The 144,179-nt window shown below is 39.3% G+C and overlaps 1 protein-coding gene and 2 long non-coding RNA genes across 14 annotated transcripts; 1 reads left to right on the plus strand and 2 right to left on the minus strand.

Moving 5' to 3' along the window:
* Positions 1 to 37,067: 37,067 nt before the first annotated feature.
* Positions 37,068 to 48,700, minus strand: LOC129049774 (uncharacterized). The gene is made up of 3 exons (XR_008513084.2): positions 48,380 to 48,700; positions 46,719 to 46,823; positions 37,068 to 37,575 (listed from the first exon to the last, which is right to left on the minus strand). It is a non-coding gene; the product is annotated as an uncharacterized LOC129049774 (long non-coding RNA).
* Positions 48,701 to 48,759: 59 nt separating this feature from the next.
* On the plus strand, positions 48,760 to 120,539 carry TMEM260 (transmembrane protein 260). Of its 12 annotated transcripts, XR_008513081.2 has the most exons (18): positions 48,893 to 49,052; positions 53,975 to 54,006; positions 54,737 to 54,888; positions 72,289 to 72,466; positions 74,054 to 74,167; positions 76,768 to 76,827; positions 77,605 to 77,784; positions 80,745 to 80,785; positions 84,433 to 84,516; positions 85,682 to 85,796; positions 87,094 to 87,263; positions 90,066 to 90,237; positions 93,911 to 94,059; positions 101,598 to 101,774; positions 103,503 to 103,556; positions 105,129 to 105,219; positions 105,684 to 105,824; positions 115,853 to 115,976. XR_008513081.2 is itself a non-coding variant. In XM_054530156.2 (17 exons), the coding sequence occupies exons 1-17, from the start codon at positions 48,893 to 48,895 to the stop codon at positions 116,105 to 116,107; spliced, it is 2,184 nt and encodes a 727-aa protein (XP_054386131.1). In that variant the 3' UTR covers positions 116,108 to 120,539. The 12 variants fall into 12 exon arrangements, 11 of the variants coding, with proteins under 11 accessions (XP_002824818.2, XP_063571944.1, XP_054386131.1 ...); XM_054530156.2 differs by lacking the exon at positions 105,684 to 105,824 and having other exon boundaries at positions 115,853 to 120,539; XM_054530159.2 differs by lacking the exons at positions 105,684 to 105,824; positions 115,853 to 115,976 and adding an exon at positions 118,708 to 120,539.
* LOC129049773 (uncharacterized) lies at positions 101,848 to 117,404 on the minus strand. Its single transcript, XR_010137054.1, has 4 exons — positions 117,252 to 117,404; positions 116,324 to 116,396; positions 106,838 to 106,962; positions 101,848 to 102,089 (listed from the first exon to the last, which is right to left on the minus strand). It is a non-coding gene; the product is annotated as an uncharacterized LOC129049773 (long non-coding RNA).
* Positions 120,540 to 144,179: the final 23,640 nt, after the last annotated feature.

Below are 144,179 nucleotides of genomic sequence, written 5' to 3' on the forward strand. Positions count from 1 at the left end.
GACACATACCTTGCCAGTGTGCTGCCACTGCTCTTGCTGTGCCTGCAGCAAGATCACCCAGCCAGTTCTCCACCCCAGAATCCTCTTGGCATTTGAGATGAAATCTGATGGTCACATCTGGCCTAGAAACTCTGGGCTATCCTTGAGCCTTCTTCTTGATCTTTAATCTATATGCAGTAATCAGTGGACTGTCTCTCTACCCCCGCCTGAATCATTCCACCACCAAAACCTCTTTTGAATGTGTGTCCTTTCCTCTCTATGAAAGAAGGAAATAATGTATATAGTGGTCCATATTTCCAAGACAAAGTGCCTTAAATCGGCTTATGTCAGCAAACTACAGAAAAAACAGGATATACCAGGCCCCTGCTTGGAGAGCCAAGGACTGCTTGTGGGGCCCTCTACCCTTAGTTGTCCTCACCCGAACCAAAGAAGTTTAGTCTAAGATAAAAATTTACCAGCAAAAAAGCAAGCAAAATAGCTTGCTTTTGTCTGTTCTTATCAGCCTGCCCAGCTACTTAGGTCATAAGTCAAATACTTTAAAATCCCCTGAGCTGACTAGGTTGCAGCAAGGCAACCCTAAAGAAAACACCTAAAGCCCCAACCCAACAACCAATAGGCAACGTCCAGGAAGACTGTGACCCCACAGTACTCAGCCTATGAGAAACCGGAACCTGTGAGGGACCTGCACACTAGGGGATAAATTGCTTGTTGTAACCGTGCTGGGTGTGCCTGCCCATCAGACACTCGATCTTGCAAGACCGTCATTAAAAGTCTCACTTTCGCTGTTCTCAGGTCTCTGAGTCCATTCTTTGGATTTGGATGGGTGAGTTTGTTTCTCACAATGAACATTATGTGATCTCTAAACCAGGTTTTTGTTGTGTCTAAGGTGATCTATCAGACTCGAGTTCCAGTGGCTCTTTCTGCCTCCAGACCCCCTGGATTCCCCCCCTCCTCCACTCTGCTGCCTATGTGATCCAAAACTCAGAGCTCATTGATGACTTTATGTCTTAAACACCTCCAACAGCTCCCTGCTGCTACCTCATATCAAGATATCTTAGCCTGATAATCAAGACACATAATTAAGCCTCAATCTATCATTTCATTTTAACCTTCAGCTACATCTTCTCATTGATTCCCCTTCCAAACTATTTCTCATACTCCAAACAAACCTGGCACCTTCCTACCCCGGTGAAGTGAAGCTGCTCTCCACTTCACTTGCCCCTAGGCGCTACCTCAAGGAAAGAGAGAGAGGTTTAATTGAACGTATTAAAGGAAAACCACACATTGCAATGAGGTATGTTGTCCATGAGGGAAAGATTACTGGAGGCTAGTAACCCCCTGAAAGGTAGGCCCTTGTATTCCTCACTAAGTCCTACCAAGCACCCTGAAGGCTGCTGTAGAATTGGGCGTTCAGCTCAGGAGACATTGCCAGCCACAATCCCTTGAGCTATGGGCAACCCAAACAAGGTAGAGTTTTTTATTTCTCTCATTCAAGACACCAAAATAGGGAACATAATTAAAAAGAATCTAGCCTTCTGAAAGACAAATTACATGTAACTTCCTACAGTCTAGGCCGTAATCAATAATAAATAGTGTCAAAAAAAAGGTACAAGATCCTAGAGAATTTAATTAGTTAATTAACTAGTTAATTGCTTAGTAACTTAATTACTTAATTAAAAATATGAAAGCAAAAACCTGCTTCCGCGGTGCTGTTTTCTGCATGCATTTCAGATATGAGGCCTTGGGCAGACACCTGTGGGCAGAACAAACAGTGGGACACACGAGGAAGCTGCCCAGGTTCTTGTGCGCTTGTTGTGCACACATCCATTCACCCAGCCATGCTAGTGGTGAAGTCTATGTAAGCCAGAGGTAGCCCAGAGTCATCAGCCGCTCCCAACAGATTTATGTGTGTGATTTGCTTTACTGATAAAACTAACTGTAAAGAAAAAGTCCACCTAGAAATCCATAAAATAAAAATTGCGTTTAACTTTATATAGTTTATTGAAGCCCAACTTTGTGAGAAAGGATTCCATAACACTGTAGGGTAAAGAATACCATCTTTGTATTCATTTCAAAGGAGCTATCAATCCCGGCATAAGCAATTCGTTATTTAGCCTCTCAGGCCTCAGTTTTCTCATACGAACATTGTAAAATGCAAACAAGTTAACTACGCAGAATTTTTAAAGGATGTAATGAGAAAAACCATGTTATGTACCTACACAACATATGCAAATATTACCATTATTGTAAATGTAATATATTTATATATTTTAAAATATATTTATTTTTATTTTTCCAACTATCACAGAAATTTATCTTAGAGAGAAAACTATCTCTGATTGGAAAAATAATTTAGTAAATGCCTACTACAGAATATTGAACCCCAAAAGTCTTTTTTGGTTTGGTTTTGCTTATTTTTCCGTATCACAACCCCACCAGTAATTAGAGTCAGAGGACAGAGGTTTTTTGATATCTCTAGTGTCTGGCACCTAATAAAAGCAGAAGGCTTCTCTATCCACAGACTGGTGGCCACACATCTACTTTTAGAGTTTCATTTCACATGCCAGTTATTTACTCACATTTTTTCAGCCTGGAAAAATTTTAGATTGATGTCCCTGATAATAGGTGCTTTATACAGAAGACACAGAAGCATAGGGGGGAGAAGCTTCACCAGGGAGGAAAAGGGGTACAGAAGAGAGAATGTGCCAAAACAAATTTCTCCCACTTCACCCCTTCCTAAGAAAGGAGTAAATATTTATTGGGTGTCTAATTCACAACATGTACTTTGCTGAGTACTTTATATAATAATAAAAACAGCATTTGCTATTATTTATTAACTAATAACCATTTGCCAGGCATTGCACTAATTGTTGTATGAATATTTTCAGTTCATTCTTGCCACAATGTTATAAGCATTTGGGTAGAGATCTTCATTTTATGGAAGAGAGAAGTGAGGCTCAGAGAAGCTGAATCGTGTCAAGGTCATGCAGCTAGTTCTAATTCCAGCTGGAGCTAGACACTGGAGCTACCTGACTCTGGTTTGTCTGCCTGCTGTTTTCCATGTACCATGACCTCTCCCCGGAAAGCACCTCCATGGGAAACACTGCCATTTTCTAGTAATCTTCCTGGGCCCAGCTCCAGTAGATCCCTCACTCATAGTGGGCAGTCAGTAAATATTTATAGGATGTATAAAAGTAGAGAAAAGGGCTGGGCGCAAGGTGGGTGGATCACTCGAGGTCAGGAGTTTGAGACCCACCTGGCCAACATGGTGAAACCCTATCTCTGCTAAAAATACAAAAATTAGCCAGATGTGATGGCACGTACCTGTAATCCCAGCTACTTGGGAGGCTGAGGCAGGATAATCACTTGAAGCCAGGAGGTGGAGGTTGCAGTAAGCCGAGATCACCGCTATTGCACTCCAGCCTGGGGGACAGAGCAAGACTCTATCTCTAAAAAACAAAACAAAACTAGAGAAAAGACAAGAGGAAGGTAGGTAGGAGTGTTAATACATTGCAAACTGAGCAAGAGAGGGAAACAAGAGAAGGGACAAGTGGGTGTCCTTCAGAGTGACATCGTGTAACATATAACACTATTCTTGGTCGGCTACATTTAACAACGCCCATACCTGATTTACATGGTCAGAAATAAACTCATCTGCAGTGACCATCATTTTGTGAGCCAGGTTGGGTTCTTTATACCTGCTGATTTCCATTAAATACTGTTTAGAAAAATAATTGTGTAACTCTTCCCTGTTGGCATTAAATATAAATCATTAGTTTGGCTGCTAAAATATAACATTCAAGGTGAGCAGAGAGACAAGCAATCTTTTTTTCTTCCCCCACGATGCTTTAACTCAAGACAGGAGCTCCCGGGTGGCTTCGCATCGCAATTTGCCACACGTGCACTGATGGCTCTGCTGGGCTCTGCTGGGCTCTGCTGGCGGTGCTGGGCTGCCGACGTCACGGAGCCATCAGTCACGGATTATGGCTGCAAGGGGTGCCCGGGTTTAATCTCATTTTTGAATGAATTAATATTATTAGTTTTGAAGAATTAATGGTATTAAATGTGCAAGGTTCATATAAATTATGTCCACATCCACCTATTACTAAATGTGTCTCATTCTTGTGCAAGAAAGCTTCAAGAAGCAATTCAGTGGAATCTTCTCTTTTCTATTTTTCTAAAGTGCCCTCATAAAAGAGTTAGAAAGATGGACTAATACATACCTAGTACAAGTGCTTAATGATATAAATCTGTACTTTGGTCCATGCTCAAGGGGATGACATAATTGAGTCTGTTACCAGAGGAAGACATAACTTTATGATGGTTTATTATAGGCCTTTACAAATGTAGACATAAGTATACACCATCCAAGAAAATCCTATATTTTAGAAGAGGCTTGAGCTTCCTCACTCTCATTTCCCCCTTACAGTAAAAAAATAAGTGCTAAGGTATACCCATGTTGTAGCATTGTGAGAGAGAGAGAGAGAGAGAGAGAGAGAGAGACAGACAGACTGACAGAGGATCATGTTTATGTATATTTTTTCAATCTGATACCAGTTTTTGTCCTTACCTAAGTCTAAATGAAATGCATATTGGGCTAGGAGCAGTGGCTTACGCCTATAATCCCAGCACTTTGGGAGGTCAAGGAGGTGAATCACTTGAGTCCGGGTGTTTGAGACCAGCCTGGGCAACATAACAAAACCCCATCTCTACAAACAATAAATTAGCTGGGCATGGTGGCACATGCCTGTAGTCCTAGCTCCTCAGGGGGACTGAAGTGGAAGATTGCATGAACCTGGGAGGTTGAGGCTACAGTGAGTCATGATCGTGCCACTGCACTCCAGGCTGGATGACAGAGTGAGACCCTGTCTCAAAAAAAAAAAAAAAAAAAAAAAAAACGAAAAAGAAATCATTTAAAATAAAAGCAAGAAATACCTATTGTTGGAATCCTATGCTAGCAAGACTAAAATTCATGTCTGTGTTTGAAGCTTTTGGGAAGGTGATGATCAAATGTGAATGAGCCCATTGCCTCTTCTTTCTGAATGATATTTCTGTTAAGGGATCTATCAGGTTGAATCCTGTGAAGTATACTTATCTTTTAACCCGGACACCGTGACACACACTGATTGTTACATACAGCAATTGTCACCTTTACTGCCTGCTTAAAAACTCAAATTGCATTCAGGTATATGGGTGAGATGACTTGATTTCAAGAAAGGTGAACTCTTTACCCTGAGTCCTTGGGATAATCCTATTATCCTTTGCTGTGATGAATGACCTAATTCCAGCCAATGAGATGTAAAGAGATGGATAAAGTTTTTGAACCTCAGTGTGCCAAGCACAATGCCTCATAGTCCATTAACAAGATACATTCATTCTGTATGTTCTTCATAGGCTCTTTTTTGGCATCCTTGAGTGGACATGAACTCTTCATGAGTATTTAACAGAAAGACATTCTGCACACCTGTACTTTTAGTAACTCTTAAAAACTTTTTCCTCAAATGTATATATATGTACTCAAGTAACCACATCATTCTCTTTCAGGATTTCCATATCTTCTCATTAACAATTTTTACCATCTTCTACTTCGTTAGAGACTTTTGTCAAAGTTCTATAATAGCACTTTTCAATAGAAATCCAATTTGAAGCACATATATAGTTTTAAATTTACTAGTAGCCACATTTAAAAAGTAAGAAGAAACAGATAAAATTAATTTTAAGGTTATATTTAACCCAGTATGTCCAATATAATTTTGTTTTGATACATAATCAGTAATTTTAAATTATTGAGGTATTTTACATTCTTTTTAAATATTAAGTCTCTGTTCCAGTGTGTATTTTATACTTACAGAATACAAGCATATTTCATTTTATTGTGCTTTGCTTTACCGCACTTCACAGATACTAGATTTTTTTTTTTTACAAATGGAAGGTTTGTGGCAACCCTGTGTCAAGCAAATCTATTAGCGCCATTTTTCCAACAGCATGTGCTCACTTCATGTCTGTGTCACATTTTGGCAATTCTTGTAATACTTTAAACTTTTTCATTGTTATTAAATCTGTTAAAATGATCTGTGATCAGTGATCTTTGATGTTACTATTGTAATTGTCTGGGGGCACCAGGAACTGTGCCCATGTAAGATGGAAACTTAACCAATACATGTTGTGTGTGTTCTGACTCCTCCACTCATGGCCATTCCCTTGTCTCTCTCCCTCTCCTCAGGCCTCCCTGTCCTGGGGACACAGCAATATTGAAATTAGGCCAATTAATAATCCTATAAAGGCCTCTAAGTGTTTAAGTGAAAGAAAGAGTTACACATCTCTTAAATGAAAAGTTAGAAATGATTAAGCTTAGTGAGGAAGGCATGTTAAAAGCCAAGATAAGCTGAAAGCTAGGCTTCTTGCACCAAATAGTTAGCCAAGTTGTAAATGCAAAGGAAAAGTTCTTGAAGGAAATTAAAAGTGCTACTCCAGTCTAGGCACAGTGGCTCATGCCTGTAATCCCAGAACTTTGGGAGGCCGAGGTGGGCAGATCACTTGAGGTCAGGAGTTCGAGACCAGCCTGGCCAACATGGTGAAACCCCCATCTCTACTAAAAATACAAAAAATTAGCTAGGCATGGTGGCACATGCCTATATCCCAGCTACTCAGGAGGTTGAGGCATGAGAATCACTTGAACCCAGGAGGCGGAGGCTGCAGTGAACCACAGTGAACTGAGCCACTGCACTCCAGCCTGGGTGACAGAGTATATGAGATTCTGTCTCAAAAAAGATATAAAATAAAATAAAGTGCCGCTCCAGTGACTTGAATGATAGGAAAGTGAAACAGCCTTATTGTTGGTATGGAGAAAGTTTTAGTGGTCTGGAGAGACGATCAAACCAGCCACAACATTCCCTTAAGCCAAGGCCTAATTCAGAGCAGGGTCCTAACTCTCTTCAATTCTACAAAGGCTACAAGAGGTGAGGAAGGCTGGGCCTGGTGGCTCGCACCTGTAATCCCAGCACTTTGGTAGGCTGAGGTGGGCGGATCACCTGAGATCAGGAGTTCAAGACAAGCCTGGCCAACATGATGAGCCCCTGTCTTTACTAAAAATACAAAAATTAGTCAGGCATGGTGGCACGTGCCTGTAATCCCAGCTACTAGGGGGGCTGAGGCAGGAGAATAGCTTGAACTTCAGAGGCGGAGGTTGCAGTGAGCCGAGATGATGCCACGGCACTCCAGCCTGGGCAACAGAGCGGGCCTATGTCTCAAAAAAGAAAAAAAAAAAGTGAGGAAGCTGCAGAACAAAAGTTGGAAGATAGCAGAGGTTGGTTTATGAGGTTTAAAGAAACATGATATTAAAGTGCAAAGTGAAACAAATGCTGACATAGAAGCTGCAGTGTTATCCAGGAAGATCTAGCTAAGATCATCAATAAAAGTGGATACACTAAAGAACAGATTTTTAATGTAAATGAAACATCCTTCTATTGGAGGAATACACCTTTGAGAACTTTCCTAGCTAGAGAGAAGTCAATGCCTGGCTTCACAGTTAACTCTCTTGTTAGGGGCTAATGTACCTGGTGACTTTAAGCAGAAACCAATGCTTACTTACCATTCTGAAAATCCTAGGGTCCTTAAGAATTATGCTAACTCTCTTTTTTTGTACTCTATAAATGGGGCAACAGCCTGGATGGCAGCACATCTGTTTACAGCATGGTTTATTGAATATTTTAGGCCCATTGTTAAGAATTGCTGCAAAGAAAAAAAAAATATTTTCAGAATATTACTGCTTATTGATGACATTGCACTTGGTCACCCAAGAGCTCTAATGGAGATGTACAAGGAGATGAATATGGTTTTCACGCCTGCTAACACAACATCCATTCTGTAGCCCATAAATCAAGGACTAATTTTAACTTGCAGGTCTTATTATTTAAGAAATACATAGTTATAAGGCTATAGTTGCCATTATAGTGATTCCACTGACGGATCTGGGCAAAGTAAATTGAAAGCCTTCTGGGAAGGATTCACCATTCTAGATGCCAATAAGAACATTCATGATACATGGCAGAAGGCCAAAATATCAACATTAACAGACATTTGGAAGAATTTTATTCCAACCCTCCTGGAGACTTTGAGGGATTCCAGAGTTCAGTGAGGGAAGTAACTGCAGATGTGGTAGAAATAGCAAGAGAATTAGAAGTAGAGCCTGAAGATGTGACTGAATTGCTGCAATCTCATAATCAAACTTGAATGAATGAGAAGTTGCTTGTTATGGATGAACAAAGAAAGTGGTTTCTTTACATGAAATCTACTCCTGGTGAAGGTGCTGTGAGCATTGTTGAAATGACAACAAAGGATTTAGAGTATTACATCAACTTAATTGCATCAGCATAAAGCAGCAGCAGGGTTTGAGAGGATTGACTCCAATTTTGAAAGAAGTTCTACTGTGGGTAAAATGCTATCAAACAGTACTACATGCCACAGAGAAATTTTGCATGAAAGGAAGAGTCAATCGATATAGCTAACTTCATTGTTGTCTTATTTTGAGAAATTGCCATAGCCGCCCCACCTTCAGCAACCACCACCCTGATCAGTTATCAGCCATCAACATCAAGGCAAGACCCTCCAACTGAAAAGACTATGACTTGCTGAAGGTTCAGATGATTGTTAGTTTCTTGTAGCAATATTTTAAAATTATGTACATTTTTAGACATAATACTATTGCATACTTAATATACTGCAGTATAGTATAAAAATAACTTTTATATGCATTAGGAAATGAAAAATTTGTGCAACTTCCTTTATTGCAATATTTGCTTCACTGTGGTAGTTTGGACCCAAACTCACAGTTATTTCTGAGGTGTGCCTGTATCTCAATTTGGACTGGTCATTACTAGCCAGACTTTCTAACTTTTTCCCCAATATGACGTCTCATCCTGCTGACCTGATTAATTTCATATTATGCTCAATATTTTGAAATGTTTGTTTTCCCCAGCCTATCCAATTATCCCTCTTTTTATATCTTTCAGTTTAATAAGCAGTTATTATTTAGTGCCTACTATAAGACAAAGAGAATATTTCCTACCGCTAAGCTGTGTACACATTTGGTGAAGAGAGCCGCAGTCCAAACAATGGGCTTCTTTTCTGTTCTACTACGCTTTACGTGCACCTCTCTTACAGCAGTTGTTAGGCTTCCTGCATTTAGGGAATAGCTATGGAGACAGCACTGCTTCCACTTACAGAAGAGATTTTTGTCTGTACACTAGTGTTAAGTAGGATTTTATATAATAAGGGTTTAAATTGGAAGGGATCCCAGAAGATCTGATGGTTAATTTTATGTGCCAACTTGACTAGACCACAGGATCACAGGATGCCCAGATATTTGGTCAGACATTATTCTGGGTGTTTCTATGAGGGTGTTTTTGGAATGAGATTAACATTTAAATCAGTAGACTGAGTAAAGCAGGTTGCCTTCTCCAATGTGGGTGGAACTCATTCAAACAATTGAAGGCCGGAATAGACAAAAAGGCTGACCCTCCCCTGAGTAAGAGATAATTTTTCCTGCCTGAATGCCTTTGAACTGAGAAATTGGCTTTTTTTCTGCCTTTGGACTAAAAATATTGGCCCTTCCTGAGTTTCGAGCCTCCTGGCCTTTGAACTGGAACTACAATGTCAGCTCTCCTGGGTCTCCAACCTGTTGACTCACCCTGCCTCCATAATGGCATGAACTAATTCCATATATAAGCTATGTATACACACATTCACACACGCAGGGTTTGAATAGGGTGTGAATAAGGTTCAGAATAGGGTCTGAATATAGAACAAGGTTCTGTTTCTCTGGAGAACCCTAATATAGAAGGCTTTTCACCCAACTTCCTCACTTTAGAATTGACTCAACTAAGGACCAGAGAGGCCAGTGACTTGCTCGAGATTACACAGCCACTTGGGAATAAATCAGGATCAGAAATAAGTTCTCAAATTCTTACTTCAGCACTCTTGCACACTGTGCCACTTGTGCACTGTATCACATTGGTGTGTGTGCACACACATTCACACAGACACGCATGTACTTTTAAAACATGAAAACAACTTATTTAAGTGAGAAATTTGCCTTTGTACCCAATAGAAAAGGATATTTGAAACTCAAGTAAATTGTGGTGGAAAGTCCACCAGGATTCCATGGAGATAATTCATTAGCTAGAGGGTGCAAATAAGATTGGTGGTGAGAAGTCTGGAGAGACAGCAACAATAGTTTTCCAGTAAGAATGGAAAAAACTGCCTGAGGTTTTGGCTATGTCTGCAGATCTGGATTAATGATTTTATGAGTAAGCCAATTCAAGATGGCAGGATTCTGTTTGGCCCGTTTTCCTACTATAGTGCATTCCAACCCAGAAGTATCAGACCCTTCAGAAGCTCAGGTGTCTGGGCTAGAAAACAGCCACATTGGATTGAGCTGGAGGTCCAACAACAGGCTGAACAGAACAGAGGATGGACACAACTGCTGAGACAGGCTCTCATAGCTAAGGTGTGGTAAGAATAGTAATAGCCATTGAGTTAGATGGGCGAGGCACTCTTCTAAGTCCTCTCCTTGAATTGACTCATTTAAGCCAACAATAATTCTACAAGGAGGTACTGTCATTATCCCCTTTTTACATGTGGCAAAATTGAAGTACAGAGAGATCAGTAAGTGGTGGGCCTGGGATCTAGAGCAGGTGATCTGGCTCCAGTGCCTCTGCCCTTAACAGCATAGCACCCCTTACCTGCAGAAGCCTAGGTGGATTTCCTTGGAAAACTCAGAAAGTCTTATGTTCTATTGAAATATCTGTGCTAAGAAAGGTTGTGACCTTCTACACTGCTTTCTGGATGAGAATGAGGAGATTTGGGTCTAGATCTGCCATTCATTAACCACCTGGCCTTTGGCAAGTCACATAACCTCCCTAGGCATCCACATCCTTATATATGAATTATGTTGTTAGGCTGATTCCTACAATCACATCTAGCTATGAAATTCTATCATCCTGATCATTGTGAGATTATACTATTTACAAATGTTTTTTATCATTATGTATATTATTATTACAATCTTTTTCATTATATTCAGGAAATACCTTTAATGATATATAGATGACTAATTTGTGAGTAAAAATCCTCTGAGGAAATATGTCTTATCCCTTGAACAATATGTTAAATCATGCCCCTTCTAATATTTTCAAATGAGATGGAGGGAAAGAAAAAAGAGTAAGGGCTGAGCAATGCACTGTTAATTTCTAAGTATACAAGGAAATATCATGAATGGGGAAATACATAATGCTTTGATTAATAGAGAGCCATTCATGCCATAGTTTATATTAGTAATTGCCCAGTAAAAACTCTATGGTTTATCTATGGCCGACTTGAGATGGGAATTTCAGATCCAGCTCTGGCACAAGCTAGACCTGTGATCTTGGGCAAATCCCCGCGGCCTCCTTGTTATCAGTATTTGAAGAAAGATGTTTGGGCCATCTGGTTTTCTTATGAGTGTAATGATGCAGATGTGGGCAGGGCTTCCCTGGAAGAGCTCGGTTCCCAAGGCAATTCTGCCAGTGTGGACCCAAGTCAATTGCACCTGAAAGGAGGCCTCAATCTTGGCATCTTTGACAGGCTCCGTAAGATACATTGCTAAAGGTGGAAATTTCCAAGTTACATCTAAGTAACGTTCAGAAAATGGCAGAGGATATGATGCCTCTTACCCATCTCCCCAACTCCATGCATAGAGTTCAGCAGGAGAAGCTGCCCCAGGTGTCATGCATGCATGCATGCATGCTCAGCAGGTAGATGCTAGAGGCCCACCCTTCAAAAGCTATTGTTTTCCCCCGAGTGTAATGGAAGGTTGTTGCCTCTGTGAGTAGCTCCCTTAGAAGCAGGACTGTCAGGAACTATTCCCAAGTCCCAGCAGAGCTGCCATAATCTGTGCTTGGCCCTTTAGTATGAAGGCCACTTTAGGTTCTATCTGGTCCTGTCCCCCAAAACCTCGTTTAATTCAGTCTCTTCAGTTCAATACAATTTGCCTCTGAGTGCACCATGTGGGGAGATGAGAGTTTCAGCCTTGGCTCTCTTACTCTCTAGATCTGTGATCCTAGGCAAATCTACTCCACCCACTCCTATCCATAGCCTATGATCTGCTCTAGCATTTCTCATTAGTGCTCTATCAGAATTCCAGAACTCTGCCAGGCACAGTGGCTCACTCCTATAATCCCAACACTTTGGGAGGCCAGGGCAGGAGGATGGCTTGAACCCAGGAGTTCAAGACCAGCCTGGGCACTGTAAGGAGACCCCATCTCTACAAAAAGATTTTTTAAAATTAGCCTGGTGTGGTGGTGTGGGATTATAGTTCCAGCCACTTTGGAGGTTGAGGTGGGAAGCTTGCTTGAGCCCAGGAGTTCGAGGCTGTAATGAATCAAGATTGTGCCTCTGCACTCCAGCCTGGGTAACAGCCCCATCTCAAAAAAAAAGGAAAATAAAAAAAAAAAGAATTCCAGAATTCCTAAGCTAATCTTTCTGTATTTTGCTGGTTGGGGAACTAGCCGATTAACTACTGTACAGGTAAATTCTATAATTCTACAGGTAAACACAGGCAACTGCTCATTTCCATGGCCTTCATGAGTGTGGCCCATGTGCATGTGTGTATTTGTGTGTGTGTGTGCACACAGTTTCCGAAAGCTTTTTCCAAACTTGGGTTTTGCAATTCTTAAACACCTATTCGGTTCTTCTCTGAAGATTCTGAGTGTTCTTTTTGTACCAGTATATTTGTACCACACCTACCAACCTGCAAATAGGCGCTAATCCCTCACAGTAATTAGCCCTAACCAATATTTAAGTGCTTAATTTTTTTCAAGTTCTGTTTATTTTGCCCATGACACTAATTTATGGTTGGGTTATAATGATGGCAACCACGACCATTTAAACTGCTAAGAAATTCATAAGCTTTTAGGGACCTTATTTTGGGGAGACAAAACCCCCCCTAAAGTGTTGTTTATTTTATTATTATTTTTGTTTTAAAATTCTCCCAGGATTTTCTCTCCACACTTTACCTCATTCTAGGTATTTTAGGAATAACTAACAGTGAACTTGTCTGGGTAAAACTGCCCTGAGCTATTCTTTAAGTTAATTATCACTTCTTTTGCTTCTGTGAATGGCTGTTCAATGACACTGTCAGCCAGTGGAATGAACCAAATTACTTTAATTATGGAGTAATTGCACAGAGTGATGGTAATTAAATCTTGATCAGTTTAAGTGAGTGAATTAATTGCTCTAACTTGGAATGCACACCACAGCAAGAGTTGTTTTGTAGTTTAATTAACACCATCCACTAAAGTCACATCATATTCTAAAATGTAGACAATTAATGAGTTTGATATTATTCTCACCTTTGCAAGAACTAGGACAGAATACATGCTGAGAAAGGTAGTGTACTAAGGGAATGATAGAAAACTTAATATTCTTGTCACTTGTATAGATATATTGGTTGCAATCTCTACTTTGCCTTCTGGAGAAATGTGCAAATAGAAATATTTCCATATAATTAGCTTCTGGCCCCATTTCATTTCAATATTCCCTGATCTGTGCAACAGTATACATTTCCAAATTTGTTAATGTTTTAAATTTCTACAGCCTGAATTTCACAGTGAATCTATCCGTCATTTACTTCCTTTTTGTTTGGGAGAGTCCAGCCCTTGTGAAGGTGTGCTCAGGGTCTTCATAAAACTTGATTATTTGTCAATCATCATTTATTGGAAACAGATTTCCTTGCTTCTTCTATTACCCATTCCCTAGCACTGGGAAATGCTTTATGTTTTTATAGCAACTTTTCTGCCTCTATCTAGATCAGCAGTGTTCACTCTTGATGTTGCTTTAGAATCATCTATGGAGTTTTAAAAAATTGCCAGTGCCTAGGCCTCACTCCAGAATTCAGAGGGGTGAGACCCAGGCATACGTATGTTTTTAAAACTCTTCAGGTGATTCTAGTATACATCGCCAGTTGATAACTACTGATTGAGAAATTCCATCTGTCTCATCCCATTAACCCTTAGAGGAAGATGGTATTATCACAGATTTCCAGATGGAGAGCACTCTGTGGTCAGGACAGAGTCTGAGGCTTGAGAGCTAGACCTAATCCTCAGACAATCCTCCACTGCCTCTCTCTCTTAAGAGCCAATTTATCTAAATAGTTTACTACCATGGTCCAGAATAAATCAAGTTGGTAAGTCCTAGTTTATAAACTAGAGAAGCAAGCAAAAGAAATAAACATGGTTTATTTAGCAGTCTTAGGCATTGTCCTATTAAACTTTTAATAAGAAAAAGATATGTTTCTCTCTGCCCCAGGATCGTGATATGTGTGCCGTTGCTTTATTGTCAATGGGTAGTAATGATTGAGTAGAATTGATGGAGGGAAATGGCATTTGCCAGTTCTGCCAGATGTGAGTAATAAGTGAGCTTCTCAAGGTTGTACATTGTCAAAGGCAGGAGGAATTAGGTCTTCTCTGATTTCCATGTCCATATGCATTAAGCCTCTACGCTATAGGCTCCAGCTCAGAGTTAACACGAGACAGTGGAAACTTGACCCAATTCTATGAGTAGATTCTTGGATGTATTCACATGTGAGTTAAAATGTGAATTGGGTTTTGAAAACTAAAATTTTTCTATGCAGAAAAAGGAAGAAAATGTCCTACAAACCAAAGGTACTTCTGTAGGGCCAAAACGTGTATGTCTGGGAAACTTACATGGTCTTGGTATGACTAGAGCATGCACTGTGGAGAGAAGATATTTTATTAAAGCCAATAGACCAAAACTGCCAATAATCCACTTCTAGGCTGAAAAGGTAAAATATTTAGCTTGTTGTATCAAGAGAGAGTGAACGGCAGAAAGTTTGTGGAGTAGCTCAGTAACACGGAGTTGGGAAGGGCTTATTAGAGGACTTTGCTTTTGCTGAGTAGTTCTAAGGTTTAAAAAAGTGCAGGCCCATTCTGGATTGAGTGCCGTCAAGAACAGAGGCAATTCAGTAATTGGGTATTTAATAATTTGATTTAGGAGATAGAATAATTAAAGTGGGGCTAGCGTCATCAATAGCAAAGTCTTTTGTGTTAGCTGGGAGCGGGGAGGGTTGTAGTCACTTTTGTGGTTGCGGAGTATCCTTGTCTCTGCTGCTTCAGACAGGGCCATGGAGGGAACTTGTCTGATCCTTGTGCTGTGAACATAGTTTATGTTCAGCTGGGGCATCAATGCAGTTGCTTTTCACTTTCTCAAGGGATCAGGCCCTTGATTGCCATTTTGAGGAGTTAGGACTTAAATGTTGAAAAGTTTTGAGGAGTGAAAAAACAAAATTTCTGTTTTGGAAAGACCCCTCAGGTGGTATATGGAGGGTGGCTTTTAATATAAAACGAGATACAGATGGCCCCATAGGAACAGAAGAAAGAAAATGCTCTGGGCAGTGAGGCTGGAGAGCAAAGGACTGAGAAGAGATGCTTTCTAGGAAGAGGAGAGAAAACTTGTGCTGCTTAACAATTCAAAGAGAAACAACAATACCAAGTTCCTTGAACAAATCATAGGAAGCCTTTTTATCTTCATGATTTAATTGGGGAAAATAGCATTTTAAAAAGTTTCCTTTTTCGCTGGGCGTGGTGGCTCACGCCTGTAATCCCAGCACTTTGGGAGGCCGAGGTGGGCGGATCACGAGGTCAGCAGATCAAGACCATCCTGGCTAACACGGTGAAACCCCGTCTCTACTAAAAATACAAAAAATTAGCCGGTCGTGGTGGCGGGCGCCTATAGTCCCAGGTACTCCAGAGGTTGAGGCAGGAGAATCACTTGAACCCGAGAGGCGGAGCTTGCAGTGAGCCTAGATGGCGCCACTGCACTCCAGCCTGGGTGACAGAGCGAGACTTAGTCTCGAAAAAAAAAAAAAAAAAGTTTCTTTTTTCTTGAAAAGTAAAACCCAGTGTTTACTAAGATCCTGCATGGACAAGTAGTTTCTGGGGTCACCTAAAACTTGTAGCCTTTTGGCTTCAGCTCTGGTAATGCCCCTACAGTAGCCTTTTCCCACTTAAGATGGAAAGAGTTTGCAATATGTTCATCCTGGCACAATTCAGAGGAAATACATCAAAGCAAAGAGACAGCTGGTTCAGGATTTTCTTTGGGAGATAAACTCTGTCTCTTTGTCCAGGACTGTGAGTCCTAAATCACCTGCCAGGAGCCTGAGCAGCAGATAGAGGGACAGGTGAGGAAATGGGTGAGGTCACTCTGCTCAGGCCTGATTCTCCAGCTCTCACTTCATCTGATTTTGCCCCGAAGGAAGACTAAATGGGCTATTCTGGAGAAACAAGAAATTAGTATAATACAATAAAATACTGGAAATGAGGAGAAAAAAGAGGAGAAAACTTTGGTGTCAGGCAGGAAGTTGGCAGGACCTGGACAGAGGGGAGGGAATGGTCCTACTTTTAAAAACAGGGTCCTAATTATATTGTTTTCCTGATTTTTTTTTAAATCCACAAGACTGTCATTTACTGATGTAAAAACAGATGGATAGAAAAGACTCACATGACAGAAGGAAAAATGAACTGAACGATGAAATCAGTAACAGCAAATCACATAGTATTATAAAACTACTAATGACCATAAGGAATTTTAGTTATTTGGGGGGGGAAAAAGGATATGAAGAGATCCAAAAGTCTTTTCTTTTAGCCTTTTTTGGGGTGGGGGGAAGAATTGCCTCAAGTCGCTTAACAATAATCTGTAACAGCACATTTATGTAAATAGCTTTGAGCAGAGTGCTTCTCAACATTTACTTCTATCCCATTTAACATAAATGTTTTGAGGAACAGATACTGGTTTGAGAGCAAAATTTTATAAAATTCAGATGACTTATTTACTTCTACAAGCCTATTCTGCAGATTAATTTTTCTAAAACTGTTTTTTTTTTTTTAAGCCAAATGAAACCCTCAGAAAGTGAGGATTCTATTAGTTCATGACCTTATGTTTTAGTGGCAAAAAAGTGGCTTTGCAACCCATAAAATGTGTTAATGTAGGGATAGAAATCTTTATCCTTCCACTTATACTAGGTCCAATCAACAGAATGGATTGGGCCTAAGTAATCTGACATTAGTATTAAAACAAATATTTAAAAACACATGTATCCATTACTGGTACATTATGTATGGAGTTTAGTTCTTGGTATTAAGATACATCTTGACCCCAGAAATGTTCAGTAGAAACCATCACTGTATGTGAAGTTAGGCAGGGAATACAGATGATGATTTATATCCGTTTTTCAATTAGTAGCAGAGAAAAGATTTGATGGCCATTTACAAATTGATTAGCAAGACAGCAGATTAAAAAGACGGTACCTTGTGGCATTCTTTGCTTTATTGTCTTTGCCTGTGACCGGCTGCAGTGTTGAAGGACATTTGCCATAAGCAAACCGCGCATCAATTTTCAGATTTCACAAGTAAGCAATGCTGGCACTAGCACAAAGGCATGCCAAAGCCTCCAAAAACCGTAAGCCAGTTCAGTGATCAACAAGGTGGAAGTGGCATTACCTACGGCTATATGTTTAATTTTAATTGTTTTCCAAAAACACAGTTTTACTTATTTCAAAATATATCTCACTTTCCATTCAATTGCCCAGGTTTTCCAGCACCTAATATATTAATTACCCAATAACTCAGCAGTCTCCAGCCTTTTCGGCACCAGGGACCAGTTTAGTGGAAGACAATATTTTCATAGGCTGAGGGGTCGGGGGGATGGTTTTGGGATGAAACTGTTCAGCATCAGATCATAGGCATTAGTTAGATTCTCATAAGGAGCACATAGCCTAGATCCCTCGCATGTGCAGTTCACAACAGGATTCATGCTCTTAAGAGAATCTAATGCCACTGTTGATCTGACCCTGAGGTGGAGCTCAGGTGGTAATGCTCCCTCACATGCTGCTCACGTCCCTCTGTGTGGCCCAGTTCCTAACAGGCCAAGGATCAGTACAGGTCCATGGCCAGGGAGTTGAGGATCCCTGCGATAACTCATTTCTTTAGCACATATCATTGTGAGCACCTGCCATTTGTTTTCATTCTGTCAAACCCCATGGGAGTCTATACATAGATGCATACTACATGGCCCCTGTCCTCATGGAGCTTACACTTTACATGAAGAATCATTAAACATTAAATGGTGGTCTGTTAAGAAGATAACACTACGTCAATAACCAAAGGCACAGTAAATTGCTTAAGTGTCAAATAAGTGGAATAGCTGGTGTAAGTGCTCTCAACTCATGTCAAGCAGGAAATCATTGTTGGGTTGGAGTTGTCAGTTGAAGCTTTATGAGAAAATAGGTAGCAGGCTGGTTCATGAAAGATGAGTTGGGGCAGAGGTATGCTGCTAAAAACCAGCTCCTGGGATGGGGAGCCTGATTTGTAGCATTTGTCAATGTCCACAAATACTCCCACTATGGCTGACTTAAAACTACCAATCAAACATGAATGAATGTGAAGTGGGATGCCCACAGTTGGCACACACCAGCCGGTGCAAGCCAACTTCCGCACCACTAAATGGAAGATTGACAACTGATCAAGATTCATTCAGCTCAACAAGTATTTTGAAAAAGGAAAGAACTGTATGGTTTTAAGTTCTCTCAATAAGTAAAATAGCATTTTGCCTTACTTCCTTCTCCTCCCCAATTCCCTCAGCACAGTCCTAATTATAAACTGAATACCTTTGAAACCTACGTGAAGCACCTTTCCTATTAAAGATGACAATGCTGACATAGCACCAGCACTGCCTTTAAGGTGCTTTTCTCTGGAGTACTGGCCTCGCCCTAATCTATTTACTTCATCTTTCTCAGCATCTCTTATGAACAGGACATACATTTCCAAGACAACGGGTCCAGATCAGAAGTGCAGGCTGTGCCCCCAGAACACATCGAAGTTGCATACAAACGCAGAATTAGACCACATTTAAAACGTGGGAGAACTTGGCTGATTTGCTCCCTCTTGGCCATCCATTTGAAGTGTGCAGTGAGGACCCCAAGTCCTGATCTCATCATTCAAGAGACGTTAAAATGCCTGTGGTGAATCTGACTTTAATTTACCACGACTGCTAAAACAGAGGCTTTGGAAACTAAAGCAGTAGAGAGTCTCCTGTGTGAGGCCAGAGCTCTTGAGGGGGCATTTAGCAGCAGCAGATTTTACATGTATGAATCCAAAAAAATTAATGTGTCTTAAATATTTCTAGCAACCTTCCAGGTTCCCATTCATGGCTCAGCAGGGGAAAGGCAAGGGGCTCGTTCATTCATTCATTCACTATAAAAGGATTAAAACAGACCTTGGTTTTTCTGGCTTCAACCCTTGCCTCCTTTTTCCTTTTTCTTTTCTCACCCCTGCCCCACCCTCTACTTGTTTTTGCTACCTCCCCTTCCGTGAACCCTGACTAACAGACAACCCAGAGGCTTATAAAAACAGCTCTTGAAAGAACAGTTCTGACAGTTACTGGGATGAGATTGCTCCAGTGCTCCCATGCAGGAGGCATAAAAAACCCAGAGCAATCTCCAGCTGTTCCAAAGGCAGATTGTACAGCAGTTAGAGATACAGAAAATTGCAACCTCCACCAGACCACAAGGACAGGCCCCCACTCTTCTCAATCTTTGAGACCCCCAACACTGCTTCATCTTGGGGATTTTCTAGGTCTTCAGAACTAGATTCCCATCAGTTGAATAAAGCCTTCAACCTGTATTTGGATCACTTGAACTATTGATTTTTCCCTGACACAACAAATGTGTATTGACCATCTCCTCTTGCCAAGTACTTATCCAGGTGCTTTGGGTATGTTGGGGCTCAGATAACAATACGCCAAAGTGAAAAACTCAGAAGCAGCCTCAGAAGCAAACATTTTTCTCTGACCTTCTCTTGCTCTCTTATCCCTCAGTTCCTTTCTCCCCCAAGGCAGGTCGTAGAAACCAGAACCCCCTTTCCCCAAAGCCAACCATAAAACCTAAAAAAGCCTTACTCTAACTTTCCCTCTGCCTTTCTATGTAACAACTGGCCATAAAGAAATTATCTGACTGACCTTGTTTAGGTCATTAGACTGCCATTCCAGAGAAGGAGGAAATGCATTCTCAGAGAAGCCAAGAAGAATCTAAACAGGCCTTGCTGGGCTTCCCAGCTCAGTCTATAGCTAGCATTAGATGTTACCCTTTCTGCCCAGTCATATTTCGACACAATTGTCCAGACTTTGCTGAATCTAAGCATAAAAATGGACAGTTCCTCTGTTATCCTTGAGTCTTTATTCTGAAGTCCCCTGTGTACACACATTAAAGAAATTTGCATGCCTTTTCTCTAATCTGCCTTTTGTGAGTTGATTTTTCTGCAAACTTTCAGAGGGCCAAAGGGAAAGCTCTCTCTTGGCCCCCACAGCTCTATCAGTGATCAGAGTAAAGAAAAGACTTCCTGCTCTCATGGAGTCTACAACCTGGCCATCCACAAAACCATGGGCTGCCTTCTTTTGGTTGGGACAGTGGTTTTATATAAAGGGGCCATAAACGCAATGACTGAAGTAGAATTCTAAGGTTCTAGACCCACTGCCCATTCCCCAAATATTGTTTATGACCATAATCCTCTCTCTGACTTCCTATTTTCATTCTAAATTGGAATAAATGACTTGGTCTTTACCAAACACTGCATGTTTCAGAAAGGACTTCCAAAAGGACTTTCCAGAAAGTACCAGACTCTTAGCAATGGCATGAGGTGGGAGATTAAAAATACATTCTTAATTTATTTGATAGGAGCAATGGGGAGGTCAAATAGCTTACTGATTTCTCTAATTGTATGTCTAAATCACCACTCATTGTGTTTGCTAAGAATTACTAAAACAATAAACGAGTACTACCAGAATGGTCTTTTATTGTCTAGAATTTCTGGTGTATGGTGATAATAAAAAGCGAACTGACTTTTAGTTGGTTTTGTTTTTAAATTCTCTCCAGACAATGTACCTCTATTTTGCCTGCACCCTGATCTGACATTCCCACCCTTTCCCCTCCCTTGGGACACCACAGCTCTTACTTCAAATATTTTCTTAGATCTGTCTCATCTAGAAAGTCTCTTCTGACCAATCCATGCCAAGCTGACTCCCAATATCTGTTTCTTCTGTGATTTTCTGTAGCTGTTATACTCTATATCTTTATAGCCCTTATTTAAATGCAATGCTAAACGTGTTTAACTATTCCTTCCTATAAATCATGTTTCTCCTCAAACACAATTTAATGAGGGCATAACTGGGTCTGGCATCCATCACCTACCAAATGACAGAAATTGTTCATCAATTGGTAGTGGATGAAGGTGTGGGTGGCACGTGCAAACCAGTACCTCTCAAAGGCCCTGCTCCCCTCACTGTAGGAAAGCGTATCAATGCCCCAGCCTGGGCCCAAGTTGTGCTCCTTGCAGAGACTCAGCTACATCTAGCAGTGTCTAATGACCTAGTGCAGCAGCCCACCAAGTATCTCCTAAGAGGGAGTGGGGAGTCAGGCCAGTGAGCATAATCTGGCAGCAACATTTCAGGAATAATGGGCAGAATGATTCTGAGTACAGGGTGGGCACTTAGGCTTGGGTTAGAGGGGAAAAAGGAAGGATGTAAAAGCTCAGAGAAACTTCAGGGCCCTAGTTGTACTGCTGGGGACCTCTGTAATGAGTCTCACAAAAGGTTGGGACTCTGCCCTCCTTTGCCACAAATTCTTATGCAGCTGCCACAGCATGGTCTCCAGACGATGACAGGAGCCCTGTGCAGAAGCAATATGATGAGAAGAAATAGCATCAGGAAGGGATTGTAGTGTCTGACAAAGGCAGTGGATGGGATGGTCAAGCCCAGCAGGTGCCACCTGTTAATTGTAAAACTCTAATATTTATTAAAAACATAACCTTGCTCCCCGCACTAAGCTAGTGTACTTTATGCATGTTATTTTAATTGTTCACCATCCTATGAGATAGTTTGATCTCATGGATACAGTGTTATAGAATCAGCATGGCAACTGACTGGATTTGTTCAAGAACACACAAGGCACACCCCAGGAAACAGACACACTTGTGGGGTGAGCTCTCCAGGAGCTGAATATCAGCTGAGTGTTTCCAGTGCCTGTTTTATTCATGTGACCCCATTCAATTTCACAGGTTGGTGAACCCCTGGAAAATGTGGGTAGTAATAATAAAGTAATCATACTTGGTTAAGGAGAAGGTAGATAAACACAAATCACAAATAACACAAAGTAATCTATGCTCAAATATCCGGAGGGATGGCACTGTCCTGACGACCCCAGGATAGCTCTGTAACTAGGAGGAAACTGATTAGCACTGATTACCAGCAGATTGCTGTCCCCTGCAGGGCGAGGAGAGAGAAGACCTGCCTTGGGGATGTGCATGAGGGTGGGAAGCCTCTCACCATCCTCCCTCTCCTACTGCCACCCCTAGGGGAGGCTAATTAGCTGGTGCCTATTCCTAGGCCCCAAAGAAGTGACTGCTCCTTCACTACACTTAGGTCAGTGGTCTCAACTTCAGCTACTGGGTGTTAGAACCACCTGGGGGCTTTAAGAGCGCCCCATTCACCCTTTCAGAGATATATAATGTAATTAGTCTAGGGTATGGCCTGGTGGCATCAGGAATTTTTAAAGGTCCCCCAGCTGTTTCTGATGTGCAGTTACCAAGGTTGAAAACACCTGGGTTACAGCAAGCCCTGATAAAGGAGAATTGATTGCACTTACATTTATTGAGCAACTATTATCCCCAGCCACTGTGTTGGGTGCTTTATACAGATCCTTTATAATCGTTAAAATCAACTTGCAAGTGGCTATGATCATCTTAAGGTTGAGTCAAGGTCACAGACAGTGCATTCCATTTGCCAGTCCCCAAACCTAATCTTTTTCTGCTAAATCTGTTTCCTCTCCTGGAAGGGCAACACCGTCATTCCAAACACCGAAAGAGAGATAAAAAGAGATCACAGACTCTTCTCAGACACTCTTTGTTAAAGATATCTGTGAAGAATTGTAAAGAGAGGCTCTATGACACCTTTTCCACAAAGATTGCATAATTGCCATTGAACCTGCCTTCTTCCTCAGTTTCGCTGCCCATACCTCCAGAAACGGTCTGTCTCTGTTACCTGGTACTTCCTTTTTCTCATCCTTATAATGGTGCTATGCTAGGTGCTAAAGGACATAGCAGAGATAGAGTACACAGTGCTCGTCTTCAGGAAAATCCTGACTTCGGTGATTGACTGAGTGACAAGTATTAAATGAAACTACTTTGGAATAGTAATATAGGGTAGGAGGCTAATCACGTGAAATGCAGTGAATTGCTCTAACCCCTTATTTAAAATGTGGCCCTTAGACCAGCTGCACCAACATCATGTTAGAACTTATTTGAAATGCAGACTCTCAGGCCCCGTCCAGACCTACTGACTCAGAATCTGCATCTTCAGCGATCCCCGTGTGATGCATTTGTACATTAATGTTTGAGAAGTCATGGTCATGAGTTGTAGCAGCATTACTTTGGTCCCATTTTGTTGCCGTAGGAACATCTGTTTTATCCTTTTTTTTTTTTTTTTTTTTTTTTGAGAACTAGAACTCACCCCCCCTCCCTCAACACACACATTTTTTTTAAGGGCATAGTTGCAATTCTCCCTGCTCTTCTTAAAGCACAGAAAACCAAGATGAGCAGAGAACTGGGATCTTGTTCATAACTAAGTCTTTTGTAAGGCTTCCTTATATGGCCCCAGGTGCCCTGGCACAGCTGCTGATATTTAGTTACGTTCTGCACCAGCAATTCTAGCATTTGGGAATGAAATTCATTTTTCTCTCTCTGGATTATGAAGGCCTGGGGCAAAGGAGTTGAAGAAAGCGGCACTCGGAGGAAATCTGTATTGGAAGTATCAGGTGTGGTAGCGAGGTCAGAAGCATTTTCGTTTTAGGTTCTGGCATTTTGTTTAGGCCTCGGCAATCTATCCCTTTAAATGGAGATGGGAGAATTTCTTTAATAAGGTCACAAAGAAAGATTTGTAGTTCTAAATGGCTCAACATCTGACTCACAAGCCCTCATATTGAGTTACATCCTAAAGAGGGTTTGTGTTCTCTCTGTTTGCAATAATTACTCTTGGAAACGTTTAGTGAAGTCTTCTCAATCATGATCTTCAAACACTTGTAATATTAATTGTTCTGTTTAATAAGGAAATCACAGCCCCATTTAACCTTACGTCAGTGTATGATTTTCGTTTAGTCAAGTAACGAAGTGAATAGGTTCTTCAGATCCTGGATCTCTTTAATGAAACTGTTCTGCAGCTTGTTTTATCATTAAGAATAAAGACTCACCTTTGCTATTAAACATAGCCAGAAACAAAACCTACTCAAAGAGAGGACTGAATTTGCAGACTGGGAAACTCTGGAGTTCAAAGAATGTGGGTGACTTTGAAACAAACTGTGTTGATTCTTGCAAAGTTGCAGAATTACGCAATATAATGTTTGCATTTGGGAGAATTAATTATGATCCCAAGTCATGGGTTAGAAATATAATTAAACTGATTAGTGTCATAGGATAAAAATAAAAAGCAAGGCTGTGACAGCTTCCCGTGTCCCCCTTTCCCCTCTTAAAGGAACTTTTAAAACATAAGCCTTTGTTCCATCGATCTATGGTGCCCAGGTCAGGTGGACCCTGCAGCGTGGCTGAAATATTTCAAACAGTCACTCACAAATGTGTCATTTGACCTGCTGTTCTTCCAAAGAGGTATGAAAAATATGTTTCTTGCTGAGATAACTTGAAATCAAATAAACATAATCTCTTTAATTCTTTCTAAATAGTTCCATATTTTAAATCTAAACACAATAGAACACAAAGCTCCCGGCTTTAAAAAAAGGTTTTTTTTATTTTTTATGTGTGTGGTGGTGTTGGATTTTTCTTTTAGTTCATGTTAGTTTGAACGTAAGAGCATAATTTACATTTAAAACCGTGGGAATATATTTCCCTCAGTTTGGAGACACACACAGCATATGGCAATGAGGTTACTTGGTTAAATGTATAAGTTTGTTTTTTTGAGTGCTATCTTTAACAAGGACAGATGTTCTTATTTATATTAACCATCACTTGACAGACCAGAGGAGTCTTCACCATGGCTTGCAACAAATTGAACAATATTTTCTTATGTAAAATTGGTTCTGGTCCATCGTTTTTATTTATCTGAAATAATGGCACTCACTCAAGTTTGTAATAACACTGTCATGGCTGAAGGGAGTTTGCTTTAGGTATTATATCTATTATCTGCTCCCTCTCCTTTCTTTAAACAGAATCTCTAAGGGGAAAGTCTAAATGTGGCTCGGATTTAAGAAGAAGAAAAAAAAACCCAAAAGCTTTCCTAAAACCTCATGGTGTAGGATGTTATTTTAGATTATTTTAAGATTTTTAATAATTCTTGTTTGTTTGCCTTTGGCTTTGAGCATTGGATAAAACAGAACTTGCCTTATTCTTAGGGGAGAATTATATGGCGTGGAGTTGTCACACAATGCTCTATCCATTTTCTTTGCTGTTTTATGAGGCAAGCCTACCTAACGTTTTGCCCAAACAAGAGGTATTTACCTAGTACTCCCCAGCAGTGGATACAGTTAGCAGTTTGGAAGTGTTTGCTTTTCTTCACCACCACTAGAGTATGCTCTAGTGCCATAAGATCTGCATGTTTTTTTCTTTAGATTGTTGGCAAGGTGGATGATGAAATCCCTAGAAAAAACAAAACAAAAAAACACCTTTCCATCTAATTATAGAAGTGTCCCTTTAATTGTCTTAGTAAGACTGGATTATGTTTGCCAATTTGATTAAGGTGGAACTGAAGACAACTTCAACATTCACGCATGTCAATATTTTGAGTGAGTTTATATTTTGTATTTGAAGTTGTTCTACTCAGCTCCAGTGCAGTGGTGAGAAATACTATGTCCCTTCCATCCACACGCTACATTTTCAGGCAGTAACTCTTTCACTTTACTTATAAGCATCACTGTGGGCCCAGCACATGAATGTGTGGTGAGGTTACTTGGGCAGAATTAACACCTTCGAAGACAGAAAGGTGTCTGCAAGCCAGGATGGATGTGTCTCCCATTTTTGTTCATCTCCACCATCTTTAAAAAACCAAAACAAACCAACCAACCTAATCGCTATCTACATGGCAGACCTTCGTCAATATCAGTACATTCTCTAGAATTAGAAGGCTTAGCTTGAGGGTCTGCTGCCCTCGTCTCAAATCCCTGGCAGAAGCCCCCGCACTTGATCTTGGGTGCCCGGGGTAGTGGTAAGAGCACAGTGCAGGATCCCCGTGGTGGCTGGCTATGCTGGAGAACTGCTCTGTGTTCATCACTGTGATTCTAGCACATTTGAGCAGTGCCTCCTCCTTCATCCCTCTATTAGAACATCTTCATTCTTAACTTCCATCTTCCTTTCTCCCTAGGAGAGGGCAGGTCATTGAGATTCTCTCTTGGTACTGTGGGCCTTCAGTTCCTTTTATGCTTCTGGTGACCTAACGTCCTTTTGCTCCTGGACCTTTAAACAGCTTCAAACCCCAGATAACTTTATCTTCCAGTACATTAATCATAATTTCTCCAGCAAAGGCTAAAACAGGGTCCTTACAGCTGGGACCGTTTGTCTCCCTGGATGTCTAAGACTCCTGCTCACGGTTCAGTGACTACCACTCTGGGTCTAACATTCTCCTTCTGACCAGAGAAGGTTGCCCAAGACTGCTTTCCCAAAAGTATGTGACTGGGTCTGCCTGGGCAGACGGAGGCCCAGCTCAGAGGGAAGCTTTGTGTGCCAACTTGAACAGGTTGGCTTCGGAGGGACCACAGCCCAGAGAGTCATCTGAGATGGCCCAGGGTGCCAGGCTTCCTTTGCCTCTAGATGGGTTAAAGAGACCCCTGTAGATGTCAAGTACCACCTGTGTGGTACTTGATGATCCTCTATTCCTGTGAACATCAAGTTAGATTCAGAGTCGACAGCATTCCAGCTTCCTTTTCAGATGGTGGTGAATGCCCTTCAGTTGAAGCTGTCTCTTGCACAATGGGGACACAAAGAGGTATCTTGGGAGATTTAGAAACACCCCTCCCAGTAATCTCCACCCAGCCCCTTTCAAAGCCACCGCAAATAAAAGTAGAATCTAAACAAAAGCAGTGCACCTGCTATGCAGGTACAACTTGAAGCCAAGTCATGTAACGAGCGGCCCTTCCAAGTTCTAACAAGAGCCCCATCCCTACGGACATCAAGTCATCATTCTTCTGGTGTGAAGACCCCACGCTGACTCCTGAACAAATCCTTAAAACTTCTGTTCCAGAGACTTAGGAGAGCTAGCCCCTACTGGGCTCTAAGCCTCTGGGGACAAATGAGCACAATCTGCCCTATTCCTTATCCTGGGGTTCTGTCAGGACCAGGAGCTCCCGGAGTGCCAGGTTCTATGGACCTCAGAAACCTCTGAGAATACCCATGAAGATGGCTTATGTGGTTAACAAAGCTCCCACACTGACTGTCACTGACCCTGAGTCTCCTCTTACTCTCTTGAAGTTTCTTCTGCCTCTGTGCTTGTGTGACTTGCAGACATCTTTGGGCAGCAAAAGCAAAAGCAAACCCAGCAATCTTCTTCTTCTTACCTGGGCAGCAGCATAAAACTATGCATAGAAAAAGCACAGGCTCCAAATTCCTCCACTTGTTAGTGGTGTAATCTAGGAGGATTATGCAAACTTTCTGTGCCTCAGTTTTCTTTTTTGTAAAAGAAAGTAACATGTGACACCAGGCTTAGTGTGGCATACTGCCATCCCCAAAGTGAAAATCAGTGCTATCAACTGAGGCAGAGAATTTGTCAAGCTAAGTGCATTAACTGATCCATTCATCTGAAGTTAGTTTACTCAATCATATTTGTCAAAACCTCCTTTAAGGAGGAAGTATTATATTATTCCTTCATGGATTTATATCACTTATCAAACAAGCTCTAATTCAAATGGCAAATGTTTGACAGACTTGAAAAGAAAAAAAAAATTCTGAGGTTTGCAAAAGTATAAATATGTTTTCATACCACGCTATTGAATTTTCCCCACCAAACATATCATAATATGTTGACTTTTTTGGTCATTACTATTATTTAACTGACATATATTAAATGTACTGTGGGAAAAGTTGGAGGTATAAAAATGAAAAAAAGAAGTTCCAATTTATAAGCTACTCATATCCCACCTAGGGATACAGCCACACCCCTAGGAGCTATAAAGAGAGTTTGTCAAATAGAATTTGTGCATAATTATGGTTGCTCATAGTTTATGATGATGAATGCTATTTGATACTCTTATATCAAAATACAAATGCATTTATATTTGGGAGTATTTTCCCCCAAGCCACTTTACCCGTTGAATATAGTGACAGGAATGTATATTATAGAAAGAACTTTGGACTAAAACCCAGTTTCAGTTCTGCCATCAACCAGCTGTGTGGCTCAGGTGAGATGCTTAACCTCCCTGGTGTCAGCTTCCTTACCTGTTAAATGAAGAGTTGTTGCATGTTCTCACAAGTGGGAGCTGAACATTGAACACACATAAATGTGGGAACAACAAACACTGTGGATTACTAGAGGGTGGAGGGTGGGGTGGGTTAAAAAACTATGTACTGGGTACTACGCTCACTACCCGGGTGATAGAATCAGTACTCCAAACCTCAGCATCACGCAATATTCCCATGTAACAAATCTGCATATGTACCCCCTATATCTAAAATAAAAATCGAAATTTAAAAAAACCCGAAGGGCTGTACCTTTAGATCAGTGGGACCCAGACCAAGCTAATCAACACCTGGGAAGCTCTAGAAATGTTCAGCTATTCAGGCTCTATCTGGAACTACTAATTAGCATCGACAAGGGTAAACCCAGGAATGGGCATTTTTGAAAAGCTCCACCAGATGTTTCTGATAATAAGCCATGTTTCAGAAATATTAATAGTGCATTAGAAGGCTGGGCGTGGTGGCTCATGCATGTAATCCCAGCATTTTGGGAGGCTGAGGTGGGCAGATCACTTGAGGTCAGGAGTTCAAGTCCAGTCTGGCCACATGGTGAAACCCCATCTCTACTAAAAATACAAAAATTAGCTGGGTCTGGTGGCGTACACCTGTAATCCAAACTACTCGGGAAGCTGAGGCAGGAGAATCACTTGAACCCAGGAGGTGGAGGTTGCAGTGAGCTGAGATCACACCACTGCACTCCAGCCTGGAAGACAAAGTGAGACTCTATCTCAAAAAAAAAAAAAAAAGAAAAGAAAGAAAGAAAAGAAATACTATGTTAGAAAACTGGCTACAGTTGGTCTTTCATTGGCATGGCTCTCTTCTTACTCTATTTAAAGAAATACCTCAAGAAGAATCTCTCAAATTCAACTCATCTCCACCATCACCCTCCTTGCTCCTTGCTGACTGATTTTGGGACACGTTGCTTTGCACCTGCAGCCTTGGCCACACACCTCTGCTCCTCCTGTGTCCTTGGGGCCCTCGTCCACTGGGAGTCCAACACTGTTCTGACTGCTTGGGTTCTGCCCCTGTAGCTCACTAATTCCTATATCTGAAGCCACTTATGAGGATAAATTCAGTTCCTCCTACCCCAACCCCACCCCCACCACCCCTCTTATGCACATACTCAGGCTCTGGAGCCAATCCTAGCCCGAGACAAGGACACTTAAAAACTAACTCCAGGACTCATACCAAGTCAAGCGATACAGATGAGATAGCATCCTATCGTAATTGGTATGTGGGCCCTGAGATGAAATTCCTGGGTTTGGATTCCTGCTCTGCTTCTCATTGGCTATGTGACTTGGCTATGTCAGCTAACCTGTCTATGGTTCCCTTTTCTCATCTGTAAATGGTAATACAATATTTTTCTCTTTTTTTTTTTTTTTGAGACTGAGTTTTGCTCTTGTTGCCCAGCCTGGAGTACAGTGGCATGATCTCAGCTCACTGCAACCTCTGCCTCCCTGGTTCAAGTGATTCTCCTGCCTCAGCCTCTCAAGTAGCTGGGATTATAGGCACTCACCACCATACCTGGCTACTTTTTGTATTTTTAGTAGAGATGGAGTTTCACCATGTTGGCCAGGCTGGTCTCGAACTCCTGACCTCAGGTAATCCACCTGCCTCGGCCTCCCAAAGTGCTAGGATTACAGGCGTGAGCCACCGCGCCCAGCCAATATTTTTCTATCTTAAAGGGTTACTGGGAATGTCAAATGAGATCATGTGTAACAGCTAAGATTTTTGAGTGCTTACTTTGCGGCGGGCATTTTTCTAAGTATTGTGGGTCTATTAACTCATTTCACTGGTGGAGATAGGTCTCAGACCCAGGCAGGCTCAGAATTCATGGTCTCATCCACTATACTATAATTTATGTAATGTGTTTGATGAAGTACTTAGCATTAGTAGGAATGCAATAAATATTAATCTACAGAAAATCTGCCATGTGTTCATCCTGATTCTGATTCACTTTTTATTAAGGACACAGAATCTGGACTATTGCTTTATATGTTGTGACTATTGTTTTATCCTACAGTCCAATTATTGGTGGACTCTGCAGTGTTCTCTGAGACTCCAACTTACTGCATTCTCCGGTCACCCATATCCCTCAGGACCTGGGTTCCTTCTGTTTCAGCCATCTTCTAAGAGGTCCTAGGGGACGGGCGCAGTAGCTCATGCCTGTAATCCCAGCACTTTGGGAGACTGAGGCGGGCAGATCACAAGTCCAGGAGTTTGAGAACAGCTTGGCCGATATGGTGAAACCCCGTCTCTGCTAAAAATGCAAAAATTAGTCCCAGCTACTTGGGAGGCTGAGGCAGGAGAATTGCTTGAGAATTGCTTGAACCCGGGAGGCGGAGGTTGCAGTGAGCCAAGATGGCACCATTGCACTCCAGCCTGGGTGACAGAGCAAGACTCTGTCTCGAAAAAAAAAAAAAGAGATCCCTCATGTGAGGCCTTGCTGACCCCCGTGTCTCTAACCCTAGCAATCTTTGTGTTCTGGCTTCTGTCATCACCATGAGAAGGACATGGTTGTGCCAATTTAATGGAAGGTGAGAGATACATAGAAGAGAATTCAGTCACCCCAGTCCTCCCAGCCAAGGTCATCCTCTCCCAGCTGGGAGCTAGCCAGCTGACCCCCTCAGACAGGCAAGCAAGTTTAGCCAAGATCAGCAAAGTCACCTTGCCAATTTCCCCAGACGCATGAGCAGTACTAAACCCTTATTGTTGTATGCAGTTGAGGTTTTGTGGTGTTTTGTTACATAGCATTATTGAAGCAATAGATCCATAAATGTTAAGTGATAGCACATGGATGCAATCAACGAAAACCAGAATGTGGGAAATTGTCCAGGATAAATAATGTAGTTTCTTCTCTTGTTCTGTATATTCTCTCATCCCTGTATTCTGGAGGAAGAAATGTTATAGATTAAAGAAGACTTAAGAGACATATGAGCCAAAGGCAATGTCTGCATCTTTTTTTTTTTTTTTTTTGGCAACAGGATCTCACTTTGTCACAAAGGCTGGCGTGCAGTGGTGTGATTATGACTCACTGCAGCCTCAACCTACCGAACTCAAGCAATCCTCCCATCTCAGCTTCCCAAGTAGCTGGGACCACAGGCTTGCGTTACCATGCCTGGCTAATTTTTAAAATTTTTTTTGTAGAGACAGGGTCTCCTTACGGTGTCCAGGTTGGTCTTGAACTCCTGGACTCAAATGATCCTCCTACCTTGGCCTCTCGAAGTTCTGGGATTACAGGTGTGAGCCACCACACCCTGCCAATGTCTGCAGCTTATATGAACTTTAATGCAAACAAAACTGCTATAAACATATTTATGAAATAATCAGGGAAATTTAACACCAACAGCTTAGTAATATTAAAAAATTACTAATTTGGCCAGGCGCAGTGGCTCATACCTGTAATCCCAGCACTTTGGGAGGCTGAGGCGGGTGGATCATGAGGTCAGGAATTCAAGACCAGCCTGCCCAACATGGCAAAACCCCGTTTCCACTAAAAATACTAAAAATTAGCCGGGCATGGTGGCGGGAGCCTGTAATCCCAGCTACTCAGGAGGCTGAGGCAGGAGAATTGCTTGAACCTGGGAGGCAGAGGTTGCAGTGAGCCGAGATCGTGCCACTGCACTCCAGCCTGGGTGACAAGAGTGAAACTCTGTCTCAAAAAAAAAAAAAATTTAGTAATTTTTACATGTCATAATGGTATTATGGTTATGTGTTTTTAAAGAAGACAACATTTCTGAGACATACATACTGAAACATTCATGGATAAAATGATATGATGTCTGGGATTTTCTTTAAAATAATCCAGTGAGGTAGAAAGTAGGAGAGAGGTACAAATGAAATAAGATTAGGCATATACTGATAAGTGTTAAAGCTGGGTAATAGGTACCAGAGGCTCATTATACTATTCACACTAGTTCTATGTATGTTTGAACATTTCTTATAATAAAAAGTAAGGACAAAAAGGAAGGAGAGAAGGAAGGGAAGGATGGAGGGAGGAAATGAAACTTCCAGGGACAGAGGATGAGTCACAGAATGAGGTCAGGACTTGGGACCTGCCATGCGATATTACTTATGATGAGAACCCCAGGCTGAGCTGTTAAGACCTACTTGTGCATCCTTTAGTGTTGAAGTAGGAGCAACCATTATATAACCTCAGAGTAAATGTGGGAAAAAATACAGTAGAAAATATGCATGCAAGCAATAATCTTAAGGCCAAAGAAGGTCTAATGGCATAAAATAGAACCAACAGATCTAACAAATGGGAAAATTCACATCTGAGGAAATAAATACAATAGAGCAATCCTTAAGACATTTAAAAGAAAATAGCAATAATACAACAAACATTGGAAGTTATGAGAAAGTGTGCAATTTCATATGCACAACATATAATTCAATTATGAAGTAAGAATTAGAAAAGTGAAGAATAAGAAGAAACTAGAAATCATGAAAGTGAAAAATACAGTTGATTATTATACTGCTAAAAAAATTCATTAGATAGGCTAGCTGGTTTATAACTGTTTATAACTGAAGAGGCAGTAAGCACATTGGAAGAAAGAACTAAGTCTCTCAAAATGTAGCTCAGAGAGATAAGAAATAGGGAATACATAGCAGATGTACAAACAAGGAAAAGCCCAGAGTTCCAGAAGAGAAGGAAAGATGGTATGATAGAGAAACAATCTTTGAAAAGATAATGGCTGACAGTTTTCTAAAACTAAAAGAAGATTTGAATCTTCAAGTTGAAAAGAACAAATGAGTACCAAACAGAATAAACTAGAAAAGATCTATGCTCAGATACATTACAGAAAAAGCTTAAAACAATAAAGACAAAGTGAAAAAAAATCCTAAAAGCTGCCACAGAGAAAAGACAAAATAGCTAAGGGAATGATAATTTGATTGATAACAGATTTCTCATCAATAGATTCCACGGGGAAAAGAAAATAGAGTGAAGAAAAAGCACTAAGGGGCCGGGGCCGGTGGCTCACGCCTGTAATCCCAGCACTTTGGGAGGCTGAGGTGGGTGGATCATCTGAGGTCAGGAGTTCGAGACCCCCCTGGCCAACATGGTGAAACCCTGCCCCTACTAAAAGTACAAAATTTAGCTGGGCGTGGTAGTGGGCACCTGTAATCTCAGCTACTCAGGAGGCTGAGGCAGGAGAATCACTTGAACCCAGGAGGCAGAGGTTGCAGTGAGCCAAGATGGTACCACTGCCCTCCAGTCTGGGTGACAGAAGAAGACTCTGTCTCAAAAAAAAAAAAAAAAAGAAAAGAGAAAAGCACCAAGGGGGAAAATAATGAATCTAAAATTCTATACCCAGCTAAATCATTCAAAATCAAAAATCAAGATAAAGAAGAAACAAGATTCAGATACACAGAGATTCAGAAACTACTAAAAGATATATTTCAGAAAAAAAGGAAAATGAGCTCATAAGGAAGTGGCAGATATAAAAAAAAGTAAATCAGAAAATTGCCTGGAAGAGCAAGCATCTGTATTTAAATATGAATATTATACTGTGTTTAATTTTGTTTTCCTTCATTTCCATTAGCATTGCCCTGGATGGGACCAAAGTCAGCTCTCACCTAGATTACTGGGATGGTTATTTCTAATCACTTTCCCCACCTCTACTGTTACCCACCTCTTCTTCTCCACTCTATAGCCACAATGAACTTTCTGAAATGCAAATCATAGAACCCTTTAAATGTTCCCTAATGTGTTTTAGGATAAAGGTTCCAGAATAATATGTGACAAGATGAGTTTTGTTTTGAGTGTCATTTTTGCTGCTCTAGATATTTTTGCTTCGCCCATCCCAAGAAAGTAGTTAGATTTTTGTGTTTTCTTGGAGTCTGTGTTAGAGAACTGAAAGGAGAGGTTACCAGGAAGAAGACAACTCCTGTCCCAGATTTTATTTGTGACATCTGGGCTCATGGATATTAGCTTGTCCCAGAGAAGGAGAGGAAGGGTTCAAGAGCTGGGTGTTTAAGAGAGACAGAAGTAGACAAACTAGAGGGCTGAGAGATATTTCCAGAGTTAAGAGATCAGTTTCTGAAAGGTTTTCAATCAGATGGGGACCCCAAGTCACTTGTTAGTAACACTTCAGACGAAGGACTGATGGAGGATGATGGTGGAATGGATTAATGGGAACTAGGATGGTGCTATTCACAGAGAGCTATCTCTTTGGTATCTAGGGGGGAGAATCTCTGCAGGCTCAAACTTGGCACTGGTGTTGCTTGCACCTGCTTTCAAGAGACCATGTGGACGTGGACAATGAGCACATCAGCATAGGCCACTGTGCAGATTAAGCCCAGAATGCTGTGGCTGTGTAAGCTCCCAAGACTCATATATGAGCCTGGTGGGGTGGGGCTGGAGAAGAAAGGAGCCCCAGTAATGACTGAGTGAATATTCTGATAACCAAGTGGGACATGGATTGAAAACAGATTAAATTTGCCTTATAAAATAAAGTCAGTGGGCCCTTGTGGTGTGAATTAGAATTCCTGTCTCCTCCACCTGAGTTACTATCTCTGCATAATGTGTTCTCTCACAACCCATGCCCTCAATGTCACCCTTGACTGCCTACCCTGTCCTCAGCACACAAGGCCCACAGACCTATTGGCTTCAGTTCATCATTCCTCTTTAACTCCAGGTCTTCATGTGCACTACCCTTTCCTTCTTCCCCCAGCAGCCCTCACCTGGTGAACTCCTGTTCTACTTCAAGTCTTAGCTTCTTTGAAGCCCCCTGTGATCCCATAACACCCTGCATTTTCCCAATCATACCCCTTTTTCATACAATGCTGTCATTGCCAGATTGCGTATTGTATCTCCCGCTGGTCTGTGAGCTCTGAGAGTACAGAAATAATGCATGCCATACTTATAATTTTTTACCAGTGCACAGAGCCTGGAACACAGTACACTCAATTGGTATTTTTAAAGTGGATAATCATAACAATAACCCACATTTCTTGAGTGCTTACTCTGTGCCAAGCTGGGTGCTAAACTCTGAATCTAGATTACTTTTATTTAATTCTCATGATATCTCCATTTAATAGATGGGGGAAAATAAGGTAAGTGAAGTAACTTGCCCAACTAGTGAGTGATGGAGATGGGATCTGAACTCGAAGTCTAACTCCAAAGACCATGAACGTAACTATCACCCTTCAGTCGTGAAAGGAGCATAGCTCCTGCTAGCCCAGGCACTCCATGCTGCTGAGTTCTAGCAAGAGTGGCTTTCTGATGAGAGAACCATCTTCTTGCTCAGGACAGTTTCCTGCAACCCATGCATGCTGCCTGCTCCTTCCATGTTCCCACCCCTGCTGCTCTTGCGACCTTCCCCCACTTCTATGAACACGTGTGCTTTATGTATTTCTCTTGTGTCTAAGACATTGCTTTTCAAGATGAAGTCTCTAAAACCTATTAAACCTGTATTTGTTCATGTACACAGGGAAGAAAATTCTCATGTGTCCCTTGGGTAGTATATTTGAATCTTAGTAACATTTGCAAAATGGTCCCCTGGACTACCTCCTCTGATTTATAATCTGCTTATTCCAGATGTTCTGAGCCCAACCTCATGGTTCAACAGAATAACATACTCAACATAAGGTATTACCACAGAGAAACAAAGCCCTTTTATTGGGTTTGTGGAAAAATAAAACACTAGGAATGGCATTACCTGCCCAGTTTGCCATTCCCCTTCCAATGCCTGATAGAAGTCTTGCATGTTCAGACAGTCTTCAATTCAGCATATCTTTGGTTTACTATGGACTTGCTCTTGATATCCTTCCAAGACGAGGATTCAACTGTTGGCATGTCACTTTTCCCATGTGGGAAGATGCAAACAGTAGGGACGAATCTATGGCATCATCTAATATAAATGATATAATGCCAGTCCCAGAAGCCTTGGTGTATGTGGGTCCCCGACCTACTGAAGTATTTTCCTCTCTCTACTCCATTTGCATTCCCATTCTTATTGGCACTCCCATTTTTCAGAGAAAAGCCAGTTTCCCACTGGGGTCTGTTATGTGGGAAGTAAAGGGCTTCTCCCTCATTTATTCACTCCTAAGACCCAGGCAAATGAAAAATGATCTGTCTTAGGAAGATAAATTTAAGTATGACACTCTTCCAATGGATTGTGAAAACAGTAACTTGTCTTTTGACTCTTGAAACATTTTTGAGCCAATATTTGCCTTCTTCTAAATCCCAACAATTAGTGTGGCTCTTTTCTAAAGGGGTAGGAAAGTATTAGTCTCAGAAAATCCTTAAAATACAGTCTGACACCTATTATGCTTTTTTTTTTTTCCCCAACTTCCAAGATTAGATAATCACAAGCAAACTGACACTTCTGGAGACATTTCCAACTCTAGTGTTTAGTGTGGTTGAATGACTCGAATCATAAGAATTTCAGGTCAAGGAGAAGGAGAGAGCATTAGCATACAGCAACATTGGCCACTGGGGTCTTGGATTATTGATGTTCAAATAGCGCCATCCAGGAACTCCATTGCTATAAGCACAGAGACCATTCACTGCATAGCCCATAGCAGGCAAACTTTAATTATATGTGGAATTGCCATTTGTATGCATATGCATGAAACTATTCATTTTATCAACTACTTTAAACTCATCAAGATGTTATACACCTATCCCTTGGTTATTTTTCTTCAAATCTTGATGACATCAATGCAGGAAAGATGAGATAGAAGAACAGGTACTAGAGCAGGAGCCAAGTACTGGATCATTAACTACGTCTGTGATCCAGAGCATGTAAATACTGTTACATGGAAGATCCTTTATTCTACTAACTAAATACCTTGATGATGTTGGGTCATCAAAGGTAGTTTAGAGATAGCTTACCCTAAGGTAAACTAACATGCTGTGCAGAAGAGAGGAGAAGAAAGAGTTTGCAAGGGCAAGTTTGGGAAAAGGAGAAATCAGGGGAGAGTGAGCAGGAACCTGGGGAGATGGTTGTTGGTTGAACACACTCTTCTTTCCATTCTCTCAGAAATCAGCTTGTTTGCAACCAGTGGGTTTCTCTGGAAACTGAAGAAAGGACTGAGTTTGAGCTATGCAGAATAATTTTTTTTTTTTTTTTTTTGAGACAGAGTGTTGCTCTGTAGCCCAGGCTGGAGTGCAGTGGCATGATCTTGGCTCACTGCTGCCTCTGCCTCCCAGGTCCTGGTTCAAGCAATTCTCCTGCCTCAGCCTCCCGAGTAGCTGGGATTACAGGCACATGACATCATACCCAGCTAATTTTTGTATTTTCAGTAGAGACGAGGTTTCACCATGTTGGTCAGGCTGGTCTTGAACTCCTGACCTCGTGATCCACCCACCTCGGCCTCTCAAAGTGCTGGGATTACAGGCGTGAGCCACCACACCTAGCTGCTATGCAGAATAATTGAAGAGCTAGAGATGAGTGGAACAAGGCAGCAAGATTTCCTGGAAATATTGGGATGGAGTATGGACTTGCACAGACCACGGAACTGAAGTTTTTATCCAAGGCTGACTAAGTCTCTAGGGAGCGCGAAGCTTCCCAGATCACGTCCTGGTCACAAATGGATAGTTTGACTGTCTCATTTATTTTCAGTTCTAGCTAGTTACCATTGAAATGGAAGTAGAAAGGTATCATTTTTACTTGCCCTATTTTCAAATAATATCCTATAGAATTTCTTCTAAATGTTAGATAACAGTTAATATTTATTGTGACTCACAGTGTACCAAGTTCTGTTCTTTTTTGTTATTTTACTTAATCTTCACACAAAACTTAAGAGGACAGCACTGTCATCATTCTCATTTTTCAGATGAGTCATATGGGGCCAGTTAATTTAAGAACTTTCAAGATCACAATGACATTAGCAGAGCCAGGATTTGAACACAGACTGCTCCCTGAATGACTATGAAAATGCTTAATATTTTATAAGTTCCATAATTACCTTCTACATTACCGTTTATAATTGTATACCTCTTACATTTCCTTTGTCATTTGGTTTGTATCTTGGGTCTGGGTTAGGAGAGACTTTCCTTAGGGTTGGGGGTTTAGGTGTAATCTTTTCTGGAAGCAATTAGCAAGGTTAGATATCCTCTCTGTGTCCCTTCTATAGTCAATCTTCAAATTATTCCCAGTACTTACTATGTTCTAGGTACTGTGCTAGGTACTTGAATACATTCACAGTCCTAGTATTCAATATTCATTTTCTATCTGATAGATATATTTTACTATCATTTTCTTACTTAATGTAAAAACGTTATTCTTTGAACTTGAAATGGAACAAAAAGATTTTGAAAATAACACAAACCTTTTATACTCTAAATAATTCAAATATTAAGTGAATCAGATTTTGAAACAATATTACCTTAATATTTGTTAGAAGACTCTTCAGTGTTGAGGCCAAACAATATTTATTTTCCAAACGGCATATTCAGTTAACGATTTGAATTTTCCCACAATTCTGATTCACATATGGTTTTTTCCCCCTTCAGGCAGAAAAAAAATATTTGCCCCACATATATTTTTTATTTTTGTATCACGGGTCTTGTTGGAGGATGTATAGATCAAAGGTAGCTGCAAATTCTTTATGTTTGAGAGGTAAAGTCAAATTCCCCTCCCCTTCAATCTGGGCTGGCTTTACTGACTTGCCTGATCAGGAGAATACAGCAGAAGCAACATTCTGTGCCTTCTAAGCCTAAGACATAAAAACCTTGCAGCTTCTGCCTAGGCCTCTTATAAGTCTCTGAAAACTTAGTTCAACTACTCTGAGACTGCAATGTTGGAGAAGCCACATGGGACCATTCAGATCAAAAGTCTCAGCTGAGCCCAGCATTCCAGCCATCCCTACCAAGGCATCAGGCATGTAATAAAGGCATTTTGGACTTTCTGGACTGGCCTATCTGCCATCTGAATACCATCAAGTAACCCCAGTCAATGCTAGATGAAACAGAAGAATCTCCTAGCTGAGCCCTGTATACATTTTGGACCCATAAAATTATAAGATATAATAAATGGTTGTTATATGCCACCAAGGGGGATAGTTTAACATAATAACACGTAACTGGAACAAAGATTTTTGAAATACTTTATGAACATTTAATTTCTCTAATGTAGAAAAAATTATATTTAGAAATTAAAATAGTAATTAAATAAGAGGATTTTTAAATGTAATTTAAACAGGAGAAAATTCATTTAGGGCAAACATTTTTGTAACTCCTACTGTTTCAGGTTCTTCACGTGCATTATAATGTCTAATTCAAAAGAGCTGTAGCTTGGCTTTTTTCCTTCTCATTTGCTTATTTCCAAATATTTTACTCTTCTTTTTTTTTCTTTTTCTTTTTCTTTTTCTTTGTTTTTTTTTTTTTTTTTTGAGATGGAGTCTCACTCTGTCACCCAGGCTGGAGTGCAGAGGTATAATCTCAGCTTACTGCAACCTCCACCTCCCGGGTTCAAGTGATTCTCATGCCTCAGCCTCCTGAGTAGCTGGGATTACAAGCACACGCCACCATGCCCAGCTAATTTTTATATTTTTAGTGGAGATGGGATTTCACTGTGTTGGCCAGGCTGGTTTTGAACTCCTGGCCTCAAATGATCTGCCTGCCTCAGCTTCTCAAAAGTGTTGGGATTACGGGCATGAGCCACTGGTGCCTGGCCATACTACTCTTTATCAAAGTAATACAATGCACATGGCAAAACATGTAGGAATACAGAGCAATTTATAATGTAAGCAATATCTCCCATCCTTCTTTGCTTCTCCACTAGTCCTCTTTTCTCAGGGGCAACCACTTTTAACTTTTAATGACTTTAGTTCTACTCAGGATTACCTCCCTGAACAGTAGATCTCTGGTGCCCCTAGTGCTATTTATCTCTTGATTTATCAATATAAGGCATTATTTATTAGGCTGGGTGCAGTGGCTCACACCTGTAATCCCAGCACTTTGGAGGCCAAGGCAGGTAGATCATCTGAGGTCAAGAGTTTGAGACCAACCTGGCCAACATGGTGAAACCCCGTCTCTACTAAAAACACAAAAATTAGCCAGGCGTGGTGGGGGCACCTGTAACCCCAGCTACTCGGGAGGCTGAGACAGGAGAATCGCTTGAACCCAGGAGGCGGAGGTTGCAGTGAGCCAAGATGGCACCACTGCACTACAGCCTGGGTGACGAAGCGAGACTCTCTCTCTCTCTCAAAAAAAAAAAAAAAGACATTATTTATTGACTCCCCAGTGCCAGAGTTCATTGCCACTATCCTCACCTTCACTCCTAATTTTCATAGTTGTTATTTTAACTTACTAATTGTTTACTTTTGTGCCTTTAAATAATATTTATTTTTATGTGATGTCTTAGAGTTTTGTTTAGAAAAAAAATGGGTTTACTAAAACTGTGAAGATTACTGACAAATATCAGACTATAAAACTGAGTGGGTTTTTTTGTTTGTTTGTTTGTTTTGCTTTTTTGGCCAAAGATCTGGAACAGAATTCATAAAGTTTATGTCTGAAAAGTAAATTGGTTTTAGGAGAGAGTTTAGTACTCGATTACATTAGATTACCGCAAGGAATATTGAAAGAAAATTTACTTTCATGCTGAAATCTATTTTCCTTGAGTAGAAAACACTTCCACATAATCACTTATATTAAATGGCACTAAAAAGATGTAGGAAAATTCATGAGTTATTTCATGTCAACTCAGGGTAACATTCTGGTTAGTATTCATTACAGGCCAGGCGTGGTGGCTCATGTCTGTAATCCCAGCCCTTTGTGGGGCTAAGGTGAGTGGATTGCTTGAGTTCAGGAGTTTAAGACCAGCCTGGGTAACATGGCGAAATCCTGTCTCTACAAAAAAATACAAAATTTAGCTGGGTGTGGTGGCACATGTCTGTAGTCCCAGCTACTGGGGAGGCTGAGGTGGGAGGATCACTTGAGCCTCGGGAGGCCGAGGTTGCAGTGAGCCATGATCACACCACCACATTCCAACCTGCGTGACAGAGCAAGATCCTGTCTGAAAAAAAGAAAAGAGAAAGAAAGAAAGTATTCATTACAATACTGTCCATTAGATAACTCCAGAATCTTCCTTCCTAGCTATTTTGAAAAATATGTGATATATAGATAGAAACGTGCATAAAGCATTTTTAAATGGTTTAAAGAATAATTATAAAGAATATACCCATGTGACCACCACCCAAATCAAGAACAGAAATATTGACAGTACGTCGAAGCCCATATGTACCCCTCTCTGATCACAGCTCCCACTTACTTACCTGCAGAGGTACTATTAACCCAACACCTGCAATCTTGATTTTATTTTCTTTATAGTTTTAAACCCTATGGAGATATATATAGAGAGATATATGATATAGTATACAATTTTTCAATGTATACCTATTGTTTAGATATACGTTGTGCATATATAGCATATATAATATTATATATACACAGTGCATATCTAAACAATATAGTTTAGTTTCACTATGGCTCACACCTGTAATTCCAGCACTTTGGGAGGCTGAGGCAGGTGGATCACCTGAGGTCAGGAGTTCGAGACCAGCCTGGCCAACATGGTGAACCCCTGTCTGTACTAAAAATACAAAAAATTAGCCAGGTGTTGTGGCACACACCTGTAAGCCCAGCTACTTGGGAGGCTGAGGCAGGAGAATCACTTAAACCCAGGAGATGGAGGCTGCAGTGAGCCTAGACCACGCCATTGCACTCCAGTCTGGGGAACAAGAGTGAAACTCCATCTCAAAAATAAATAAATAAATAAATAAATAAGTAAATAAATAACTAGAATCTTTCCACATGTGTTCTATCATAACTTGTTCCTTTTGCCCAATATTTTGTTGGTGAGAATCACCCAGATTTTTCCATGGTAGCTAGCTATAGTTTGTTCATTCTTTTTGTTGTATACTGTTTTATTGTATGAATACGAGAGGATTTATTTCTCTATTCTGCCACTGATAGATGTTTGAGGCTGTTCCTGTATGGGGGCTATTATGAACAACATCGCTATGGACATGTTGTACGTGTCTCCTGGCTTCTCTGGGTGTAAACCTGGAGTGGAATTACTGAGTGGCAGACTCTAAACACCTTTGACTCTACTAGAAATGTCTGTTTTCCAAGTGGTTGGAAGTGGTTTCCAAGTGGTTATACTCCTGGTAACATTTCTATTGTACCAAACACTTGCCAACATCATATATAGTTAGACTTCAATTTTTGCAAACCTAGTAGGTGTGTAGTATCTCATTGTGGTTTTCATTTGCATTTCTCTGATTACTAGTAAAGTTAAAGATGTATACAAATATTTACTTACAATTAATTCTAGGTCATATTATATGAATATATTTACAAATTTTTGATACACATAGATAAATTGGCCTCTAAAATATTATACCAAATTCCCTTATCACCAATCCCCCGTATCTATTAAATACCTTTGACAATTGGAAAGGTGGAAATGTCGTTCGTTTATTTTTATTTCAAATTCCTTTGGTTACTAATACATTTATATGTTTAAAATTACTATTCTGAGGCATTTGTCAGGGATATTTGTATCTCTTGCATTTTCCTATTGTAGATGGATTACTGCGTGGTATTCTAGACATCCAATTTCTAGTCTAAAGTTGCTAACCTTAAATTTCGCTGATATTAGAAATATTAAGACATTGACTTTATATCAAGTGGGGTTTGGGGGAATTAGACATCTAAATTGTAATTTGTAGGTGAATTTTAGTGCATTAATGTCTGTGAAGCTACTCTGAATGCTCAGAAAGAATAAAACAAAGAGGAGTGACTTTTGCTTTCAGAAAGATGAAATAGGTATTTTTTTGAATTCTTCTTGCTAAGTACAACTAAACACCCTGGACATTATATATAAAACAAAGATAATGAGACTTCAAAATGTGAAGAAAAAAAGGCAGCTGAGGCAGGAGCTCTGAAATCTGAAGAACAACAGAGTGGTGAGGTCCCTGGACTTCTTTTCCCCCGTTATATCACAGATTGGTTGCTAAAGAAGCTAGCAACCCAGAGATGCCAATGGGCCCAGACAAAAAAAAAGCCCCAACAAAAAGCCTCGTCCCTCTAGCTAAAAGACCAAGAAAGGGGCAAGACAAATACATTTAGAAAACAATCACTCTACTGTAGCCAAAACCAAAGAATAAACCATGAGGAAGGCTGAGTGAGCAGCCTAGACTTCTACCCTCCCCAGGTGCCTCCACACGCCACCAGGGTCATGTCAAAGAAGGCAAAGGAAGAAGCCAGAACTTTCATTCTGGTTGGGTGGTAATGAGACCCCTCTTCTCCACGGTGGCAGTGGAGACCATGTGGGGATCTTAGACTTCCACCCCTGCCCAGAAAGAATGAGGTCCCCCTCTCCCTCCCTTCTGGGGGGTAGTATCAGAGGGAGCCTAGTGAGAGTCAGGACTTTCACCACTGTCCAAGGAAAAGGAGGCCATCTCCCTACCCCCATAACCATGTGGTGCTAGTGGAAACCACAAGTGGAATAGTGATGAGGCACTCCTTTACCTCGCAGCAGGGAGGCAGCAGTAGAGGCCCGGCAGGTAGGTGGAATGTCCACCTCTGCTCAGCAATAATGAGGAGCCATTTCCTTGGTTTCAACAGAAGCTAGATGCTGGCCATAAATCCCAGGAAGACCCCAGAGCCAAATTTAGGGTACCATAGGGCCACGGATCTATGTATTTACCTTCTGTCAATCTGATGTTCTATATCTAATTCAGTGTTCCCTGGCCTCTGTGATGTTCTTTGAATGTGTCAACTTGGCTTCGCTACATTCCTCAGTTTTTCAATCAAACATGAATCTTGGTGTTGCTGTGATGGTATTTTGTAGATATGACTAAAGTTCATAATCAGTTGACTTTTTTTTTTTTTTTTTTCCTCGAAGCAGAGTCTTGCTCTGTCACCCAGGCTGGAGTGCAGTGGCACGATCTTGGCTTACTGCAGCCTCTGCCTCCCAGGTTCAAGCGATTCTCATGCCTCAGCCTTCTGGGTAGCGGGAATTACAGGTAAACACCACTACACGTGCCTTTTTTTTTTTTGTATTTTTAGTATTGATGGGGTTTCACCATGTTGGCCAGGCTGGTCTCGAACTCCTGGCCTCAAGTGATTCTCCCACCTTAGCCTCCCAAAGTGCTTGGTTTACAGCCATGAGCCACCACGCCCAGCCTCCGTTGTCTTCAAAACCGTGAGATTATCATAGTTAATCTGGTAGGCCTGATTCAATCAGTGGAAAGGCCTTAAGAGCAGGGATATGGGTCCCCTGATGAAGAAAAACTTCCACCTGTGTTCAACAGCTTTCTGCCATGCCCAAGAGTTCCAGTCTTCCCTTCCTGATGGCCTGTGCTATGGGCTTCAGAGTTACTTAGCCAGCCCTCACAATTACATAAGACAATTCCTTGCAATAAATTGTATCATGCATATCTCCTACTAGTTCTGTTTCTCTGGATGAATCCCAAATTATTTACATATTTTTCTGCTTTATGGTTTGTATTATAGTCGCTAACTCTAAGCCATCATAGAATGATGTAGAGCATAAACAATAAATCAATACTCCTTGTATGTCTTATTGGTCTGCCTCAGGATCAAGCCCAACCATTGCATGTTTACACATCATGTGTAAAGAGAGACATCATGAGGTCTCTCTCTTTATCTCTAACATTTTCTGTCTTCAACCCTTCTCTTCTGTCCTCCTCGGTCCCATCCTCTCCAATAACCTGTACATCTTTACTTCATCACTATCTCTCTCCAAGTACTCCCTTGAGTTACAAACAAAACAAGACATTGAAAAATCTTCATTTGACACTTCGATCCCTGTGAATTTTCATGCTATTTCTCTCTTTCCCTTCACTGCCAGACTTTTTGCAAATGTATTCTATTTTCATGGCTTCCATTTGCTCACTTCTTAGCCCTCTAGTACCTTGTTTCCATGTCCACTACTCTACTGAAGCTGACCTCTTGAACTTTCAAGGTTCAAATACCTCCAGGCCACCAAATCCAAACATGCAGAGCCCACTAGTTGCCCCTCAGTATCCATTCTCCCCTTCTTCCTTTGTAATAGAATTCTAGGCAAACTGTCCAGCTGAGAAGTCCATTTCGCAGCATCCTTTGCCCCTAGGAGTGACCTGTCATTCAATTTTGGCCAATTAGATGTAGCAAAATTGTGGAATAGCATGGAAGGGCCTGTTTGAGCGCTCTTTTTTTAAAAAGTTGGAGCAGGCCTTTCTCTTCCCATCCTTTCTTTTTCTTCCTCAAGAACAGATGTAATGTCTGGAGCATTAGCAGCCACCTTGGATCAATAGATGACCTTGAGAACGCAAGCTGAGTGGGATGGTGCAGAAAGATATGAGGACTTCAGCTTTGTCGCTAGTGGAATCAGGGAGTTGCCAAGCCAGTGGTAGACTGACTTCCTCCAGACTTCTGACTTCTTTTATATAAGAGAATGATTGTTTTAATGTTTAAGACACTGTAGCAGGATCTGTCACTAGTAGCTAAATACAATCCCTAATGGGTATATCAATGATCTCTGATTGTTCATGTATTCATTTATTACATAAATATTTGTTTAGCATCCATTTTGTGCCAGGCATCATTTTAAATATGGTGGAAATTAGACAAATTCCATCAGGTTTGACAGGCTATTTAGACATAGAAATGGAGAGGTCAGGGGCAGTTGGGTTTTTAAAAATAATCGGTCGCTAAAAAAGAGAAGCAGAGGAGGTAAAATTTTGAGAAATATTGCCCCATAGTTGCCCTTTAAAGCTTCGGTATGATCATCTCGGGAAAGAAGACAGACAGAAAAGTCTAGAACAGCCCAGGAATACTCCAGCATTTGGAGGACTGACAGAAGCAGAGCCAGGGCAGGGAGGCCACTGATAAAAGGAAAACCAAAGAGTGTGCTATCAATGAAGGCCAGAAAAGAAAATAATTCTGGGGAGGAAGGAATAGTCAGATGCTTACTGAGAGGTAGAGTCAGACACAAACAGAACTGGAAGTCCTTAATCTTCAAAGGAAAACAACCATGAAGCTCATGAAGCTTAGGCCTCACAGTTCCTCTCTAGCCCAGGCGTCTTCCAATATCTTGTGCCTAATTCTGTATCTGCAGTTTTATATCAGTTTGCTTACATATAATTCTCCAAGTTTTATACACTTGAGCTTCACAAAATCTAGACATGCCTCTCTTCATTGTCCTTTACCTCTCTGTAACATCCTGACCACATATACTTCATCGACTTTTCTTCTTCAGCTTCTGGTGATGCCTCATTCTCTTACACTGTTCTCTCCCCTTCTCCAGCCATTCCCTAAATGAAAATATGGGCTGACATTAGACCTCAACCTTGTTCTGTCTACACTATCCCCTTATCAAGTTAGCCATTTATATCATCCTTACACGAGCAACTCCTAAATTTGTACTTCCAGCACTGATCTCTACCTCCCAAACATGGACAAATAATTATTCCCCTCCAAAATAAAAAATTTTAAATAAAACTGGTCAGCAAAAGTGAAATGCATAAAAAAAGAAAGAAGTAGTATATGATTGACCCAGTCAGGGTTACTCATTGGCATGTTCTTTCAGCAAAGAAATAGAAGACAGCCTATCTTAGTTACCTATTGCTGATAACTAACAAATTACCCTGCATTTATCAACTTAAAACAACATTTATTATCTCGCAGTTTGTGTAGGACAGCAGTCTGGATGAGGTTTAGTTAGGTCCTCTGCTTCAGGGTCATCCACAGGCTGCAATCCAAGTCTTGACAGGAGTTATAGTTATCTCAAGGCTTATGTGGGGGAAGGACTCACTTCCTAGCTCCCTCACATGGTATTGCCTAGATTCAGTTCCTCTAAGGTTGTTGGACTGAGGGTCTCAGTTTATTGCCAGCTGTTGGCTAGAGGCCCCTCTCAGTTTCTTCTCATGTGGACCTTTCCACAGGGCAGCCTACACCATGGTAGGTGGCTTCATCAGAGAGAACAAGTGAGAGGACAAGAGGGAGTGCCAGCAAGATGAAAGTTAGTCTTTCATAACCTAATCTTGAAAGTGACACCCATCACTTTTGCCTTATTGTATTGATAGAAGCCAATCCTTAGGTTAAGCTCACACATAAGGGGAGCAGCTTATACAGGAAGTGAGTGAGGAGGCAGGGATATCTGGGAAGCCATTTTAGAAGCACTCTACCACACAGCCCCTCTTCTCCAGGAACTCACAGTACAAATGAGAAATTACCTGGAAAAGGCTGGAAATTGTATAAGTACCTGGAAAAGACTAAGGTGTGCTGGCCCCATGACCGTCAAGGTAGGTATATGTTACTCTATAGTTTAGTCACTGTGTCCCTATCAAATTGCGTGTAACACATTTGAGATTGTCACTGGTTTTCAGTGTGTCTTTGAGATATATTCTATGTGGGTTGCTCTCCTCCCCTCCCACTCCAGGATAATTGCTTTAATAATAAAACATAAGCTTAACAAGCTTAACTGCGCTGTTATGTGGTTGTCCTATTAACAGCCCCGATTCGTTTTTTTGCGTTACAGCTCATTGTAAAATATGGTGATTCAATTTCATTTTCCACTTTGTTGTGTTGAAAGCTCCGCAAAACACTCCTCTTCATTAAACTAGGAGACACCTTTATCATGGTTTGAGTTATCTGCATGAATACAGGAACTCAAATTTCCCGACTCATCTACAGAGTTTTCATTATGCTATGGAATGAAAAAAAAAAAAAGACGCACTAGCATATTCTAATCTCTCTAAAAATTACTCAGTGATTTAATAAGTAGCACACAGACTTATTGTAATTAGTCATAGTAACGTAGTAAATCGTAATAAATACATAATTACGATTAATGTATTTATTGGCTTACTTTGCACATACGGTAAATACACCACCCTTTGTTTTAGCACAGGTAGCGGCTCCTGGCTGATCGTGGCCCTTTTGTGCAGTTCCACCCCGCACCGTAGGGGGCAGGAGCAGCCCTTCCTCGCTCGCGGTTTTCGACGTTGCTTTGGTCTCTGTCAGACCCAACCAAGTCAGTATAAAAGGGGGAATAGCCATGGAGACGGTAGGCCTGTGGCCGGGCTTGCTTTTTAAAGGGAAAGCTCTCCCGGTGATTAGGAACCTTAAATCACATTATAAGTAGGTGAACGCCAATGCGTGGTATACTGCGGGAAAACTCCCAGGGCCTGGCTCAAGGGAGGCCTGGCATTTTCTTCTCCCCGCGCTCAGGCGGAGAAAGGTGCGGTCCAACCCGCGGAGGCTCGACCCGGAAGCCTTCGTGGCCGCCGCACGAGCTCCGCTCGTCTCTTGTCTGGGGAGCTACGTGTCGCACCGGGTTTTTGGGCCGGCCGTGTTCTCCTCCCTCGGTCGCCACTGGCCCATGAGTCCCCATGGCGACGGCAGGGGCCAGGCCCGGGGGCGGGCAGTCGGAGTGGGGCTGCGGCACTCCGGGGGCATCCGCGGCGGCATGGCCGTGTTCGCTGCCGTGGCCGCAGTGTTCACCCTCACCCTGCCCCCCTCGGTACCGGGGGGAGACTCCGGTAAAGTACTCGCAGGGTTGCCCCTTCTGTCCCTCTCCCCTGGTCCCAGAACGGGCAGGGTCTGCTTCTGGCCCCTGCTCTTGGCATTCGGTCTGGCCAGCTCTGGGCCTCCATCCGCCCGCCTGTGCACAGCGCTCTATTGTGTGTTCCAGAGCCCACTTCTGTTTCCATTCCTGTCGTTGTGGTTTCTTTAGTTCTCAGGCTTTCGAGATGGGGCTTATTGTTGGTTTCGCCTGGTGGGGCTTATCGACCTCTCCACTTCCCCAGATCTTTTTTCCTGGTCCTGAGTATTTACTTTCAGTCTTTTTTCAGTCCACAGATGTTAGTCACCGAGTCCTTATTATGTTTCAAACAAAAGAACAGTATTGGCGAACAGATAATTGCGAGTGTTCCAGTGCAGTTAGACAATACACAAGTTAATGAATAAACAGCATATTAACTGGTGATAAGTTGTGGAGACAGTAAGTAGGAGGGAAATATGATTGAGAGTGGGGGTAAGTAGTGGGTCCTTCCGAATGGCTATTCAGGAAAGACCTCTGAAGAGGTGGTGGTTTAGTTGAAACCTGAATATTGAGAAGGAGATAGCCATGCAGAATAATTGCAGGAGAACTTTTAAAAAGGTGGAAGCCAGGTGCGGCTGTTTCTGTGAAAAAGAAAAGCATGACTCATTGGCCCTTTAAATCACACTAATTGTTTTGTATTTGATGCAAGAAACAAGATCCATGTTTTGTTTTTGGATTCAATAATGCCATATCATGGCCAGTAATTGTGTCAGAATAGTGCTGTAATTTCAGGTGGTGAACCTATGGACTGAAGAAGCAGTTTTTGCTGCATCACCGGTGATCCTCAAATTGAGCAGCTTAAACAGCAAACGTTTATCTAATCTCCCGTTTCTGTAAATCAGGAATCTGGATGCCGTTTAAGCTAGATGCTCGTACTCAGAACAAGGTTGCTGTCATGGTGTGCGATGGGGCTGCGGTCTTCTTAAGGCTCAATTTGGGGAGAAACGCAATCTAGTTCTTTGCTATGTGGGTCTCCATAAGTTAACTGACTTCTGTCAAGAAAAAGATGAAGGACACCTGTCTATCCGACACCTCTGTCATTTTGTAACCTAATACTGTAAGTGATATACCACTTCTCCATTTTATTCCTGGAACTTCGTTAGTAAACCCAACCCATATTCAAGGGGGAAGGATTACACAGGTGAGAATACCAGGAGTTGGGGATTAGTGGCGATCATATTTAGGGCTGCCTACCACATTGAAGATCCTTGATGTTCCATCTTCCAATTGTTACCTTTTTTCTTTCAGGTCCTGTTGCACAAGTAGGGATAGTGTTTCATTCGTGTAGTAGGGAGTTTCTGTACCGTGTTACCAAGATTGGTATTTCATAATGGAAGTAACTTTATAGTTGTGAGAGTTTTGGTGCTGGAGAGCATTATTCAGAGGTTAGGTAGTTCTGTTACTTGTAAAAAAATAAGATTGACAGCTACTTATGGTTGGTTGAGTGTGAAGGATGGGAGTGAGATTTATAATAACTGACGTTTGTTGGGCACTTACTATGTGCCAGGCACTGTTCCAAGTGCTTTATATGGGTTGTTGTTTTAACCCTACCAGCTACCCTTAGAAGTAGGTGCAATTATTATTTTCCTTTTATAAATGAGAAAACTAAGGCCCAAAGTCACACAGAGTAGAGAAATCAGGAAAAGAACCCAAGTATGTTGACTTCACAATATGCCCCCTTAACCTCTACTTTTCGTCAAAACATTTCATGAAATTCTTTTCTAAATCCACCATCACATATGTAGTGATATTTAAAATTTATTTAAAATCATGATTATTGCCTTGCCTTTATTAATACTGTATTTTATTTTTTCCCAAAAGAATAAAGTTGTGTATTCAGCTTGAGTTACCAAACTTTAGGTGCTTTAATTTTGTTTGGTTTGATGTTAAATAGTGGTTACTTCTAATATTTTTATGTTCATTTTTGGGAATGATAAACTGTTTTCCAAGTATATGCCAATATGGAAAATTTGCTTTATCGTATATTTGATAATTGTGTTTACATGTTGAATGTACTATTCTTGAATGTTTATGAATTATATTTTCATCAATAAACAGAACACATCTCAAAACCAGTATAAAGCATGTATTCTTCTTCCTGATAAGTCTTACATTTTACTCCATAGATTCATCACATTGTGTGGTCTTGCCAAAATTATTCTTTGTACCACTTGACACACATAGTTCATTTATGGGTGGAGTGCTCGTGGGGCTTTTCGGGGAGGGGGTAGGAGTCTGGCCTTCACTAAATTAGTTTGTACGTGAGTTTATTTCAAAGATACTGTCTTTAACAGATGTGATGTGTGACAGTCTAGTCTAATTAATATTGAGAAGTATGATATAAAGGGAGCTGGTTTTTGTAAAGGTTAAGCATCTGCTGACAACTCTGGGCTTGCCATTAGTTTGTATTGCAGACAGCAAAGCTGTGGTTCTCAGACTGGAACGTACTTCAGAATTACCTGGGACACTTGAGCCCCCAGTGCCAGTGGGGCTTAGTAGATTATGGAATTTGGAGGTATGGGCAAGGAATCATCATTTTTAAAAAGCAGATTAATTCTGATGCAGGTAGACACAGCTCTGAGGAACCTTTCGTGTAAAGGGTTGGGAGAAACTCGGGAGCTCGAGGTTTTTTTACTATTCACTTCCTCTTCTCTATCACAATCAATTTAAGAGTAGTATTTCCCTTTAGATCTGTATCAAGGTTACATTTAGAGACTTTGAATGGGGACATCTTTTCTATTTCGATTTTAGTTTAACATTTGATAAGAATTGATGAAAGTTTGTCACATTCCAGATTTATCTTTATAGCAGCAGAACTCTGGCAAATAATAACAGCACACTGACTTTTCCAGGGTAAAAAGAAGTTAGAGAAAAATAGCCTATTTTTCTTAATGTTAAATGTAATTCTGAATACATTTTAAATGGAGGAGAATGAATAGTGACCTTTGAAATTTTGAACTTATGGTGGCTTTGTCACAAAAAGATTACAAGAACAAAAAAATCAAAAATAGTTTGGAGCTAAAGACTTAAGAGCTAATCCATTATGGAGTAAACTAAAATCATATCCTTTACAGTAGTTAACAAAGGGAACAGTTCTTTGAGACATTGTGAGACCATAAACTATTTAAAAAGAAGCGTTTAGGGTATAAAATATGCTGGTTTCTAAGGTGCTCTTGAATATCTCTTAACAATGTCCTCAAGTAATTGACTTAATCTGTCTCCAGGTGCCCTTATAAGGCTTCCATGATGCAGTCACCTAAGACTGGGGTGTCTTAGTAGCAAGGATGACAATGTGATGTGTCTTTTTGTTAACCTCTGTGTGTATGGCTTGAATTGATGCTTTGTGTGTGGCCAGAGGGGAGAGGTGGTGGTATCCTGGCACGATCGTGAAATGGATAGGATAATGTTTTTAAACTTAGTGGGAGAGAGAAATGAAAACCAACCAGAATATAAGGCCATCTAAAGTGCTAAATAGACTCAAGCAGGTTCTATGGAGGAGGAAGAAGTGATTAATTCTGATGGGGAGGCTAGGGAAGCAGGTGTCTAAGGAAAGGTTACCGAGAAGGTGGCAATTGAACTTGGCCTTGAAGGATTTAGGGGGAGAATGCTAGGGAAAATATTCCAGGGAGAGAAAATGAGTGAGAAGAGGTGCAAAAGAGGACCACTCCAGAGAAACAGTGGGTAATCAGATTTGGCTGGAGGGAACATAGGCTTCATGGATATAAGCCTAGAAAAGGGACCTTGAAACCATAGAAAGCTTGAACGTCATGCTGAGGAATCTGAACTTCATTCAGTAAGCAGAGAGCAGCCACTGAGAAATTTTAGACTAGGGATGCAATCCAGCCTTTTGTGTGTGTGTGTGTGTGTGTGTGTGTGTGTGTGTGTGTATGTGTTTAGGGGCATGGGGGAAGGCAGGTGTTGATTATAAGTGATTTCAGTATGAAGATGAATTGAAGTAGGATTGGTCAAGTCTGTTGCCATAGTCCAGGCCAGAGAGAGTAAAGGTCTAAATTGTAGCTGGGACAGAAATTAAAAGCAGAGTATTGCTATCTATGAAAAGATAGGAAGTGGACAGTAGTACATTTCCTAATAGGTACTAGTAACTTTCATAAGTCATTCATCAATATTGATTCCTTACATTGTATGGTACTACAGTGTACAGGGATGAGTCGGAAATAGTCCCTGTGCTCTGAATATGTAAAAGGTTAACAAATAGGCATCAAATTACTGCATCATAATTTTAGAAATAGTCACTAATGGTGAGGAACTATAAAGGACTATGTAAAGAATATTATTTAATGGTTTGAAAAAATGTCTTACAGAGGACCTTACCGAAATAACCTGGAGTTAATAAACACTTGGAAATCATTTAAAGATATCCAGTGCAATTAATGTGGAGAAGATACCCAAATGCCAGTTTTAGGGTAGTATGGGACATTTTATGGAGTGTCCAAACCTCAGATGTCTGCACATTTTACCTTACCATAAGGTTGCATCTTTATAGACTTTCGTGCTAATTTCTTGAGGGATAATAAAGCCTATTACACTAATGCTCCAACAGTATTTGTATATTTGCAAGTGGATACAACTTTCAAGAGCCAAAATAAGCATTTTTTAAAGACCAGAATTTACCTATATTTCCACTGACCACTTGTTAAAGACTATCAAAGATAGTTTGTTCAATAAGACCTAAGGGAGAAAATATTCTTAGACTATTTCATGCTGTTAAATCTCTACAGATTTACAGTTTTATCCAGTCAAATTAATGCAAAACCCCAATGCAAGCATTTGGATTTTGAAAACTTTGGAGGAGTGTCATTCTCTAATAGTAATTATTGGTTTTACATTATTTTTTCACAGGGGAACTGATCACAGCCGCACATGAGCTTGGAGTAAGTATTAGTTTTATTGTTTAATCAATGCTCTCATTAACAGTTTTAGGAATTAAGAAAGTTTAATTAAGCATGGAGTAAAGTAGATTAATTTATTTTCAAACCCCAGTTTTTAGTAACTTATAAGTACAGTACGTGACAATTTACTTTAAGTTTTAAATCCAATTAAACTAAATTATAAAGCAAAGCCTTTACTATATATACAGTAGCTGCCTTATTATCACCCCAAATTTTGTATAAGCTGTGGAGAATAAAATAAATCGGGTTAACAGTTTTAATAAGTTTATTATTTAATAAACTTTATTATGGTGCATGATCCCTTTAGGCAAGACCTTACGACTGTCAGCGTGGTGGTAATCCGATAGCAGTGTGGTCTTTCAACTTTCTAACCAATAACGATATTTCAGAACCTGCTTTTTTTCAATAGCCTTTTAAATGACCCTAATGTACTGTGAACCCAGAGAACAAACTGCTTAAGAACTGACAATGAAATATGTCACCCTTTCTCTGGGTGACGCACCATGTGATAGACGCTGCCAAATCCACTAAAGAAAATATTTATTTGTATTGCCTCAAGAGGATTACAATAGAAAACCACTATTCAAACATTTAGTCATTGGTGCCTAATCTTTATAGTTGCTTGAGAAAAGGGCTACTTTTCAATTAAGGCCTGTGTGACTCTTCCCTTTCCTAGATGAAAACCTTCTAACTGTTGCTAATTTTTCCGTAGGTTGCCCATCCTCCTGGCTATCCTTTGTTCACGCTGGTGGCTAAACTGGCAATTACACTGTTTCCTTTTGGTTCAATTGCCTACCGCGTCAATCTTCTCTGTGGCTTATTTGGAGCAGTAGCTGCATCATTACTTTTTTTCACTGTTTTCAGGTAAAGTAGTTGATTAGTTAAAATTAATTTTGAGCAGTTGGAGATGTAGATTTCTTACGGCTCAAGTACATACATTAAAAAAATCTTTTGTTGCTTGGTTTCCCTAACACATGTGATTTCACTTTCTTAATGTATAATAATTTCATATGCATTTGACCCCTCAAATGATTACACAGTTGGTTTTGTTTCGTACAATGGAATGAAGGTGTCACCAGTTCATTATCACAATTCTCTGATTAGGCAGAACTAATGAGGTTTGTCATTTTATGAAGATGCAGATGGGTGAGTTTAATTCAACAATATGAGGTTCGTCTTTTGGTAAATGGTAAATATCATTTAATTACTCACAGTATTGCTGACCGGCAGCTGCCTATCAGGTGCAGGGCTAATATCTAATTATATTGTATTCTAAATATGAACATGTTGTATACTTTTTGAAATGAGGATATTAACTGAGGAAATCAATTTGGGATGTGGTTTTAGTAAGGTTTCACTCTGCTCCGTTATGGCTGTAGGAAAGGTAGGCAAATTAGATCCCAAGTAATTCATTGATAGAAGACTTTCTTAGTTTGGAAGGCTACCCTGCTTTTAAAACATTGGTCATTAGTTTAGAATGCTGGTAACCCATTTGTCTTTGATGTTTCTGTCTCCTTCATTCTTAACTCAGTGCATCCTGTACCTAAGAGGATTATAGTGAAAAATACAAATTACACTTTCTGCAAAAGGAAAAACCAAATTAAAACACTTCTTCTAAAAACTTTTGCATGTCTTATTATAAAACAAATGATTTCTGTAGGTAAATATAATTTGAATAGGTACAATTTCAAATGTCTTTTTTGGAGACCAATATTTTTATTTGTGTTAAAGTCATAACACAAATGACTTTTAGCTAAATTCTAAATTCTCTTTTAATTATTTATAGAAAGATAAAAGTTAGTATAACTATAACTCTGAAGTTTACTTTTGATCTGTATGTGAAACAGCTTTCAGATTCAAGTATTATAACTGTTGGTCTTTTCCCAAATTGTTATATTACTAAATTTGTTATTTTAGTCTTTGTGAAATATTTAAAATAATGTTTCTGCTTAGATTCATTAGTACTATTAATATTTTTCTTTTTCTCAATGGTTAGGATAATTTTTATTAGAATTGTTCCTTCTGAGTCTTTTGTAATTAAGAATCTGTCAGTATTTCCACTGAGAGAAAAAGTGTTTTTTGTTTTTAAATATCTAGGTTGAACGGGAACTTCCTTGTTCTGTATTGAATGAGTACATTATTAATTTTCACAAGATACTTTAGAACAAAAACATTTAAAGAAGACTAATATATTCATTTTGATAGTCTGTATTTTAGATCTTTTATGTAACATATACATATATTTAAATGTTATGTAGCTATAAATAGCTGTTTGTGCAAGTAAAGGGATTCATTTTCTAAAACTTTTCTGTGTTTTTCAATATTATTAATTGTTGATACCATTCCATATGAGAACCACTGTAAAAATCATAAATAAAAATCTTAAAAATTTACAGAATCTGGATAGCTCTGGACAGTACTTTTCTTTAAAAATAGCTTTTATTAATTATTACGATTGATTATAATGGTTTAGATTAGCACACTAGCCTATAACGCTTTTCTTTTAATATGCATGGCTAATGATATATTTTATACTTGCTGACATGTGCTTTAAATTCAATCTCTTAATATGACTAAATTAGGTATTTGAGTGGTTTTAATGATATAGTATGTGCTTTGGAAAAGTTGCTTTCTTTCAGAAAAGGGATCTAACAATATTATCTCTTACATAATTTTAACATGAAAATACTTCATTATTTTGAATACAAATAATTGACAAGGTACATGTCATTTGGGAATAACCTAGTTCAAGTGGCAAATCTGTTTTGTCAAACAATAGACACCCTTCAAAAAGGAGAAGCCATCTCTATGGTAATAGGACTAACAGTAGCCTATTGATTGAGTGGAAGAAGACATTATACAATGTCAGCTGGCTTGTTACAATTTCATTTGCTGTATGACCTGAACTTAACCTTTAAAACCTTTCTTCTGTGAATATAAACCCAACAGCAGGACGCAGTTTTTGTACAACCATTACAGTGATGGCTTTTTTCCTGTCCCAGTGTACAGTAAATGTGTTTCTTTGCAGGTTGACTCCCTTATCAGAATTTGTTTAGGAGACATTTCACTACTTTATTCATTTACAAACCAAATCATCATTCTGTTTTGTTGTTGAATATTGAAGGGTTTTGATCCAGGAAACAGTTTTATTCTTTCTTTCCCCCATCACTTGAGAGACCATTACTGTACATGTAGGATTAGTGCTGACTGGTGTGCAGTAAATTAATTCTTTTAACAGGTTTAGGTTTTTTTCAGGTAATTGTTCACATAGCATTCACTATATTTAGCTCTTGGGGTGGACATAAAGACCTTCTGTACCTTTTAAACAAAGATTTTATTTCAAAAGCAAATTTATGTTTAAATGTGTTGATGTAAAAAGCTCCATTTTTTTCAGTAAACATGACTTAGATTGAAAGACCAATTTATTCGTTGTTTCCAATTACTATGTAATTTTTGCTTTTCTTGCATCTTTCTCTTGCTTTTAAAAGCTGTAAGATGTCATTAACACTGCATTTTTTGTCAATCTTTCCTAATGGTTGGCAAGAACTCATTTATATTTGCTTTGCTCTAATGTAGAAAGCATATGAGTAAAACAGCACATTGAAAGCCGTATGTGTCACTGTAGTTTATTGAATTAAAAATAGTAAGATTGTGGCAGTTGTTTCTGTAAGTATTTATTTATGTATTGTCCCCTTAAGGAGTATTTTTAAGCATGCATTATGTTAGGGGAGTTTAATCTAGTACATTTCATTTATATGAAATAGTAGTCATTTTATTAATGTGTACATCTGTGTTTCTAAGGCTGTAATATAGTTAGTGGTTTCTGGGAACTGGGGTTTTCTTTTTTAAGGCTATTAAAGTAAATGATTTTTAGATTTAATAGCATAGTATTTAAAGTGCCCTATTCTATTTGAAATTCACGAATCCTATTAATATAAAAATTTAAAGTTATAGGTAATATAAATCATTAACATGAACACCATTTAACATTATTTAATGCTTGAATTTCAAAATTATTTTCTAGGAAATGTCAAACTAGGTCTTATTTACTGAATAAAGAAGGAGTACTGAAGTCACTATCATTAAACATCTATATTCTCATCCTTCATATGTTCCGGTATCACTAAAAGAGAAGGGAGCATGTTGATAGCATTGTATAAAAATTCTTTACCTCAGGGAAGATTTACATTGCTTATGATATCAGAGGAGGGTATATGTCGTGTCATTTATTTTGGTAGTTACAGTGCAGGGGATGTATTCTCAACAGGCCTGAGAGTCAGCCTATCCTTTTCAAACTATTACTGGCCAAATGGAACTATAGAATTCATTCCACAATATTTGTTGAAGACTCATGTGAATTGAAAGTAAAGCTCTTATTTTTTATAATCAAAATTCAGTGCTTATTTTAAAGAAAGTAATACAAAGTTACTAACCATTAAATAGGCAGTTTTTCAAATATTTTTTCTAAAAGGTGTAGTTTCAGGAAACTCACATAAAAATACTTCCTAACATCATTAATATTGTGCAGTAAGACATCAGATCTCTTAATGTCAAGTAGATTACCTAGAATATAGGAATATTAATAATATTAAAGGTATATTGAAACTTTGCTTACTACAAAGAACGTATGATCAATTTCAGTAATCCTTAAATGTCTTCTGGCAGATTGTTTTGTGCCAGTATTTAACTCATGGATTTTGTAATTTTATAACTTATATATTTTTAAACATTGTGTTGCTGCTAAAAATTAATTTGATTAAATTTTAGAAGGCGAAGACTTGATTCTGAGCACTGTGTCTGCTATTCTTATAGCTTCAGTTAAGATTCCATTCAATAAAGAATAGAAAATTAAAATGCCATACCTTAGAGAATGCAGAATCTCTTGCCTAGGGGACATTTGGATTTTCCAGCTCAAAGAGTATTTTAGATTATTGCCATAGAGAATAATGTGAAGCTCTTCCTAATTTCAGAAGTAACTATGCATAAGTAACAAATAGTTACCAAGTTTTTGTAGTTGAAGAAGAATGGAAAGTACTGGAGCATTAATTTCCATTCAGGAGAATATCTGTCTTGATCCCTGGTTAATTGATCATATATTTCTCTCATACTTGTATTAAAATTGCATTGACTTAGACTGCTTAAGCATATTAAGAGCTTGGTTCATTTGCATTTTCTTATAAGTAGAGGGACATATTAGGCTCAAATAGCAGCACTTCATTTTGAAGGGAAAAAAAGCAGGGCAAAAACTCTTTTTTAAGACTGTAGAGTCTTTTCTGACAGCTAGTCAGAGTTAGAATTAGTTCAAGGAAATGTTAATAATGCACTGCCTGGCCTAATCCCTTTGATATCACCAGGTATCCTCCTGTTCATGGGTTAATTGCTTTAAAAGCGAAGGCAATATTCTGAGCGGTGGGCCGCTTCACCTTTTCACAGCTGTTACCATTGAGTGACAACTAAATCCCATGTGTAAGATGAGGAAGAGCTCAATCTCCAATTGGGAGAAAATTTATGTAAACCACAATCCCTTCAGAATGTGCGGAAGTCATAGACTTTCTTGATTTACTCTGCTTTTCCCAGAAAGCTCTATTGTTCACTTTCCTAAGTCCCATCAACCCTTTGTAGCAGAATATCACAGCGGCAGCAGATAGCTTGAAATATATAAATGCTATCATAGCTCTGATTAATAGCAGTGCTTATGAGTCAAGTCTGATAACAGTGCAGCTCTCCACTCAATTTCAGATACTGCTAATGGAATCTGTCTTCTCCAATTGTAATATGAGAAGGCCTAATTTGCCATGGAGCTTGGAGCTGTCACCAGTAGGGGATTGTGGGGTCAGATGGGAGCTGCCAGGTTTTTGCCCTGCAGCTTGTATCTCTCACTTTGAATAGAGCAGCCCCCTGCCTGCCAGTTAGCTGATAGGCCGCCGTGGGGTTTATGCCACTATATACAATAGGAAAGGGCTACATAGGCTGACTTTATAATTGTGAAGCTAGCTCATATTTGCACAGCTACTGTCTGTGCTGCATAATTTCTAATAAGTGGTTTTAACAAATGTCAGATTATGAAAAGTTTCCTCAATTACAAAAACTTATAAAACATTTAAATTGCTAAATCTGTTTCCTGCCGAGATTTTGCCACTGGAACTAGTCATCAGTTATTACGGTTGTAATAATAAACGCACATATTTCTTTAAATTACAAATAAAATTATAGATCATAACTCATATAGATTTGGTGCTTTTCAAAGCCATAAAAATAGAAAATAGTCTTAATGAATTGAGATATTAAGATACACTTCATAACTTTGCATAAGACTACTTAATATTAAATCTGTATTGTTTATTAAGTTGGTTAGTATTGCTGATGAAAGTAGTTTAATACCCTCATTCTGTTGACTTTAGTTATTTGGATGTTTTACATTGACTTCCTATACTTTTAGTATCTTAACATTGTAAGAATTATGTAGCGTCTTCTAAGTTTTCAGTTAAAAAGGAATTAGCATGATGATATGCCTTGGCCGGTGCCTTTGAGAATACTCTGATGGAATATCCTTTTGACCAATTTCAGTCTTGCTACTGAAAGCAAAATACATTTTGAAGATTGAGTAACAAACTAATCTTGAGGTTTTATATGTTTTTATACATTTTAAGCAAAATTGACTGAAATATGTAATTGGGGAGTTATTTTAAACCAGGCTGTACCATTGTGCAAGTTACCTGGCATACTGTGAAAACTTAGTAAAACGTGAAGTAAATTGCGGTTGTTCCTATAAAGCCTAGTTGAATGTTTTCTTCCACATATTCAGGAATAAGTTGATGGAGTATAATAAAATGAATTGTTTTAAACTTTAAATAGCTTTATCGTTTAATAGCTAATGCACAACTCTTAATTCTAATGGAAATTGTGTGATTACCTTTTATTTATGGGAGCTATTCCTAACCTTACTCCCTGCATTTCAGTTGTGCTTTTTAACTTTTTGAAGGCTTTAAATTTTTTACTCTAATTTTATGTAGTGGTTTTGAATCAGGATTAATACTTTATACTTTTCCTTTTAGAGTACTGGTAGTCAATATTTATATAGCTGAAAATTCTGAGTAAAACAGTTCTCCTTTTGATCAAACCTCATGAAGTAGAACTAACCTTAGTAAGTTTTTATCTGGAATGACAGTAAATTTTTCTAAAATGTGGAAGAAAGGACTTATTTGCAAATTCATTAAAGATGGAAATATTTTAAATTTTTTTAGGTTCAGTGGTGATGGCTTCACAGATGTACCTTTTATATCCTGTCGTAAATTATTGATTTATGTTCTTAGGTCTAAACTTGACAATGAAAAGATTTATATTCTACTGCTCTCTCAGTGGCCTCATTATATTATATTCTACTCAATATATTATATTCTACTGCTCTCTCACCTGGCACATGTTAGATACCCAGAACATATTTGTTAAAAGAATGTTGAGTGAGCTGCCACCAAAAGAAGGAGGCTTAGCAGAACTTAGGTTTTCAGTAACTTAGCTCCCTAGTTTGACCATTCTCCAGGTAGACTGGAGAGAGAAATACATGGTGTTGATTATATGAATGAGCCTGAAGGGAACTTTTAAATCATTTTCATGACTAGGACCCAGAAAGATAAGAACGTGGAAGGATAAGGGTGGTAGATTTGCTCTTCATTTTATCCTCCTTTATCATACTTCTTCCCTGTAGTCAGCTGCACTATTTTAGTTGTCACTATGAATTGACACTAATAGTAATTTATTAAGCAATAACGTTCAGATGCTGCACTGTGGCCTGCCCAGTCAAATTCCACTTCAAGTAGGAATTCTCACTACACTCAGTATAGACGTAGGGCAGTGTACCTTCTGTGTTGGGTTCTTTGCATGCAAGTAGCACTGAAGACAAATATATTCATGAATTTTATGAGGCATGTCAAATGTGTGTTCGGAAAGAATTTCAGGTTTCTGTTATTTGCCTTTTGATTAAGGGTTAGACAAACATGTGACTACACATGAAAATCAAATACTGTGTAGTGGAAAGAAAAATATACCTTATCAATAGCAAACCTGTGTCAATGGTGTAAATTGTAACCTCGTGATTTATCCATTGTGTCAACAGAGGAATAGTATTCCATCAGTGAGAAAACTACTATGCAATCAGTACCTTTCTTAGGAATCTTATCTGGGTCTCATGAATTTTGGGGACCAAAAAAAAGAAGACAGTTATGTTTTAAGCAGAGAATTCTGATGCTCACATTTGATGCTTAATAGCATCACATCATCCTTACTCCAGTGGAGAATTTCTGTCATTTGCATGATCTGGGTGAGATTTTAAACACTTGACTGCGTTTCCCATACTATCTATCATACTCTTGGTGTGTCTTTTTTTGTTGACTAAACACTGTGCTCTCTTGGAATGTGAACTACATGGTTTTATTGTTAACCTAAGTAAAAAGCAATCAGGAAGATTTATCTACTTCAAATATACTGTAAAGTATATTTTTATATGAAGTATAAAATTATTTATATAAAACAAAATGTACTTCAATGACTTTTGGGTTTGATATTTTGAATAATCTATATCAGTGCTTTCCCCCATTATTATGAGATCTTAGAATTAAGTTTACCTCTCTAACAGTGTAAAAACTTGATTTTGATTATTGGTATTGACAGGTATCTTTTATAATACAAGGGTTGTGTTATTAAAATGATCATAGTGGTGTTTGAAGATTGTGATCTTTTCCTCATATGACCTAATATGATTTTTATCTTTCTATAAGTCAGATTAGATGATTAAAATATGTATTTCATTTGAAGGAATACCTCATTTGACCTTGCTCTATTGGGGCTCTGTAAGAATTAGATTGAGAATGGAAAACATTTTTTTTCTCATATCTAATTTATCATAAAGTGTTCTCAAGTTAAAATAGAAAATAGTTTAAACTATTAGCCATATATTTGTGAGTTCTGGTGAAAAGAGTTCTCATTTATTCACAACCTCATTTGAATTTCTCTTTTGCTTTTAGTTTGGTTGAAGTAATAATCAATTTCAGTGGGAAAAAAATGTCTTTTCACTTTAATGGGCTAATTTTAAGATTCTACTTTAGCATGTTATTAACTCCTTAGTTGCTTTTTAAAAATAATAAGCATATTTGTTCAAAAGAATAAAATGGAAATTGAAAATAGGTCTCCTGGATTGCCAAGTGAAAACACAATCATGTTTTTGATTATGTCATTTTTATTTGAAAAAAATCATCAGACTTACTCTACGGGTAGATGACAATTGTTTATCTTATTTTGGGTGTAGTTTTATTTACAGTTCATCTGCACTTTAGACTTTATGGATTATACAAGATAGCTTGTTTTGTGAGCTCAGATTAACAATTTCATTTAAATCTCCTATTTAAATAATGTCAGGTTGGACATTCCTTCCATTTATTTTTAAAAGAAAGATTACTTAAATCAGAAATTTGGACTGCCAATTCATTTAATAGTATTGTATGCAAAAGATTTATGAATAATGTTTTGCTCTACTTATACAATTTAACTCTGCCAAAAAAATTTTAAATATATGTTGTAGTCTTTCCAGGGGAAAAATTTTTTTTATAGAGTATGTCTCCTGATTAGAGTTATTCCCAAAAAGAGATTGCAACTAACTTGTCTGATCACTCACTCACAGGTTCCCTTCATTGGTAACGATGATAATTGGCCAGGATCATAAGATAATAAAGGCCCCAGTGATCAGAAAGGATAGTGGATTAATTGGAAGCTCTAGGAATTCTGTAAACTCATAGGAAAATTGCTTTCTTTTAAACTCATACTAAACAGATGATAAAAGTGCTTCTCAGTAATCTCTCTTAGCAAGTGTAAGACTAGATATGCCTTCAGATATATTTGTTGTTATGATTTTTGTAGCATCACAACCTCATTTGAATTTCTGCACAGGTAAAAAAAAACCTTCTGCACATTTAACTTTTTATTTCTAGCTCCAATATGTAGTGTCTTATTGATATGGAGGGTTCATTGTTGTTTGGCTCAATAAAATATAAAATGGGAAATTTGATGTGTTTTGTTTGAAATTTCACAAAAGTTTGAGAAAATTAAGGAACTTTCTTTACAAATCAATGTGTGAAAGGCAATATGAGTAACTGTGAACCTATATTTTATTTTATTTTCTTTTTTGGAGTCAAGGGTATCACTCTGTCACCCAGGCCAGAGTACAGTGATGCTATCATAGCTCACTGCAGCCTCAACCTCCTGGGCTCAAGCCATCCTCCTGCTTCAGCCTCCCACATAGCTGGGACTACAGGCATGTGCACCATGCCCAGCTAATTTTTATTTATTTTTATTTTTTAGTAGAGATGAAATCTCACTGTGTTGCCCAGGCTGGTTATGAACCCCCAAGCACAAGCGATCCTCTGCCTCAGCCTTGCAAAGTGCTGGGATTACAGGGATGAGCCACCACGCCCAGTCTATATTGTATTATTCTCTTTGAAATACTTATTTTATAGACAAGGAATAAAGTAATATGAAAATAGAAAGTTTTTAAAAATAAATTATTACTTCTATACCCTTGCCAAAAAGAATATTTAAACACTTGAATTAAGGTACAGAATGATAAAATAATATCCCTTGGTTTCTGGAAGATCTATCCATACAAACATCATTTTATTTAAGAAAAAAAATCAATGTAACAAGTTTAAAATGAATTCTTTAATTTTTCCCTTAATAGCATTTGTTACCAAGACACCATTTATATAATTGTACAAGACAGCAATAATAAAGGACATGGCTCTTAAACAAAATTTACCCCAAGACCAAAACATCTTTTGTCTTAATTTTTTGCAGTTTAAAAAAATATTTCTTTCCAAATAATGGCATAAGTAATCTTATCAAACATTATTTGAAAATGTTTGGACTTACATTGAGGTCATTAGAAACCATTGCTACTTGGAGGGCATTAAAAACTACAAATAAAGTATGTCTTAAATAATATATATATGGGAAACAACTAGTTTTTCAAAAAATCAAATAGTTTTTCTAGGGACACACACACATATATATGTGAGTGTGTGTGTGTATATATACATACACATACACATATATAGAGAGATATATTTTTAATTAAAAAATATATCAGGCCGAGTGCGGTGGCTCACGCCTGTAATCCCAGCACTTTGGGAGGCCAAAGCGGGCGGATCACCTGAGGTCAGGAGTTCGAGACTAGCCTCAACATGGAGAAACCCCATCTCTACTAAAAATACAAAATTAGCCAGGCGTGGTGGTGCATGCCTGTAATCCCAGCTACTCAGGAGGCTGAGGCAGGAGAATTGCTTGAACCTGAGAGGCGGAGGTTGTGGCGAGCCGAGATCGCACCATTGCACTCCAGCACACCAATATGCTGACAGGTTATCCAATATTATCAATAGTCCAAAAATAATTTTTTGACTTTGTATTACATTATATAGAGGATTTTAAGTTCTTAAAATCTGGTTTCTTTATAGTGTTTTGATTAGGTTACAGTTAAAAATTTATATTCCTCAGGGTATTTTTTTAATAAATATAGAAATATCTATTTCATACCTATTTATTGCGTTTAATTGGATGAGAACCTAGAGAAGGGGCAAGTATCCTAGTCTTAGAGAAAATATTTCAGGGAATACTTGCAAAAGACGATGCTTATACTGAGTTGTAAACAGTTACGTGGGATTTAGCAAAGTGAAGGCAAAACAGTGTTCCACATACAGGTTAAACATCCCTAATCAAAAAATCCGAAATCTAGAATGTTCCAAAATCTGCAACTTTTTGACTACTGACATGATGCCCAAAGGAAGTGCTCATTGGAGCATATTGGATTTCAGATTTTCTGATTAGAAATGTTCAACTGATATGTGTTCTTCAGATATTCCAAAATCTGAAAAAATCCAAAATTTGAAACACTTCTGGTCCCAGGCATTTCAGATGAGGGATCCTCAACCTGTATAGAGAACCTCATTTGCAAAGAAACCCCGAAGTGGAGAAACAGCTTTTAAGTATAGGGACTTGCAAGTCATTTAGTGTTGATGAAACATAAAGTTTGATGTGTTATGTTAAAAGACCAGATCATGAAAGGTTTTTTATGTCATGATGAGGGGCTTATATTATGTTTTATCATTCAAGGAGAGGTCATTAAAGGGTTGGAGTCAGAAATGTGAGGTCAGATGTTTTGAATCTCTTACTCTGTTGGCAATGGTGGGCATAGGACTGGGGGCAGATGGCTTACCATGTTGTTGGATTGGTTTGAGTCTGAGGTGATGATAATAGCTAAAATGGGATGGTGGTGGTATGGATGGAGGGAAGATTAGCTTTAAAAATTATTATGAAATGAAATTGGCAGGATGTGTTATTTTCGACAGAGAGAGAGAGAGAGGGAAAAGAAGCTTTGATGATCACTACCAGGTCTCTTAACTTAATTAACTAGGTAGATAATGAAAGTCACTAAGATAGAGAATACAGGAGTAGGAAACCATTTTTAGAAAAGAGAATGAGAAATTAATTTTTTACATGTTGACATTGAGGTTCTTTGGGACATCCAGAGTTGGACTGGCATTGGGGTGTACCATAGTTGGTTGGAGATATTTAAGTCCCACAGTACAGGAGAGTGCAGTGCTGGGAACAGATCTGTTTTTTTCAGTTTGTGGTTAGCAGCTGAAATCAAGATAGTGGATAAAGTGACTCTAGCCACCCAGAGTGTGTAGAGTGAGAAAAGCAATTGTCTGAGAATGAAATCTGGGGAAATAACCAGCTTTAAAGAAATTAATGGAAAAAGAGGAGACATTCAGAAAAAAACACAGAAGGAAGATCCAGAGCCAAAAAAGGAAAACCAGGGGGATATGCAGTCCCAGACATCAACTCAGTAAAGTGTGTCAAGGGGAGTGGTCATCAACAGGGATCAACACAGCAGAGAGGTCCAGAAAGCCTGTTGTCACTGGAGACCTCAGCAAGAGCAATTTCACTAGAAGGCTACAATGAGAAGAAAGGTAGAGGCTGCAGATGTGGACATGTGAGGCTGATCCTGAGCCTAGCCCTTACCCTGAAATGTGTCTTCATGAAATCATCCCTGATGCCAACCTGCTTTGTAGTCATTTATCTTTGTCTCACTAAGGTGAAATGAAGCATGCTCAGATAATGCATAGGCAATGTGACTTGAGCAATATAATGAGACTATCTTCTTATAGAATCAATGAATTAACTGAAGACTTTCAAAGTCTTCAGAAGATCATCATCCTTATCACTATTGGCATCATCCTTTGATGTGTCAGCACAAATCACAGACATGACTTGCTGTGTCCTGACGTGGGAGTCACGGCTCCTTAGTAGCATGCATGTGAAGCCATGGCATGGGGCCACAGACCTGTATTCCTACATTGCACTCAGCCTGCAGACTTACTAGTGCACATGTACCAACTACTGGCAGACTTTCAGGACAAATACTTAGTTTTATTGAAAATCTTAGGATTTTGAGAACAGCTTTTTAAAACTGTTCCATCATTGGCTGCTTTCAACAGTAGAGTCTAATCTTGCTTAACTGGTCTGTTCCATCCACTAACAATTTGATGTTCCCTTCCCCAACCCACTTTTCACTCCCTGGTATGACTTTAGCTTTCATTTCACTCATTTCATTGATGGCTCACACTGTCTGCGATGTAATTGGCACCCACAACCCTTTGCTCATCCTTCTTACCTCCTCCATTAGCTCCCTACTGGCTTTACTTCCTTTTCTATTCAGTCTAGGCCCCATGATTCATTACTTTAACTCCCACTCTTGTCCTTCTGTCCTTTTGCCCTCCTGTCCCTTTGACCTAGTAAAGCCCCAAAAGATGGCTCCATCCAGCTTCTCCAGGATAAAATAATACTTTATTTTATTATTATAATAAAGCCTGGGTCAGGCTACTGCAGACCTATCCACAGCCATGTATATGACACTGCTGCTCCATCTCCACAGTCTCTGTAGTCTTCAAACTCAGCTGAGCATTAATTGCTACCTACAAAGCCTTGTGTGTATCCTTCTTGAGCTGTGGAATTTTTCCATAACAGATGTTTCAAGTTATTTCAACTTCTTAATCCACTAGTTTGTATATGTTACATGGCAAGTAACTGTTGATTGATTCTGAGTCTTAGCATAAGGTAAACTTTAAAAAAAAATTGTATTAGCAGAGGAGTCGTCTTATACATGTAGCTCTGATAAACTGGCTCATGATCTTCAGTATGTTCTCGTTGCTGCATAACTGGATAAGGTGTGAAGGGAAAACAAAAACATAAAAGCTCCTGATTTGGAAGACTTAGCTGAGCCTGTCTTTGGAAACAGAATCAATTAAACATGTATATGTTACTTGGACTAAATCCAACATAAGCCCATACAAAATGGTAGTTCAAGCGTCTCAAGTTTTTTAGAGAATGTTAGAATCTATTGTTTAAGTTGTCTATCATCCTCTTTGCAAAAATCCAAAGTCATTTGGGTCTTAAAAATTATTTGGATAATTTTTCTTCCAAAATGAAAAGAGGTGATGATTAGTCACATACAGTAGACAATTTGGTCAGCATTTAAATAAGCAGTAAATAGCCCATGTATTAACTGTCATAAAGTAAACTTTTAAAGGTGGTGTGTTGAAATATGTGCATTTTAAGGAGCATTCAGAGTTTGACTTATAAAAATCCTATTGAAATCAAAGAAATTCATACAGGCTTATCCCATATAGATTATTATATGAAAACATGAATACTGGGTCCTCCAAAACATTTCGTATTCTGTGTATCCTGTGTATGGATGTACACATGACTTTCTGCTCTTAGAGGCATACCTCCTCTCTTCTGTTTTGCACAAGACTAGGAGAACAGGAGCATTTTATTTTCAGAATTTCTTCACACAGTTTTCCTTGAAAAAGTAATGAGAAGTATATTAAAGAGGGAAGACAGTGTGTTTCAGTCAGGGTTCTTGGTTGCAAGCAGGTGACACTAGGTGTGGTTAGCCGAAAAGAAACATAGTAAAATGAAGTTGGGAAGAACTCTACAATTCAATAATAAAAAAGCAAATAATCCAATTTAAGAAATGAGCAAAGCGTCTGAATAGACATTTCTTTAAGGGAGATATACAAATGACCAATAAACAGAAAAAGATGCTCAGCAGCATTAGCCATTAGGAAAATGCAAATCCAAACTTCAATGAGATGCCACTTCACACTGACTAGGATGGCTAGAATTAAAAAGCTAGATAGTAAGTACTCACTAGGATGTGGAAAAATCAGACTCTCATACACTGCTGTTGGGAAACAAACAAATTGAAAGATCCACTATGCTTTTGTGTGCATTACATTAGGACTACAAGGCAAATTCCTGTAGACTTAGTTTGATTTCCCAGCAAGTTCATCTGATGCTAAAAAGGTTGAGATTTTAGATTTGATTTCCATTACTGGTTTCATAATCAGTTACCTTGTCTTCTGCTGTTTTACTCAGCGGTCTCACAAGTTATTTCTCTAATGCCAAGGAAAATCAGGTGAAACAGTACATGGATTGCAAAATCATCTTGACCTTAGTGGGGAGATAGAGAGAGAAAATTCAGATTATAGACCTTGCTGATATGGGATTAGTCTTCAGTAAAATACTCATGTACCTAACTTTGTGTAACAATCTAAGGTAACCAGATAAATGTTATCATTGAAGTCAAAAATTTTACCTTACATTCTTTAATTTTTAAAACCTTATGAAATATTTGAAAAGGCAGTTAACGTAGTTCATAATTCTAATATTTAATGTCAACCTGCTTAGCTTCAGGTAACACATTTCTGCAGGAATGTTGTAGAAATGATGCTGTATTCTTTTCACTAGAATAGATTGGGAAGCATATGATGTTTGTCCTATTACTAATACTGTTAATTTTGGTCCTGTGGTTAAGATTGTGTCTGACAGTTTTCACCACTGTAAAGTTACCATTTTTCCCTTGGTAATTCATCTATTTATAGGAGACCTTGAGACTATACATATTCTGTTACTCCAAAACTTTTACCCACTAGTTTTGGTATTCATTGATTATTATTAAGATGGCTGCCAAATGGTGATTTCTAATTCCATCATTTCTTCTACAATTATTAGTGACTTTCTATGGAAAGGCCAATGATGTCCTTCTCACCTATTTATTTACATCACTAGATTCATGGTTTCTTATGAATTAAGTGATTTACAAGCTATTACTATAATTATTTTTGATGCTTAAATTATCCCAGATTTGCCCAGTGGGAGCCTCTTTAAGCTGGCTCGTGTGTCCTTCTGTCATGCCCCCATCATTCTTTGAGCACTTCTTTACTTTCTGGCACAAGATGTTTCAGACTAATTTTGTGCTGGAGCTACCCCGGCTCTAGAATCAGCCGTTTCTCCAAGGATGCTAATTTCGGTTTTAAATAGAGGAAGGAATCTTGTATCTTATGCTGACTTTCCTAAATAATATTGACATATGAAACATAGAAGTTCCTTTAAAAATGTTAGAAATACTTTAATTTGTTCTTTCGTTCAGTAAGTTTCCTTTGTGTGTTTGGGGCTAGATACTTCCAATATAAATGATATTTAACTCCAATTCACATTTCAAAAACAATGTTAAAGTAATTGTTACAGACAATTAAATACTATAGATGTACAGAATGGGCTAAAAACCTAGGAACTGGAGAAACATTTGAGAAAGAAGTAGGATTTAAATAAATAGAAAGGAGCAGGGAGGACTTTAGATTCGGGGTACAGAATGAGCAAAGGTATAGTGCTAGGCATAGGCATGTCTTATTAGGAAATTTTGATGAGCCTGACTAATTGGTGGAGAGAATAATGTTGATCGTTAGTGAATGAGTGGGATCCAGTTTATTGGAAGCCTGGATTCTAGGCTGACTGATTTAGAACTTATCCCTCAAGCAGCGGAGAGTCCTTAAGTTTTTGGGCTGGGTAGTCATAAAGAATATGTTTTAGGAAACTTGATATGATGTTATATTGCAGAATAGATTGAAAAACAGAAGACAAATTAGGGAACTCTTAAAATAAGTGTAAGGCAGTAAAAATACAAATAGGAATGAGTAGACAGGAAAGTAATTTGGAAGAAAGAAATAACATGTTGAATCAGGATCACTGGAAGAATGGGAAGCTGAAAGAAACGGGAAACTGCTGATTTTTTAAGAGAAAGAAAACAGAAATAAATTGCAAACAGAAACTCAAAGTAAAAACAGGTTTACTGATATTGAGATTTTTATTTAATCATTTAAAAATAATGATTGACTAAAGCCATAGAACTACCCTGTAACTTTTTATACAAAAGGATATAGTTGAAAATTAATGGTTTGGAGCTATAGAATATGATAATTGTTAGACGCAGTAATGCTTGCTGAATTTTCTAACACTATTAGAAATAGGCATTTCATAATAGCTTTCATTTTCATAGTTTTAGATTAATAAGGAAATAGAAAGTTGTTTTGGTTTGATATGCACTAGTAAATTCAACCACACTACCAGTCTCAAATCAAATCTCTGAACTGAGATCCAGATTCCTGATTGTTTTAAATCGTATGGGTTTTGTTGGCATTTGTGGGTGAGAAATTTGTTTCTAAGTGTAGCATCTGATTCTTCTGGTGTTATTTAAATTCACATTCCCGTCTTCTTCTTTAGAAAAAAATTAGTTTTAACTTCAACATTGTCTAAAGAAAAAAACCCTTGCAAAGTAAGAACTGCACTGTATAAGATATTGAAATCATCAAATATTGTGATCAAGACATTCTTTGCCATATGCTGAGAGATGAAAATAGAAGGTACCTAGGTCCAAACATTCTACCTGAAGTGAGAATGCATTTTCCTGAATAAATATTTTTTCATTTCATTAATTTTTACAATCAAACATTTAGGTCTTAACTAGACCATCCTTCTTCATGGATAGAGCAAGAAAATGACACAGGTTTGTTCTCTCTCTAGCTACTGTGTCTTCAGGTTTTCTGAACTGGCGTGAGTCCTAGCAGTTAACATCTGAGGACTGAACCTCATTCTAGCCATAGGTTAGTTTATTTGTTCATTAATAGGTTAACATATGAACTTCCTAATTAAAATTTGTTGAAGGAAATTATTATATGAGGTAATGTATTAACCATATAATGTGTTGGAGTAGTGCTGGGTGACTGTCATAATTTCTGCTGGTACAGTTTACCAAAAGGGAAATAAAGTTAGTTCTTTTTGTTGGGAAAGAAGATTTCATGTTATCTGTGTTTGCAGGCTTTCTGGCTCATCTGCTGGAGGAATCCTTGCTGCGGGGGTGTTTTCATTTTCTCGTCTAACATGGCAGTGGTCCATTGCAGCAGAGGTTTTTAGCTTAAACAATCTGTTTGTGGGGCTGCTTATGGCTCTTACTGTACATTTTGAGGAAGCAGCAACTGCTAAGGAGAGATCAAAGGTAACCTATTTTGATCAAAGTGAAATCAGTTTTTGTTTTAAGTTTTAGACAGATGTATTTCTTTTTAACATTGGCTTAAATACCTTTTATCTATTCTGATTACCGTCGGGATAATCTAGCATGTTGAGAGAGAAAATGATCTCAGTCTTTTTTATTATGGATGGAACCAGGATAGCCCTTATAAAACATGGCACTTTTCTTCCCTCAGAGTTCAAAAGTTTTTTGGAGAATTAGAGGATTATAAAATCCCCTGTGTGTCCAGTGGGAAAGATAGGCTTGTTGGTTAATTCACCATCATTTGTTTGTGTATATTATCAGAAGGTGCCAAGCTCTACACTGGCCCCCTTAAATTAGGATGCATTGACTCACTCCTTAATTGCCAAAAAAGGTCAAATTTGTAATTTACTTAACTAAAAGAAGAGTATCAAATGTAAACCATGAAGTAGTTCAGAAGAGATTACAATGAATTTTAAGATAAACACTATCATCAAAATCACTTGACATGTGAAAGAACCCTATCTTCTAAGAACTTACAGTCTACACATTGGGAAATGCCAAATCATCTTAGTATAGGCAGCTTTGTGTTGTTAAAGAGTGTAGAAACAAAAGACCATCATGGTTTATATGTGGTTTCCTGTGATGCTATTAGAGGGGTTAAAAGGACATTTGGCTTAAAAAATGTCTGATTATGTTAAAAAATTATTCAATACTCTTTTTAAAGAGTGAGAAGGCACACTATTCAGGTTCAGGTATAGGGACAACTGCAATGGGGTTTTGTAGTAGGGGAAAGAAATCAGGCTCAACTCCAAATACAAGGAAAAGTGGGAATTTATAGCCAAGGAGCAGGGTGGGAGTCAGTGTATGGAAAATTACTGAGAGGAAACATCAGCGGTAAAGGGAGATTTGACTGAATTCTTGCTGAAAGCAAGCCAGGGTGATCAGACATCACCTAGGGAATGGTAGTGGATGAAGAACTTGATCAGATATTGAGAATTAGTGTTCTGGCTAAACTGACTTGACAGGATTGATGCTAAAACTGGACAATGCAGAGATGAACATGGAAACTCAAAAGTCAGGACCTAATTGGGAAGAGTTCAGAGGAGCCTGACTTCAGTTTGGTCAAGGAGAGAATCTTTGCCAGTTATGAAACTAACACATGTTGGAAAAACTCAAAACCACCACCCAGAGATAACCAGATTTCTAAATAAAAGAGGCTATATTTCATTTGTTTAATAGGAGAAAAAACAATTGCTGAATTTCAATTATAGATTTTACTTGAATAAGCATTACACAATACCCTATTACTATTACAACTTATCTGTTTATCATACAGGATTTTCTAAAAGTTGGTTTGAAAACAGTTATTTAAGATCAAATTGCAATTATTTGATGAACTTGGAAAATATTAACAAAAATAATAGTAACAAATATTAATGATTATTAAAACAATTGCTTGCATCTTAGAGGTTGATTTTAACCTAACTTATGATACAAATGCTTGGTTTTAATATAAAAATGGCTCTTTATTATTGTTTTTAGAGTTTTAGGTAAATTTTTTACTTAATTTTTTATTAAATTTATTTTCAGATAGCTAAAATTGGTGCTTTCTGCTGTGGCCTTAGTTTATGTAACCAGCACACAATAATACTCTATGTTTTGTGCATAATACCTTGGATTCTCTTTCAACTTTTAAAAAAGAAGGTACGTTTTTGAATTTTGTAAAAATAAAAATGTACAATATTTTACTTAGGTCTAATATAAAGTTTTTGTCATGAGAAAATTTCAGGCTTTAATTTTTCTTGGGTTTCATGTAAAGCATAAATAACCCTAGGGCCTAACAATATTGACTGAAAAAATAGGATTTACAAAAATTATGCAGTATTGATTGCAGTGGCATCTGGCCTGTTCCATAATTTTGTGACTGATTCTGAATAGCATCTCGGTGAAAGTAGGCTGAAAGGACTTAAAGCAACAATATCAAATTTTCTTAATTATCGTTTTATACATTCTAAAACACAGAGTGGTGTGCCATCATACTTCATTTATTTAACTGTGTGCCAAGTCCTTTCCCTCTGCCATGTGCTTGCTCCAGGTGCTGAAGAGTCAGCTCTCAACAAAACAGACGTCACTGCTATTGTGAACTAAATAATAAAATCTCTGGTGACAGTATTGTTTTCTCAAAATGGATTCCTTAGAATTAAAAATGATTTATTGTTATTTCTTCTTTCTCTGCAAGAAAAAAAATGATTGTTAATTAAAATGGCAATATAAAGCAACATAGGAAAATTACTTCACTAGGCAATGCGAGATTTAGGTACCCAGAGGTTAAAATAGTCTATATACAAAGCCAGCACTAGAGTCTTTTTACCTTATTGTTTGTTTGTGTACAAACTCAGCTTTACTTATCCTTTTATTATTTGTTCATTATACCCAGCTATAATCAGAATTATAATAGAAAACATATAAAACAAATAAAATTATTATCTAGAAATAGGGAAATAATTATACCAAAGCTTTAGATAACTATATTTACTATATTTGAACACATTTTGCTTCTTAGCTTCTTAACAGTAAAGCAAAAAGGGTAACATGGAGGTTATAAAATTTTTGTGATGTGATTAAAAAGTAAGTAAAAGGGGCTGGGTGCAGTGGCTCACGCCTGTAATCCTAGCACTTTGGGAGGCCAAGGCAGGCGGATTGCCTGAGCTCAGGAGTTCGAGACCAGCCTGGGCAACACGATGAAAGTCTGTCTCTACTAAAAATACAAAAAAAAGGAGCTGGGCTTGGCAGTGTGCGCCTGTAGTCCCAGCTACTCAGGAGGCTGGGGCAGGAGAATCACTTGAACCCGAGAGGCGGAGGTTGCAGTGAGCCGATATCGCACCACTGCACTCCAGCCTGGGTGACAGAGCAAGACCCCGTCTCCAAAAAAATAAATAAATAAATAAATAATAAGTAAAAGGGAAACATAGCAGTTGACAGGAAAGAACTTTTCCTTGGCACTGAATTTTGTGAAGTCAATCATGTAAGTCCTTATGTAAATCTTATTAAACAGCATAACAGGCAGTGTTTTTGACAGTGGTTTTATAGTGTATATAGCAAGTTCTTTATATGGTCTTTTATTATATAAACCCTTGATTAAAAATGGAGATACAAAATATAACTCAGTGAAGCTTTTCTATGGAATACGAGAAAGAGGCCCAGATATTTCTGTTGTGAATCAGTGGGGGTGGATGGATACATCTCCCTCTAGTATCGGTCATCTTAGCCAGGCTTCTGACCTGAACAGACATCAGAGGGGTGCATTCTCAGCACATATTTCATGTTAGTTGATTGAAAGGAGAGGCATATACTTTCTGTAAAACATGGAGGATTCAGAGTTGATAATTTTGGAGCCTGGACTAAGGGCCTGTTTTCCCTGTACTGAGGTAAGCTACCAGAGAGTGATGAAATTGTGAGAACTGTGACTCTTAATTTCCCATTAGTTAAAAAGCAGAGGCTAGAAAATAAGGCCTACCAATGAAGTAACAGGGTAGTTGGATCTCACTGGGAGGTGATTGGAGACAGAGCAGAAAGTCCTGAGTCAGTTGGTTTCAACCCTGGCTGCTTACTTATCTGAAAAGCTTTTAAAAATTCCGTGTTTGTTTGTGTGTATATATACACAGATGTACATATGTATATAGTAATGTAGGTACATATGTATATATCTATATATACATACATAGGGGGGTGTGTGTGTATGTATATATATATATTTATTTATTTATGCATGCTACAACTTGATTCTACCCCAAAATAATTCTGATATAAGTGATCTGGGGTGAGGCCCAGACATCAGTATTTTTAAGAAGCTCCCCAGGTGATTTTAATGTGCAGTTAGGATTAGGAGCCACTTATTCCCCAACTCTGCAATAGCTCTCATGCAATTGTCTCCCTGTTTATTTCTCACACAAAAGGAAAATTCTGCAGCAACTCATCTTACCATTCTAAATTCAACGTTATAATATGCAGAAACTGTGCAAAAATAAGCATTTACTTTTTTAAAAACTAATTTTAAGAATAGCAAAGGCATGTTGTTAGATTAGTTATTTCTTACACTCCTTTCATGCCATCATTTTTTATGCATCTCATTACTGCTATAGAAATCTCAAATGAAATCAGTACTGTAATAAAACACTTCATTTTCAATTAAGAATGTTTATTTGAAAATGCTAATATAAATCAACTGCTTGTTCTACTTCTGATGAATGTGAACCTTGATTCTTATATTGATTCTCACATATGAATTTCTCTTTTTTGTAAAGGAAAAATTGGCAATTTCCAAATACGATATTTGTGAGAGACCACCTTTCCCAGTTACTAAAGTAAGCAGTATTTGAATCTTGGTTCAGATACACAGGAATTGATTGAATATATCAGAATTCATATTATTTTGGATTTAATATTTATAAAACTTTGTCGATATTGTCCTTTAAGAAAAGTATTTTACAAATGAGAAATATATTTTCCCAAATAAGGTATATGAAGCAGCATTGTTGTAACAACTAATTTTCTTTAATATTCTATCCTATATGTAAATTGAGGAGAAAAAAAGCTTTTGGATGAGCTTGGAGTTTATATAAAAGCTAGTTTCATTTATGCCAAACATTTCTGTGAAATGTTCAAAACTCTTGTAGAAGTAATTGTCAACATATAATCATAGTAATATATATAGTCGAAGTCTACTCCTAATGATGACGATGAAGTGAATTGGTCTTAGAATTGTATTTTGGGCATGTTCAAAATCAGCCAAACAACACATAATCACTTCCAAGCAGGTTATCTTAGCTGTGCAATGCTGCTTGTCATGACATGATTTTAAATGTAAGTGATGCAATAAACATGATACTCATGAGCCTTTGCTAATATTATTTGCTTCACTCAGCTTTCACCTGCCATGCAAAGGAGTTGAGGCTGATGCAATTTTCTAGTAATCCATAGTAATCAGAAGGTTTAACATAGTATTCTGTGGTGACTTAATATAAATTGGGAGATCAGCTCTGAGTAAACATATTTGATGTTTTCCTTGATATGTTCTTGAAGTTCCAGGATGAATCTACTAAAATAAACATTGTTATACCACCCAATGTGCTCTGATGCAGGAACTCTCCCTGGGCTCTTTGTTGAAGTTGAGCCTGTACTTCTCTGCTGGTTTGCTGCCCTATGTCCACCTTCCCATCTCATCTTACCTTAATCACGCCCGGTGGACCTGGGGAGACCAGACAACACTGCAAGGATTTTTGACACATTTTCTCAGAGAAGAATATGGAACCTTCAGCCTGGTAAATTCAGATTTAAAGCCCTTCTAAGGAAACAAGTGGCACAACTTCAGTGCTCTGCCTGGGCCTTGATTAAAAAAAACAATATTTATTAATGACAGTGGATCAAATGTTTATTTTGGTTATTTATGTAACAAACTTGCCCCTTGGAATATGGCCTTTGATATATGTTAGAGAAAAGTCGGAATCACTTAATTTAATTAACATCATGTAGTTGTATATCCTGAATATACTTTTTAGGATAGCAGTCATTAAAAAGTCTTCCACCTACAGTTGAAGCATTTCAGTCTTGTTAGCAGTGAGTCACTATGGGTACTTGATCTGTGAATAAAACTATGTGGAAAAGATCGGAGGAAAAAAAAATCCTCAATTTTAAAAATTTTCCTTGACCAAACCACTTATTATTATTTATTTATTTTTTACATATTTCATGAACAGTGTTTATGTTAGTGTCTAGTTTTTAAAACTCAAGACATATCTGTAAATGCCTCATGAGTTCACTAAATGGAAACAGTGTGCTCCAAAGAAGTTCAAAAGGCCTTGCTTTCCCTAAAACATATTGGGGAACACATTAAATATAGTTGCAGTAAAGATTATCTGAAAAATGAAAGGATGAGCAGAAGATTTTTTGTTTTCATATAGACAGTTATATCAGGTTTTTCTTTCTTGGTTTGTGCTTTTGTGTCTTACTTAAGAAGGCAAGTCTCAGAAGAGTATGTAGTATATAATACCACTTATACAAAACTCTAAACCATGCGAAACTAAACAATTATTGTTCAAGGGTACATACAAAAGTAGTAGAACTATATATTTATAAAAAATAGGGAAATAATTAACACCAAATTCAAGGTAGTAGTTACTACTGTGGGATAAGGAAGAAAAAGTCTTTGAAGGCTTTGGGAGATACTTTATGATATTGATTAGGTTTTGTTTCTTTTTAAAAAAAAAGAAATTTTTTTTTTTTATTTTGTTTGTTTGTTTGAGATGGAGTCTCGCTCTGTCATCCAGGCTGGAGTGCAGTGGCGCGATCGCAGCTCGCTGCAAGCTCCGCCTCCCGGGTTCACGCCATTCTGCTGCCTCAGCCTCCCCAGCAGCTGGGACTACAGGTGCCCACCACCACGCCCGGCTAATTTTTTTGTATTTTTAGTAGAGACGGGGTTTCACTGTGTTAGCGGGATGGTCTCGATCTCCTGACCTCGTGATCTGCCCTCCTCGGCCTCTCAAAGTGCTGGGATTACAGGCGTGAGCCACCACACCCGGCCAGTGAGGTTTTGTTTCTTAAATGAATGTTGGATCTGTAGATTTTTAAAAAGCTCTTTGACCCTTAAAGATGTATTATATATGTTTTTTATATGTAGGAGATGTTTCATAATAAAAAAATACTTTGACTTAGAGAGTTTGATACTTTACATTTATATTCTGCTTTACTTATTTTGGTTATTCCATAAAAATATTGTCTGAAGACCATTCTAGATTTCAAATTTATATAATTCATAGATAATTGTGAAATTATAGATGAACAAGTTGTAATGAATTTTAATCAAAGTGCTCATAAAGAGCTTAAGGAAAGTCTATAATGGAAGTATAAAAAGGTTATTAATTTATTAACATGTAAATCATTTTTGCTGGAATAGTTTAACTGATTTCTAGCCAAATATTCTTTTCTTTCTTTCTTTCTTTCTTTTTTTATTTGAGACAGAGTCTCACTCTATCCCCCAGGCTGGAGTGCAGTGGCGCGATCTCAGCTCACTGCAACCTCCACCTCCTGGGTTCAAGTGATTCTCCTGCCTCAGCCTCCTGAGTAGCTGGGATTACAAACGTGCACCACCATGCCTGGCTAATTTTTTGTGTTTTTAGTAGAGACGGGGTTTCACCATGTTGGCCAGGCTGGTCTTGAACTCCTGACCTCGTGAACCGCCCACCTCGGCCTCCCAAAGTGCTGGGATTACAGGCATGAGCCACCGCACCCAGCCTGCCAATTGTTACTTCTAAAATTCTTCCTAAAGGATGTCCAAATTAGCTTTCACTGACTTCTCTTTAAAAATTCAATAAGACTCTGAACTAAAGACTTTTGAGTGAAGAGAAATGATACATTGTACATTTAAAACCTGTATCTTTTAGACATACACACAGCCAAAAAGCATATGAAAAAGTGCTCAATATCACTAATCATTAGAGAAATGAAAATTGGAACCACAATGAAATACCATCTCACACAAGTCAGAATGGCTATTATATGAAAAAGTCAAAAAACATGTTGGTGAGGTTTTGGAGAAAAGAGAATGCTTATACACTGCTGGTGGGAGCGTAAATTAGTTCAGCCATTGTGGAAAGCAATGTGGTGATTTCTGAAAGAACTTGAAACAGAATTACCATTCAACCCAGCAATCCCATTATTGGCTATATACCCAAAGGGATATAAATTGTTCTGCTATAAAGATACATACACACATATGTTCATCACAACACTATTCACAATAGAAAAGACATAGAATCAACCTAAATGCCCATCAACAGTAGACTGGATTTTTTTAAATGTGGTACATATACACCATGGAATACTACACAGCCATAAAAAAAGAATGAGTTAATGTCCTAAGCGAACTAATGCAGGAACAGAAAACCAAATACCACATGTTCTCATTTATAAGTGGGAGCTAAACATTGAGTACACATGGACACATGTGTACTTAAGGGCAGAGGGTAGGAGGAGGGAATGGATTAAAAAAACTACCTATTGGGTACTATGCTTATTACCTGGGTGATGAAATAATCTGTACACCAAACTCCCTTGACACACAATTTACCTATGTAACAAACCTGTACATGTACCCCGAAACCTAAAATAAAAAAATTGTTTTAAGAAAACCCGAATCTTTTAAGTCAAGATTATTAAAATACAATAGCCTAATAAAGCGTCAGTTTAATGCTTGTGCAGATAAACTTTTGTCTTTTGTGTTTAGGCCAAATCTGAAATTGGATCCAGTATGTCTGAAATATTGCTGTGAGTATGAAATATTTGAAACTATTTTAAAATGAATTCTCTATTAGTTCCTTTAAGTGATTTTAGGGATTTCTGAGTTCATCTCTTTGTAACAGAGTATGTCTGAGAAGTAGTTTTTACCTCTGCAGTTAACAGTTGTTTGTATTTATAGTTGTCCCTCAGTATCCATGGGGTATTGGTTACAGGAACTCCTGAGGATATAAAAATCCATGGGTGCTCAAGTCCTGATATAAAATGGCATAATATTTGTATATAACCTATGTACATCATCTTGTATACTTTAAACATCTCTAGATAACTTATCATACCTAGTATAATATAAATGCTATGTAAATAGTTGTTATGCTGTATTGTCTAGGGAATTATGACAAGAAAAAACATCTGTATGTGTTTGTACAGACAGTTTTTTCCCCAATTTTTTTTTTTTTTATTTAAGGTTAATTGAATCCATGGAGGCAGAACCCATGGATACAGAGGGCTGACTGTACGGTCAAATATTTTTAGTACCTCCTTCAATAAGATAGAGCTTAAAATGAGCAATAAACACAACGGCGAATATTAGAATGCTATATAGAGCATTTATAGAACTAAAATGTTTCAACCTTCAATTGAACAACTATTTTCTTGTTATTTTGGTTTTTAGTATTTCAGAGCTTAATTTATGTAATGTCTCCTATGACTTCTTTAGGCTATCCTTGCCATAAGCTCTATCTTTGGCTTACATATTTTTAACATCCAACCTTATTAGAGCTGGCTTAAGCAAATATATTTTCATCTATATTATTTAATAGTGTTCTTTGAAAACTGGGTTAATATTTGCTTTAAAACCTACAGATTAAGACAAGTGGAAAGATATCCATACCAACGTGATACAAAATTTTGGAAGAAAATAGGTTTCTACAACACTAAAGTGATTTCCTAACTAATTACTAATTTGGAACTCTTGGGGCTGTTTGAAAAAAAACTGTGAGGAGAATATTTCAACTTTATATGTGAGGCAGTTTATGAGTTCTCACAGTTTTGGTGTAATTTACTTACTAGCTTGCTTTCTTCCAGCCATCCTTCCTTCCTTTCTTTTTAAACAACTTCTTTTTTCTACTTCAAAAAAGGTACATAATCTTTAATAGAGAACTTAGGAAATACAGGTAAGCAAAAATAAGAAAATTAAAACTACCTATAAATCCAACATGCAGAGATAACCACTGTTATTAATCTGTTAATGACTATATTTTTCTAATATTTTTAAGATTTTTATTTCTTTTTAAAAGTAGGATCATAGTAAACATACTGTTTTATTAGCCTGCTGTTTTTCACTTTACATTATATCTTGGAAATATCTCCCTGCCATCAGTTACTTTCACATAACCTTTTGATGGTTCTCAACATTGATTTTAAATATTTCTTTTTATGTGTGAGACTTTTGTGGCTTTCTCATTTTCGCTGAGGGAATGTAACAAGAAGCTCAGTTTTCTTTTCAAAAATAAAGATGGCACTGGGTGCAGTGGCTGATGCCTGTAATCCCAGCACTTTGGGAAGCCAAAGTAGGAGGATTGCTTGAGCCCAGGAGTTTGAGACCAGCCTAGGCAACATAGTGAGACCTCATCTCTGGGGAAAAAAAAAAAAAAATTTTTTTTTCAGATGGAGTCTTGCCCTGTCACCCAGGCTGTAGCGCAGTGGTGAGATGTCTGCTCACTGCAACCTCTGCCTCCCGGGTTCAAGTGATCCTCCCACCTCAGCCTGCTGAGTAGCTGGGATTACAGGTGTGTGCTACCACGCCCAGCTGATTTTTGTATTTTTAGTAGAGACAGGGTCTCGCCATGTTGGCCAGGCTGGTCTCAAACTCCTGACCTCAAGTGATCCACCTGCCTTGGCCTCCCAAAGTGCCGGGATTACCGGAGTGAGCTAACACAACCAGCCTACAAAACATTAAGAAAAAAAATTAGACAGGCATGGTGGCATGCACCTGTAGTTGCAGCTAATCAGGAGGCTGAGGTGAGAGGATCGCTTGAGCCCAGGAGGTCGAGGCTGCAGTGAGCCATCATCATGCCACTGTACTCCAGCCTGGGCAACAGAGTGAGACTCTGTCTCAAAAAATAAAAAAAATAAAGATAAAGACAGTCAAATGTCATATCAATGTCTCTGAGCTTTCATTTTATTCTGCTTTGCTCCTTGCAGAAGGACTCACTGCCTGCTCTTTTCTATCTACCTTACAGAGATTGTTATAGCATTAAGGATAACTGGTATATTTTGCCTTAGCAAACCCTACATGAACTCCAAAGAACTCTCGAGAGTAATCCTAGACCATATGTCTAACTTTTATTAGTTGCACATAAAAGTCATCTATTGGGACCCTTAAAGGCCTCCTTTACATTGAAATAATAGCAGGATGTATACCCAGAAAAAAGACTTGACAAAAGTGATGACCACTCACACCCACACTTCTGTGTGGACCAAGTCATCATGTAGAATGAAGGCATAATCTTAGCACTCCCTGAATGAGAATGTCTAGTCTTTAATTGTTTCAGGTGGGCAGGAATGTTGAAAAAGGCAACTCATAATTAACTTATGAGAAAATCCTTCAAAATGATAGAAGTTAATCATCTACCCTTTTCCAGTCAAGCAAATTAATTTTTTTCCCCATGCATATCTCTAAATTGCAATCCTATACAAGGAAATTATTGAATCTAACCTTAGGCAGTGACCATCTTTTAATGCTTACACTCAAGCAATAGATCTCCAAGAATTAATTTTGAGACTGACTTCATTCCTTTTGAAGAATGGTTTGAAATGGGCCTCATGCTGGAATCAATTTTTCAAGTGTATTTGAAAATGAGTAAGGATATCTTCTCATGGTAGATGAGTCTTCATTAGTGAAATACACATTGTATGGTTCCTATAATTATGGTATCACATTTTCTCCAGTAAAATTGCCAGTAGGGAGAAGAAAGTTCTTTGAGATGATGTATAGAGTCATTTCTTTTTTAACAATTGGAGACAGCTAGAGCAGAAGCTATTTTAGAACTCAAATTTTAACACCTGAAAATGCATATGAGTTAATGGAAGAATTTAGTTTATTTGTAGGAAAAAAACTTAATACATTTCTCTGAGATTGCTTAAATGTTTTTTGAACCAAAACAATATAGAAAGCAAGGAAACCATTTAAGGAAAAAGATAACCCACAAAAGAATGGCTGAGAATTATCTCTCATGGCCTTTATTTTCTTCATATTAGATCTCCAGAAAGCTATTTGAATTAATTTTGTTATCATTTGCTAAATCACTGGAGGCCATGTCTACACCACCAAGAGAAAAAAGTTCCAAAACTCATTTGAAACAGCTTCCTACCAAACCAGTCGGGGATATTCTATACAGTATACCAATATAAAAAATACAGAAGAATTATTTGTTCTTATCCTATTCCAAATTATATAAGGTGATAACCAAATGTTACCACTGGAAAACGTCTTGGAACTATTTAAGTCTTTCTATTGCACTTTTTCTTACAACTTTAAAAGACAAAATTTTAAAATCTGACCCCAGCCCTTATGATTGTTCGGTATATAATCAGTGGTATCCTACAAGGAATATTTTACTTGGAATTAATCAAATTTCTTTCCTGCCAACAATAAGTTAGGTTGTTTTTTGCAGTTCTCAAGTAACAAATATGAGGACCGAACTCTCATTCAACATCCAAGCCCTTGCAGTTTGTGCAAATATATGTTTAGCAAGAAAGTAAGTAATACAATTCCTTTTTCTGTTATTTTTTTATGTTTATGAATTGAATTAATGTTTTCAGTATGTCACTGTAGGACATTGCCCGTATTATTTTATACTCCAAATAAATGACTCTCCTAGCTATCTATTAAGATAAATGTGTATTGCTTTCTTACTTTTATTCTGATTCTAAATCAATGATTTCAAGAAATTGAGCATTATATTACGTCTAAGTAGGCAGTCATTCGATGTCCTAAACTTCAGGTTTGATCCCTTACTCTGCTATAACCGATTATTATTGCTGATTTTAAAAAGAAGCAATTATTTAAATTCCTCTGATGATAAAAGTGATCCCTGATGACAAAAGAAACCCTGAAAAATGTAGCACTGTAAATCTCCATTAATTTATTCATTTATGATCTAGTCTGTTGAATGTATGTATTTGTATGTAAATGTATATTTGTACATTTATAGTTTTGTTTACTTGACACAAACATTTTATTGTGAACATTTTCTCATACTATAAAAATACTTAAAATCATTTAAATGTGTATATAATAGAACATTCTGTGACCACAGGAGAATTAATTTAACTATTCTTCTATTGAGAGGTCTTTAGATTGCTTCCACTTTTTCCACTATTATAAGTAATACCAAAGCATTTTTATGGATTAATCTTTATTTACATTTCTGGTTATTGCTTAAAGATTTATGCCTGCATGACAAATAACTGAGTCAATGATTATTAATATTTTTAAGGCTTCTGATACAGATATTATCAAATTAAGTTTTCTGAAGGATTATACTAACATATATTGTCATACCACTGCATTCACACCAACATTGAGATTTATCGTTCTTAAATCTTTATTATTTCAAGCATGAAAATATTTCTATTTTGCCTATAGTTGATCACTTCTGAAATTTAACAAAATCAGTAGTTTGCATTTCCTCTGTGAATGTTAGCTTTATATCCTTTACTGTGTAGTCCCAAGTTGTAGTTCAAATTTATTATTATATTTTGGTTATTTGTTTCAACTCAGATTTTAAAAACCGAAATCTCTCTTGGCTCCTAGTTAAAAATGGAAAGTTTTTATAGATCTAATAGTTTAAAGTCCTGTGATATTATATTTGACATTCATGTATCTAAATATTTTAGACATATTTTTATTATTTTTTGTAGGGACAGACAGAATCCATCATTAGTATGGCTTTTTACTGGAATGTTTTGCATTTATTCATTGTTCTTTGCTTGGAGAGCAAATTTAGATATTTCAAAACCACTTTTCATGGGTGTGGTAAGTTTTACTTAGATATATCTTTTGACTAGAAAGTTTGTGAAGAATGTGCAAATTTGCATTTCATAAATCTTGTAGAAGAGCAAATTACTTGAGGAATAGTTAAAATTTTATATACATTTTTGTAAATCAAAGTTAAATTATTGAGTCAATACAGCTAAGGCCTCTTTTTAGGATAAAAAGAATGCAGTGTTTAATTAACACAGTTGTTAAATAGAAAAGTAAATGTAAAGTAGATTTAAGTCCGTCATTGTGTGTGTGCTTGCAAATATAGGTACAACTGCATTTCTCCTGGAATTTTTTTAATAGCAAAAGAAATATGAATTGTAATTGAGGGCACTTAACATATTTCCTTATTTCTTACCTCCCCAGTCCCAGGCCTAGGCAAAAGAGCAACCATATTTCTGTTTTCTTTGGCAGCAGTCTCTGAGATTAGAGTATTTCTTCTACTTATAATAGAATCTCTGTAAATGTCAATAGCACTTTTTTGACAGCTGAAACCAAGTCTGCGTTTGTGTGTGTTCAGGAAGCCTAATAAATAATACCCTACTTGATCACCTGAGTTCTGAATCAATTGAGAAACAAGGTATACAGTACAACGGGTGGGAGAATCACTTTTATTACTGATAATACTGAGATTGGAAAATGTGGCTTATATCTGTAGCCAAGGGGGCTTCCTTTTCCAGCATCCCAGAATAGACAGATTTACCCACTAGTCATAGGCAGTGCTGTGCAGGTCAGGCCTCTTCCCATCTCTCCCCCACCCCACTGGTGCCACAGAGATAGATTCTGGCCCTGGACAGGTGCTTCCTGTGGGTGGCTCGCTTCCAGGAGAAAGTGAGATGAAAAGGGAGGGTGCTGCAGGCCCAGTCCCAGCTCCCAAACTCCCCAGTCGGATCAGTCCCTACATCTTACAAGAGGAAATATGTGAGGGGTCAGAGAGAGGCCAGGACAGTGGAGCTTCTCCATGTGGAAGGAAACATCAGGAGTAAAGCAAAAGCATTTCTCTAACTCCTTCAGGCTGTATATTACTGGAGTTCAAGACTAAGGCCACAGTATTGAAATGAATGTGTGGGTCTAAACAGGGAGATGCACCTGTCAAACTGGGAAGGAAGAATGTTTGAAAATAGAAAAATAAAATGACCTGGGCTTGGATTGGGGAAATCAGTTAACAAAACCTGAATGACAACAGGCACACACAACTAGGTGCATGCAGTGTATTTAAAAAATATATGAGGAGCTGATTGATAGCATAAAATAGTCAACTGGACCCACTGGTTGCATGTCTCTTTCACAGGTGGAACGATTCTGGATGCAGAGCAATGCAGTAGTGGCCGTCCTCGCTGGCATTGGTTTGGCTGCAGTTGTGTCTGAGACTAACCGAGTGCTGAATAGCAATGGGCTTCAGTGTCTGGAATGGCTTTCTGCAACTCTTTTTGTAGTTTACCAAATATATTCTAATTACAGGTAACACATGGTTATTTTTATGAAAAGTAGCTGTCAAGCCAGAGATACCTGAATATTTAGATTCTAACACTTTATTTCATTGTTAACTTCTACTGGTTTTCAAGACTCAAAGTGAGACAGCTTGGTTGAATGCAGTAGTTCTTTAACTTTTAGGGTTGTTAAACCTCCTGAACCAGAATCTTAGCATGGGCGATGTATGGTTTCAGGCCTTTGCAAACAAGGGTTTAGGTGGTGCATGTAGACTATTTGTATCTTTTTCTCTAAAGAACCCAAGAGATACTTTTAGAATCCCTAGTATAGGTACAATTCCGTGACCTAAAATACCACTTAGATGGAGAGTAAAATGATTTAGGGTTTTTTGTATACCCTAAAATAATTCACTTTATGCTTCCCTTTATGTCCAGTTTACTCTGTAGTAGTAAATACTAATTTTTTTGAGACAAGGTCTTATTCTGTCCCCTAGGCTGGAGTACAGTGGCATGATCGTAGCTTACTACAGCCGTGAACTCCTGGGCTCAAGCAGTCCTCTGCCTCAGCCTCCTTAGTAGCTGGGACTATGGACACATGCCATCATTAGCATGCCTTTTTTCTTTTTTTTTTTGTAGAGACAAGGTCTCACTATGTTGCCTAGGCTGGTCCTGAACTCCTGGCCTCAAGCAAGCCTCCCTCTTCAGCCTCCCAAAGTGCTGGAATTACAGGTGTGAGCTACTACACCAACCTTAATTATTTTTAAATTAAGTTCTAAAGTTTCTTAACTCATATATTATTAGTATTACATGTATTTTTCAAAATCTGTTTAATAACCATTACAATAAAAATCTCAGTCTAACATAAAAGACGTCTAAGTCTTAAGACTATAGTTCATTTATTTCCAGCAATATCAAGTACACATTATGGAATTGGAAGAGAGAGTCCCTTGGAATTTTGCTATAGTGAGATTGGACTGGTATTATTTTAAAGGATTAAATTTTCTCTTTTAACTTAACTTTAAAAACCAATGTTCTTACCATTCAACCCTGCAATCTTATTACTGGGTATATACCCAAAGGAATATAAATCATTCTACCATAAAGACACATGCATGCAAATGTTTATTACAGCGCTATTCACAATAACAAAGACATGGAATCAACCTAAATGCCCATCAGTGGCAGATTGGAAAAAGAAAATGTGGTCCATATACACCATGGAACACTAGGCAGCCATAAAAAGAATGAGATCATGTCCTTTTTAGGAACATGGATGGAGCTGGAGGCCATTATCCTTAGCAAATTAACACAGGAACAGAAAACCTAATACTGCATCTTCTCTCTTATAAGTGGGAGCTAAATGATGAGAACTCATGGATACAAAGAGGGGGAACAGCCAGACACTGGGGCCTACTTGAGAGTGGAGGCTGGGAGGAGGGAGAGGATCAGAAAAAAGTAACTATTGTGTACCAGGCTTAGTACCTGGGTGACGAAATAATCTGTACAACAAACCCTGTGACATGAATTTACCTTTATAACAAATAACAAACCCACACATGTACCCCTGAACCTAAAATAAAAGTTAAAAAAACCCACAACATTGTTCTTTATAATACTGGGGTAGAGCTGGTGTTAGGAAGGCCACCAGGAGGCCTTGAGAGAAGGGGCTGCATTTCCTGGACACAACATCATCGCTAGCTCAAGAAAGTGCACCAAGCCCACAGTGTATTTCCCAACCTTTTCTTATCCCAGTCATCTCCTGGCTCAGGCCATTAGGGCAGTCCAGATTCGACACTAGACATGTTTGCATAGGCTAGGTGTTTTTATCTTGTTTTGATTTTTTTTATTTGTCCCAGGGGAATGGAATACATAGCACTTTTGCTAGGTGACAAAATGTGCCTTATCACTCTGCAACATAGGGAATCAGGTAGGAAACAGTAATTTTTACATCAATTACAAAGGCAGGGATAATATTCTGTTCCTAGAGGTGTTCATTTGCTTTGTGATACCCCAGGTATTCAACTTTAGGCTGTGTTTCTCAGCTCCATCAAATGTAATGGACTTGGTAATAACAGAAAGGACATTGCTTGTCTCATTTTTTGATACTAATTACTGTTTTGTCATCTTTTTCTTTTTTCATAGAATGCTCTCAGAATTCATGCCAGTCTTTCTTTGAAGTTAGAAAGTTCACTTCATTCTTGAAAAGAATGAAGTTATTGGCAATAGCAAATAATGCCTGGAGAGAAGTAAACAACTCAGGAAACTCATCCTCCCCTTGCTTCTCATTGGTCTCATTCCCTAGCGATTTCTTGATCTCCAAAGGCAGAAAGGAACACAGGAGGCCTGTGATTCAGGGGAGAAGTGGAAAGGATCAGCCTCTGCATGCAAGAAAATCATACAAATGCCATACAAATTCAAGTCAGAAATGGGCAGATTTCCTTTTGCTTTTCTCAAAGTTCCTTTAAGTAAATGGAATGAACATAAAATTGCCTTAAACTCCAAGTGGAATCAGAAATCTTACTTTCTAAAAATAAAATTGGATTGCACTTAGGGGGAAAAAAGGACCTATTCTTGTGTACTGATTCCCTTTTTGTGGAAATGATTATAAACTCCAGAAGTAAGCAGTAGACTGATTTTTTTTCAATTGCACAATTAGCAGCTGCTTATCAGATGATAATATTCTCTCTTCAAATATACGTATTATTTTAGAATATATTGAAACACTAAATGTTGGTTGTATGATGGGAAAATAATGGCATAGAAAATAAGCCTAGTCTTATTAAAACTGTAGCAAAGTGTTGCTATTTTAATTTTTTTGGATCCTTTTATTTAGTGTTTGTGACCAAAGGACCAACTATGTGATCGATAAGTTCGCAAAGAACCTTCTCACCTCTATGCCTCATGATGCAATTATCTTACTCAGAGGAGATTTGCCAGGAAATTCTCTCCGTTACATGCACTACTGTGAGGGGATGAGGCCTGACATTTCATTAGTGGATCAGGAAGTAAGTATATGAAAAATATACTTAGAATATAGTGATGATTTAAAAACATATGTTTTGGAAAAAAACATCTTTTTTAAAATGGTGGATGGGTACAGTTTTCATGATCACTGTTAGGTAGAATATATATGACATTCTACATGTTAGGTAGAATATATATGAGCATACTTGTTTTTTTATTTTAACTAATAGCGTAAGTCACACTAGTTGCTTCTTTCTCATTTAAAACATTTAAACTGAATGTTTTAAGAATTAATGTGTTTCATGTTAGATTCTTAATATTTTAGGTCTCTAGTTCATGTGACAAACCATAAAAGTGTTTGTTGTATGGTAAATCTATTTTTAAATTGTTATTTTACATTCAGGCCGGGCACAGTGGCTCACGCCTGTAATCCCAGCACTTTGGGAGGCCGAGGCTGGCAGATCACGAGGTCAGGAGATCGAGACCATCCTGGCTAACACGGTGAAACACCATCTGTACTAAAAATACAAAAAATTAGCCGGGTGTGGTGGCACACGCCTAAAGTCCAGCTACTCAGGAGGCTGAGGCAGGAGAATGGCGTGAACCCAGGAGGCGGAGCTTGCAGTGAGCCAAGATTGCACTACTGCACTCCAGCCTGGGCGGCAGAGCGAGACTCCGTCTCAAAAAAAAAAAAAAAAAAAATTGTTATTTTATATTCAGCTAACTCAGCCATTCAAATTTACCTTGCTCATTGGTCCAGGGATTAAATAAATTATATTGAATATGAAATAAATCATACTGTAGGTAAGTAAACATTTCACTCAAAATAGAAATTATTAACTGTAATTATGCTATAGAATTTTTATATAAACTTTGTTAATGCTATGGCAAAAATACATTAAGAGAGGACTTGTGAAAATTTTGAGGGCTATGAAAACTTTTTTTTCATTGAAGAACTATTTGTACTGTAAGATTTATTATTTAAGCCATAGATACATAAAAGGGAAGAAACCTGTCTGGTGTTTTTAGAGCAGTCATTAGGAAAAGAGAAATTCTTAATCTTAAAAGAATAATATGATGAATTCAGTTGAACAAATTATTAGGCATAGTAGTTAATGCATTTTGTTGAATTAATGAATAATTATAATTTTTGGAGAAAACTTTATAAACATTTGTAAATATACAATTTTACATTTTTATAAGCAGTTGCATTTATATCATGGACGCTGGTTGATTAATTTGAGCTTCAGTCTAGTTTCTGACAAAAGCTATGTTATTTGTTAATAACATGGTTCCACACTATGATTTTAAACACTGTTTAGGATGTCAGCTCCTGTAGTTGAGAAGCGTGGATTAGAAAGTGAATTAGACCTAAACTCAAGTCCTCATTCTGTCACTTCCTGGATATGTGACATGGGGCTAATGATTTTTCCTCTCAGAACTTCTGTTTCCTTATTTATGAAATGTAAGTCGTCATTATATAAGTTAGGGTGCACTTGAATGCAAGAAACAGAATACCTGACTTAAATTACTGAGTTTTTAGCCTCACATGAGAAGTAGTCTGGAGATGGGTGATGTTAGGATTGATAATATGAGCAGTTCAGGGACGTCAGTTTCTGAGGCAGTTTTTCTGCCATTCTCTTGACTTTTCCCTCCCAGTCACAGGATGGATGCCCAGTTCCAAACATCACAACCTAAAACAAAGCATGGTGCTACTTCTGGGGTATCTCCCTCTCTCTATTTATTGGACATAACATGTGCCCCAGAAGCCCCCCAGCAGACCTCCACTGAGGCCCCACTGACCAATACCGAGTCATATACTCACACCTAAACTGCTCATTAGGAAAGGAGAATGACTAGACTGAGAACATTGCAGCCTGAGCTACCTGATAAAATCAAGATTGCATTAGTGAAAAAGAAGAAGGTATTCACTGTTGAGTGGGCAATCAACAGTGTCTGATACAGTTATTCTCACATAGCAAGGTTATTGTGAGAACCAAATGAGGAACAGTAAAGTCCATAGCACACAGTGGGTGTGTAATTAATATTAATATCCTCCAGAACCGGAACTATTGGGTAATAAAGCCTAATTCAGTAAGTATTTTTTGAGTATTTACAGTTTAGACTTAGATTAAAATTAATTTGTCATTTGCTAGGTAATGTCTTACATAAGACAAGTAAAACATAAGCACAATTTGTCAAATGATGATATCCAAACATAACAAAGCTTTGGTGGTGTAAATGGGAGTCTCTTCTTTAAAAAGAGGGAATGGATACATATCAAAGTATTGAGTTAAGTATGTATTAAGTATAGAATTAAGTAAAATGATTTTTTCTAATATAAGTATATTAAATCAAAAGAATGTGTAAACTTGTAAGGATATGTAATTAGTATAGGGCTACTAATTCAGATAATTTGAAATGCCAAAAGAGTTTTTAACTTTGAGGCCTAGATTATTACATGATTGAGCTTCTCCAGGGCAGTGATTATATCTTATTCATTATAGATGAGCATACTTGTTTTTTTGAATAAATAAAATAATGGCTATTTTGTCTAGGTTGTCTAGTCTGGCCATCAAAGCCATTTCAACTTCAGCAAACATAATTTGAAAACTGTCCAGGCGTGGTGGCTCACGCCTGTAATCCCAGAACTTTGGGAGGCCGAGGCGGGTGGATCACTTGAGGCCAGGAGTTTGACATCAGCCTGGCCAACATGGTGAAACCCCGTGTCTACTAAAAATACAAAAATTAATCAGGTGTAGTGGCACGTGCCTGTAATCTCAGCTACTCGGGAGGCTGAGGTAGGAGAATTGCTTGAACCCAGAAAGCGGAGCTTGCAGCGAGCTAAGATCATGCCACTGCACTCCAGCCTGGGTAACAGAGTGAGACTGTCTCAAAATAATAATAATAATAAATTTGAGAACTATTCTGTGCCAGGCAGTGTGCTAGGTGCAGAGACACAGAGATGAAAAAATACAGTGTCTTTTCTCTAGGAGCTCACAGTCTGGTGAGGAACAGGCTCTAATAGAGGTGAGTACAAAGCACTAGAGGAGCATGCCATTCTGGCTATGGAGACAGAGGAGGGTATCAGAGGAAGTGATATTTACACTGGTTCTGAAAGTTGAATACACATTCTCTAGGTCAGTGGTCCCCAACCGTTTTTACACCAGGGACCAGTTTTCGTGAAGCACAATATTTCCGTGGACTGGGGGTTGGGGTCGGGGTGGGGGTGGGGAATGGTGTCGGTATGAAACTGTTCCACCTCAGATCATCAGGCATTAGATTCTCATAAGTAGCATGCAGCTTAGGTCCCTCACATGTGCAGTTCACAATAGGTTCACACTCCTGTGAAAATCTAATGCTGCCACTGATCTGACAGGAGGCAGAGCAGAGCAGTAATGCTAGCCCCTGCTGTGTGGCCCAGTTTGGGGACCCCTGCTCTAGGTATTAGAATGGGGGAAGGTCCTTCTGGGGAGTCAAATGCGGGAGGTAAATTGGAAGAAGGTACTGATGTGACTGATGATAGTCATAATAAAATCCAAGGTTTACGTCACTAAAAATGTAATCAGTACCCCATTCTCAGTTGTGCTTATATTTTTCAATTATATATATATTAGGTTGGTACAAAAGTCATTTAGGTTTTTGCCATTACTTGATAAACTTGATTCTTTTTAAGAAATATATTAAAAGTCTGACATGTGACTTTTCTGGCAGATGATGACTTACGAGTGGTATTTACCCAAGATCGCAAAGCACTTGCCAGGTGTCAACTTTCCTGGGAACCGGTGGAATCCTGTGGAAGGAATATTACCTAGTGGAATGGTCACATTTAATCTTTATCATTTTCTTGAAGTAAATAAACAGTAAGCATTCTTTTTATATAATAGCTTTTCTAAAATCTTAAGCTTTTCTAAAATTGTTTCTGTAGCAGCTGTGCCTCATCCAAAAGACCAATTTTCTATACCTATTTCCCTGTCACTGGCGAGATTATCTTTGTAATTAAATTGAATATCTGTGCATAAATGAGGCCAGGCAGAAATAAATGTTATTGTTTTGGATAAAGGAAAAATACAGACAGATTAGCAAGAACAGCAAATAAGATCTTAGTACAATTCACAGAAATTGGAGATGTGCCTGCCTACTTGCAATCATTGCAGGTGGATGGCAAGCAATTATAGTTCCCCTGATCAGCACTATGGCCCCCTTTTAAGTGTAAAGCAAATGTTTTCAGGAATAATCACTATATAAAAATAGCTTAAGAATTTTTATAAAGGATAAGACATTTTCATAAATAAAAACACCTACAGTTTATGCTAGGTGAGATAAAATATGAGAATTGTGAATTCTATACTTGAGAACATAAAATTATGTGTAGTTAGGTCAAGAATAAATAATTCCCCCGATGGTATAGTGTTGAACATTTCTTCTGCCATGAAGTGCTTGAGATTGTCCAGAGCTTGAAGAAGAAACACTTATTTCACGATTTATTTTTTCTTACAAAGAAGACTTCAGAATGTCTTTGTAAATCCCAAAGTTAAAATTATCCCTTGCTAAGAACATAATAATGTGGTATTTTGGGTGTTTAGAGCCTGAAGTTTATGTGGCTCATGGAGTAAATGAAAATAATGAGTATAAATGCGCTGTGAGAGTAACATTTAATTATTCTATTCTAGATAAAATATTAGGAACTATTAACATCCCCAAGTTGGCATTTTTGTGAATTTTCGAGAATTCAATCCCACAAGCATTTACTGAATGTCTGCTATGTTACAGCTTGTACTAGGCTCTGGCAGTAGAAAGATGAATGGGACTCAGTTCCAAATCCAAATAGAACACAATCTAGTTGTATACATACATAGATGTGAATACAACTAGCCATAATTTGGTGGGATAAGTTCTATACTATCAATGCCTTGTAAAGTGTCAGACATAGTAAATGCTCGATAGGTGTTTACTGAATAGATAGATGATTTAACTGACAACATATGCCAAGTATTCTGGCAGCATGGATAAGGAAGCCATTAATTCTGTTTGGGGACATTCATTCAGCATTTATTTAATAAAAATTGCATGTCCAAAATGTTCCAAGAACAATATGATGGAAGTATCGTATGCTCTTTGAGGAAACTCTAAACAACACAGAAAAGTGTAAAGATGATCAGTATCATCTGTCTCCCAAGGACAGCTGCTGTTAATATTTTGATAAATATTGTTGGATTCCACTCATCTTTAACATAAATGACTTATTTTTAAAACATACACATACTCATACATACTGTATTATATATAGCTGAGAAAAAAATATATATATTTTCTGTCCAATTTTTTTAACCTACCATTATATCATAAGCAGTTCCCCATGTATATTATTGTCATTGTTGGCTAATATTCTCATAAAATGCATAATAATTTAACAAATACTCTATTTTTGGGATATTCTCTCTGTTACTAGACTTTTGCTCTTATAATATACAATGATGATAAACATTCTGCCCCATAAAGTTTTGTTAATGTTTTTGACTAACAAAGATCGCTGCATAAATATGACTTATTTAATATCAGTTTTTAAAAGTTTTTAATTTTAAAAGTTTCATGTGCTTGTTACAGAATGAGAAATTTTTTTAAAAACTGGAGGAAAACATGGTCCTATTCACTCAAACAACACATATATAAAAAATGCATATTTTTTACAAAGATGAAAGCATAAGTGTCCAGTTTTTTATATTTACTATCATAAAACAATTTCCTTATGTTTTTACAAACTGTAAATACATGTACTGTAATTTAAAAATAATAAGCGAATAAAACTATTAGGAGATATTTAACATGATCTAATTTTAACTATAATAAAATTATACCTACAACAACTGCTTTTGTATATGTAGGGTTTTTTGTGGAGGGGCAGAATTTTAAATTATTAGTATAGATTCTCAGAAGTAAAATTACTAACTCAAAGGACATGCATTATTTAAAGGCATGTGATAGAGATATTTTCCCCCCAAAGGGATGGACCATCATCATATGAAAGTTATCTAAATGCGTACCTCTGAAAGGAAGCTAGCTAATGTTTAGTGAGCACCTATTATTTTATTTTTAACATGCAGTAATATTTACTTTTCTTTTTAGGGGGTGTGGTATACAGTTCTATGAATTTTAACCCATGTATACATTTGTGTAACCACCACAGCAGTCAGGACACAGAGCAGTCCATGATTCCATAAATTTTCTTGTACTGCTCCCGTATAATCATACTGTCTCCTCAGGCCTGACCCTGGCAACCACTGATCTGTTCTTCATTATTATAGCTTTACCTTTTCCTGAATGTCATATAAATAGAATCAAAGTATGTAACCTGTTGATATTGGCATATTTCACTTAGTGTAATGCCTTTGAGAACCATCCTAGTTGCTGTATATATCAATAGTTTATTCTTTTTGTTTCTAAGTAATATTTCATTGTATGGATGTACTGTTGTTTGTTTATCCATTTACTCATTGAAGGACAGTTGGGTTGTTTCCAGTTTGGGGCATTTATAAATAAGGCTGCTATAAACATTCATAAACAGGTTTGTGTGTGAGTATGTTTTCTGCATAGGGTTGGGATTGAGTTGTTTGTTTTCTTATTGTTGAGTTTTGAAAGTTCTGTATATATTCTAGGTACGCAACCTCTGTCAAATATGCAATTTGTAAATATTTTCTCGCAGTTGCTTGTCTTTTACAAGTGTCTTTTGCAGAGCAAAACTTTTTTATTTCTTTGAAACTCAAATCCAATTTTTTTCTCCTATGAATTATATTTTTGGTATCATATCTAAGAACTCTTTGCCTAATGCCAGATCACAAAGATTTTCTCATGTTTTCTTCTATGAGTTCTATAGTTTTGTTTTTGTGTTTGGATGTCAAATTGTCCTTACATTCTTTGCTACAAAGATTATCCTTTCTTCATTGCATTGTATTTGCACTTCTCGCTGTCTGTACAAACGAAAAAAAATCTTCTGGGGTTTTTTATTGGTTTTAACTTAATTCGTGTTTTTGTGACTTATCTTTTTTCATTCTTTTGTTTCTAACCAACCTATATCATATTTAAAATGGGTGTTTTATAGATAGCATATATTTGAGCCTTATTTTACTATCTCAGATATCTCTTTTTAATTGCTATGTTTACACCATTTGCATTTAATATAAATATTGATATGTTTAGATGTATGTCTACTATTTTATTATCTTTTTTTTAGATTAATTGACTTTTTGTATTTCTTTTTCTTTTTTCTTTTGAGATGGAGTCTTACTCTGTCACCCAGGCAGGAGTACAGTGGCACAATCTTGGCTCACTGCAACCTCTGCCTCCTAGGTTCTAGCGATTCTCCTGCCTCAGCCTCTTGAGTAGCTGGGATTACAGGCATGTGCCACCACCCCCAGCTAATTTTTGTATTTTTAGTAGAGATAGGGTTTCACCATGTTGGCCAGGCTGGTCTTGAACTCCTGACCTCAAGTGATCCACCTGCCTTGGCCTCCCAAAGTGCTAGGATTATAGGCGTCAGCCACCACGCCTGGCTGACTTTTTGTATTTCTTTTAAAAATGTTTATTGAGACTTTTTTACTATATCACTTGGTAAAGTTTTTGTTTTTGTTGTTTAGTGTTTTTTTTTTTTTTTTTTTGAAGCTGGTTGCTGTTGAGATTACAGCATACATGCTTAACTTTTCATGGTCTACTTAGGAGTAATAATTTACCACTTTAAGCAGAATGTGGAAACCTTACTGCCATATAAGTCTTTTACTTTTTGTGTTATATATTATGTCAGATAGGGTCGTTTTTATTTCAGTTGTCATACATATATTAAAGAACTTAAGAGAAAAAAAAGTCTACAATATTTATCAGATACTTACCAGATCTGTTGTTCTTTCTTCAATCCTGATATTCCACATTTTCATCTTGTATGATTTCCCTTCGTTCTGAGGATATTCCTTAAGCATTTCTTTTAAACCAAAACTATTAGCAGTGAATTCTCTTAGTTTTCCTTTATCTGAAAATGTCTTTATTTCACCTTCCTTTTTGAAGGATATTTGTGGAAATAGATTCTGGGTTGATAATGCTGTTTTCCTCAGCATTTTAAAAATGTTGCTTTAGGCTGGGCACAGTGGCTCATGCCTATAATTCCAGCACTTTGGGAGGCTGAGGCAGGATTGCTTGAGCCCAGGAGTTCAAGACCAACCTTGACTACATAGGGAGACCTTGTCGCTACAAAAAAATAAAAATAAAAAATTAGCTGGACGTGGTGGCACACACCTGTGGTCCCAACTACTTGGGCAGCTGAGATGGGAAGATTGTTTGAATGCAGGAGTTTGAGGCTGCAGTGAGCTATGATTGTGCCTCTGCACTCCAGCCTAGGCAACAGAGCAAAACCCTATCTCAAAAAAAAAAAAAAAAAAAGAAAGAAAAAAAAAAGTAAGTTAATTTTTTTGGCCTGTGTAGCTTCTAATTAGAAATCCACAGTAATTCAAATAATTGTTCCCCTAGGTGAAATCTATTGCTTTTCTCTGGCCATTTTCAAGACTTTTTATTTGTCTTTAGTTTTCAGCAGTTTGATGATGATATATTTTAGCATGGATTTCTTTGAGTTAACTTCTTTGGTGTTCGCCAAATTTCTTCAACCTGTAAGGTTGTATCTTTCACAAAATTTGGGAACTTTTCATACATTATGTCTTTAAATAATTTTTCCTGTTTCACAGTCTTTCTTTTCTCCTTCTGAGACTCTGATGAAATGAATTTAGACCTTTTGGTATTGTCCCACAGATGCCTGAACTCTGTGCTTTTTTTAATGTTTTTCTTTTTTTGTTTAAATTGTATCTTTTTTTTCTCTCTCTCTCTCTCTTCAAATACCCTGACATACTGTCTTGCCAAACTTATATTAAGCCATTTGGTTCCTTTTTATATATTTTACTTTTTTGTTGAGCTTCTCCATCTTTCCTTTTGTTTCTAGAGTATTTGCCCTTCCTTCTAGATGCATGCTTATAATAGTTGTTTTAAAGTCTTTGACTGACAATTCTAGCATTTGTGTCATCTTAGAATTGACTTCTATTGATTGTTTTTTCCCTTATGAGTTGAGATTTTTCTGGTTCTTCATATGCCGAGTAATTTTGGATTGTATCCTGGACATTTTGAATATTTGGGTCTTATTTAAATCCCAAGGAGAATGATGACTTTTTGGTTTGTTTGTTTAGCAAGCCCTTGGCCAGGTTAATCTCAGGTTTCAAATTCTGGCCTGCCTTCTGTGAACTGTGGTTGCAGTACCGGTTCTGTTTCCAAAGCATTTGCAGTGCTATTTGGATTAATCCCATGTGTGTGCTACTGTTACCAGCGGCAAGTGTGAGTTACTGGCGGCAAACCCATACAGGGCTGCAGCAACCTCAATTCTTGCCACCTCAGAAGAAAGAATTCACCTGAGGGGAATAAGACAGAAGGAGAGACCAAGGCACGTTTTATAGCAGGAGTAAAAGTTTATCAAAAGCTCTAAAGCAGAAATGAAAGGAAGGAAACTACACTTGGAAGAAGGCCAAGCAGGCGACTTGAAAGACAAGTGCCCCATTTGACCTTTGACTCAGGGTTTTATATTTTGGCATACTTCTAGGGTCTTGCGTTCCCTTCTCCCCTGATTCTTCCCTGGGGGTGGGCTGCCCAGATGTGCAGTAGCCTGCTAGCACTTGGGAGGTGAGAATGTGCAGTGTGGGCCAGGTGCGGTGACTCACCACCTGTAATCCCAGCACTTTGGGAGGCTGAGGCTGGTGGATCACCTGAGGTCAAGGGTTCAAGACCTGTCTGGCCAACATGGCGAAACCCTGTCTCTACTAAAAATACAAAGTTTAGCCAGGCATGGTGGTGCGTGCCTGTAATCCCAGCTACTCTGGAGGCTGAGGCAGGAGGATTGCTTGAGCCTAGGAGGCAGAAGTTGCAGTGAGCTGAGATCGTGCCACTGTACTCCATCCTGGGCTACAAAGCAAGACTCTGTCTCAAAAAAAAAAAAAAAAAAAAAGAAAAGAAAAGAGAGAGAGACTGTGCACTGTGTTTACTGGAGTTGTATGCATGCTCACTTGTGTTCTTTCCTCACTGGTGGAATGGCCCTAGAAGGTCATATACTGGTTAAACTCTGCTGTTTTGCCTCTTAGTGCACATGCTTGAGCCCACTCATTCAACTCCTGAGATCTTTTCGGGAAGCTGCTGATCACCAGTTTCAGGTGTTTCTATCTATTGGGAAACTGCCTTTTCCTGGTGCTGACTGTGACCAGTTACTATTTTAGAGAAGCAGTGTGACAACTGTCTGACCATCACCTGATGGTTGTCTGAAATTCCTGGTGGGGTTGGGGCAGGACAGCAGAGAGCCCTCTCCTGCCCTGCTCATGCCTGACTAGCTACCTGTGGTAACACTACCGGGTACCCAGTCTGGAACCTGGGTGGTGGTCTGCCCTGTGGTTAATTTTACAAACTCTGTTTAGGGTCAGACCTGTGCATGCTCAGCTCAGAGATAAGCTGAGGATACAACTTTATGGCATTGCTCTCTGCATCTCTCTCCTTTCTGTGGTCACCCCATTACTTTCCAACTTGCGGGGCCTTCCTTTTTGGTTCTCTAGCCAGAAAGCTGGAGCTTTAATTTCTTTCTTCTGCTGTGCCCTTCCTGTGACTGTGTCTGCATCTGGAGCCAGGCTGAAGGACAGAGAGAGAGAAAAAGCAATGGAGATTTGCCCCACTCTCTTGGAACCACAATGCCTCTGCTTAGAGAGAAGGGTTCCCCTCCCTCAGAGTTTTGGGTGCCTGCCAACCCACCACTACTATCACTATGCTGCCGCCTCCACTAATGCCACGGTGTTGCCTGGCACCTGGGAAAGGAGAGAAAGAAAAAGACCTGGGGGATTCCCTCCACTCTCTCCAAACCTTGGTCCCCTTTTCTACTTCTTGGGCTACAAAAAATGGGGGGACTTTTCTTGGAGCTTTTTTTGTCCTTATTTGAGACATACTTCTGAGTTTTAAGCTTCCTTTTTTCCCCCATGAGATGGGGGTCTCGCTGTGTTGCCCAGGCTGGTCTCAAACCCCTGGCCTCAAGCGATTCTCCTACCTCAGCCCCAAAGTGTTGGGATTACAAGTGTGAACCACCATGTCCAGCCTCTATTATGCTTTGAGACTGTTAATTATATTAGATATCTCATTAATCTTCAACAGTTCTGAAAGATAGTTCCCATACCTCTTTCACAAGTGAGAAGACTAAACATAGGTAGTTAAGTAATTTTTCCAAAATCATATAGGTAATAAATGCTGGGAAAAAAATCTAAAAATGATCTTTCATGAATTATATTTACTTAACATTTAAGACTTTAAATTTTAAGTACATCATGTATTTTTCTGTTTCCAACAGAAAAGAAACATTTGTTTGCATAGGAATTCATGAAGGCGACCCAACCTGGAAAAAGAACTATTCACTTTGGCCATGGGGGTCTTGTGACAAATTAGTTCCTTTGGAGATTGTATTCAACCCTGAGGAATGGATTAAACTTACAAAAAATATCTATAACTGGACCGAAGAATATGGAAGGTATGAACAGCAGTTACATTTTGATGCATATAAACATAGCAGTTTTGAATACCCAAAAAAACTACTACATTTTGAGATGCCTTCTAATTTTTTTTATTTTTTATTAATTGTTAATATTGTTACTTGATACCCACAAAATACCATAAAACAACAGAAAGAGAACATGTCCTTCTCGCTCTCCTACTTACAGAACAATGGGGAGAGAGGAGGGAAGAGGGTGCTGGTTGTGTGGATACCATGATGGTTAGATGCCTGGCTCCTTCTACTTCCAAGTCTTTGAATGCCACATCGTCTACCATCCTATAGCTCATTACCCTAAAAGCAGAAGAGGTTCATTAACTGCAGTTGAACTTTAAAAGGCATTCTGTTTATGATAGTTTCCATATGTACAAACTTGTCATTTTTTTTTTTCTTTAAGAATGGCAGATAACTTCTCTGTGAGGGAAGACTCAGCTTTGAGTAGCTTTGTTTTCAGTTTCTTTGCATCAATCTGGTTATGTTGTTGGGGCATTACTAGCTTTCCATTAAGCATTTCTACATAGAGCTTAATGTTTCCTATATAGAAAATGAGTCACTATCTAAGCTGCTCTTCCTATGGAGTAGTGATTCTTTTACTTGATTTCACACACACGCAGAGTCACTATCTAAAGAAATGTGCCTCCACTACCTACTTTTAAAATTATAATTTAAAGATTATATAACCTATTGCTTATAATTTAAGAGCAACAGACGAGATTATATTTTAAAATACTGTAAAGGTTTTTTGAAAAGTCAGTATGCACAAATACAGACCACGTTGTGTAACAGCCAGAGATGGATGATCAAAACACTCTGTGGCCGTCATAAGAAAAAGTCAGAACAGCTGACAACTAGTACACGTACATAACTCTGCTCATTATCCCCATTCTATCAAATATATACATAGTAAGAAAATTTTTAATTAAGAGAAAGAAAAATCAAATGGCTTGGCCATTGTTCTTTGAGCAGCATCAAAGCTCCAGCAGTGATTTTCCAGGCCAGGAAAATCACTCTCTTCAGCCTCTCTTCAGGCTGATCCCCTTGTTTCACAGCTCTTTGGCTCTTATCTCTGTCCATAGAGTGACCTACACCTCACCTCTGCCCTGTTGCCATCTAACATATAGTTCTTATGAACGGCTGGCTCCCCAGATACTTTCAATGTCTTCCCATTAATCTTCTGTTTGCTCTCTTGAGGCATGGGAGCCCATTATGCAGATTAAGAAGATATTAAAACTCAAACTTCCTTATAATTCAACTTTTTTAGGAGAACAAGTTTATTAATTTGATCACTGTCAGTATTTCAAGATTCATCTTATTGGCCTTGTCAGATGATAAAACAGTTATGATGTATCCATTGCAAAAATGTGGATGATGGCTGGGCATGGTGGTTCACACCTATAATCCCAGTATTTTGAGAGGCTGAAGCAGGTGATCACCTGAGGTCAGGAGTTTGAAACCAGCCTAGCCAACATGGTGAAACTCCATTTCTACTAAAAATACAAAAATTAGCTGGGTGTGGTGGTGGGTGCCTGTAATCCCAGCTACTTGGGAGGTGGGGGCAGGAGAATCACTTGAACCCAGGAGGTAGAGGTTGCAGTGAGCCAAGATCGCACCATTGCATTCCAGCCTGGGCAACAAGAGCAAAATTCTGTCTCAAAAAAAAAAAAAAGTGGATGACAGAAAGATATTACTGTTTTCTTGTAACTACAGGTTTGATCCATCTTCTTGGGAATCTGTAGCCAATGAAGAAATGTGGCAAGCGAGGTGACTATTCTACATTTTTGTGTGTGCAGTCTATTTTTAATATGGCAGGGAAGTAGCCTATGGCACTTTTAATTTTGAGAGTAGGGGTGAGTAGTGATAATAAAAATAGCATTTATGAGCAATTATGTTTTTGAGGCACTGTACTAATCATTATACATGAATATTTAAGTTCATCCACACAATAACCTCTGAGGTTATTATGATCCCCATTTTAGAACAAACTGGATGTGGAAAGGCTACTTGTCCAAGGGCACACTGCTGCTAGTGATGGAGTCCAAAGTTCACATCTGTTTGTCTCTGGAACACTCATCTCTCCTATGCTTTCTTGCCATAACTAAAGTGAGTGTAATCGATTGAGTAGATATTAATCATTACAACCTCGCCTCCATTTGTAATGTGCCTGTTAATTAGTTAAGCACTTACTCAGTACTTACTGGAGGCCAGGCACTGGGCTAGGCATTGAAGCTACACATATGAATATGACACAGTTCCTACCCTCATGAAGCTCATAGTCTAATGAGCAGACAGACATGTTAAAGGAGATTGAAATATTAATCTGATGGAGCCTATACTTTCCTGTAGTTCAGAGAGGAGAGATGTCATCCTGTCCTGTATGGAACATTTCATAGTGATGCAACGCTTTTTTTGGTTCCTGTCGTTTTTTTTCTTTTTTTTTTTAAATCAAAATAACACTAACAAACTTTGGCATAAGTATTAATGTAAAAGTCCTAAGTAGTGCAGACGGAGTATCTTGTACATAGGGAATGCTTCCTTCAGCAAAAATGTATTGATGTCCAGTCTGAGCCAGGGACTGTGCACTGAGAACGGTTATGATATAAAGAGCTTACGTAAGTTTAAAGAGGTTTTTAAAGAGTGGTCAAGAAATACAGCTGCAGAATAATGATTGCAAATATATATATATATATACTATAGTGTATGCAATAGTATTTTTGAATAAGTCGGAAAATAGCATATTTTAAGTTTTCATTGTAGTCATAGGGACAAATTCTTACTTTAAGGAACTGATCAAAGATATACCATATGTTTGCACAATTCACTGTGATTGAATGTGAGAAAGCGGGGAAGAAATCACATAAAAGAAGAAAGAGGTCATTATTTGCACAAGTATTGATTTAATTGGCATTCTGAATACAACCTGGATGAGTTCATGGGGTCTAAGGGTCTGGCCACCTTGGAAGAACTGGGCACACATGGCATGAGCTTCGTGATGGGTACCTTCAGGGATGTGTTGGCAAACTCAGCAGATTTCCCTTTTCCTGGCTTCTCTTGCATAACAATAACATACATTTGGAGGATGAACAATGTATAATAGTAATGATAAGTGTAAACTTTTTTTCTAAAAGATTTGGTCATTAGTGTGAATGCAGCATCTTGGTGGGTGGGTGGAGGGATTGTTGTTGGTTCAGAGCAAATGTCCATGAATATGAGAATTGAAAATAATACAATAAAGGATTTTGTACATCCCTTATCAGTGGAGAAGCCTGGAAGATTTAGCCCTGAATGTGCAATTGACTGTATGATTTTAATGAAGGTTCCTATCCCCACCACCAGGATGAAAACACCGTTCTTCATCTTTAACCTGGCAGAAACTGCTCACATGCCTTCAAAAGTGAAAGCTCAACTCTACGCTCATGCATATGACGTATGTTATACTTTTATATGTAGATATAGATATATTTGGTGGGAAGGTGATGGTGATTGTTCAGGATGGATAGAGGGTATATCACATTAGAATTTTTATTCTTTTATTTCTCTCTTAATTTGGGCGGTATAAAGCAACACATATGAACAAATCCTCAATTGTATCACAGTATCCAAAGTAAATGGCTGTGGTAGGCAGAATAATACCTCCCACCCAAAAAAGATGTCTATGTCCTAATCTCCACAACCTGTGAATATGTTACCTATGTAACAAAGCAGGGGGTGGCGGGGATTAAGTTAGGTGTCTTGAGACGGGGTTATCCCAGATTATCCAGGTGGGTCCAACATAATCATAAAGGTCCTCATGAAAGGGAAGCAGGCAGGTCAGAGTCAGAGAAGTAGACATGATGCAGAAGCAGAGGGCAGAGAGAGAGAAACTTGAAGATTCTACATGCTGACTTGCAGATGGAGGAAGGAGCCAGGAGTAAAAGAGTGCAGGCCGCCTCTGGAGGAAGTTGGAAACAGAGTCTCCTCTAGAGCCTCCTGAAGGAACGCAGTCATGCTGGCTTTATGACTTCTCACCTCCAGAAGTGTGAGATAATAAATGTATGTTGTTTATTTGTTACAGTGGCAATAGGAAACTACTATAATAGCTTCATTTAAAACAAGTTCTAGCTGGTTACTCTGTCTGCAAAGGTCATGACCCTGGCTACACTTGAAATGATAGGGCCGTGGCTTGTTGAGATTTCACTAGAAGAGATAAAGAGTCATGGAGAGTGGCTCTGTCTTCTAACTGTGGCCCCAGGAAGCCAAACCAACCTTCGGAAGACACAACCACACTGAAGGTCTTGCACAAATGATGGTCTTGCACAAATTGGTCCTTTCTGATGGGAAGCGGGAGCAGATACAAGAGGCTTGCTGTGGCACTACTGTAACCAAGTCTCTGCTTTGCTGTGACTTACGGCACCGGCCACTTTGGATACTTGCAGAGTCTGCTCTATAGGAAACTAATATCCTGACAAGGGCCAATGAAAACAGAGGGTAGGACCTGTATATATGAGCAGCTGAGATATTTCTGCCATCTTTAGACTGCTGTGGTTCTACTCAGCCAGGACAAGTGTTTGGTGCTAAGACAAAATAGCATGGTGTCCAACCAGTATGACTAGTTTTACTCCTCAATTATGATCTCTGGTTCCTTATTTATTCACTTATTCATTCACTCACAAAGCATTTCTCGAGCACCCACTCCATAGCAAATAGTGTGTTGGAGACAATTAAGTCTTATCCCTGCTATCAAAAAGGTGGCAGGCTAGAGAGGGAGACAGAAGATCAAGTCCTCAGTCACAGTTCAGTCTTGTGAGTGCTGTGAGAGGCACACAAGGGTGCTACAGAAACCCAGAGCCCTGGACCAGAGCAAGCTGGGAAGTAGGCTGGTGAGGGAGGGAGGAAGGGAAGGCTTCCAGAGAAGATGTCATTGGAGTGTCATCTTGAAAGATCAGAAGGAGCTAACCAGCGAGATGGTAGGGCAAGGAAGTGAGAGAGGGAGGGGAAAGCAGTCCATAAGGAGCAAGCCATGGGGGCAAAGGCAGAACCCTCCGAGACACCCCACTTGAGGATACCTGATTATAGAAGGCAGCATGCTGGAGTTCTGTCTGGCAGTAGGGAGGCCCAGCTTCTAGGCACACTCTGCCATTAGTTGTCAACTGTGAGTCAATGAACCTTTCTAGGCCTTAATTTTTTTTTTCTAAAAAAGAAAAAAAAAAGGGCTTTAAACTTGAAAAGATCGCCTTTCATATCCTGTTCATATAATAATCCTGTTTATCTCTAATACCTTGTAATTCTATGAAAAACAAGTAGTATTTAGTTGGGAGAAATCTGAGACTTACTGATACTTTATATTCTCATCAGCTACCTCTTCCATGGTCAGTTGTTAGGCTACTACTAAAGCTCGTTTGTGGATTTATTGTCCCTTTGGGTCAGCAAGCTGTATTTTTTTTTCAGTGAATACAGATGATTGGTATCACCTTTGCATAGTCTCCAGATGTGTGACAATGTTTACAAGACAAATGAGGCCAATTACTTCATGGTAATTACTGAATTACCACCCCCAGTGCTAGTTTTTCAAGAATGTTCTCCTTAGGTGTAAAGAATATATTTTTGCTGTTTATATTATCCTACTCAATAGCTCATACAGAATATTAAGTTCAGGTGACTTAATAATTTAAGTGTGGTCAGGGAGCAGGGCAGGGAGTAGGCAATGCTATAGGAATAAATTGGATAATTTGAAGGTGTCTCCAACTAACAATACATCCACTAAGACTAATACCACAGCAACACATGTATATAGAGGAGGAAATACAATTCCACATAATGAAGAATGATGGGCTTCTTAAGATATGGTATATGTGACTTAATAGGACATCTAAAATAAGTTGATAATGTGTCAGTAACAAAATGTTCCAGAAAAAGGTAGCACAGTTGTCCTGCTGCCTGAAGACTAGTAGGTGGGTCATGAATGAGCCTCCATTCTCTGGAGCAGTTGGGGAAATGCTTCTGGAAGTATTGGCATCTATTTTGGACTTCAACACCTTGGTGCGGGGTGGTGGGTTGGGGATGGTTAATAGGTACAAAAATGTAGTTAGACAGAATGAATACAATCTAGTATTTGATAGCACAACAGGGTAACTACAGCCAACATTATGATACATTTAAAAATAACTAAAAGAGTATAATTGGATTGTAATACAAAGAAGGGATAAATGCTTGAGGTGATGGATACCCCATTTACTCTGATGTGATTATTATGCATGGCAGGCCTGTATCAAAATATCTCATGTACCTTATAAATATATACACCAACTGTGTACCTGCAAAAATTAAAGTAACAAACATCAAGCTAACAGGTATATATTTGTATAGAAATATGTATTATAGGAGGTGGAGCCAAGATGGCTGAATAGGAACAGCTCCAGTCTACAGCTCCCGGCATGAGTGACACAGAAGACGGGTGATTTCTGCATTTCCAACTGAGGTACCAGGTTCATCTCACTGGGGAGTGCCGGACAGTGGGTGCAGCGCACCATGCGTGAGCCAAAGCAGAGCAAGGCATCGCCTCACCCGGGAAGCACAAGGGGGCAGGGAATTCCCTTTCCTAGTCAAAGAAAGGGGTTACAGATGTCACCTGGAAAATCGGGTCACTCCCACCCTAATACTGTGCTTTTCCAACGGGCTTAACAAACGGCACACCAGGAGATTATATCCCGCACCTGGCTTGGAGGGTCCTACGCCCACGGAACCTCACTCATTGCTAGCACAGCAGTCTGAGATCAAACTGCAAGATGGCAGCAAGGCTGGGGGAGGGGCACCCACCATTGCTGAGGATTCAGCAGGTAAACAAAGCAGCTGGGAAGCTCGAACTGGTTGGAGCCCACCACAGCTCAAGGAGGCCTGCCTGCCTCTGTAGGCTCCACCTCTGGGGGCAGGGCACAGACAAACAAAAGGCAGCAATATCCTCTGCATACTTAAATGTCCGTGTCTGACAGCTTTGAAGAGAATAGTGGTTCTCCCAGCATGCAGCCTGAGATCTGAGAATGGGCAGACTGCCTCCTCAAGTGGGTCCCTGACCCCCGAGTAGCCTAAGTGGGAGGCACCCCCTAGTAGGGGCGGACTGACACCTCACACGGCTGGGTACTCCTCTTGAGACAAAGCTTCCAGAGGAATGATCAGGCAGCAGCATTTGCAGTTCACCAATATCTGCTGTTCTGCAGCCACCGCTGCTGATACCCAGGCAAACAGGGTCTGGAGTGGGCCTCCAGCAAACTCCAACAGACCTGCAGCTGAGGATCCTGACTGTTAGAAGGAAAATTAACAAACAGAAAGGACATCCACACCAAAAACCCATCTGTACGTCACCATCATCAAAGACCAAAGGTAGATAAAACCACAAAGATGGGGAAAAAACAGCAGAAAAACCAGAAACTCTAAAAATCAGAGTGCCTCTCCTCCTCCAAAGGAATGCAGCTCGTCACCAGCAACAGAACAAAGCTGGACAGAGAATGACTTTGATGAGTTGAGAGAAGAAGACTTCAGAAGATCAAACTACTCCGAGCTAAAGGAGGAAGTTCAAACCCATGGCAAAGAAGTTAAAAACCTTGAAAAAAATTAGATGAATGTATAACTAGAATAACCAATGCAGAGAAGTCCTTAAAGGACTTGATGGAGCTGAAAACCAAGGCACGAGAACTACCTGACAAATGCACAAGCCTCAGTAGCCAATGCGATCAACTGGAAGAAAGGGTATCATCAATGGAAGACGAAATTAATGAAATGAAGCGAGAAGTTTAGAGAAAAAAGAGTAAAAAGAAACGAACAAAGCCTCCAAGAAATATGGGACTATGTGAAAACACCAAATCTACGTCTGATTGGTGTACCTGAAAGTGATGGGGAGAATGGAACCAAGTTGGAAAACACTCTGCAGGATATTATCCAGGAGAACTTCCCCAACCTAGCAAGGCAGGCCAACATTCAAATTCAGGAAATACAGAAAACGCCACAAAGATACTCTTCAAGAAGAGCAACCCCAAGACACATAATTGTCAGATTCACCAAAGTTGAAATGAAGGAAAAAATGTTAAGGGCAGCCAGAGACAAAGGTTGGTTACCCACAAAGGGAAGCCCATCAGACTAACAGCTGATCTCTTGGCAGAAACTCTACAAGCCAGAAGACAGTGGGGGCCAATATTCAACATTCTTAAAGAAAAGAATTTTCAACCCAGAATTTCATATCCAGCCAAACTAAGCTTCATAAGTGAAGGAGAAATAAAATCCTTTACAGACAAGCAAATTCTGAGAGATCTTGTCACCACCAGGCCTGCCCTAAAAGAGCTCCTGAAGGAAGCACTAAACATGGAAAGGAACAACCAGTACCAGCCACTGCAAAAACATGCCAAAGTGTAAAGACCATCAAGGCTAGGAAGAAACTGCATCAACTAATGAGCAAAATAACCAGCTAACATCATAATGACAGGATCAAATTCACACATAACAATACTAACCTTAAATGTAAATGGGCTAAGTGTTCCAATTAAAAGACACAGACTGGCAAATTGGATAAAGAGTGAAGACCCATCAGTGTGCTGTATTCAGGAAACCCATCTCACGTGCAGAGACACATAGGCTCAAAATAAAGGGATGGAGGAAGATCTACCAAGCAAATGGAAAACAAAAAAAGGCAGGGGTTGCAATCCTAGTCTCTGATAAAACAGACTTTAAACCAACAAAGATCAAAAGAGACAAAGAAGGCCATTACATAATGGTAAAGGGATCAATTCAACAAGAAGAACTAACCTAAATATATACGCACCCAATACAGGAGCACCCAGATTCATAAAGCAAGTCCTTAATGACCTACAAAGAGACTTAGACTCCCACACAATAATAATGGGAGACTTTAACACCCCACTGTCAACATTAGACAGATCAACAACACAAAGTTAACAAGGATATCCAGGACTTGAACTCAGCTCTGCACCAAGCGGACCTAATACACATCTACAGAACTCTCCACCCCAAATCAACAGAATATACATTCTTCTCAGCACCACATCACACTTATTCCAAAATTGACCACATAGTTGGAAGTAAAGCACTCCTCAGCAAATGTAAAAGAACAGAAATTATAACAAACTGTCTCTCAGACCACAGTGCAATCAAACTAGAACTCAGCATTAAGAAACTCACTCAAAACCACTCAACTACATGGAAACTGAACAACCTGCTCTTGAATGACTACTGGGTACATAATGAAATGAAAGCAGAAATAAAGATGTCCTTTGAAACCAATGAGAACAAAGATACAACATACCGGAATCTCTGGGACACATTCAAAGCAGTGTGTAGAGGGAAATGTATAGCACTAAATGCCCACAAGAGAAAGCAGGAAAGATCTAAAATTGACACCCTAACATCACAATTAAAAGAGCTAGAGAAGCAAGAGCAAACACATTCAAAAGCTAGCAGAAGGCAAGAAATAACTAAGATCAGAGCAGAACTGAAGGAAATAGACACAAAAAACCCTTCAAAAAATCAATGAATCCAGGAGCTGGTTTTTTGAAAAGATCAACAAAATTGATAGACCACTAGCAAGACTAATGAAGAAAAGAGAGAAGAATCAAATAGATGCAATACAAAATGACAAAGGGGATATCACCATCAGTCCCACAGAAATACAAACTACCATCAGAGAATACTATAAACATGTCTATGCAAATAAACTAGAAACTAATCTAGAAGAAATGAATAAATTCCTGGACACATACACCCTCCCAAGACTAAACCAGGAAGAAGTTGAATCTCTGAATAGACCAATAACAGGATCTGAAATTGAGGCAATAGTTAATAGCTTACCAACCAAAAAAAGTCCAGGACCAGATGGATTCACAGCCGAATTCTACCAGAGGTACAAGGAGGAGCTGGTACCATTCCTTCTGAAACTATTCCAATCAACAGAAAAAGAGGGAATCCTCCCTAACTCATTTTATGAGGCCAGCATCATCCTGATACCAAAGCCTGGCAGAGACACAACAAAAAAAGAGAATTTTAGACCAATATCCTTGATGAACATTGATGGAAAAATCCTCAATAAAATACTGGCAAACAGAATCCAGCAGCACATCAAAAAGCTTATCCACCACGATCAAGTGGGCTTCATCCCTGGGATGCAAGGCTGGTTCAACATACACAAATCAATAAACGTAATCCAGCATATAAACAGAATCAAAGACAAAAACCACATGATTATCTCAATAGATGCAGAAAAGGCCTTTGACAAAATTCAACAACCCTTCATGCTAAAAACTCTCAATTAGGTATTGATGGGACGTATCTCAATATAATAAAAGCTATCTATGACAAACCCACAGCCAATATCATACTGAATGGGCAAAAACTGGAAGCATTCCCTTTGAAAACTGGCACAAGACAGGGATGCCCTCTCTCACCACTCCTATTCAACATAGTGTTGGAAGTTCTGGCCAGGGCAATCAGGCAGGAGAAGGAAATAAAGGGCATTCAATTAGGAAAAGAGGAAGTCAAATTGTCCCTGTTTGCAGATGACATGATTGTATATCTAGAAAACCCCACTCTCTCAGCCCAAAATCTCCTTAAGCTGATAAGCAACTTCAGCAAAGTCTCAGGATACAAAATCAATGTACAAAAATCGCAAGCATTCTTATACACCAATAACAGACAAACAGAGAGCCAAATCATGAGTGAACTCCCATTCACAATTGCTTCAAAGAGAATAAAATACCTAGGAATCCAACTTACAAGGGATGTGAAGGCCCTCTTCAAGGAGAACTACAAACCTCTGCTCAACGAAATAAAAGAGGATACAAACGAATGGAAGAACATTCCATGCTCATGGGTAGGAAGAATCAATATCATGAAAATGGCCATACTGCCCAAGGTAATTTATAGATTCAATGCCATCCCCATCAAGCTACCAATGACTTTCTTCACAGAATTGGAAAAAACTACTTTAAAGTTCATGTGGAACCAAAAAAGAGCCCACATTGCCAAGTCAATCCTAAGCCAAAAGAACAAAGCTGGAGGCATCACACTACCTGACTTCAAACTATACTACAAGGCTACAGTAACCAAAACAGCATGGTACTGGTACCAAAACAGAGATATAGACCAATGGAACAGAACAGAGGTCTCAGAAATAATGCCACATTATCTACAAATATCTGATCTTTGACAAACCTGACAAAAACAAACAATGGGGAAAGGATTCCCTATTTAATAAATGGTGCTGGGAAAACTGGCTAGCCATATGTAGAAAGCTGAAACTGGATCCCTTCCTTACACCTTATACAAAAATTAATTTAAGATGGATTAAAGACTTACATGTTAGACCTAAAACCATAAAAACCCTAGAAGAAAACCTAGGCAATACCATTCAGGACATAGGCATGGGCAAGGACTTCATGTCCAAAACACCAAAAGCAATGGCAACAAAAGCCAAAATTGACAAATGGGATCTAATTAAACTAAAGAGCTTCTGCACAGCAAAAGAAACTACCATCAGAGTGAACAGACAACCTACAAAATGGGAGAAAATTTTCGCAACTTACTTATCTGACAAAGGGCTAATATCCAGAATCTACAATGAACTCAAACAAATTTACAAGAAAAAAAACAACCCCATCAAAAAGTGGGCGAAGAATATGAACAGACACTTCTCAAAAGAAGACATTTATGCAGCCAAAAAACACATGAAAAAATGCTCATCATCACTGGCCATCAGAGAAATGCAAATCAAAACCACAAGGAGAATACCATCTCACAGTCACACCAGTTAGAATGGCAATCATTAAAAAGTCAGGAAACAACAGGTGCTGCAGAGGATGTGGAGAAATAGGAACACTTTTACACTGTTGGTGGGACCGTAAACTAGTTCAACCATTGTGGAAATCAGTGTGGCGATTCCTCAGGGATCTAGAACTAGAAATACCATTTGACCCAGCCATCCCATTACTGGGTATATACCCAAAGGACTGTAAATCATGCTGCTATAAAGACACATGCACACGTATGTTTATTGCAGCACTATTCACAATAGCAAAGACTTGGAACCAACCCAAATGTCCACCAATGATAGACTGGATTAAGAAAATGTGGCACATATACACCATGGAATACTATGCAGCCATAAAAAAGGATGAGTTCATGTCCTTTGTAGGGACATGGATGAAGCTGGAAACCATCATTCTGAGCAAACTATCGCAAGGACAAAAAACCAAACACCACATGTTCTCACTCATAGGTGGGAATTGAACAATGAGAACACATGGACACAGGAAGGGGAACATCACACTCTGGGGACTGTTGTGGGGTGGTGGGAGTGGGGAGGGATAGCATTAGGAGATATACCTAATGCTAAATGATGAGTTAATGGGTGCAGCACACCAACATGGCACATGTGTACATATGTAACAAACCTGCACATTGTGCACATGTACCCTAAAACTTAAAGTATAGTAATTTTTAAAAATTATACTTAATTTAAAAAATAAAATTGATATCTGTAAAACAACAACAAAAAACTTAGTAGGATTTTGTTCAGGAACTGAACAGTTCCTGAATGCCTACTTTGTGTGAGGCAGCACGCTACAGCCTTTATACCCATGTCTTATCAGAGGAGGGCTCAGGAAGTGAAACCACTGGAGAAAAAAGGATGATGACAAAAAGGGTAAAGCAACTGTGAATATTTTACCAAGAAGATAGGAGTCTGACGGTAACCTTGATGTATATGAAAGTGCATGGTGATTCTTTCCCATTTTTTCTTTCTTATTGATTTATTTTTTATAACTAGAGATGGGGTCTTGCTTTGTGGGCCAGGCTGGTCTCCAACTCCTGATCTCAAGCAATCCTCTGGCCTCGGCCTCCTGAAGTGCTGGGATTGCAGGCATGGGCCACCATGCCCAGCCTCTTCCCTACTGTATAAAATAAAGGGAACTAAGGGGAAATTTGCTTTAAAAGGAAGCTGGACAACTGAGGGTTATTAACTATTGAAACAAGATATCAAACATGAATTGTGGAATATTTCATGAGGGTGCTATTTAAAAATAGGTATGCATTTGTCTGCCCTGGAGGAGGAATTGGAAAAATAGATAATATGATTGGGTTTCTTTTAACTAAATTATGTCATGTCTAATTCAAAAAGTACTTGTCCCTTGGAGAAAGCAGTATTGTTTTTCTGTGCACTCAGAAAGTCTACAGGTAACTCCTGTGAATACAGCTGTAACTTGACAATCTCCAAGAAAGCTGTGAGATTCCCAAATAAGCAACTATAATATTCCATTTTGCAGATTTGTATCTGCGTTTTTGTTAAATTTTTTATGTGTTTCCTCTAGAAAACTCAGTATCAAAAAGTCTAACTCTATCCAATTAATACTCTCTGATGTTGAAAAATGAAATTCTAAATTCCTATGGGCAAAGTTTTAACTATCAAAATTGTAAATTACAGGATACTGTGAAGCTTTTCAGTATCTCACTTTATGGATATCTCTTAAATTCTATCACACCCAGCCTCTATAATGATGAATTTGTCTGGATTGTTTTATCGTTGCTATTGTTATTAGTGTTGTTTTTAATGTAGAGAGAAATTTCTGTCAAAAATGTGGGACAAAAATTTAAATTCCTTCAAGTTCTTTTTCCAGGCAGTCTTCTAAAGAAAGCTTTTTTTTTTTTCTCTCCAACAGCTAAATTTAGAGTTTCAACCCTTCTGCCTGTTGAGTAAATAGCTTTCCATGAATTAAAACTAAATCCCTTCCCCAGAACATCCTTCTGGAGAAAGAGCATTTTGTCCTAACACAGTGTGTCTTAGGTTTCCCCTGCAACATCTGAAAACCTCAGAAGCAGTTTTAGATGCAGCATATTTGCCTCTTGCTACTGTAATAATTACAGTAACATTCTTGCATTTTCTGCATGGCCTAGCAATGATTAGATTTTTACTGGAGGCTGCTTGAATTTTTTTTTCTTGTTATTAATTCCTCTGTATTTTTTTTGTTTTTGGAAAAAAAAAATTCAAAGAATAACAATGGAATACCAACATTTCTGCTGTTTTCTAGCTTTATAAGGAGATTGTCTATTTACAAAAGGAGCACCCAGTGAATTGGCACAAGAACTATGCCATCGCCTGTGAGCGGATGCTGCGTCTTCAGGCAAGAGATGTAGACCCTGAAGTGCTGTTATCTGAAACCATCAGACATTTCCGTCTGTACTCTCAGAAAGCACCGAATGACCCACAGCAAGCTGATATTTTAGGTGCTCTAAAGCACCTAAGAAAAGAACTGCAAAGTCTAAGAAATAGGAAAAATGTCTGAGACAGCAAAATATGAAAAACCTGCTCATCATTCAGCTTCCAAAATTCTGAAGTCCGGAAATTTTTCCTTCAAGAAAAGAAACTGCATAAAAAATTTAAAACTAAGTCATTTCCCAGATATAAGTATCATGGTCCAGCAGTACTGTTTAATGGGGTGTTCAGTGACTAAGATGTACTGTTTATGCAAAATTCTGTTTATCCCGTGTTACCAGATTACCATTTCAGTGAGAAGCTTTTGAAAAGTCTTCTGACTTCCAGTCTTTCACCAGATGACTGCGCTGGATTAGATTCTAGAAGAGAATGAACCATTTTCACATAACTAAATATTGGTCATGAACTGTGTAAGGGCCATGCTTATTGGGATCAGTTTTAAAGTTAAATTCTTTTGATATTAATACCAGACCAAAGACATTTTCTGTTTCATGGAAAAAAAAAATGAATCATGTTAGGCTTTAGGTGAGACTACCTTTTTTACAAAGTAGCTATAGTTGTTACATAGTCTTACACTTCAAGCTAAACACCAAATGGGTGATATTTTGAAAAAAGTTTGTGTTTTACTGTCTTAGATCGTTCTCGGAAATCCCTAAAAAAAAAAAAAAAAAAAAAAAGCTAATTTGATGTTTGCTTATTTGCTTATTTCAGTTGCAGAAACTGATTGGCGAGTAAAAAAGATTTTGCATTTACTTAATTAATTTTATATTTATGTTTTATTTCTATCTGGACTCAGAGATCTAGGCCCAATAATTAGTAGGCTCCTGCTGCCAAAATGCAAAGGGGAAAAAAAAGGCAGGGATTGGGGGGGATGGGGAAGTGGCCCAATAAATTCATTTCTGTTACAAGCATCTTTTATACATATTACTAAAGAGAACATAGTAAGAAATGCAAATAATAGTTCTTTATTTTATTATGACAGTTAATTAATAGCAACCTGTTTTAATGAATAAAGTCACTCAGAGTCCTTCAGCACTTCCTAAGTAGAGGCCAGAATCTGTAGGGCTTCTTTTCCCCCCAATTGTATAGCTCGTAGACTCCAAGCACTATATAGGCCCCTGTATAGAAATGCTCACTAATGAAGAGGGAGGGCTAGAAGCTTGTCTGCATTCAAAGATCACTGGTGAGTCATTCAGCAAGAAAAGGCCCCTTACCAGGAATAGTCACAGTTCCGTGGCATTGTACTAGCAAAAGGGTCTGATCAAAGGTCTCCTGTGGAGCTTGCATGGTTCCCTTTCATACTACGACCATAATTAAAACCACTAATTCTCTTTTAAAATGCTGCAGGATGCCATGTAGGCATCTGTCTGGAGTGTCCTTTGTGATGTCATAAGCTGTTAAGGACCAGTGCCGAGGGCTTTTGAGTGAAATGCCAGTCATGAAGGTGCTTCAAGACAAGGGTGCCTCTAAAAGCTTGACAGGGCCTTGACTGCACAATTCGAGCTGAATTTGCCCCTTGTCAGCTGCCAGTAAATAAATCTCAAAGGGGGAAAAGCTGAAGTTTCATTACCTGATCCATGGGGCTTTGTTGGTTTTGGCATCACACAGGGGAAGCTCTTGCCCCTCCATTCTCTGGATTTGAAGATGTCCATTGGAGCCTGCAGTGCCTGGACAGGGTTCAGAGCGGAACCTTTTGAAGAGTGTCAATAGTTGTAACAGTTCAGCTGTTAGGAAGACAAATAAATGGAGGAGCTCATTAATCCGCTTTTGGCTCTCAGTGCCTTTTGCCCTTTTATCACAGCCTTATTAGGCTCCTACTCATCTTGAACCAGAAAAAAATGAATTGAAGTTGTTGAGTACTAATTGGCAAAGACTTTTAATCATGGGCCAAGAACTTTCACTGACTTGAAAGTAACTTCTCCACAGGGAAGGACCAAAAACCTGGTTTACCTTAAAACAAAAACCTGTTGGAGTTCAGCGTGGTGTAAAAATGTAAGGAAGCGTTGATAAATTGTCTAAGTTTATCCATTTGAAAGAAATTGTGTAAGATTATGATATTCTCTTTTCTTTAAAAAAAAAAAAAAAAGTACAATAAAATTCAAACATTCCTTAGGAAAGCATTGTCTATTGGTTTAGAAAAGAGATTGCACACATGCGTGGTGGTCGTGTTTGTTTCTGAACATCTATACACAGGTATGTGAATATTCATCTCTGCATCTACATATGCATGTGGTGTTTGAGGAACCTTATTAAAAGTGGTATTTCCTATTAGTAGCCTTAAGAATGGCAAATGAAGACCTCTTTTTGAGACTCTCTGCTTTTAAAATTTTTTTAAATATGTGTCTGTACTATAGAGATGTGTATGGCTGAATGTGCTTTGTGTATAGATTATTGTCAAATGGTACATAGATTATTTTGTATGTGTGCAACAGTGACTTTGGGCCACTCTGTCTTTGAGAAACCAATGATATGATGGCCCGGAGTAGATAGGATCATAATGATTTAAGTTTCTAAAAACCACTGGGTAAATGAAAAACTAGTAAACTGAGCTGAGATTTAGGGATGTTGGGCTTCATTCCCAGATCAACTACTTTGGAGAATCCTTTCCTTTCTATTAGATGAGGTTAAACAAGTTGCTTTCTTTTTCTTTCTCTTACTTTCCTTGGCTAGTGTACAGACACCATAAAATCTGATAAAAGGGGTTTCCTGTAGTCTGACCCCCAACATTGAGGAGACTGTAATGGAGGTGACTTCTCATGCAAGATTTGGCCAGCGTTCTAGCAGTGTCCCGGGAGTGCCATGGTTTGGCAGGACGACAGGAACCCCACAAGGCCAACTTCTGCCTGGACTTCAGCCTGAGGAGCCAGTGGGAGCCAGTGAAACTGTCTGCCTCTCCACATGCATCAGGGCCCTGCCACCCTGGCACCATGGCTGGCACGCACCAGAGGGCAAGGGAGAAGCGGATGGTGGCTCCCGTGTTATCTGACTAACCACTGGGTGGGCTACACTCCCTGTGCCCCCGCTGTTGCCTCTGATAGGAGTATGCTTGGTTCTTGGTATTGACTTGCCTTTTTTTGTTGCCTTTTAAAAGGACCCATTTTGTTCAATGCTTCTGTTCTATTACTGAAAATGTAGCCAAAATAGAAGGGAATCAATTACTAGTGTATTATTTTGAAAGCTTCAAACAGAAATTGTGAAATGTTATTTCTGCTCATATTCTTAGTGTTTTCTCTTGGTAGAATCATAATATTTAGCCTTTATGATATTTAAAACCCATTTGGAGTGTTAGGTTTATTTTTATGATACTCTGCTGGTAACTTTAAGTCATCAGGCTAGGGTATGAAGAGTAGTTTTTTAAGTTTATGTTTTAAAAGTGAAATATTGTGAATCTTTAATCATAGTTCTCATAAATATCCCTCAGAATTTTTAAATGTTAATGCTTTAATATTTAGGAAAAATTTTATACCAAAGGTTGAAAAAAAAATAGAATCCTGTTACTCCCGACTTCTGGTGTGTTTTATAAGTGCATCAACACAGGATATTACTTAAAATTCTGTTCTAACTGGCTTCAAGTCTTATGGTTAGTTGAAGAAAACAACTTCAACCCAGTAAGAGATTCACATTTTGTTGTGAATGCAAAACCATTCTAATGCTGATACTCACAAACAAATAAGTAATGTTTCCAGGGATTCTGGGAACATCTAAAGGCCAAGATCTTGGCACAGCATTACAGAGCAAACAAGGAGCTAAAGCTTTAGCAGTGATCATATTCAATGAAGACATCATTGTCAGCACCCTCTAAAGGTCTGTTTGATTTGGATCAGCACAGACAGTATTTTTAAAACAGCCCCAGGAATAGTACAGTGTGCTTACCCAGCTATAGAAAATTAAACAGGAATATATCCTGAAAAGGGGGTTTTTCAGGAAAAAAAAAAATTCTGATTGCTTTTCAACAATGTAACATACATTTGATGGAAATTGTATGTACTGGAAAGATTAGCTCATGCCATATTGGAAAACAAAAAAAAAGGTGGTGATGCCACATGGGAAGGACAAGTAGCATTTCCAACACTGTACATGTGAAGCCAACAATTATTGGCTTGAAAGTGGAGTTCTCTGACTCTTTGCTGCAGATCCAAAGTTAGGTGTGAGGGTTAATTTTCAATACAGACATTGCGATGATATTAAAAAGTTGAGTTGACAAGGTTGAGAAAGTTACAAGATAAAGGTCAAGACACAAAGGCACAATTATGGGGCCATACTCCTATCCCAGTGATCCAACCTCACAGAGCAACTGCAGAGTTGCAAGTCTTCTGGTACATAGTTGCCATTAGATGAGGATAAGTGTAATAAAAGATAAATAGAAATAAGCCAAATCTAAGGTTTAACCATTTCAAAACTTTAGCGTATAAGAAGTATGGGGTGAAGTACAATAGATGGAAATGGCATAAAATTTTTTAAACATTAAGTTCATTGTTTAATAAACATTGCAAACTAATAAATGGAGATTATGTCCTGTTTTTAAAATAACAAACCATAATCATCTTCTATTTAGAAGTGTTATCTGAAGGGGTATTTTTTTGGAATGTAACCTTTTAAAGAAGGTACTTGATATTTCTCTTAGCTAAATGAAATATTCCCTTAGATAGTTGAACTGTTAGATATCTTTAATACCAGTGGTTGTTGTTCACATATGAAAGTGTGTGTGATTAAAACTGAAAGGGGAACACTGCTTGGAAAATCACACCCAGTTTTCTCATCCTTGGATTATGGACCTAAGTGAATCACCCATTACCCTGGATCCTTGAGTATCAGCTAAGACACAAGAATTCAGGGCCGGGAGTGGTGGCTCATGCCTGTAATCCCAGCGCTTTGGGAGGCTGAGGCGGGTGGACCGCTTGAGTCTGAGAGTTTGAGACCATCCGAGGCAACATGGTGAAACCTTGTCTCTACAAAAGAAATACAAAAATTAGCAGGGCAAGGTGGCATTCACCTGTGGTTCCAGCTACTTGAGAGGCTGAGGCAAGAGGGTCCCTTGAGCCTGGGAGGTAGAGGTTGAAGTGAGCTGTGATTGCACCACTGCACTTCAGCCTTGGTGACAGAGTGTCTCAAAAAAAAAAAAAAAAAAAGTTATTATAAAAACTCAAGAGCTTTTAAAAATTACTCTTGCAAAAGCTACAGAAACTTTAAAGAAGATTGTTTATAAATGGAAAATGATCCATTTATCAAAAAACTAGGGTTCCTTAGTCTAACAGGTGAAAGTTTTCAAAAAAGTTCATTCTTAAAAGCATAAAAAACTAGAGTTCAATTATGCAGAGCTTAAAACAAGCAACTTCACTGATAGAGAATACTCAGTGTTTGTTTTTACTTAGAGTGTCATAATTTTCCCCTAAAATTATAGCATATTCATTCAATGTGCGGCTTGTATCTACACAGTTAAGTTTCTCTTTCAGTGATTAGAATTTTAGCCATTAACCTATGCAGTCGCCTGTATCCACCTGGAGGCAGTTCCTCCAGTTGCAGGATTGTGCTTATTTAAACTGATTGTCAAACTGTGGGTCATGAAGTCAGTTGAGTGAGAATTGACCAGCTTTTTCATAATGAAATAGAATTAAAAATACCACAATAGGCCAGGCGCAGTGGCTCACGCCTGTAATCCCAGCACTTTGGGAGGCCGAGGCAGGTGGCTCTCACCTGAGATCAGGAGTTCAAGACCAGCCTGGCCAACATGGCGAAACCCCGTCTCTACTAAAAAATACAAAATTTAGCTAGGCATGGTGGCAGGTGCCTGTAATCCCAGCTACTCAGGAGGCTGAGGCAGGGAAAATTACTTGAACCCAGAGGCAGAGGTTGCAGTGAGCCAAGATCATGCCACTGCACTCCAGCCTGGGCAACAGAGCAAGACTCTATTTCCAAAAAAATAAAAAATAAAAAAATACCACAATGCATTTGAGGTAACAAAGGTAAGTATTGTTTCATGGAACCTTCAGTTTCATTTCATATGTGTATGCACATATGCATGTGTGTATAACATATGTCATACTTATGTATGTGTGTTTGTAAAGAAATTGATAAATGTGTAGACTGAGTCAATATAAAATATACTCATTGTAGGTCATAGTAAAAAATAAATTTGAAAGTCACTGGCTTAGAAGAACTTAACACCAGGCCAGGCACGGTGGCTCACACCCATAATCCCAGCACTTTGAGAGGCCAAGGCGGTGGATCACTTGAGGTCAGGAGTTCGAGACCAGCCTGGGCAACATGGCAAAACCCCATCTCTACTAAAAATACAAAAATTAGCTGGGCGAGGTTGTGCACACCTTTAATCTGAGCCACTCAGGAGGCTGCGGCTCGAGTTTTGCTTGAACCTAGGAAGCAGAGGTTGCAAGTGAGCCAAGATCACACCACTGCACTCCAGCCTGGGTGACAGAGCAAGACTCTGTCTCCAGAAAAAAAAAAAAAAAACAGGACATAAAAAGGGTTAGTAAGGGATCATCCAGTGTTAACTATCACTGCTAATCTAGTTTAATAAATGAAGAAACTGACATCTATACTAAACAAGTGACTTGATTAATGTCACACAGCTAGGTAGTAACAGCACTGAGACTAGGACACAAGCTTCTTGGCTCAACCTGGTACAGTTTCCCTACTCCAGTACCAATTACATGAAACCAGCTATATTCCACTATCAACTCTCTGGCACATTAAAGTCCTCAAATAATGCAGCCATTTTAAAATTAGCATAAACTTGTCTAGGGGTAAATGGTGTGTGAAATCAACTATGATGCAGGAAATTAAAAGCTATACGTTGAACTTTCCCCCTCTCCTTCAATCCTCCAGAATGTAATTTTTTTCCCCTTTCCTTTTAGACGGGGATAGTTATATCCCTGGCTTTTGACTGAAAATTTCCTTGCCCTTTCTGGACTTAGGAATATATACCCAAATTAAAAGGTTTTAGTGTGACAAGAAAAAAGTCACTTTGAAATCCAGGAACTTATTAGCATAAATTACATTCCAGCTGAATCAGCTGCTAGAAGCTGAATTTGAAAAATGTTGCACTAGTTTGTATATTTCTTACCCCTCTTAAGTAGACATCAAAACACAATCATATTTCTATATTTTGGAGAAAGAAATATGTCCCAGCTCCACTGGAATTAGACTTTACCTCCCAGAAACGGACCCCACCTACCACTGGTATTCATGATTCTTCTATTTGGTTCAGCCACTTTTTAAAAAATGTTGAATGTCAGGCGGGCACGGTGGCTCACACCTGTAATCCCAGCACTTTGGTAGGCCGAGGCAGGCGGATCACCTGAGGTCAGGAGTTTGAGACCAGCCTGGCTAAGGTGGTGAAACCCGATCTCTACTAAAAATACAAAGTTAGCCAGGTGTTGTGGCACACATTTGTAATCTCAGCTACTTGGGAGGCTGAGGCAGGAGAATCGCTTGAACCCGGGAGGCAGAGGTTGCAGTGAGCCGAGATTGCGCCATTGCACTCCGACCTGGGCAACAAGAGCGAAACTCCATCTCAAAAAAAAAAAAAAAAAATGTTAAATGTCCACAAGGCAGAAACCTCTTTGAAGACCTAAGTGTCTGACAGCCTAAATATGAACCTTACATATTCAGTGTGTAGGCGACAGTGATTTCTCCCCAATTTGACTCTTGGTTTATACATATGATTTGTGAAAATATAGACTGTAGTAAAAATAGTAATAATAGCTGTGATTATAACAATCTTGGTGACATTTGTTAGCCACTTAATTGCTTCACCTAAATTTCCTTCATTTACTCTCAGAATTAGAAGTAATTTGGCCCTGCCGGGTGTGGTGGCTCACTCCTGTAATCCCAGCACTTTGGGAGGCTGAAGCGGGTGAATCATGAGATCAGGAGTTCGAGACCAGCCTGGCCAAGATGGTGAAACCCCGTCTCTACTGAAAATACAAAAATTAGCCAGGCAAGGTGGCAGATGCCTGTAATCCCAGCTACTCGGAAGGCTGAGGCAGAAGAATTGCTTAAACCTGGGAGGCAGAGGCTGCAGTGAGCTATCGCGCCACTGCACTCTAGCCTGGGCAACCGAGCAAGACTCCATCTCAAAAAAAAAAAAAAAAAAAAGGAAGTAATTTGGCCCTTCATCTTCGGAAGCAAATAAGTTTGGCACCCCTCAAGAAACAAAAATCCCCTTCTTATGTGACCACATAAGCCATGCTGCATGCACTTTGTGCATTTGATAAAGATATATAGATTACCTATTTCACAGGGTTCACTTTTACTAGGGCAAAACTTTTCTCTTTCACTTATCCCTTGCTGAACAAATAAATAGTTGATTTAAAGAGCCTAAACCTGGTAAATATGTGAGCTCATTTGTACCAAGAAAATGTGTGAACTATACAAGACTAGAACTTTATTTTATGGGATCCCATGAAATCCCTTAATAATTGTGCTTATATTGTCATGTGAAACATGTGACCTGCTTATAATTTGGATACAATAGAGATTCTATTTTCCTATTTTATTATCATGCACCTGGATGAAGTCAACACCTTAACACCTTCATCTCATCTCTTAAAGCTCCCATAGCCATGTGCTATCTCCTGTGGGAAGTCACTGTGACTTCCCTCCCAGGAAGAGGGGACAACTCTAGTTCATGTTGCTTGCACAAAGAAGCACTTGGAAGGATGTGGGTCTGGAGTGTTCATTTTGCCCCTAAAAGAGCAAAGAGCAGAAACAGAGTTCTTTGCAGAACATAGGCTTTTTCTGGATTGCACCAGAAGCACTGTATAGTATAGTGATTAGACTCCCTGCTCTGCCACTTCCTCGCTGTGTGACTTGGAGTAAGTTTTTAAAGTTCTGTGTGGGCCAAGCACAGTGATTCACACCTGTAATCTCACCACTTTGGGAGGATGAGATGGAAGGATCGCTTGAGACCAGGAGTTTGAGACCAGCCTGGGCAACATAGTTGAGACCTCATCTCTACAAAAAATTTTTAAAAATTGCCAAGCATGGTGTCGTGTGCCTGTGGTCCCAGCTACTCAGAACGCTGAGGCGAGAGGATCGCTTGAGCCTGGGAGGTTGAGGCTGCAGTGAGCTGTGTTTGTGCCACTGCACTTCAGCCTGGGGCAATATAGTGAGACCTTATCTCAAAAAAATAAAAAATAAATAATAAAGCTCTGTGTGCCTTAATTTCCTTTTCTGTAGAATGGAAATATAATAGACTACCTCATGATGCAGCTATAAAAATGAAAAAGGTTAATATTTATAAAGTCTATTGAACAGTGCCTAGTATAGAGCAACTGCAAGTAATGTTGGCTGTTTTCATTAATATGTCAGTAAAAACAGTTCTTCTCTACTTTCTACTCAGTAAAATAAATGTTCAAAGCCTCCTGGTACTTTGCTTGTCTCTCTAGTATGTTTAAAAACGTCTTTACTAGATATGCATCTGGAAAATTTAAATAATTCAAAAAATTACAATGATAATTATAAATATAAATATGTTATTTAAATTATGTGAGTATCTGGGAATTAGGAGACAGTAACCAAAAAGCACTAAGCAGTTGAAGAAATGAAATCAGTCCCATTAATAAGAAAAACACATCTCAATCTGTGCACACGCATGCACACACACAAGTAAAAATCGTGTGCACAATTCATTTTCACGAGACCCCATTACCATGACCGTCCTTCCCTCTTTCTACTGGTTTCCCCAAACCATGGCCCACCGGGAAGCAGGCATCTACATTATCTCCTCTTCTTCCCAAACTTAGATTTTACCATCTATATATTTGATCTTAGTCTATTGTCCCCTGCATTCTACCCCCCAGGGACTTCTCAAAGAACAGTCTCCTACCAGGACAGCTTCTGCAGGCGCTTCGAGGACTGGCATAGGGCAGAAAGCTTGCAGTCCAGAGCACAGGGGCCTTGCTGGACCTTCAAAACCATCCCAGGGGATAGGGTCATAGATTGCTGAGCTGGGATGAGTGGAGTGGCCAAGAGTATGTTTTGTAAATGAGCACCCCATTTATTCACTTCTTTTTTTATTACTTTTTTAAAAATAGAGGTGAGGTCTTCTATGTTGCCCCGGCTGGTCATGAACTCCTGGGCTCAAGCAATCCTGTCACCTCAGCCTCCTCAAAGTGCTGCGATTACAGGCACGAGCCACCATGCCCAGCCCATTCACTTATGTTTAATACATTTAATCAATAAACATTTTTTGAGCTTCTATAATGTGCCAGGTCTGAATATGACGTTTTCAGAGGGGAACCAGACAAGGGCCCTGTCCCCGACGGAGCTTCCATTCCAGAAGGGGAGAAAGCCAAAATGCCAAACTAAAAATCTGCCCAAGGATCTTTGTTCACCACTACTACATTCTACCCAAACAAGGAGTCAAACTTGCTTTCTGATTGTTAAAAGTGTTGCTTACGAAATGTTTACCACCACCCTCTCAACCCAAGTTAACAAGTTTCCCACCTGTTGAGATGTCTGCATCTCATTCTTGGGCTATCTGGAGCTTTGCTGAATCCACAAAGGGCTTCACTGGACCCACAAATGGTCGTTAGACCACACTTTTATTTTGGCACATCTCTCCCCACCTTCTTTCCCACACCAACATGATTATTCTCTGCTTTCTTTGGCTACCCTTTATCCTTCTGCTGGTCTCAGCAACATTGGATTAAAAAAAATTCATGCTGTCTATCTGTGGCAAAGAAATATTCCCACCTCTCCCATTGCCACCCATAGTAACAGAGAAAGGAGCGAGAGGTAATAAAAGTGTGTCACCTGCTCTTAAGCTTGGTGCCTAACTCTCCTTAAAGCCACCACTCAAATTTCTAGAGGGATGTTGATCTCATTCAGGCTCTTATCCCATGCCCCTGCTTAGCTTCGTTGCTAGGAAAGCAGGCACTGCTTCCACAAAGCAATGAAGGGAATCATTGCTTCTGTAACATTCTTGCCAAAAATATATAATCTCAATTTAATTTTTTTGTTTGTTTTTGAGACGGAGTCTTACTCTGTTGCCCAGGCTGGAGTACAATGGGGCAATCTCAGCTCACTGCAAACTCCGCCTCCCAGGTTCAAGTGATTGTTGTGCCTCGGCCTCCTGAGTAGCTGGGAATACAGGTGCCCGCCACCATGCCCAGCTAATTTTGTAATTTTTGTAGAGACAGGGTTTCACCATATTAGCCAGGCTGGTCTCGAACTCCTGACCACTCGCCTCAGCCTCCCAAAGTGCTGGGATTACAGGTCTGAGCCACCACACCCGGCCTTAATTTAATCATGAGAAAACATCTCACAAATCCAAATTGAGGGACTGTCTACAAAATACCTGACCAGTACTCTTCAAACATGTTAGGGTTATGAAAGACAAGAGAGTGTCCTGAATTTAAGGAAACTAAAGAGACATGACAGCTATGTGCAGTGTGGGATCCTGGATTCAATCCTAGGACAGAAAAATACTATTACTATTATTAGACAAAGTCTCACTCTGCTGCCCAGGCTGGAGTGCAATGGTATGATCTCAGCTCACTGCAACCTCCGCCTCCGGGGTTCAAGCGATTCTCCTGCCTCAGCCTCCCAAGTAGCTGGAATTACAGGCATGTGCCACCATGCCCAGCTAATTTTGTATTTTTAGTAGAGACAGGGTTTCTCCATGTTGGCCAGGCTGGTCTTGAACTCCCGACCTCAGTTGATCCGCCCACCTCAGCCTCCCAAAGTGCTGGGATTACAGGCATGAGCCACCGCGCCCAACGAAAAATACTATTATTAGAAATAGTGGTGAAATCTGAATTTAAATCCATAGTGTGGTTAATAGTATTGCACTAATGTCCCAGTTTCTTGGTTTTGATCATTATGTAAGATATTAAGGTGACTGAAGTTGGATGAAGGGTAGACAGGAACTTTCTGAACTATTGTTGCAATTTTTCTGTAATTCTAAAACTATTTAGGAATAAAAGAGGGTTTTTGTTTTTTGGTTTTTTATTTTTATTTTTTAGTTTTAAAAGCAAGGCACTCCTTTTCCCCCTTACTCCTTGTCATTCTTTGTTAACTACTGCTTTAGGCCTCAAGACAAACAATAGATAGGACAGTGGTCTTTATGACTTGGGTGCACCAATGATCAAAGAGACACAATCCCTAAGGCCAAAGGCCACAGGCCTGCCACCAGCCCAGTCGTTAGGGTAGGTAGCTCTCAGCCCTGGGCCTGAGCCTCTTCCTAGTAGCTGTCTAGGTGGACCTGGGTGAGAACTGGGTAGCCCCAGGGAGCCTGAAGCTCTGTTTTCAGCACCTTGGGAGGCTCTGGAGAGGCCGATGGGATTAAATTCCCCTCAAAGCCACTGGGCTCACACCCAGCTTGAAGATAGCAGGATCTAGTTGGGGATTATTCCTCCAGTCCGGGTTTCTCTCTTTAGGCAGCCACTACGGAGAACAGGGAATGGAGGCGAAGCACCCTTAATACCCTCATTCTTTCAAAAGATGAGTCAGGTTTTTGTAGCTTCATTAGCATTAGCAGATAAAAATACATTTTAAGTGGCATTATGCTAAGTAATTATTCTTACAAGATGTGAAATTAAACACATTTTACTCAGCATGAAATTATTCCTGCCACGTACTGAGTTTTGTGACAGCTTGAGAGTTTGGACAGTGGGTTGCAAGAAGGGGAGAAGCAATCTATGTACTTAAAAAAAAAAAACCCAAAATATTTTACCAAAGGTAAGTCCTTGTAGCGAAATGATTTGGCTGGATGGAATATTAAACCTGCTACTATAAATTTCACGCCTTGCATTCCTAAAGCAGATGCAGAGTGATGATGCCAAAAATTAATTGGAAATAATGTGACTTGCCTTGTGTACTCTATCCAGTAGAGGGCATAGCAGATAAGCATTGTGTGCGTTGGTGACTTAGCAGCAACTGATAAGGCTTGTTTGTAATTGCTTCTGTAAAGATATGTAGCAGCATGCTTGGATGCTTATTTACATTTAGGAATGTGGTTCAGAATAGAAGGTTTAGATTTATAACTTTGGTTTTGTCTGTCGATACGTGGGAGACTTTTGATTGTTGCAAGCATTATATTTACCAATGCGCAATGTTAAATTGCTGGATTTAATTGTTACAGTACAGTGAATTATTCTATTATTTCTTACTTTTTTATCCCAAGGAAAATTCAAACTTTCCAGGCTTAAGGGCAGGATAAAATGGCTCTGAGCATGTCAGCGTCTCAAGAGCACATTATTTTCTTATTGGATTGTATTAACTTTACAGATGGAAATTTGAAGGAGAATTGGAAGGCTTAGAGATGGGAAATTTGGAGAAGAAAAGAATAATGTCCTAAGATTTCTGGAGGGGCTAACTGGCAAGTCATTTTGAAAGCTGCTGATGCTAATTCTCATAGCAAAAGACATAGCAGACCCTAAAATTATCAGGAATGAGGCATGAGGCACAGAATTGCTAAGAAGGAAGTGAATCTTGTGTCACACTAAGAATTGCCAAAGGATTATTCAGGTTCTCTCTCTCTCTGTCTCTGTCTTTCTCTCTTCTCTACCTGTTACAATTGGCACAGATTTTTCTTATGTAAACTCCTAATAGTGCACCTGTCCACAAGCTGGGTGAAGGGTGTTTGGCAGTTCCACTTAGTTTAAAAACCAAACACAGTCTCCTGCCTCAAATACACACATTTGCTCTGAAGGGACAGCAATATGACATATGTAAACAAACATTCATCCATAGGCACTGTGGTTTGCAGCTGAAGGAAAAGCTGGAGGTGGGAGTGGGGACACAACATAATAAAACCAAACAGACAACCATGCTAAAGAAAAAGGCAGCAGCCTCCCTCCCACTACTGCCCAGTGTCAGGTGGCTGCAGGGGGCAACTGCAGACTGTCCTGTCCACGCTGGAGGATCCAACCCTGGGCCGGGCACCAGCCTAGTGGGTCTGGAATCCTGGTGGTCGCCACCCCTCCTCCTCCTAGACTCTGCCTCTCCTCTGGAATTCTTCCCCACAATTTTGGATGCTTCCATAGGATCTGAGGTGAGAGGAGTGGGAAAATGAAAAAGGGGAGAAACCACAGAGCCTGCTTCTGGGTAGGGAACCAGGAATGCCCTCGGGGGTGGAGCAGGAGACTTGCTTTTCACTCTCTGCCCTTGTTAGCTTTGAATTTTGTACCATGAGCAAGTGTTACCCAATCTTAAAATGGATAGACAGGTAGTTGGTGAAAGAAAGAAAAAGCAACAAAGAAGGAAAGGAAGGAAGGAAGGGAGGGAGGGAGGGAGGAAGGAAGGGAGGGAGGGAGGGAGGGAGGGAGGGAGGAAGGAAGGAAGGAAGGGAGGGAGAGGGGGAAGGAGGGAGGGAGGGAGGGAAAGAGGGAAGGAAGGGAGGGAGGGAAAGAGGGAAGGAAGGGAGGGAGGGAGGGAAAGAGGGAAGGAGGGAAAGAGGGAAGGAAGGGAGGGAGGGAAAGAGGGAAGGAAGGGAGGGAGGGAGAGAAAGAGGGAGGGAAAGAGGGAAGGAAGGGAGGGAGGGAGGGAAAGAGGGAGGGAAAGAGGGAAGGAAGGGAGGGAGGGAGGGAAAGAGGGAGGGAAAGAGGGATGGAAGGGAGGGAGGGAGGGAGAAAGGGAGGGAAGGAGGGAATTAAAAAAGGGAAAATTGTAGCGAAACAGGACCTGGCCCAAAGGAGTGATTAGCCAGTTACTAGATTTGTTCTCATGGTCAGCCTCTCCCTGCCATGTGAGTGACTTTCCCCTCGTCATGGAGGAATAATTGTCCTTTCTCACAGGCATATGTTCTATTGCAGATTTTGTTATCTTTTCTCCTTTGAAACTTGAGTTTGTTGTTTATATGACACTGTTTCTTTACAAATGGCCTTCTCCCGCCCACACGTGTGTATGTGGGGGTGGAGTGGGAGTCCTTACTCCTATGGGAAGGGGGAAAAAAGAGGCGGAGAATGGAGAGAGGCTATTCATCATTAGAAAGTTTGTGACAGAAGAATTAGACCCTCGGGATTATAAGTTTAGGTCTCAGGGTGAGTTCAAGTTTAGCGTGAAAGTTAGGGCCCCCAGATGTCTGCCTTTCATTCACTCCTCAAAATCTGATTGCTGTTACTGCCACAGAAAGTTGTACATGCACCCCAAGTGGCAAGAGCCATAATTTGGCTTCTACATAGCTGCAGCTATCAAGAGAAAGTCTAAATCTTGTCTGTCTTCTCAGATAGCTACTTTTCTTGTCTAAACATCTTTCCAACCAGAAGCTATATTTAATATTGCAAACAACTACTCCCGTGGTATATAGGTCATGGATTTACTGCCAAGAACAGAATCCATTCCACCTAGTTTAAGCATTAAATGGCTGACAGAATTATGAGGAGGGTGAAGAGACAGGCTCTAGGTTTAACCTTCCCAAAGATGACTCTCAAAACTTCTCTGCAGAGCCCGGCCACCAACAGAACTGCGGCCTTCCGCAACCAGGAAGCTCCCTAACAAGATGGGAAGCTGCTGCTTTTGTCCCAAACTCCAGAACCATGACACCCCTGCTATATCTCAGAAGCCACCGTGGTCAGGAAATTACTGCAACTGCTACAACCAGAACCACCCCTGTGCCCACTAGAATCCACACAAATTAAACGGCCTCCCCAACACTGCCTTTCAACACACACAAAGCTACTGATTAGACACAGGGAAACTAAGTATCTCCGACTAGGCTTGCCCGCAAAAACAATAGAAAACATAGACTGTGTCTCACTGCCACCTTCTGAATCCCACATGAGTGTATCTGAATGGCCAAACTACGCTCACGTCCAGAACCCTCACTGCAAGGGCATTTGGGAAGCACAGTTTTAATTGTCCAGCCACTGCAGTACACAAAACGTTCTAGAAGGCAGTTGCATTGGCTGGGCACCGTGGCTATGCCTGTAATCCCAGCACTTTGGGAGGCCAAGGTGGGCGGATCAGCTGAGGTCAGGAGTTTGAGACCAGCCTGACCAAGATGGAGAAACCCCTGTCTCTACTAAAAATACAAAATTAGCCAGGCGTGGTGGCACATGCCTGTAATCCCAGCTACTCAGGAAGGCTGAGGCAGGAGAATCGCTTGAACCCAGGAGGCGGAGGTTGGGGTGAGCCAAGATCGCGCTGTTGCACACCAGTCTGAGCAACAAGAGCAAAACTCCGTCTCAAAAAAAAAAAAGCAGTTGCATTAAATGTTGAGCATTGATACACTGTATCTGCCACTCTTTAACAATTACAGAAATGAAAACATGGGTTTTCATTTGAAAAGCATATTTACAAACTGTACACAAGAGTAAATTTTTTTTTAAACCAAAAACAAATGCACATTCAGAAGTGGGTAAATTAGTAATGCAGGAATTTTCAACAACGGTTTATGGGTACTGAGATTAATCCAAAATAATGGGAATTAAGAATTATATATTTCTGGCTGGGCATAGTGGCTCAAGCCTGTAATCCCAGCACTTTGGGAGGCTGAGGCAGTGGGAAGATCACCTGAGATCAGGAGTTTGAGACCAGCCTGGCCAACATGTATCTATTTATGTGACATCCAAAGCACACTAATCAGTACATTGATTAGAACATGAGGAAGAGCAAAAGATAGCCAGTTTTACCCAATAATGACATGAAATCTAGGTGAGGACTTCTCTGAAGACTAGAACTGAGAAGGGAAACTATTATTTCATCAATAGAATGGGTTAAAGATGCAGCATGATCTTGCCAGTCTGCAGGAATTGCATCTGCATGCATGAGCAGTTGGAATCAGCATGCTTCCAAAAAGATCAGAAGGCCTTCATGTAGAAAAGTAATGCAAAACAGAAACAACAGCATCTTCTGTTCTTTTTTGTCATTTGAGAAGCCATTCTAGGACTACATGGGTGTGAGTGGAAGCACATCCTTGGGACACTGCCGGAAAGCAGAGTAGGAAGTATGAGAACTGGAACAGTTATTTGTGCTACAAGAAAAGAGCAGCTTACAATAACAATTTCTGGGAATTCAAAATCAAATGACCCGGGAGACTCCAAGACACACTCTTCCAAGGCTCTCAGAAGCTGGATGAGCACTTATAAAGAAAAGCATTCCCTATGACCAAAACACAGAGACCACTGATTCCAAAAGAGACGGGGTGCAAAGGAGCAGAAAGACACGGCAGAAATTACTCTGCGGGGAACCCTCCCAAGGCCTCATGCAGTTCATGATGGAAGTCAGAAGTCCATCTGAGAAGCAGAGCATGAAACAGGGGTCTGAGTCCTGATGGCGGTGCACAGTGGGGTTCCCTGATGTCCCCCCCCCCCGCATCAAGGTCAATCCCATTGTGCCTTGAGGGGAAGCAGAACCAATTGTTTGAAAGCTTTGAGTTACTTATGACTTTCAGCATAAACATTAACTGTTTTAATATTTTCATTTATTTACTTATTTCACAGTTTTTAAAGTATCTGGCATGTGTCAAGTAATATGAAAAACAGGATACTTTAAGGGGTTTATACTTTTATGAGGACCTAAGATAGGTAAAGGAGCAATTACATTATAAGGTGTACTTGTTCTAATAAGGGAAACATAGAGGGTTGTATGGGAAACCTATCTAGACTCAGACTGGAGGATGTCAAAGAAAGCTGGGTGGCAGAGGCGACTAACTGAGCTGCGAGGAGGAGGAGAGTTAGCAGGAGAGGGCAGAGGACTGGGGAGTGCTAGAGTAGGAGGGGAAAGAGGATTCGGGGACAGGGATGAGCAAGGGCAAAGCCTTGAAGGGGAGAGAAAGGACAGCACGTTCAAGGAATTTATAAAGTAATTCTGAGTGGTTGAAATGCAGAATTTAGGACAGGTGTGGCGGCTCACACCTGTAATCACAGCTCTTGGGAAAGATGAGGCGGGAGGATCGCTTGAGGACAGGAGTTTGAGACCAGCCTGAGCAACATGGGGAGACCCCCACCACTACCACACCCCAGCCCCCCACTGCCTGTCTCTGAAAAAAGAAAAAGAAAAAAACTAACTGGGTGTGGTGGTGCAAGCCTGTAGTCCCAGCTGCTCTAGAGGCTGAGGTGGGAAGATTGCTTAAGCCCGGGAGTTTGAGGACACAGTGAGCTATGATCGCACTACTGCACTCCAGCCTGGGTGACGGAGCAAAACCCGTCTCAAAAAAAAAAAAAAAAAAAAAGTGCAGAATTTGAGTGGAAGTGGCAAGAAATGAGGCTAGTGAAGCATAAAACAGCTGATAACGATCTTGAGAGCCACAGTAAAGAGTTGGGTTTTATCTGGAGGGCAGTGGGAAACTAGGGGAAGGACTTTAAGCTGGAGTGTGATACCGCGTAAACTTTGAATGACTGTGGTGACAGCAATGTGGAGAATAGACCGGATTGGGGTGGGGGTGGGGCACAATGGGAAGAAGAGAACCCAATCAGAGGTGGTTGCACTTACACGGGGTGATGGTGTGGCCTGAACTAGGTCGATAACAGTGGGGAGAAAGAAAAATGAACATATTCTAGAAACCAAACCCTGAACAGACTCTTAACACTGCCCAGCCATCCTGGCAAGCATGACTTCTCACTCTCCAAGACAAACATCCCAAGCTTTCTTCTCTCCACACTTCAGCTCCCACTCCTCCACCTCTTAGCTATCTAATGTAGTCGAGAAAATAGAAGCCTTTAGAGAGGATTTCCCTTTTCCCTTACTTCTTACCTTTCTGCTTCTGTGTCTATCTTCCCCTCCTCCGCTCCTGAACCACCGCCTTCTCAGGGAGTCTCTCTATTCCTTTAGTTCTCTCCTCTTCTGTATCCTTTCGTTGCTCTCTCTCTGTCTCTCTTTCTCCATATCACACATCCTTGTGTTCTCCATCTGGAGAGACGCTTTTCCTTTCACTTCAGCCGTTTCCTATTACAATCCTTCTTACCCTGGGTCTGCCTCTTTCCCGGCTCACCTGGGTTCATTCTACTCCTTGCGCCTACACTTCAGCCACACTGGCTCCAAACACTCCAAGCCTTTTCACCTGAGGGCCTGTGTAAAAACTGCCCTGTATGCCTGTAAAAGAGTGTTCCTTTGTACTAGGTTGAGTAGTATCTCCCCAAAATTCTGGCCTTATTTGAAAATAGGATCTCTGTAGATGTCAATTTGTTAAGGTGAAATCACACTGGATTAGGGTGAACCCTAAATCCAATGACTAGTATCCTTATAAGAGGAGAGGACACACAGAGATAGAGACATGAAGGGAATGTGACTTTGTGGAGGTGGAAACTGGAGTGATGTGTCCATAAGCCAAGGAATGACAAGAAGTGTCAGTTTTGATTGAGGAGAAAGGAAAAAAAAATGGTTAGGCAGACAGGGTGGCTCTTCGGTTGAATCCTTTCAAACAAAAGAACAGCAGGCAGGGACAGATAAGGGAATTTGCACAGGAGGGCTTACCTGAGACATGCCACAGCCATATAGATAAGAAAGGCTACACAGGTGACTTGCCCAGACATGCCCGCAATGGAAAATTCCATTCCCTGACACATGTGCAGTAAGGGGAACAAAGCAATATGGAATAACTCAAGCTAAGGGCCCACACGCGCATTAGGAAGATGGGGTGGAGCTACCAGAAATTCGTGCCTTAGGCAAATGAGACACCCAGCCCTCATCGATTTCCTGTAAAAGCCTTTGCATGCAATTGTGAAAACGGCAGCCCTCTTCTGGGTCCCCTGTCTGCAGCAGAGAGCTTCTTTCCCTTATTAAACTTTTGCTCCAACCTCACCCATCGTGTCCACGGTCCTGAGACAAAGAACTCTGGGTGATACCTTATAATGAGAAACTGCTACATTGTGGTACATTGGTGAGACTGTAACAGTTGGAGGGAATTTGTTACTGCAGCCCTAGGAAATTAATACATCATTCTTCACCCGTGACTCATCCCTTCTCAGGCATCTCTTCCTAAGGAGGTCCTTCTCTGGCCACCTTACCTAAGAGTATTGCTATTTTTCTCCTTTGTTGAAACTAGTTTATTTTCTTTATAGCCCTTAGCATGAGAGGAAGTCATATATATATTGTTTCATTTTTAGTTTTGTTATCTGTTTCACACACTAAACTCCCAGAGGGCAGAGACCATTATCTCCCTTTCTAGTACTGGCCTGAAACATGGTCAGTATCCAGTAAATGTTTGACAAACTAGTGAACTAGTGAGTGAATGAATGAATGAATGAATGAATGAATGGGATATTCAGAAGCTAGAGTGGACAGGACTTGTGACTGGTTTGATGTGAGGGGAAGGGGCTGCAGGGGCAGAAATTCCAGGTTCTGGCTTGAGTCCTTGGTAGATTTGGGTGTCCTGAGCACAAGAGGAAGAGCAAGTTTAGAAGAAGGATAATGAGCTTAGTGTTGGAGTTTTGAGTCTCAGGTGCCCATGGGACATTAAAAATAGATGTCCAGTAGCTGGTATCCCTGTTCCTGCCTTTCTCTGCTCTCACTCCTACCCCCTCCTCAGTCTATTTGCAACACAATAGCCAGAAGGAGCCTTTAGAAATACAAGCAAGTGGCATCGACCTCTGCTTATCATCCTCTGATAGTGCTAACATCTTATTTATTTATTGTCTGACCTCCCCTATTCTAGTGACCTCTATGCTTCATGAGGATGGGATTTTTATCTGTTTTGTTCACTGCTTGTACATCCAGCACCTACAACAAGTGTCTGGTAGACAGAAGTGGTCAGCAAAATATTTGTGTAATAGATAGATGATACTCCAGTAGGAAACCGTATTATGGGTCTGGCACTCACTAGTGAGTTCTGGTCTAGAGATGAGGACTGGAGGCCACCAACAGATAGATGGTACATGAAACCTTTGCAGTGGATGTGACCTCCCATGGGAAGGACATAGAGTAGGAATAAATAAGGGGCAAGGAAAGGGCCCTGAGAAACATCAGTCTTTAAGAGAATGGCAGAGATGAGGCCAGGTGCGGTGGCTCACGCCTGTAATCCCAGCACTTTTGGAGGCCAAGGGGGACAGATCACTTGAGTTCAGGAGTTCAAGACTAGCTTGGCCAACATGGTGAAACCCCGTCTCTACTAAAATATAAAAATTAGCTGGGTGTGGTGGCACACGCCTATAATCCCAGCTACCCAGGAGGCTGAGGCAGGAGAATCACTTGAATTCGGGAGGCGGAGGTTGCAGTGAGCCGAGATTGTGCCACTGCACTCCAGCCTGGGCGACAGAGTGAGACTCCATCTCAAAAAAAAAAAAAAAAAAAAAAAGAGAAGGGCAGAGAAAGTGATGTCCCCAAAAGAAAGAAGGAAGAAGCCTGTGTGATACCAAAAGACCAAGAGGAAAGGGCATTTCAGAGAGGGGGTGATCCAAAGTCAAAGCCACTGCGAAGAAGCAGTGTAAGAACAGAGATGCGAGCGTGGTTTTCTAGGATGACAGTGGAGAGTCTGATTTCAGTCTGGAGGAATGAGTGGGAAATTAGGACGTGAAGACAGGAGCTGAGCCACTGACATGGACAACTCACCAAGAAATCAGACTGAGAAGGAGAATGAGGATGATTACCAAAGGAGAACTTGGGGGTCAGTGTGGATGTTTTGGTTTAATGATTGGAGCCCGTGGAGCCAGCTTAAATGCGGGTGAGGAACAAGTGAAGGAAACAGCTTTCAGACAAAAGTGAGGGATGGAGATGCCTGACAGAGTGCAGAGAACAGGCTATAAAACAGGTAAAGCAGGGGAAGCCCTTTTGTGAAGGAGAGATACAGAAAGATGGAGCAGTAGCATATGACAACGAGCACTTATTTCTTACTTACACACCTGTGAGAAGACTAGAGTTTGGCTGATCCAGGTTAGGCACAGCTGGGCTTGGCTTCAGGCTATTCAGAAGGTCTCATTTCCTGGGACTGGCCGAGCAGGATGTCTTTCTCATTGCCATGACAGAAGCCAAGAGGGAAAACCCAACTATGCAAGCACATCTCTATGCAGTGTGTTTGGGCAGTAGCAAGTAGGTCTGAGTGCCTCATAAATAGGAGTGAAGGCTACAGTGATGGGGAGAGTGTGGGATGGCTGGTGGGGCCATCTACAGAAGGGCATTGTACGCCATGCTCAGGGCTTTGAACTTTATAAGAGAGTGGAAGCAACATGAGGCCAGAGGAACATATGGGTTTGGGGTATTCAGGGTTACCCAAGGTGTATTTAGCCCTCCAAATAGCAGCCAGATGCCAAACAAATAATGAGAACCTGTTCCATTGACAGCATGCTTCCTCTTTCAGGATACCTCGCCCAAACCTGAAAGAGCGATCTTTGAGATGACTTTGCAGTTGCCCTTTCCCAGACGATCGTTGGCTTCTCTCTTCTAACCAGCTCCAGGGTCTTGAACGGTGACGTCTCCATGCTGAGATAGGACTGCATTAACATCTTCAAGGCCCTCTTCACTCCTGCCTGTGGCAGCCAAGGAGTGGTGTGTCCCTGTAGGCCCCCCTGCTAACTTAGGCTTGGTCTTCAACATGATCTTCAATTTATCCCTGAATTGGAGTAGAGAGGATTTTGCCTTTCTCCGTATACCATCTGTAGGAACCTGCGTTAGCCTGGCAGAGAAATACACATGATCTCTTTGGAATGCTTGATGCCCTTGGAGGCTGGTGATCATGGCAGTCCCCAGCACAGGGTCATCTCTCAACATCACTGTGTGTTCTGGATGGTATTTGATAACCACCAGGAAAGAGAAGAGGACCTCAGCATCATGATGCTGTTTCTTCCTGGATTGTTCATATGCTCTCGTCTTACCTTCCATAACTCAGAGCTAGTGCAGGGATGGGTGCCTGTGGTTCAGACAGTCCCTCTGTTCCCGGATCCTTTGTGCCCTGGCACTGTGCTTGCAAGATGCGACATTGCTTTCCCTCATCTCATATGCTGGCCAGAAGCAGGACACCCCAGCATCCCAAAGTTCCATAAGTCCACATGAGGAACACTCCATTTACTACTACTTTTCGACTACAATCTTATTTCTTTGCCTTTGGAGAGTGGCATAAAGCTTCCCACATCGTTCTCTACCTACCCATTCAGAATGAAGTGTGTAATTCTTTGGTAAATTGTGATGTTTCTAGGGCAGGTCAGTGATCCACACTGAGCTTTCAGACATTCCTCACTAAGCCTGTTGTCCAGCACGCCTTTGCATTGTACTGACATAACCTGTTTGCTTTCTTGAGATGACTGAGTGTTTCCCTGGTTATTAAGGTGGAGCTTGGCCAGCCCACTGCAGCCTTCTGAATGTGCAGAGCACCTGCTTTCTGTGTCTTAAGGCATCCTTCCAGGAGCACTAGCCTTGGGTGAGGAGCTAGGATGTGGCAAGTGTTTACGACTTCATGATCCCATTTTTCTTTCTTATTTGGGAGACCCCTGCAGGGTCTTGGACCTGACCTCTCTGAGCGTCAGCTTCATCTAGAAAATGTAGGCAATAATATTTCCTCTATAGGTTGCTGAGGGGATTCGATGACATAATAAATGCAAACTGGCCCATGCTAAGTGCTCATTCAGAATCTATTGCTGTTATTATAGCACAAGCCAGGACTAGGCACTGGTTTTCCCCTGACTGTTATTCCCTTCTGTCTTATTCCATTTGGGATGCTAGAACAGCATAACATTGAATGACATATATGCAATAGACATGAATTTCTCAGGAGTCTGGGAAGTCCAAGATCAAGGTGCTGGCAGACTCAGTGTCTAGTGAGGGCCCATTTCCTGGTTCCTTGAGGAGTGCCGTGGCGCAATCTCAGCTCACTGCAAGCTCCGCCTCCCAGGTTCACGCCATTCTCCTGCCTCGGCCTCCCAAATAGCTGGGACCACAGGTGCCCGCCACCATGCCTGGCTAATTTTTTTGTATTTTTAGTAGAGATGGGGTTTCACCGTGTTAGCCAGGATGTTTTCAGTCTCCTGACCTCGTGATCCACCCGCCTTGGCCTCCCAAAGTGCTGGGATTACAGGTGTGAGCCACCATGCCTGGCCGGGAGTCCTTTTTATAAGGGCACTAATCCCATTCATGAGGGATTTCCCATCATAACCAAATTACTTCCCAGAGGCCCAATCTCCAAATACCATCACCTTGGGGATTAGGATTTCAACATAGGAATTTGGGGAAAACACAAGCATTCAGTCATAGCACCTTCTTTCCCTTATTCCTGAACAATTTATTTCCCTTCTGGCTCAAACTCTGTTAGACTCAGCCTGTGGGCCACTGTGTGCTGCCCTCCCTTTCCAGCCAGAGTGGCTGTAGTGACAGCTTGACCACTCCCAGGGTCATGGATCCAGGTCACTGCTGCTGCTGCTGTCACCCCAGCAGACAGAGGAGTCTACTGGCTGGATTGTTCTCTCAGGCAGGAGCGCTGGCCTCCCCAGTGGCTGCACAGAGACAGGTAATGCAATCCACAGTGCAAAAAGGTAAATCATGTATGGGCCAGACTCTAGCCAATGGAAGACAGGGATGGAAGGCAACTCTTGGGATCGTTTATCTCCCTTTCTCCTCCTGGACAGACTGTGATGCAGTTCACATAGTCTTTCTAATGAACCCCACAAGATTGAGCAATCAGTGGCACCTGTTTTGAAGCTGAGACCAGCTCAGTAACATGCTCCCATATTTATCTCACTGCTTCTCTGCCTCACTCGATTTGCCCCTCACTTCTGCTTCCCTATGATTGTACCCTGCACCCCAGTAAAGGGTAACCATGTAAACTATTGCCTTTGACACTGTCTTTTAGAGGACTTGGGCTAAGATGCACAGATTTTTTTTTCCTAGCATACCTGGCAGGTGATCATAAATGTGAGACAAAGACACGGGAGGACAATGATGAGCAGAGGATAAGGAGCTCACCATGTCATGGCCAGTCTTTCCACCATGGGTTTGAGCACTGTTTTCTCTGTGAGTTGGTTTGCATTCATGTATGTTGGTTTTGGTCTTTCTTCCTGGAACACATGGTGTGAGTCCACTACTCCTCTACTAATAGTACTTTTCATTTTTTATCCACAACAATGGCCTTCCTCAGTCTTCTCCAAGTTAGACACAGCTAATCTCTTCATTCATTAAAAGTGGTTTCCAGGCTCACACCTCCCATTGTTGTCACCTTCCAGGGCCACGGTGTCCAAGATCAATGTTCCTCTTGAAAGACAGCTTCCAAAAAGAGATCCAATATTGCAGGTGTAAACTGAGCAGGACAGAGGCTGCGTGTGCCATACTTTGGCCCCTCCCTTTGCTGACAACTGCATTAGATTATCCATCAACTCTCACCTGATCCACTGCATCTGAAGCATTGTGATCACCTCAGTAAATAGCAGAGGGGAGCCAGTTTTAAAAAAATAATAATATTTATTACATAACACCCTTTCAAAGTTTCCTAATCTAGAAAACTGGGCAGTACATTGACATCATAGAAAGAAAATTCATTAATTTTGGAGTCCAGTGAAATTGGATTTGAATCTAGGCTCTCACTAGGAAAATTGGATAGCCAAATGCAGAAGAATGAAACTGAACCCCGTCTCACCCCATATACAAAATCAACTCAAAGTGGATTAAAGACTTAAACATAAGACCCAAAACTATAGAAATACTAGAAGAAAACCTTAAAAAAAAACCTCTCCCAGACATTGGTCTAGGCAAATAATTTGTGACTAAGTCTTCAAAAACACAGACAACAGAGACAAAAATAGATAAATTGGACTAAAGTAAAAAGCTTCTATATAGCAAAGGAAGCAATCAACAGAGTGAAGAGAGAACCTGTTGAATGGGAGAAAATATTTTGCAAACTATTCATCTGAAAGAAACTAATATCCAGAATATATGAGGAACTCAAACAACTCAACAGGAAAAAAAGGTCCTATTAAAAAGTGGGCAAATGAAATGAATAGATAGTTCTCAATAGAAGACATACAAATGGCCAACAGGCATGTGAGGTATATTTTTTGAATGCTCAATATTACTAATCCTCAAAGAAATGCAAATCTAAACCACAATGAGATATCACCTTAACCCCATCAGAATAGCTACTACTAAAAAGACAAAAATTAACAGATATTGGTGAGGATGTGGAGAAAAGGGAACTCTTACACATGGTTGGTGGGAATGTAAACTAGTACAGCCACTATGGAAGACTGTATGGAGATTTCTCACAAAACTAAAAATAAAATTACCATTTGATTCAGCAATCCCACTACTGGGCATCTACCCAAAGAAAATGAAATTAATATATCAAAGGGATACCTGCACTCACATATTTATTGCGACACTATTCACAATAGCAAAGCAATAGCAAAGATATGGAATCAGCAGATGAATGGGTAAAAAAATGTGTTTTATATACACAATGGAATACTATTCTGCCATAAAAATAATGAAATCCTGTCATTTGCAGCAAGATGGATGGAGCTGGAGGCCATTATCTTAAGTGAAATAAGCCGGGCACAAAAAGACAAATATTGCATGTTCTCACTTATATGAGGGAACTAGAAAATTTGATCATATGAAGGAAGGAAGTGGAAAAATAGCTAACACAGACTAGGAAGGATGAATGGGGTGAGGGAGGAGGAAGAAGAGAACTGGGTCAAAGGGTACAAACATACAGTAGTAAAACAGAAGGAATAAATTCAATGTTTGATAGCAGAGTAGGGTGACTATACTTAACAAAAATGCACTGTACTTAGACACCCTGAAAACCCTGACTTGATCATTATGCATTATATACACGGAACAAAATTTCTCATGTGCCCCATAAATTTGTATGAATAACTAGAAAACAAAGCATTGTGACCTTAGGCAAGTGACAATTTCAATGAGCCTGTTTTCTCTTCTTTAAAATAGAAATAGTGAAATCTACCCCACAATACTACTGTTAGCATTAAATTAGATAATATAATAGTGAGTGCTCAATAAGTGTTGGCCTTGACCATCCCTACTCACTGAGCCTCTCCTTCCTTAAGGGTGGCTTTGAGACACAAAGTGCTCTGGACTGGACATGAAGAAAGTTGGATGCTGGTCCCGATTTTCTTTCTTCACATAGCATGAGGACTATGATTTCTGTTCTACATGGTCTTTAGGACTAATGTGATATCAAAGAGATAGGGCAGATGGAAGTGACTTAAAAATGGGTAAGGTAAACATAGGGACCTTTATTTTATTTTTACTTAGCTGATATTTCAAGTGCATTTGCTGTGGGTCAGGCACTGTGCTAGGCAGAGTGGATACGGTAGCGTAAAAACTAACCACAACCCATCATCTGCCACATCGCGACTGTAAGGAGGCTAGGGCTAGTGTCTCCATTTATTCATGGGGTTGGAGGATGTTTTCAAGCCTTCTTTTTATGGATAGGCCCAGCTAGATTTCAGCTTGGCTTTTCAGGCCAACCAACTTCTAATCTGAAATAAGTTACCTGCTAGGTCTACTTTCTGGGTTGTGTGGGGTGAAGCCACCAGCAGGTGGTAATTCTGTTCTTGCAAAGCACTGAGTTTGCAAGAACTGTGCAACCTTCTATTCAGCAACCTTACCCAAATTCCTGAACTTCCCTGAGCCTCATTGCTACCCTGTAGAATGGGCACATTCCCTATGTGGGAATGTACTTTGGTAATAAACATGACAGTTGATACTCCATCTATTTCATTCCTTCACCATTGTGTAGTGGCAGAATTACCATCTGAAGAAACAGAGATGCTTCCAGAAGCTATTTTAAAACAGGAGGGTAATTTTGATACTGTGGATTATAAACAAGAAAACTGGATGAAACTAATTACTGCAGTAAAAAATTCATGATGGGCCAGGCGCAGTGGCTCACGCCTGTAATCCCAGCACTTTGGGAGGCCAAGGCAGGCGAATCACAAGGTTAGGAGTTCAAGACCAGCTTGGCCAACACGGTGAAACCCTGTCTCTACTAAAAATATAAAAATTAGCTGGGCGTGGTGGCAGATGCCTGTAATCACAGCTACTCAGGAGGCAGAGGTTGCAGTGAGCCGAGATCACGCCACTGCACTCCAGCACGGGTGAGGGTGCGAGACTTTCTCAAAAAAAAAAAAAAAATTATGATGGTTGTTTGGGTTGTTTTCTTTCCAATAGACTGTGGGCTTCTCTAGGGTAGGGACTTTGATAGGCCTGGCACATAGTAGGCATGCAAGCAGTGCTTATCTTGATGCATAGAAGTTTGTCAGTCAGTGAATAAAGAAAGCAATATTCTAAGCAAAGTG

Source organism: Pongo abelii, chromosome 15 (genome assembly GCF_028885655.2).
Source record: "Pongo abelii isolate AG06213 chromosome 15, NHGRI_mPonAbe1-v2.0_pri, whole genome shotgun sequence".
Taxonomy (NCBI): Eukaryota; Metazoa; Chordata; class Mammalia; order Primates; family Hominidae; genus Pongo; species Pongo abelii.

What these genes read in the sequence shown, in the direction of transcription:
- TMEM260 (XM_054530156.2), top strand. Translation starts at nt 48,893, where the DNA reads ATGAGTCCCCATGGCGACGGCAGGGGCCAGGCCCGGGGGCGGGCAGTC. An exon ending in CTGCTAAGGAGAGATCAAAG is followed by an intron (nt 72,467 to 74,053) that starts GTAACCTATTTT and finishes ATTTATTTTCAG; the next exon opens with ATAGCTAAAATTGGTGCTTT. An exon ending in CACCTTTCCCAGTTACTAAA is followed by an intron (nt 76,828 to 77,604) that starts GTAAGCAGTATT and finishes GCTCTGATGCAG; the next exon opens with GAACTCTCCCTGGGCTCTTT.